At 41.7% G+C, this 144,179-nt stretch overlaps 2 protein-coding genes across 9 annotated transcripts; one reads left to right on the top strand and one right to left on the bottom strand.

Moving 5' to 3' along the window:
* Nucleotides 1-5,636: 5,636 nt before the first annotated feature.
* LOC133058566 (large ribosomal subunit protein eL43) lies at nt 5,637-5,998 on the bottom strand. Its single transcript, XM_061145278.1, has one exon. The coding sequence runs from the start codon at nt 5,965-5,967 to the stop codon at nt 5,689-5,691; it is 279 nt and encodes a 92-aa protein (XP_061001261.1). The 5' UTR covers nt 5,968-5,998; the 3' UTR covers nt 5,637-5,688.
* Nucleotides 5,999-25,038: 19,040 nt separating this feature from the next.
* KIT (KIT proto-oncogene, receptor tyrosine kinase) lies at nt 25,039-115,429 on the top strand. Of its 8 annotated transcripts, none has more exons than XM_061145946.1 (21): nt 25,039-25,187; nt 68,262-68,531; nt 71,523-71,804; nt 72,885-73,021; nt 77,241-77,412; nt 82,789-82,978; nt 85,074-85,189; nt 99,142-99,256; nt 100,953-101,134; nt 102,349-102,455; nt 102,550-102,676; nt 102,950-103,054; nt 103,139-103,249; nt 104,577-104,727; nt 106,673-106,761; nt 107,218-107,345; nt 108,376-108,498; nt 111,346-111,457; nt 111,572-111,671; nt 112,022-112,127; nt 113,200-115,429. In XM_061145946.1, exons 1-21 carry the CDS (start codon nt 25,121-25,123, stop codon nt 113,326-113,328), a joined length of 2,919 nt encoding a protein of 972 aa, XP_061001929.1. In that variant the 5' UTR covers nt 25,039-25,120; the 3' UTR covers nt 113,329-115,429. The 8 variants fall into 8 exon arrangements, with proteins under 8 accessions (XP_061001929.1, XP_061001928.1, XP_061001927.1 ...); XM_061145945.1 differs by having other exon boundaries at nt 106,670-106,761; XM_061145944.1 differs by having other exon boundaries at nt 100,953-101,146.
* Nucleotides 115,430-144,179: the final 28,750 nt, after the last annotated feature.

The following is a 144,179-nucleotide window of genomic DNA, read 5'->3' as shown; positions in this document are numbered from 1 at the left end:
GCCCGAGAGTGCCAACTCCTGAGCCCATGAGCCCTGGAGCCTGTGCCCTGCAGCAAGCGAAGCCACCGCAATGAGCAGCCTGTGGACTGCAACTGGAGAACAGCCCCCGCTCACCACCACTATTGAAAAGCCCTTGAAGCAACAAAGACCTAACTCAGACAAAAACAAATATATAAATAAATAAAAAAATTAAAAAAAAAAAAAGAGCACATATTTGGAGCCAGGCTGCCTTAGTGAGACTCCACGCCACTCACAAACTAGCTGGATGACCTTGGAGGGTCACTGTGGGAATTAAATGACATCACACAAGTACAGCTCCTAGGACACTGCCTGACACATGCAGGAACCATGTGCATACGTGGGTGCTAAGTTGCTCCAGTTGTGTCCAACTCCTTTCAACCCCATGGACTGTAGCCCACCAGGCTCCTCTGTCCATGGAACTCTCCAGGCAAGAACACTGGAGTGGGTTGCCATGCCCTCCTCCAGGGGATCTTCCCAACCCAGGGATCAAACCCATGTCTCCTATGTCCCCTGCATTGGCAGGTGCGTTCTTCACCACTAGTGCCACCTGGGAAGCCCATAGGAACCATGTATGGTTACCATAATCATTCTTAGGCTACAACATATCCACAAAGGCAACTTTAAGGGAAGAAGGCCTTGATTTAGACCTTGCAGTTTTCTCAAGAAGTTTAAAATCTTTAGATATCCTGACTGAGTTCTTGAAGTTGGCTACAAAGTCTCTGTTTCATGTGAGTAGATTAGCGCTCCACTAGCACTGATTCCCTGGATTAAGCATTTAATCTTTTACAACTGTAACCAGGTTGTCAAAGAGGGTGATGCTAACTTTAGTTTGAGCTGGGATTGGATGGAGAAAAAGGAGCTTAAGAAAAATGACTCCAGGGATCAGCTAAAGGGATTGGTGTTCTTTGAGGATCCTGGGCCTCCCTTCAAGGTAAAATAAGGGTTGGTAAGATAGACTAAACCTTTTACTAATTTTATGCCTTTTTCTTAGTTCCTTTTCCACTTGGAATGTTAAAACTTGAGGAACTTCAAATACTCCAACCCTAATACCTCTGCTCCAATATTTTGGCCACCCGATGCAAATAGGCAATTCATTGGAAAAGACCCTGATGCTGGGAAAGATTGAGGGCAGGAGGAGAAGGGTGCGACAGAGAATGAGATTGGTTGGATGGCATCACCAAATCAACAAACATTTTGATCAAGCTCCAGGACATGGTGAAGGACAGGGAAGCCTGGCGTGCTGCAGTCCACGGGGTCACAAAGAGTTGGACACGACTGAGCGACTGAACAACAATAATACCTCTGCTGATTTCTCTTGTATTGATGTTCTCCAGTTTTCTTTCTTCCCAGTCCAAACCCACATCAGAAAGGGTTACAGAAGATGTGACTGATCAGAGTAAAGGTAGGACCACACTATCGAATTAGGAGCCAGAGAGGGGTCTTCAAGAGACTATCTCCTTGCAGAGGTTCTAGGCTCAGAGTTCTTACCCTGTCCTCCACTCTCCTCTCCTTATTCCTCTCTCTGTATCACAAATATTTACCTTGATTTTTCTTTTTCAAATATGCTTGATTTTCAAGCCCAGCTTGTTGGGAACACTGCCCCATTGGGCCCAGGCTGGCTTCACTGTGCTCCTATCACACAGAGCAAGAAAATTAGCCACAGGAATCCCAAGTCACCAAGTCAGTTTGTTGGACTTATTTAATTTTTCTTCAAGACTAATTCCTCATTAGTTTTATTAACTTAAGAGTCACAGTGAAGCTTTCCCTGCAACTATGGTGTCAGCTTTTTTTAAAAGTAAGTAAGCAACAAAACAAATGTGCAAAGTATTTTGATAAGAAGAACGATCATGCTGTCTGTATCTCTCAGATTCTGAAGAACTCCTAGTGACCCAAGTTTTTGGCATTAAGGGAGATACTCAGCAGGCAGAACCATGCCCCTGATTTTTATCTTTGTGGACTTAAACTCTGAAATTCAGCTCACAGAGTTATTATTACTAGGCTGGTTGGACTGTCCATTTCCTGTACTGACTTTTCATATCAGAAGGCAAGGTTGACTTTAAATCTTGTGATTTTTATTTGCCAGAGAAAATAAGAATAGACAAGCAGAGAGAGTCATAGGACTTGAGGGGACCCCCCCCAATCAAAATGTATCTGAAATAATGCCCTTTTTTCTGTCTCTAATGCCTCTCTCATAGGGCAGTCAACCATTACCTGCAACTGAGACTATTGCTTACAATGACCTCCTAGTTTATCTCTCTGTGTCAATGCTTGCTTGACTCTTGTGTGTTTCTTCCACACACAATGGCCAAGGTGATTTTCAAAAAGTATAAATCAAATTATGTCATCCCTGGTGGCTTAGCGGTAAAGAATCTGTCTGCCACTAGGGAGATACAGGTTCAATCCAGGAAGATCCCCTGGAGAAGGAAATGACAGCCCACACCAGTATTCCTACCTGGGGAATCCCATGGACAAAGGAGTCTGGTGGGCTACAGTCCATGGTGTCACAAAGTGTCAGACACAGCTGAGCAACTAAACAACAAACAACATGACTAAAAGTCTTTAGTAATTCCTTTTGCCTTTAGGTAAATCTGAAATCCTTTCTGTGGATCCATGGCACTAACTGTCCCTGGAGGCTCAATCTACTATTTTCTAGCCCACACTAGACTTCAATTCCTTAAGTAAGATCTTTCAGACCTCAGGGCCTTTGAACATGCTATTTCATTTATTTAGAAATCTTCCCTCCATCCTATTCTTCTCTTACAAGTGGCTCTCCCTTTTCATTCCTTAGACTTCACCTTAAATGTCACTTCTTCAGGCAGAACTTTCCAGACTATCCTATTTAAACTAGATTTCTCATTCTGGTCATTAGTCTCTATTTTAGTCTTTTCATAGTATTTATCATGGTGGCACAGTGTTAAAGAGTCTGCCTGGTTCAATCTCTGTGTTGGGAAGACCCCCTGGAATAGGAAATGTCTACCCACTCCAGTATTCTTTCCTGGTGAATCCCATGGACAGGGGAGGCTTGTGGGCTACAGTCCATGGGGTGGCAAAGAGTCGGATGTGACTGAGCATGCACATTATTATTATCATTTATTTTTCTTTTTTCTGATTTATTTTCTGCCTCCTGAACTTGAGTGGAGAGGGCTAAAATCATGCTTTTCTTATTCATCATTGTATTCTTCTTGTGTAGTAAGGTACTTGCCACAAAGTAGGAACTCAACAAATATCTATTAAATCAAGAAACACTTTATTTTGATATTTGGTTTTTCAAAAGGGTACATTTTCCATGAAGTAGTCTGCTTTTGGCCACCTGATGTGAAGAGCCAACTCATTGGAAAAGACCTGATGCTGGGAAAAATTGAAGGCAAAAGGAGAAGAGGATGGGAGAGGACGAGATGATTGGATAGCATCACTGACTCAATGGATATGCATTTGAGCAAGCTCCGGGAGATGGTGAACTACAGGGAAGCCTGATGTGCTGCAGTCCATGGAATTGCAACATGTTGGACATGACTGAGCGACTGAACAACAACAACAAAGTCTGCTTTAAAAAATTTTTAATTTTATTAAGCATTATATGGCATGCTGAAGTCTCTATTAAAATCATCTAGCTCTCAATTTCATTGAGATTGTTTTCGTTCCCCAGCTCCTCATGCTTTCTTGTCTCATCCTTTGTGGATTTTATGAACACGAATGTTTACTCGAATGTCAGCACACGTCGTCTGTTTTGTTCACTGCTGCAGCTTCAACATCTAGAACAGAGACTGACACATATATGCACTCCTGTGACATGAAGGCTATCCAGGCAGAAAGTTCTAAACTGATGCACTAAAACTTTAGACGCACATAGCCATGGTTCTCACAATATAGAGTTTACAAACTGGCATTGTATCAGCCAGAGGTGTCCTACAGAAGTGTTTTTGTTTATGGGTAGTATTTTAAATCGTTCTAAATGAGTTACGTGCTTGCTAAGTCACTTTAGTTGTGTCCAATTCTTTGCAACCCCAAGAACTCTAGCCTGCCAGGCTCCTCTGTCCATGGGATTCTCCAGGTGAAGAATACTGGAGTGGGTTGCCATGCCCTCCTGCAGGGGGTCTTCCCGACCTAGGGATTGAACCCGTGTCTCTGCATTGGCAGGTGGGTTCTTTACCACAAGCACCACTTGGGAAGGCCTTAAATGAGTTTCCTATATTTAAAAGTTGGGGACCTCTGCCACATGGCGCGAGGGGCTGAGGCTGGCAAGCAGCGGCCCTGTTTGGAAGTCCATGTCTCCTCCATTCGCTTCTATTAACAACTCATGGTGACCAAGGGTCCTGGGAATCCTGCCCCACTGCAGGCATCCTGAAAATAAGTGGGATTTTAAAACCAGATAAATACAGAATTTCAGCAGCAAACCCTTCAGAAATGTAGAATCAACTCAGGGAATATTTGTGCAAGATTGAGACGCATTAGGCCTGATTGGTCCTTCAGAGATTCTTCCAAATTTCTCTGCCAGTGGTGCAGTAGGCTATTTATTACTACAGTAATAAATAATAGAAGTTTTTTGCTATTCTTGAGATTTTCTTTGTTGTTAAATTCTGGGCATAGTGTAAGAAGCTGAATGGATTTCTTCCTCTTAGGATCAAGCTAACTCAGCTAATAAAAGTTATTCAAGGATACCCATGTTCCCAAAGAAAGGGGGGAATAAGAACAGGCATTATTTAAACCTTGCCTGGGCCATATGCCTTGACAGGTGACAAACAGCTTGTACATGGACAAATCAAGGTGTCTATTGTATTAACAGATGATGAGTTAGCAGCAGAGGATCACCATCACCATCATCATCATCATTACTGATGAAATCTGAGTTTTAATGCAGGCATTTGAAAACAAGTGAAGTGCCCATACAATGTAACCAATCATTTCAAGTTGATATAAAGAGGTTCAAGTTACATTTGATCAGTAAGTACTTTAGCCTTGTCTGTAATCAGGGTCAATTTGACAAGGGATTTACTAGATCTAGAAATGAAGAGTTATTGGCCTAAGCAAATCTGGGCTGATTTCAAAATGATAATTATGTTTATGATAAGCACTTGGCTTTTAGAATGTTATTTTTTGCTTCCATCCTCTTATTGTTTTGGTCACTGTGGGGAAAAAATAGGACTGATGAGGGTAAAAACATCCAAGTACTGCAGAGTTTGATTTAGCTTAGCAATTAGATACATTTTTATAAGTGCTACTAATTGTCCCCTAAAATAAACTAGAATGCTATGAAAATGGATGTCACAGTCTAAAATTACTCATCTATTTCAAAATCTAATTCATAGCTTCTACTTAAATGTTTACAGATTATAGTAAAAAAAATAAGAACTATTAAAATTATAAAATGTGTAAGTATAATTTATGAGGAATGTATCATTCATGATTTAATTAAGTAGCTCATTGCAGCTGTTTAGGTTCATTTCTGAACAAAAATATCCTGCATCCAGCAGTACTATTAAAGACCAAAAGTTTTATCATGACAAGGTTTGATTTTCCTTCACCTTTTTTTTTTCTAAAAGTGTGAAAAAAAAAAAAAAAACAACACAAGAATCTAGCAAGCTGGAAGAGAGCACTTTTTTTTTTGTTGTTGTTACATAAATTAACCCATTTATTATAGGCTAGCAACATTATCAAATGGTGGTGCTTCTACTGGTCCTTCAATTCCTTCAGTCTTCTGATGGCAGACTTTACTGTGACAGCAGAAGTGGTGTTGTAGGTCCAGGCACCACCAGCTACTGTTTTCATGCAGGAACCACAGTGCCAAATGCCCACAGCTCTTCTCTTCATCTTGGTTTTGCCACAGAAAGAGCAGGTATACTTGGCGTGCTGGCTGATTTCAATTTTCTTCACCATTTTCCTGAGGGAGGCACCATAACGGGTCCCGTATTTGCCCACGATTCCGACCTTCTTGGTGCGTTTCGCCATGTTAACTCAACCTAGATCCGAGCCTAAGAGGAAGAGAGCACTTTTTAAAACGTGGAAAAAATTAACAGAAGAGGAGTGATGCTCCATGTTCAAGCCCAGAGCCTTGGAATGGAATTAATCTGGAGTTCCTGGCATGGCCCATGTTGGCTCCCCAGACTAGAGCAGCCAAACTTAAGAATCACTGAGAATCGTTGATGGGGCTTACTAAAAATGTACATGTGTCTAGAGCCTCAGACTGCTTAGTTCTAGGTTAGAACCTGGAAATCTGTAGTTGGTAAGGTTCTCAGGTGTATCTGATGATCCATATAAAGGAAGTGCTAGTCTAGTGCAGGGGCTTTGAGAGATAGTAGAGGCACCTGAAATGTATCCATCATCCTGTTATCCAGTAACTTCAAGTGAGCGTGGAATCTATGTTCTGAACCAGGTAAGAGACCTCCAGGCTAGTTCAGTCCTTACATTCCAGAGTCTCAGAATCCAAGGTGAATGATGATAAGGGGACTGGAGATCAGAGGACTTGGAATTTAGTCTTCTTTTTGCCTCCAACCAACTGTGTAAAATCAATCTCACCTATTTTATATCCATCTATAAAATAAAGGAGGTGGACTAAGTGGTCCCTAAGACCAGGACTGCAAATTGGTAGCCTCAGGCCACATCCAGCCTGCAAATTGATTTCTCTGTACAATGTTTGAAAATAAAAGTTGGTTAGTTTCCCAATAGGGAGATCCCCTGGCCCCAAATCTAGATTTTCAGCTTCTCTTAGAAAATTGGAAATTCTGAGCAAAAAGGGGCCCTGATTCCTACCCAGAAACTATTGCCTGGTAGGGTAGGATTTGTTCCTTTTAAAAGGGCTACAACCTCTCATATCCCAAAGGTAACCATACTTCCTACCCACCAGTCTGCTCTTACATTTGTTTCTGCTGAGTGCTTGGAGATTATGGAGCTGTTGACTCTTGCCTCAAGGTCGTTCTCAAGACTAACAACCTTTGTCTGGAGATTGCATCCTAGGAGTGGGTCCTTTAACCAGGCTTAAGTCTAGCTGGTGCCTCAGCAGCTACTTGGGCCCCCTTAAATTTTGAGTCAGGAAAGCAGTCTCTGCTGTTCCATTTTTAGGGCCTAGGGAGTCTTAAAGAGAGAAAGAAGAGAGTAGGAGCCTGAAGGAATGTGGTGGCTGCTTCTTCATAAAGGATCTGAAAGCTGAAATTTCTCTGTTTACAAATTCCTAAGTACAATATACCCAAGTGGGCCTTATTTAGGCCAAATGTTTGTATCATGGGTTATGTGCTGTTCCACCAAGAGTAAAGACATGGCTAAATTGCCAGGTTTTTGCAAATTATAATGAAAATTGTATGGCACTGAGTCCAAAATCCTTGTACCAATATAATAATTACCGTATGACTGGAGTTACTGAAAGGAAGTGGCTTTTCTGGGAAAACAAAAGTGGGAAAAGTTCTTTTTTGCTTTTTAAGCATCTTAAGCCTAAAGGTGGGATAGGTGGGGTTGAGGGACTTGAGGAAATGCTGCTGAACTGATATAAACTTGATGGTGAAGGAATCAGATCTCATAGTTACTGGCGGAATTGACCTATTCAAGACATGTTTTTTTCATACCACTTACTCCTGAACACCTTCAAAATACACCAAATGCAAAGAGTGGCCAGTGTAGACAATAATCTCAGCTTCCTCAGGCAAATTAGTGCCCAAAACACACCCCCTGTGGTCAATTCATTCAAGTCAAACATTTTTGGTTCCCAATTGTGGGCATAATTCTATGTTATAAAAATTGGATAAAATTTGAGCTCAGTAACTAGTATATACTACAAATATCTATGTAAGTGACCAAAAATACCTATTGGATGTTTTAAAGGATTCTATTGTTGAGAAAAGAATGGGAGAAGCGTATCATTTAGGTTGGGCCTAGAAGGATGGGTTGAATGGATGATAAAATGACAAGGATCATTTAGGTAAAGGGCCTAACAATAGCACACATGTTTTAGGAGCCTTGAATGGTCTGCTATGACTGGAATGAAAGCTTCTTGAGTGATGAGGGAAATAAAAAGAAGTGAGAATTGGCAAGAAATAAGGCTAGAAAGCTAAATTACAGCCAAATCTAGAAGGGTTTGAATGCCATGTTAAGGCATTGGAGCATTATTTTTAGGTAAGAGTGATATTCATCGCAGGTTTTTGAGACAGGCCTTGAAATTAACATTCTTTTATTTTAGAAAGCTAACGCTCCCTGCAGAGTGCAGCATGGATTAGACAGGTGGGGGAGGGGTAGCGGCAAGAGACAAAGTTGTTTTGAGATTTCTAACTTAAATATTTGTTATTATTTTTTTCCTGAAACTAAGAGATAAAATATGCATTAATTTAGGTTTTGTTCAATGATGTGGTTTAATGTTAACTTAATATTAGATTTGAGTAAGAGATCTCCCAGGAAATTGAATTATTTTGTTAAAATAAAGGATGTGTGCATGCTAAGTCACTTCCGCTGTGTCCTGCTCTTTGATACTCTATAAACTGTAGCCCACCACTCTCGTCTGTCCATGGGATTCTCCAGGCAAGAATACTGGAGTGGGTTGCTATGCCCTTCTCCAAAATAAAGGGTATATGTTATTGTATCCTAATATTCTTTTTTACTGAAGTTCAGTTGATTTACAAAATCATGTTAGTTTCAGGTATACAGCAGATTCAGTATTTTCACAGATTATATTTTATTAAAGATATTACAAGATAATGGTTATAATTCCCTGTGCTATATAATATATATTTCCTTGTTGCTTATCTATTTTATGGATAGTAATTTGTATCTCTTAATCCCACACCTCTAATTTGGCCTTAACCCCTTCTCTCTCCTCTGGTAACCACGAGTTTGTTCTCTGTGTCTGTGAGTCTGTTTCTGTTTTTCATATATACTCACTTGTATTATTTTTTGAATTCCACATATAAGTGACATCTCAAACTACCACACAATTGCACTCATCTCACACACTAGTAAAGTAATGCTCAAAATTCTCCAAGCCAGACTTCAGCAATACGTGAACCGTGAACTTCCAGATGTTCAAGCTGGATTTAGAAAAGGCAGAGGAACCAGAGATCAAATTGCCAACATCCATTGGATCATCAAAAAAGCAAGGGAGTTCCAGAAAAACATCTATTTCTGCTTTATTGACTATGCGAAAGCCTTTGACTGTGTGGATCACAATAAACTGTGGAAAATTCTGAAAGAGATGGGAATACCAGACCACCTGACCTGCCTCTTGAGAAACCTGTATGCAGGTCAGGAAGCAACAGTTAGAACTGGACATGGAACAACAGATTGGTTCCAAATAGGAAAAGGAGTATGTCCAGGCTGTATATTGTTACCCTGCTTATTTAACTTACATGCAGAGTACATCATGAAAAATGCTGGGCTGGAGGAAGCACAAGCTGGAATCAAGATTGCTGGGAGGAATATCAATAACCTCAGATATGCAGATGACACCACCCTTATGGCAGAAAGTGAAGAAGAACTAAAGACACTCTTGATCAAAGTGAAAGAGGAGAGTGAGAAAGTTGGCTTAAAGCTCTACATTCAGAAAAATAAGATCATGGCATCCGGTCCCATCACTTCATGGGAAATAGATGGGGAAACAGTGGAAACAGTGGCTGACTTTATTTTTTTGGGCTCCAAAATCACTGCAGATGGTGATTGCAGCCATGAAATTAAAAGACACTTGCTTCTTGGAAGGAAAGTTATGACTAATCTAAATAGCATATTAAAAGGCAAAGACATTACTTTGCCAACAAAGGTCTGTCTAGTTAAGGCTATGGTTTTTCCAGTAGTCATGTATGGATGTGAGAGTTGGACTATAAAGAAAGCTGAGCGCCGAAGAACTGATGCTTTTGAATTATGGTGTTGGAGAAGACTCTTGAGAGTCCCTTGGACTGCAAGGAGATCCAACCAGTCCATCCTAAAGGAAATCATTCCTGAATATTCACTGGAAGGACTGATGCTGAAAAGCTGAAACTCCAATACTTTGGCTACCTGATGTGAAGAACTGACTCATTAGAAAATACCCTAATGCTGGGAAAGATTGAAGGCAGGAGGAGAAGGGGATGATAGAGGATGAGATGGTTGGATGGCATCACTGACTCAATGGTCATGAGTTTGAGTAAACTCCAGGAGTTGGTGATGGACAGGGAGTCCTGGCGTGCTGCAGTCCATAGGGTTGCAAAGAATCTGACATGACTGAGCAACTGAACTGAACTGAACATACTCTCTTATTAAAAACTAGTATAATTTAAAAAACAACAATGGTTCAATTATTTAAAAACTTCCCCCTCCTCCTTATGAATTTCCTAGGGTCTTTTCCTCTTCCTCTTTTTCACCAATTCTAACTAAGCATTATTGCAGTACATTGGAGCAGTATTACAAAGTCTGGGCATTAATGCGAAGATGGTAATGTTTCAGCTATAGTTTGGGGGTCTGGATGATCCTAGAGTTCCCTGTTCTGCCCTGCTATCAATAGCTGAGAATGTCATTAGATATACGGGATGAAAACTATCAAGTCAAATGTGGTAATAAGTCAGTAAACAAGAAATCTGATTATGGCAAGAGGTAGGAATGTAAAAGAAGCATTACCCACTGAGAGGAAGAAAAAACATAATATGCACACTAATATTTCTAGTATGTTTTACATTGGCCCATTAAATATGGAACCTGTTTTGGCCTCATGGAAGGATGGATGGTTTTCCGTAGAGTCCACCAATGACAGGCCTTTGAGGATTTTGAAGGGGAAAGGTAGCCCTTATGTATAAAATACAATTACAACCATGTGAAATATCTTCCTGCTGGGTCTGGTACTATGGCACTGCACTGAGGTACTTAAAATTTCAATTCTTGTAAAATATGGAAAATGACAGCTGATAAGGACTATAAGGCTGCTTCATGAATTTCACATAACTTGGAATACAGTCTGCCCATTGAGATGCAAGGCTGAAGAAAAGTTCCATAGAATGAGGAAAGGCTGCACTTACTATTTCATTCTTTGGCCAATACTTTTTATTATTTTGGAGAACTATACACAGACTGCTTTATAAGTGTTTTCATTCAATATAACTACTGTTAATTACAAATCAGTATTATCTTCATAAAAAGAACACAGTCTTAGACTGTTTTAACTGGAAATATAGCAAAGAGCAATAAGTACACTTACAGAGTTCACATTCTTGAGCAAAGAGATGTCACTTGCCTTCAAGTTCCTAGGGGATGCCAGTGATGGACCCTAGGGCCCAGTGGCAGCAGTCCTCTGCCATGCAATCATAAAATACACAGCAAACTCAAGAGGATCCGCTCCTTTTCCACCAAAACTCCATGGCCAAGTTTAGGGCCTCCAGAGTCAGATAGGCTTGGGTTGCTTACTAGCTGTGTGGTCTGGAGCAAGCTGCCTAAGCACCCCATGTCTCAGTTACCAAATCTGTAAAATAGAGACAATGATCTCCTAATGGGGGTTTGAGTGTTAAATGAGACAATTCATCCAAAGCAAGTTTTATGTCCCCTAGTGGGCAAAACCACACTCTCCCCTTGACCAATGATTTTAACAGGGTACTGAGCACATAGTGAGTGCTCAAAATCCATTAGTTATCATTTTGTATTGTCATTAAGGGCTTCCGTGGTGGCTTAGATGGTAAAGAATCTGCCTGCAACGTGGGAGACACAGGTTCGATCCCTGGGTCGGGAAGATCCCCTGGAGAAGGGAACGGCAGCCTACTCCAGTATTCTTGCCTGGTGAATCCCATGAACAGAGGAGCCTGGTGGGGCTACATCCATAGGGTCTCAAAGAGTCAGATGTAACTGAAGTGATTTAGCACACACACATTGTCATTAAGGAGCAGTAACTTACAAAACCTCTTTGTTTCTTTCCTTGGCCTTGATGAGAACATGCAGACAAACGGTCAAATGTGTGGAGTAGGGAAGGATGAGCCACAAACTGGATCACCAGCTCCTGAAACTTTTGTTAATTTTTTTTTTTCTGCCACTAAGGAGAAGAAGGTGACCCACCCCTTGGCTTATTCCTGATATTCTCAGATTTTACCAGGCTCGGCAGATGCCCAAGTAAAGAGAATGTTGTCACAGTACCAAGCCTGCTGTGCAGGAAAAGGGAAAACTATAACACGGTTAAATCATTTGCATGTTATTCTACAAGTTGCGCTCTGGTGAACCACGTCATCTGCGAATGTAATTTTCATGTGTTTCTTCACCTCTCACCTTCTACCACTGTTATTACTTAACCCACTGACCCAGATAGCTGCTTATTAACATTTAATACATGTCGAAATGTTAGTGGGCTTTGAACAAAACGTGAACAAGTTTCTGACTTGCTTTTAGCTCTTCGCCCTTGAACCATTACATGAGTAATTCTTTACAGCTCTGCTCTGCTATTGCTATAAACATGGCATAGAGTTTTTTTTTTTTTAAAGATAAACATGAACAATTTATGGAAAGAGTTGCCACCCCCGAGACATGTAAGCTTTCATTCATTTACTGAATGTTGATGAGCCCCTATTATGCTGGACGTTCTGTGCTAAGGGCTTAATGAGTGAATGTGGTGGTGATTTTCCCGTTGCTGTTCTGGTGGGAGCAGGGGATGGGAGAGCTTGGGAGAAACAGACAGGTAAATGGGCGATTATAACACAGAGTGAAAAGTCCTAAGGCCCAAAATGTGTGTCAGCAGTCACACCAGTTGAAACACACAGTGGGGTCCCTAACTTAGCCTTCAGGGGTTAGAAATGTTTGTTGCCTCCATTCAAAAACAAATATAAAGAAAATTATCCCCATTATCCTCATAAATAAAGAAATAAGTAAAGCAAGTAAGTGGATAAGTCAAATTGATGATAAAAATACAAAACTCTAGGGAATTCCTCGATGGTCCAGTGGTTAGGACTTCGCAACTCCATGCTTTCACTGCTAGCCAAGGGTTCAAATCCCTAGTTGGGGAACTAAGATTCCACAAGCCATGTGGTACAGCCAAAAAAATAACTACAAACCTCTGTCTGACTTATTTCACTTAGTATGATAATCTCTAGGTCCATCCAGAAACTAACACAACATTGTAAATCAACTATACTTCAATTAGGAAAAAAATTCAGTCGAGGGGAAACCTGAAAGTTGGTGATATCTGAAGTGTGTATGTTGGGATATGCAAAATGCAAAAGTGTTTGAGGATAGGAATGTTTAATTTGACATAAGTATTTATTAATTCCTAAGTGTCTTTCAGAAAATACTTGACACTGCTAAATTTGGCAAACAGCAACTTTTAAAAAAATTTTTAAATGATAAAAGTAATACATGAACCGACTTGAATAAATATTCAATGAGTACAGAAAGAAAAAGAGGAAGAAAGTGAACCTGCTACTTCCTTCCCCCTTCCCCAAATCTACCCTCCTTGCCTAAGATGAACAGTTAACAGTGTGATGTGTATCCTTTTAGAAAAGTAGTTCTATATTAGGTGGAGCCAACTAAAACTGCTCTTTCTGTTGGTCAAAATGGTCAAATGATCAACACCTTTGTAGGATTCCACCTAATACTTAGTCATCTGACACAGCCTACTCTGTGACTTGCCTTTTCCTTAGCAGCATATCTGTAAACTCAGTGAATAAACAGAGATCAACTGTATTTCTTTGTCATCTAACGTCTCTAAAAGGATCATTACAAAAGTAATCTTGAGATGACAGATTAAGGCCAATGATGGTGGAGCTGCTGGGAAAATTACTCATAATTTGCTACCATTTGAGAAATAAACGGCTCGCCTGAGGTCAGCCTGACCAGAAGACCAGTTCTTTCCAAGGGGCCCAGTGTTCCTGGTTAAGAAGATTTTCAGTTTGCAAACAAAAGAATGGCCCATCCCCTCCCCTGTGTTAGGCTGGGTCTTGCTGCCTCTTGTAATTTACCTTTCAGCCACCCAGCGTTCTCCCGCCGCACTGCGCCGGGCTCCAGGCTGTCTGGGGGAGAGGCTGGCTGGCTCCAAGACCCAGAGCCCATAGTCTGCGACTCAGACTAAGTTTTTGTGTTAACAACAAATGTTAACTTGGTTTCTGATGACTGCCGGAGTCTTAGGCTAGTACCCTACCCTCCTAGATTGTTGCCTAGTATAATTTTTCATAATTGCTATCTTTCATAATAATGCCCTCAGAGGGCAATTTGAGTGGAAGTAGCCTTGGATTTATGATCAGAAAACTTGCCTTTAAATGTCTGCTCCATTGTTTATTAAAGTGGATATACTTCGGCCAAATCACTTCTCCTTAATGAATCACAATTCATTTTAATAGCTATAGAATTAAGATAGTAAAAAAAAAAAAGACCTTTCATTTACTGGGTGTTTACTATATACCAGGTACTGCTTTCAGCACTTTGCATATATTAACTCACAGCCCTGTGGGGTGGTTGGGGTACTATTTTAACCCTATTTTACAGATAAGAAAACTGAGGTGCAGAGGTTAAATATCAATAACTTGCCCAGAATCACATAGCCAGGGAGCAAAAGGAATGAAAGCCAGAGGTGCAGTGCTTAAAGAAGTTTACAGAGCATGAGAGGCTTTAGCATCTCTTCTTGGGGCTTCCCAGGTGGCTCGGTGGTAAAAAACTCACCTGCCAATGCAGGAGGTTCAGGCTCAATGCCTGGTTTGAGAAGATGCCCTGGAGAAGGAAATGGCAATCCTCTCCAGTATTCTTGTCTGGGAAATTCCACGGACAGAGGAGCCTGGCGGGCTACAACCCATGGGGTTACAAAGAGGTAGGAACCACCGAGGGGCTGAGCACACACACGCACACACACACGCGCACACACGCACACACACAGCATCTCCTCTTGGCCACAAGGGCAAAGAGGTGGTGTTTGTTTGTTTCTTTAAACTATTGTCCCCATATGAGAGTCATCAACATTTTGGAGCTGGACAGATTTCTGGAGAATCTCAGAAACATCTCCAGGGCAAACCTCTCATTTTAGGGAGAAAGATGCTGGGTCTAGAGCATTTAGGGGAGCTGGGTCAAGTTTAAGCTTGTTGATGAGCTTGTGGGGGTGTAGATCTTACTGCCCACTACCCTCAGTCATTCCCATGGTTTTTCCCACTTGGTTTAATACCACAAACAACTTAAAAAACCAAACACTGTTTATTGTGGAGAAAGTTAAACATCATCAATAGTATAATGGGCCCCAGGGGTCCCACTACCCAGTTTCAACAATCATTAGCCGCTTGGCCAATCTGGTTTCCTCTGTATTCCCACTCACTCTCCACCTACCAGCCCTCACTGGATAATTTTGAAGGGAATCTCAAGCATTATGCTAAGTCACTTCAGTTGTGTCCAACTCCCTGTGACCCCATGGACTGCGGCCTGTCAGGCTCCTCTGTCCAAGGGATTCTCCAGGCAAGATTACAGGAGTGGGTTGCTATTTCCTCCTCCATCAGGCATCAGACATTTCATCATAAAAAGTTCAGTATATATCCAAACTATAAGGACTCATTAAAAAAAATATTTATTGAAGTATAGGTGATTTATAATATCATGTTAGTTTCAGGTATATAGCATAGTGGTTTGGGTGGGTTTTTTTCAGATTATATTCCACTAGAGTTTATTATAAGATGTTGGGTATAATTCCGTGTGCTATACAGTCAGTCTTTTTTGGTTATCTATTTTATGCAGTAGTTTGTATCTGTTAATCCTATCCCCCTAATTTATCCCTCCTCCCACCTCCTTTTCCCCTTCGGTAACCATAAGTTTGTTTTCTGTGAGTCCTCTTCCATTTTGTATATAGATTTATTTGTATTTTTTTTTATTTCACATATAAGTGATATCATATAGGGCTTCCCTGATAGCTCAGTTGGTAAAGAATCCACCTGCAATGCAGGAGACCCCGGTTCAACTCCTGGGTCGGGAAGATCCACTGGAGAAAGGACAGGCTACCCACTCCAGTATTATTGGATTTCCCTTGTGGCTCAGCTGGTAAAGAATCCACCCGCAATGTGGAGACCTGGGTTTGATCCCTAGGTTGGGAAGATCCCCTGGAGAAGGGAACAGCTACCCACTCCATGGACTGTAGTCCATGGACTACACTGAGCGACTTTCACTTTTACTTTAAAGTATTCATCTTTCTCTGAGTTATTTCACCAAGCATAGTATTCTCTAGGTCCATCCAAGTTGCTGCAATATTTCATGGTTGTTTTTTTTTTTAAGGCTAAGCACTCTTTAATATTAGCACAATGCTATTATCTAAAAAATAACAATAATCTCATCAAACAGCCTATCAGGGTTCCAGTTGCCTGCCCCATTTACCACTCACTTAGGCCCCTGGTGGCTCAGATGGTAAAGAATCTGCCTGCAGTGTGGGAGACCCAGGTTCAATCCCTGGGTTGGGAAGATCCCCTGGAGGAGGAAATGGCAACCCATTCGTGTTTTTGCCTGGGAAATTCCATGGACAGAGGAACCTGGTAGGCTACAGTCCATGGGGTCACAAAGAATCGGTCATGACTGAGCAACTAACACTTTCAACTTCTTTTAAAATAGTTAATTTGCAGCAAGCAAACTTTGAACTTTCAAGTACAAAAGACTGTGGAAAAAACAAAAAGACTGTGGAGGATACAGAGATGGTAAAAAAAAAAAATCCTTACCCTTTGGTTCTGAGCAGTTGAGTATGAAGTTGAAAACCCACTATCTAAGTGAAATAAACCGTGTGCAGAGGGAAGCAGCACAGGATAGATGTTTGCTCATTGGTTGCCTGGGTTCAAGTCCATCTCCACCACTTACTAACCAGGTGACCATAACTAAGTCACTTGATCTATCAGTGCCTTCCTCTCCTTATCTGCAAAATGGGACTAAATATAGACTGACCTCTAAGGGTTGTTTGGAAAAGCAATGTGTTAACACAGGCAAACAGATCAGCACTGAACGCATCATAACTACTCAGCAAACATTATCTATTATTATTATACCTGGAAGTGGTTATGACCCGTTAATTAAAAGGCATTTCATAGTAGAAAGGTGGGGAGTTCCGGTTATTATGCCAGGAATAATTATAATACACAATAATAATTACTATGGACTATGACAATGAGGATGAGGATGATTATTTTAGTCACGATTTATTTTTTTAGTGTGCAAGTCAATTAAAGTTAATTGTCAACCACAATTTGCTAGTGATTTTGCACTTGCATCCTCTCTCTCTCTCATTCTCTCTCTGGGTTCACACACTCCTCCAAGCTGAGGTCAGAAGGACTCAATCCCTGCAGACACATCTCCAAGAGATTTCTGTCTTAAAGGGCCCAAGGGATAGAAGAGGTCTGATTCCAAATTGAAATGAGATAGCCATGGTGGAGAGGTTGCTATAATCTTTATGCTTAGAATAAGCATTCCTCCTGGATTGTTTGGTTTATGCCTTCAAAGTGTCTCGGGCCCCTTCCTCACGCTCACCCTGCCCTTGCCTGCTCTGTATATACCCTCATCTCCACCGTTACTTTAACCACTGGGGGCCAGCAGACAACCAAAATCAGAGCCACTCCTGCCACTGGGAATGGTTTCTGCTACAGCACGGGAGGACCGAGGGCCATGTTAGCATTGTTATCCCATCAATCGTGGAAGTAGTTTCTATCAATCAAGAATGAAGGGAGTTTAACATGTACACATGACTATATATAAAATAGGTAAGCGACAAGGACTGTATAGTGCAGGGAGCTGTATTCAGTATCTTACATTACCGATAATGGAAAAGAATCCTAAAAAGAATATATATATACATATATATATGCACATAATATATACGTATACCTGAATCATTTTGCTGTACATTTAATAACACAACATTGTAAATTAACTATCCTTCAATTAGAGAAAAAGCAAAGAATGAGGGAAACGTCCCTAATCTGAGATCATTTAGTTGCAAATTTCAAGAATGGCAAGAAGAAAAAAAAAAAAAAAAAAGAATGGCAAGAAGATTAAATAATTCTATTCTCTCCCTCCCTCATCAATCAGGATACCTCATTTATATGTATTCTTTTTTTTGTGTGTTTTAAATACTTTTTTCCTCCTGGTATTTACTTGACCGTTTAATACTTTCAATCTTAAAGTAAGTTTTTCTTCCTTCCTTTCTCCTGCAACGTGACTTCTTTATCAGAGCGTAAGAAAAATGTCAAAGGTGAAAAGGTCATGGCATTTAGTGTGTGATTAAGACAAACTTGGATTGCACAAATTTATGACAACAAGAATAATTTCAGAAAAAGAAGCTAGATTTCTTGGGGCCCCAAAAAAATTTGGTAAAATAAAAATTAAAGAAAAAGGCACCCTGTTAGATACACATTTGTCAGTAATTCCATCTTGCCGACATTCAGTCCCTACTGTGTGTATCATGGCTTTGCCTTGTACAAGGCCTTCAGCGAGATCCACAGTTGAATTACAGCGCAGTTTCCTCAAAGAATGTATTATTTAGCGGAAAGGCTATGACAAGGTTAGAAATAATTCTAATCAAAGGCAAGGAAAGATATATGACTTCAGAGATGCCTGAGCCATGTGCTGTAGAGATTTATGGAACACAAATGTGACTCTTAAGTTTAGAAATACTTCTGATTCTGGGAAGTAGCAAGGATTTAGATAAGAGGCCCTATTGAGTTGATTTTTATTTATTTATTTTTTTTACAGAGACCCAGGAAGAGTACTTGCTGTTAAGTATAATAATCTTTTAGTGTCATCTTTTACGTATAAAAAGTATACATATATAAGTATTAAGTAATGTCCAAGACATATATTTAAGTACTAAATATTAAGCATTAAAATACAGAATATGTATATATTTATATATAGATATAAATGACTTCAGGATTTAAAAATTGACCCCAAATCCCTAGAGGAAGAAGCGGTGGCCCACTCCAGCATTCTTGCTTGGGAAATCCCACGGACAGAGGAGACCGGCGGGCTCTCCTCCATGGGCCCACCAAGAGTCGGACTTGACGGAGTGAGTGAACACAGAGGCTCTCTGCCCGCTCTGCCCGCCTGGCTTGTGGGATTTCAGTCCCAGATCAGGGATCGAACCGACTGGCAGTGAAAGCACTGAGCCCGAACCAGCTGGACCACTAGGGAATTCCCTAGATTCTGTTTTCATTTCCCCTTTCCTGCCAGCTGGATCTTACAAATCTCCCTCTTCCGGTATTCTCACCTCACCCTACAAACTGCTCAAGGCTTCCCAATCTCCCTGTGGTCCTTCGCCCCATCCCCTCCTTTTTTTATACCACTCAATTTCTTGAAAATGTGTCTAGCAATAAATCCTAGGCTCCATCTCTTCACCCTGAATGTATCACTCAACCCACTGCAGCCTAAATTCTGGTGTCACAAACTCTGTGTGTGTGAGTGTGTGTGTATAGGTGTGTGTCTGAGTGCAAGAGTATGGATTTAGTCACCAATAACCTTGAGGTTAAGTAGGGTAGTGAATTATCACAGGAATTAAGTACCAGGGTGATGGAATCAGCCTGCCAAGTGTTCAAATCCTGGTGTAAATTTAATGTAAGTTACTTAACTTTCTTGAGCCTCAGTTTCCTCATCTATAAACTGGGGGGTACCAAGAGTACCTACCTGGTAGAGTTACTGTGAGGTTGAAATGGGTTAGTTTCCATCAACATAAAGAATTTGGAACTTGCTAGGTGTTGCCATTTCCTATTATGTTTACAAGGCAACAAGATGCATTTCTATCTTATTTGACCTGCTTAAGAGATAGGCAACACCTGAACACGCCCATGCCCCTGAAGTCTCCTTGAGCCATAGCTTTCTCTGTTTGCCTTTCTGACCCTTGCTTATCAGGATCCTTTGTGAGACCTTTTTCTGCTTATCCCCTAAATGTGGGCGTTTCCCTAGGTATGACATCAGCCCCCTGTTTTCCTCACGGGGGACACTCCATAGGATAAGGGGTGACCTTATCCAAACCCTTGGCCGCTGCCACTTCCCTATGGCCAGGGCCCATGCTGAGCTCCAGGACTGCACGTCTAGCTTACACGGCATCCATGAGCACCTCACGCCCACCAGGCCCGTCTCCACATCCTTCACGTTCCATTACAAGCCTGCCTCTGTGTCTTGCTGAAGGGAAGCACATTGGAACTGACATCAGAAATCCGTCCCTCTCTCCACTCCCCTTCCACAGCACAGTTGGGGATCAAGGTCTAAGTTCTGCTCAGCATCTCTTTTTTACCCTTTCTCACCATTCTCACCTCCATTAACTTAATCCAGTTCACCACTCTTCTTGTGGATCACCACATCAGGCTCCCGGTAATTTTCTCAAGTTTTGGCTCCTTTTCATTTACCCTTCACTGAGTCTTCCCACTCTCTCTCCAAAATGTAAATCTGAATCACATCTGGCCCCAGAGTAGTCCTGTAGTGACTCTTCATAGCTTCATTCTCCATCAGAGGATGAAGTCCATGGTTCTTGGCAGGAACGGTCCTTGTTTATCTCTGTGGTCTCCCATTCCTGTGAGGCCCTGATGCCCTGTAGCTGTGCTGTGATGAACTGCAGCGTGGTCCATCTGCCTCATGCTGGTTCCGGCCTCCAGCCCTTTGCATGCCTGCTTCCTCCCTCTCCCTCTTGGCCCTCCTCTCTTCTGCATGCCTCAGAATCTGCCAACTCTTTGTGGGAGCTTCATGAGGCCACTGTACAATATGATCAAGGGTCTCCTCTGCATTCAAAATCACCCTGTGCAGACTTCTGTTAGAGCACGTATATTGATTTCATCTTTGAGCCCCTGATGTGTCCCTCTTCTTTCTCTGCAAATCCCATGAGGACAGCATCTGTGTCTTGTCCAACTCCACATTCCTAGCGCCAAACAGAGCACACTCGGCACACAGGTGTTCAACAAACACTGCATGAAAGCTTGTCCTAAGAGCACACATCATCTTCTTTTGTCCTAACTGTGAGCATTATTGCGAAAACAGTCTACCAATAACGATCATACACTCGTTTCTCCCATTTGATGGACTTCCAAATCATGACTGGAAAAATAGTGACTATCAAGGAGCAAACTTGAAAATGACTGTCCCCTAGATGTAGTAATTCCATCTGTGGGAATCTATCCTAAATAAGTGATCAGAGGCAGGGACGTTTTATTCACCAAGATCATCACCAAGTAATTTATGACAGGAAAAAAACTGGAAAAAATAGAGGAATGATGAAACGTCCAGAACTATGGTACATATATAGGGTTGACTGAACATTATGTTACCATTATATGGTATGTTTCCAAAGAATTGATAATGATTTGGGACAATGCTTGTGTTATGATTAGTGAAAAAGCTAGATAGAAACCTACCAAATATTGTAAAATCTTAAACCATATAATGAAAAAAAACGTTAGAATAAACAGAGAAGAAAGATTCAAAAGAAACATAACAAAATGAACTCTTCAGTAATCACACCTTGGGTGATTGTTGTTTTGTTTCATTCATTATAATTTTTGGTATTTTCTAAATTTTCTACAATAAGCATCTTTACTTTTACAATCAGAAATAAAAAAAAAATCTGAAATTACAGATTTGGGCTGTGTGAGGCTATAGCGAACCTTTCTGGTTCTCTTTGTGCAGCAACATTCCTTCTCAGTTTTCCTTTGAGAACACAGCCCTCCACATTCTGAAGCCTTGTGATGTGGATGAAGTGGGCCCCCAACCCTGGCTCCAGGGATAGGCATGTGACTCAGGCCTGGGCATGTGACCCAGGCCTGGCTGATCCTTATGTTCCATCTGTCTGGTTTCAGTGACTGGTTCTAGATGAGCATGTGACTTAAGCCAAGTCAGCACTTTTGTAGGAGACGTTCCTGAGGGCAGAAACGCTCTGCTTGCATCTGCAATGAGCTGTAAGTCTAGAGCTGCATATGAAGTCAGGAAAGCAATACAGGGAAGCATTGCTAAAGGATGGAGATGAAGAAGAATGCATGTGTGTGTACATATACAAACACATCTTCAACTTCTGATGACTGAGCTCTTAGACCTAGGAAAGCCTGGAACATCATCATCCCTGGACTTTCCAGTTATCTGAGCTAATAGGTTTTACATATTTTTGTTTGCATAAGTCAGTTTGAGTTGAGTTTCTACAACTTGCAATCAAGAGCTCTCACTAATACAATTATGAAAACAATAAAAATATATAAAGTATAACTCATGAAAGGGTGCAAGGGCTACCACAAAGTAGTACAGAACTGGTCCCACACATCATCCCCTGAGATATAAAATATTTCCATTATTGTAAATATTTCTACTGGACACGATCTAAAACAGTGCATTCCACTGGCATTTCACTCATAGCACCTTCTACATGCCTCCTTTTAGGACAGAGCTAGCAGAGGGTGTTATGAAAAATAGCTAATAGCCCTAAAGGCACTAGGATTGGTGGTTCTCTGCCATGCCTGGCCTTAAACCTTTAATTGCTAGATCTGGGGAGATTTGGGGTGTTCTTAAGGGGAGTTGGGATGAGAGGGTGTTTAGGGAAGTAGTTTTTTGTTTTTCTCAATGAGTACAGAAAGATTTCAATATTCTCCCAACCAATATGGCCATCCTGGGTATATACAGGCTGAACACGGCCCCTGTTAACAGATACTATAGTTTCTTATTAGGGTATCTGTTTTCCCACCTGGAATGAGAATCCTCTAGGAAGAGACTCCATCTTAACGGTTTTTGTAGCATATGCTTACCTAGATGCTCATAGGTGTTTTTGAATGGAGAACATGAATGATAGTCCAGCACTGTATAATTCTTTATTGTGTGTTTTTTTTTTTTTTTTTTCCTGGATAGAAGTTTCCTGCCTAGAATTAAATTGCAATATGGTCTCTTTCCATCCAATCTTCTGAAGACTTGCTATCTTCTCCAATATCAGTTGATTGAAGAAGAAAATCGTAAATTTTCTCTCTCAGGCATAATGTTGATATTTTAACACATAGTGATTTTTCTCCCCACTATGAAATGATTTTAGAAATAAATCAAGATCCCAGAAACTTATCATTGCTCTGAGTGGTACCTTTTATCTCTGTCATTTTCAGAAAAAGATGTGGTCTGATGGCCCTGAGTACAGTACCCTTTGAATTTCAGTCATCCCATAGCTGTGTGACTTGAACCTTTTGCTAGGACATCGGACTGTGGGTTCCCACACTTGACTCTAAGGATTGTGGCAATCTATGAACAATGGTCCTCCCAGTGCCTAGTTCCTCCTTGCTCTCTATAGACACTTCAGTGCTTGCTGAATCAATAAATAATTTAAAGAGAGGTGGTCATATATCCATATTGATGGAGTAGTGATAATTTTTAAGTGATTAGCTAACTTTAAAAGCTACATTTCTTTGGAGAAGGAAATGGCAACCCACTCCAGTATTCTTGCCTGGAGAATCCCATGGACAGAGGAGACTGGTGGGCTACAGTCTACGGGGTCGCAAAGAGTCGGACACGACTGAGCGACTTCACTTTCCTTTTCTTTTTCTCTGCATTAGCTTGCTTGCCTTCTCCCTATGTTTTCCTTCTCACTAATAATTCTAATGATTTACAGATATTTGCTAATTATACTGGAGGTCCAACCGCAGTTACTTGTAAAGAATGTATGTTATCCTCTTGCCTCAGCCCCCGATTTAATGTTTGCTCATTTGTGGTTTTGCAACACCCCCCATATTTTATGGTTCCTGTTAATGTTACTATTCATTGGTATGACAATTATGGTTTAAAAAAAAAAAAGTTACATTTCTTAAACCAGTTTAGGTCCTACCAGCAGGGAACAAGGGAGCTTTCAGTATGAAATAAGGGGAGAAGAACTGGTTAATGATAAATTTTGGCTGCTACTTTAGAGAAGAGTCTAAATGCATCTAAATTATTCCACAGCTCTTTCTTATGGGCACTTTCCATTTATTTTCCATTCTGAAGAGAATGGAGAGGTGTCTTACTGATTTATTAGAATGCAGAGGGAAGACTCATCACACCTGGAGTCAATCTTATAATGGCTGGGTCTCCCCTCTTTTAACTGTGTGATCTTGGGCCACTTTTAGAACTGAAATAATAAACCTGTCTGCTCTACCCACCTCACAAAGCTGTTATTGTGAGCATGAAATAACATTCAGCATAAGGAGGAACTATAAAACCCTACACAGATACTGTTGTTTCCTTGGGTAAAGCACTTCCTAGGCCGTGAAAAACTTGGCTTAAGAGGATCATTTTACTATTGTTCTGCTCTGGCTACAGGCTAGGAGGAACACAAGAACCCCCACCCTTGTAATACCTTCTGATAGAGAGGCACAGAAACAGTACAAGGGGCAAAAAAAAAAAAAAAAAAAAAAAGACGCTCAGAGGGCTTTTAGTACAAGAACTTTGGCGCAAATGGGTTTAAAAACTCAAGCTCGAAGAGTAAACTTCACAAGGCCCCTCCCTACCCCAAAGCCCCAGTCTCCAGAAAGGTCTCGGCAGCGGCCAAGCCGACCAATAGAAACCAACGGTGTTTTTACAGGTCGAGGAGCAGGTGCAGAAACGGCTTTAAAAATTACCTACGCCTGGGCTCAGCCTTCTACCGCAGCTCCCGGCGCCACGCTTGGTCCCCTCGAACAACAGAAATACAGGAGAAGGTCGGGGCCCAATTCCGCTCCCCCCAAATTCCTGTTCCCCGCGCCCCTCCACCACCAGCGCCGTCCGGCCTCCGCCTTCGGGAGCTTGCTCGAGGGGCGGTGGCGGACCTTTATTGTCTGGGGAGCATCTGCCAGGTGGCGGGCCGATCCCCTGATGTGCGCGCGGTGCCCAGCTTCACAAAGCGCGCGGCGGGCAACACCACTCTCGTCCGGGAACATCACCGGGGCGGAGAGGTGGAGAGATGTATGGGCTCTGGGGTCGTGGGCGCGGGGCGAGGGCCGACGTGCCCAGCCACTCCCCGCGGGCTCAGTCCCCCGGGATCAGCACCTCGCAGGAACAGGGGTCAGACGCCGCCGCCCGGGAGCGAGACCCAGGCCGGAGGGAGGGAGGGGAGGCGAGGAGGGGCGCGCAGAAGGGGCGTGGCCGTCGCGCAGGGGGAGGGCGCTGGGAGGAGGGGCCGCGGCTCGGCGCTCGCGGCTCTGGGGGCTCGGCTTTGCCGCGCTCGCGGCACTCGGGCGAGAGCCGGAACGTGGAACAGAGCTCCGGTCCCAGCGCAGCCACCGCGATGAGAGGCGCTCGCGGCGCCTGGGATTTCCTCTTCGTTCTGCTGCTCCTGCTCCGCGTCCAGACAGGTGGGAGGGCGCTGCGGGTACTCGGACCGCGCCCCCCCGGCGCAGCTGTGCTCCGTGAGGGTCCGAATATGTTGGGGGTGGCTGGGGAGAGGGGGCTGCCGGCCCCCCTGCTGCCGGTGCGTTTCAGCCTCGGGAAGATTCGGGGCGGCCCCGGGACTCTCCTGCGCCCTGCCTTGCTCACCTGCGCCGGGAGCCCTCGGCAGCCGGTGGTGGGGGCGCTGAGCTGCGGGTCTTCCAGGAAGGCGGGCGGCGAGGGGCTTAGGCTGAGGGCAGCGGGTTGCGTGTGAGTTCAGGGCTGCTTTTGTGAGGAGGGCGAGCTGAGCGGGGTCGGAGGCGGGCGGAGAGGGAGTTCTCTCGCAGCGCGTTATCTCCGCCGGCCGAGGCGCGGCCGTCGCTTCCTTTTGTTAAAAGTTGTGCGTGAGAACCGGCCCGCGGGTTCTCAGCCGCGCCGAGGGCGAAGTTGGAGGAGAGCCTTTTCTTTGCTGCGGCCGCTTTCCAAACCGCGGCGCTCTTTGTGCCCCAGAGCTGGGGGCGCACCCGCTGCCTCCTCTGCTCCAGGCGCCACGCTGGACCGGAGTCGAAGGCTGCGGCGTCCTCGGGCCCCCCGGGTTTGCTTTCAGCAGAGGGGAGCGTGCGGCTCTGTGGCCGCGAACCTGGAGGTGCGGCTCCGGAGACAACTTGGGCAGGGGTGTGGAAAGCAGCCGCTAGGTTGCAGACTTTGCTTTTGTACATCCGTGCCCGAGGCTCGCCCCTTTCTGCCGCGTGCCGTTTCTTTTCCTGCAACGCGCCTCGGAGCGGCTGGTGGCTGCGTCTGCTGCCTGCTCCCGGGGGAGACAGGGATGGCGCGCCCAGACATTGCGGTCCCCGACCCCGGCCGCCGCCCACGCCCGGCCAGAGTGCCCGGCCAGGCTGACGGGGCTCTGCCAGCCCCTCACTCGGTGTCTGCGACCTCCATTCGCAGGTCCGTTTCCCTTGGGAATATTGAGACTCGCAACACACCCTCTCGCGTGACTGACTTAACGGCTGCCCGAGGTCGGGGGTGGGAGACGGAATGGAACTTTCTGCAAATCTTACTTAGATTTTAAAGCTGTGGTGAAAATCGGTTATATCTGCGCGGGAACTTGGGTCTTCAGGTGGAGGAGGAGGATTTGCAGGCTCCTGGAAGCCCTCAATCACATTCCTGCCCCCTCTTTTTCTGGGTGTCTCTGGTGCGCAAACGAGTGCAAGTCGCCCAGCTAACCCCCTGAAGCTCTGCTATTTCCCACGTCATTTTTTTTTTTTTTTTAACCCGTAAGGCTAACTTGATGATGTTAGGGTAGAAAGTGAGTCTGAGCTGGAATTCAGGGGCTCCAGAGGAAGCATCGCTATCAACTATTGTGGAGCTGTCTCGTCAGTTTTCTGACTGCTGGTTAGTTTTCGCATACAATCCTAAGGCATTGTGAGGGCTTTCCTGTGGGGAAGAGAGGTAGGAAGGATCATGAACGAGTGGCCGGATTCCGGTGGCTCATTTGACTGCCTAAGCTTCAAATGAGATGTTTGGTCCCTTACATCTTGGTGCCTTGATATTTTAATTTCATTTAAGACATGTGCACTGGACCCGATGGGGGCACGAGAACCACCACACCGACTGTTTCCCATTTTTTAGAAAATTAAATGAATAGCTTCCTTCTTCCTCAGAATTAGCCTGCTCCATCCTGGAGAATGTTTTGGCAAAGGGGATTTTAAGGTCTGGCTCCTGGGGGGCAGTGTGGTGTAGTGACAAAGGCTCCTGCTGCCTTTCCGGTTCTTTTCTCAGCTTTTATTGGCTGCCTGCCATTGTGCCAGTCCCTTAAATTAAGGGGAGCACACGTTCCTCCGCAGGGTAGTGAGGGGTCTGCACCATGAAGGATCCTTTGGGTCCCACATTCTCCTCTTTCAGTGTCGTGAGCATAGACTCTATACTTCTGAACTCTTTCCCTGAATCCTTCCCACCTCCTTGAAATTCCACTGCCTCTCCTGTCACAGAGACTCCTTGGTGATACCCTACTCGTCTGACTCTGGTTAAAGCAGCGAGGTGTGTGTTCTCTCCAATCCACATGCTTGCCTACGGTTTCCCTTTGAGGGCTAGGAGGTGCCCACTCTGCAGGATCCTCCATTTCCGCCCCCCGCCCCTTGCAGTGTTTACAACTCCTGTACCCAGCAGGATGAACCTGCAAGGAATAGTGAATCATACCCTGTCCTCGTTCCTGCAGATGTGAGGCTAGAGTCATTCTCAGCAGCTGGACGCAGAACGTTCTGGATTATTATCCTGCTGGAAATAACATGACGGTCTTATACAGGAAACCCAGATAATTCATTTATGCCCTCTCTGGTCTCTCCCACCCATCCACACATTTTTTTCCTTAAGACTTTATAAATCACTCATGCTGTGTTACTGCAACACGTTTTTCTAGTGTACCTTAAATTTCACATTAGTGCCAGATCCCGTTCTGGGGTCCATTGCCTGAAATTTCCAGTCCTCTCGATAAGCCCTGGAGGTAGTCCTGTTACCATCCATACCAAAGCTGGAGAAACTGGCTGAGAATAAGGCAGTTCCCACAATAATCAGTGGTGAAGCCTGAGATTGGCCCCATCTGCCCAGGTGTATATACTTTCACATGATTTCTCAATCGGTTATAAAGTGAGATTTATTTGGAACTATAACATATTGTATGCTAGGCATTGTTGGAGGTTCTGGGAATATAGGCTGGTCAAGATTATTACCTTCCCAATGTTGCTGAAAAAAGACCTTGAATTGCCTGTCACAGGGTGTCTGAACTAGAGTTCTCAATTTGAGGGAAGTTTCATCGAAGGGGGGAGTCATTCAGTGATAGCTCACCAGGGGTATGTATGATATGTATGTACGATAGCTCCCCTTTGGATGCTGGGTATGAGGGCACCTTCTCCAGTATTCCTGCCTGGAGAGTCCCATGAGCAGAGCAGCCTGGCGGGCTCCAGTCCATGGGGTCGAGAAGAGCTGGACACGACGGAAGGACACAGCTTGAGGGCTTTAGGTGGGAACTGCCCTGTTCCAGTTAGAATCCCTCCACAATGAAGACGCGCTGTCTCTAAAATGATGATGCAAGTTAGTTGAAATTTTTTTCCATCCCCACTGTATAAAAAAAAAAAAAAAAAAAGTGGTCTTTGCATTGTATACTTGTGGTGAACTTGTGAGAGAGAAAACCCCCAGTGATGGATAACACCATTGGCCATTTACCCTGGATGAGCACCGTGAGTTATAATGCAGTTGACCACCCAAAACCTTTCTCTCTCCCAAACAAATGGTGTGCCAAGTTATTCTGTGGGCTTCCCTTGGAGCACGTTTATGTACAGATGTTGTGGTGATGGATTTTGCTGCTGTTGTTGACGGCCGCTAAAAGTTGGTCTTAGGATTTTGACTCATTTCCTGAAGTCTCCCCAGCTGATTAAAGGATACCAGGAAATGAGCCGTGGTGTCCTGAGCGGAATTCTTGAAGCTGGACTGCAATGCGGGAACCCCTCAAGGCAATGGTCAAGGCTGCGGCAGTATTTTCCAGAATGAATTTAGTTTAACAGCCGACAGGCTAGGGAAGTGTGCTAAATGTTACTGTGTTCGTGTTTGGTGTCTTTTTAAAAACAGGCACTGAAAGACATTTGAAGAAACCTTAGGCATGCAAAATTTCACACGTGGTCTCTAACTTGGATATTTTCATGGCTGTAAATCCAGAGTGAAGAGGGCCTTCAAGGGAGTTACCAGAGGTAAAAGTTTGGATATAGAGCGAATTCAGTATAAATCATTGTTGAAAGTAGAGAGGACTTATGAATAAGCCTGGCTTAGCTGCTCTGGTTTCTGACATTTTGGACTTGAGATGGCCCATTTTTTGACTTCAGGCACTTAATTGTAAACCGATAGCCCTTACTTGGATGTGTTTTGTTTGGCTCACATGATGCTGTTTTTGGAAAACACTGGGGAAGTATTTAAAATATGGAGAATTTGTATCAAAATCTAGATTTCTCAATTCTCTTGAAGAATTGAAAATTGCCTCTTTACATGGGACCTCATCTCTTCCTGTTGTTCTAGACAGTCCCTCTCTCCTGCCAGTCAGGCTTTTAGGCATTTAGCCTTGGGCTCCAGTGAGCACAGGTGGGATATTGCAGGTACCTGGTGGAAGGAGCACAGGCCTAAGGAATGAAAGACAGCTTTGTCTTAGTCTGCTGACTCCATGACTGACAGCTTTGTAACCTTGGAACGAATTGCTTACTCTTGCTGAGCTTCCCTCTTTCATCCTAGTTTTAGCTGTGTGACGTTGGGAAAATTACTTAACCTCTCTGTCAGTAAGTATGTGGCTACATATAAAGTTTTTAGCATGGTGATGCCTGGCACACTCATGGTACATATTCAATACATGTCAAGTTTAATGCATAATTATTATCTATAAATTAGAAATTATTGCTATCCGTAAAATGGAATTAATGCCTGCTCTAATATGATTACTTTAAAGATTAGAAACAAATTCTTGTAAAAATACTTGGTGTAGGGTCTGGGATGGGATAGCCATCTAACAAATGAAGAAACTTCTTAAGTGTGTAGCATTTGACTATTTCTGTTTATAACCCTTGCATGCAGATACCAACAGATTTTTGACAACTTTTAAAATGAAATAAACTTTAATTTTTGTCTTGAATTTTACATAGCTTTTGACATAACAGTTGGGAATCACTAGTCTTAGAGATTGAACAGATCTTGGACTATTTTTTCCTCAGGAGGAAAAAAACCCAGATTTCTCCAGTGAAAATATTTATCACTCCTAATTTTTTCCATTCATCTTAATGTGTTAGCCTTAGTGCTTACCTTTTAGTTATGAAATGATTTTTCTAGATATCTTTGGCTGCATACCTTTCTGACAGCTATGTTTTTAAGGCTTTTTTGAACTTTAAAGTTTATGCGAAATTGCTTTTCAGGGCATGTGGCATACCGGTTAAGAGCTTGGGCTCTGAAATTGACAAGCTGGGTTTTTATCCAGTTCTCTCTTTCTCTTTTTTTTAATCCAGTTCTACCTCTTGCCAGCTCTGTGACTTGGGATGAGACCCTTCACCTCGCTCAAGCTTCATTTCTCACCCGTAAAATGGGAATGATGGCATAGGCTACTGGAAGGAGAAAATTAGATTATGCACAAAACACATTTTGCATGGCGTCCCTTACAGGGAAAGCATGGGAACTCCACCATCAGGCTGATTTTAATGTTTCTTTTTCAGCTTTGTCTCTTGGGAAAGAAATTTAGAAATGGTTTAAAACCAGGTTACATAGAGGGGTTTGTCTTGGTATTAATCAAGACGAGTTAGTGTTAGTCGGGTCCAACTCTTGGGACCCCATGGTCTGTAGCCCACCAGGCTCCACTGTCCATGGGATTCTCCAGAAATACTGGAATGGGGCAGGAATACTGCAGTGGGTTGCTATTCCTTTCTCCAAGGAATCTTCCCGACCCAGGGATCGAACCCGAGTCTCCTGCATTGCAGGCAAATTCTTTACCATCTGAGCCACCAGGGAAGCCCAGATCAAGATGAAGTTTATCCATTTATTGTAATTTTTTTACTTATATATTTATTTTTTTGACCTCATGGAGAGGTATGCGGGATCTTAGTTCCCTGACCAGAGATGGAACCTGCACCCGCTGCAGTGAAAGCATGGAGTCTTCACCACTGGACCCCCAGGGAAGTCCTGAAGCTGATCCATTTAATGTCTGTTTTGTTTTTTGTTTGTTTGTTTGTTTTAAGATTCCGTTAGCGTTGTGTTCTCTCCCTGGTTCTATGTTTAACCTTATTCATAGCTGCTTTTTACAAAAGGGGGTGCAGCTTTCTGGATAAAAGTTTAGAGGGGAAAGTTCTGTAGATGGCCATTTTCTCACTGTGAATAATAAGTGTAGCTCACAGAGGGTCCCTGAACCCTATGCCTTGTAAGGTGGCATTGAAAGCCTCGAGAGGGAGGGCCTCCTCCATGACTATACGAGGTGCTTCTCCAGCTGTTGAAGGACCAGGCTGGGCTTGTCCATTGCCCCCACTGCTGGAGACAGCAGTGCTCAGCCAGTATAGTTTAGGCTCTCGCCTCTTCTCCAGCACGTGTATAGAGCTCTGCTCAGTCAGCGTTTCAGATTCAGTTTAGCAAAGGATGATCAATCCCTATGCTTTGGTCCTTGCAGGTACTGTACGTGTGGACTCCCGGGCTGTGGAGGAATAAAGTGAGAGCAGAACCATCAATTCAAAGTAGAATTTGGTGTCATAAGTGCAGAGTACCCAGGCAGTATTTCAAAGGAGAGGAGTTTACATCTTGGTGGGCATGTGATGGGGATCAGGGATCAGTAAAAGTGTCCATATGGGAGATAATATTTGACACTAAGATCTACATTTTAAAGGAGGGCAGAGTGTCTGTAGTTGAGGCTTGTATTGAAAAAAACTCCTGAAAGAGGGAGCAAGACATTAAGATCTTATTTGAAGATTCAATTCATGTTAGGACTAGGGGTAAGGAATTGGAGGGAAGAGGCTGGAAAGGAGGACTTTGGTTAGCCTCAAGGATCATTGGTGGGGGAGGGTTGTTTTAGTGTTGGGTTTGGTCCAGATTCTGCAAAATGCTTTTGTAGTCAAGGCTACGGTAGACTTGACCCAGCAGTGGCCCTCCCAGCTTTGCTCGCCAGTCCAGGGCTGTCTGCTTCACCGTTTTGTCCTGGGGCACACTCCCCAGCCAGCTCCGAGAACTTGGGCACCCCCTTGCTGTGGGCAGCTGAAACTAAGGAGTGTGTGTGTGTGTTTAAGTTTTAGTAAAATACACATAAAGTTTACCATCGTGAACATTCTTTGGTGCACAGCTCCGTGGTGTTATCGTCACATTTTATTTAAGATCAAACACTTCCATCTTACAAAAACCTAGCACTCTCAACCCATGAAACAGTCCATCAGTCCCTGGCAACCATCATTCTACTTTCTGTCTGTATGATTGTGATGCTCTATGGACCTCACATAAGAGAAATCATTCAGCTCTTGTCTTTGTGACTGGCTTATTTCATTTAGCATACTGTCTTCAAGTTTCAGGGCTTCCCTTGTAGCTCAGTCAGTAAAGAATCTGCCTAGTTTAGTTCCTGGGTTGGGAAAATCCCCTGCAGAAGGAAATGGCAACCCACTCTAGTATTCTTGCCTGGAGAATTGCATGGACAGAGGGGCCTGGTGGGCTACAATCCATGGGGTTGCAAGAGTCAGACATGACTTGGTGACTAAACCACCATGTGGTGGTGTACGTTGGAATTTCCTTCCTTTTTAAGGAAGGCAGTGCATGTACACGTACGTGTCTGCCACAGTTTGTTTATCCATTCATCCATCAGTGAACACTTGGCTTCTCCCTTTTGGCTGTTGTGAAGAATGCTGTTATGAACATGGGTGTACAAATACCTAAGAAAGAGTTTCTGAGCCTCTGTTAGAATGGGGTTAAGCCTTTGAGCATTATATGTTAGGGGGAGCTGGACAGGGGTCCATCAGTCACACTCTTCAGATGATTAGATGGTCTTTGGATGAAGAACTGAGCGCTTGGGTGTTGGGGTGCATGCTCTGGAGAGAAACACTTTAGATATAAGGGGAAGATAAAGGTGGCGGATTTGGTTAATTCACTTGGCCAACTTACAGGCATCTTGGATTTGCCAGTCACTGATGAGATAGTAAGGAGGGGGAACAGGAGTTACTGTGGGTGTGGTAACAGAACTGGGGGTGCTGTGGAATTAACAGAAATAAAGCTAAGAGGATGAGCCCTTTTGAAAGAGGGCATGTGATACTATGTTTGTTTTTTGGTTACTTACGGGCTGCATTTTCTTGAAACTCAATTGCACAGAAACTACGATAGCTATAAATGAAATTCTTCTTAGGGTCAGGTCCAAGTGAAAAACAAAACTTAAGCTCCAAAGGTCAACAGAACATGGCTCTGTAATGTTACAGTAGGATTTGGGGATTAGAAAGAATTATGTGTTGTGTACCAGTCGTGTAATGAAAAGTAAATTTTCCTGAAAAGAAATCGATGACAGAAAGATAATTCTGCATTTATTCTCTGCATTAGACCATTAAAAAAGTATGTTTATTGGTTTTCTCAGAGAATAAAATGGATGTTTTAGGTATAGAAGAGGATATAGAGTTGATTAAAGCTTTGGGAAATAGGCCCTTTGAAAGCAACTTAAAGAAATTGGATTTATTAAGCCTGAAGAAGATAAGGTAAAGGGAGGTTTAGTGAATGACAGTCTTCAAATATTTGCAGAACATGAGTGAAGAATGTGACTAAATAAGACTAGTTTGAATTGCCCCAGAAGGGAAGTTAGGTTTTTTTGTTTATGTGGAAAATCCTTTGATTGGAAGGGTTGAAAAGACTTTATTGTATTACCAGAACTAGTTATAGGGTCTTGGCTGCAGGTATGACAGAAGCCAAGTAAGTAATTTTCATCTTTATTTTTTTTTTTTTTGGTAAATTTTCATCTTTAAATGGTTAGGTCCTGCGCCCCCCAGTTGGTATGATGACTGTTTAGGGGCCTACCTGAAATCTTTGCTAAATAAAATAACCAGCCCCTTTTCTCTCTTCACTGCTGTGGCTGTGGAGTGGAGTGTTTCTCATCAATTCTGGGTAGACTAACAGGATCTTTGCAATTTTGGGTTATATTGAAGGTAGCCAGTAAGGAACTTGCACCTAAAACTGGGTTATTGATTGATGTGTTGGAGGTGGGGATGGTGAGAATAACCACAGAATGAATTGTACAGTGCCATAGCTTAAGCTGAGGGCCAGAATAAAAACAAGGAAGTTGGAGGTCTAGAGTAATCTATAATCAGCCATAATTAGCCCTGCCCTAAGAATGGCTGTGCTGTGATTGCCCCACCGACTGGTGATTCTGAGACACAGTCAGCCAGGCTGCACACCGGCTGAGGTCTGTAAGGATGAAGGAAGCCCTTTCCCCTTGATTACTCAGGGATGGACTGTTTGCTCTGGGGCTGGCCCAGCATTCTCACTTCCCTTCGCATCTGCCCCTTCCCTTTGGTCATTTGGTGGTCATGGTTCAGTGGCAGTTGTTAAATCAGCTGACCATCCAGCAGGGGAAGGTGGTAGAAATGGAACTGCAATTCGGCAGTCTCTAGTTGATTACATCATTTCACCTGTCATGTCGTCATGCATGAAGATTTCTGAGATGTGATTTCCTGCCTTGAAGGAAATGGGAATCTATGGAAACAGAAGTGCTAGGTAGATGCTAATGTAGTAAAATTTATAAGACTTAAAGTAACAGTTCGGGTCCAGAAGCTAAGTAAGACACATATTGCATTGGGCTCAGGTAGAATGGCTGATTGCAAGGAAGATTTGGAAACCAAGTTAAACCTTGAAGTGGGGCGATTGGTCAGGGTGTGAACAGTGGAAGCAGAAGGTGGCAGCTAGCTGAAAGACTCCCGTAGAAAACGATCTCTGTGGGGACTAACAGAATATGAGAGAGGATAAGTTTTAGGGCATCTGGATTTTTCTTCAGTAATTGCAGTATTTCCTATAATGCCATATGTGATGAGATTTTTATAAGTGTCATCTGGTCAAGGAGGTGCTTACTCAGAGAAGTAATTTTAGGAAGAGTGTAGATCTCACTTTTGCATGGTATTACATATATTGTGGGCTTCCCAGGTGGCGCTAGTAGTAAAGAACCTGCCTGCCAATGCTGAAGAGATTTGGGTTCAGTCCCTGGGTTGGGAAGATCCCCTGGAGGAGGAAATGGCAACCCACTCCAGTTTCTTGCCTGGAGGATCCCATGGACAAAGGAGCCTGGAATTGCAAAGAGTCAGACACAACTGAGCAACTAACACACACATATACACTATGCCCAGTGCACGCACGTGCGCACGTACACACACACACACACACAGTCTGCACAGTGCGAATCCAGAGTAGGTCCATGGATGTGTACTTGGAGTTGCTTTTAAGTCCAAGGCTGATTACCCTCCCCTGCCTTCCTACCTACCCACCCCTGCCCCTAGCCAAAATCACAGGTTTTGTATGCTCAACATCTGGTAGTAGCAAGAGATAATCTTTGAGTCTTAACTTATTAACAAATTTTAAATATTTATTATAATGGTAACTCAGGTATGCAACATAAGTTTATGCATAAATATGCATAAATTCATTTGTTTAGCAAACAAAAAAATCCCCAGCAGCAAGTAAAACCCTCAAGCCTTGAAAAGAATTCTGATCTGCTCTGGGTTCCCTAGTCCTGTATTAAGAACGTAATTAAATTTTTTTGAATTTACCAAGGCTAGATTTATGGCCCAGGATGTGATCTATTCTGGAGAAGGTTCCATGTTGCACTTGAGAAAAAGGTGAAATTGATTGTTTTGGGGTGAAATGTCCTATAGATATCAGTTAGGTCTAGCTGGACCATTGTGTCATTTAAAGTTTGTGTTTCCTTGTTAATTTTCTGTTTAGTTGATCTGTCCATAGGTGTGAGTGGGGTATTAAAGTCTCCCACTATTATTGTGTTATTTTTAATTCCCCCTTCATTCTTGTTAGCATTTGCCTTACATATTGCGGTGCTCCTATGTTGGTGCATATATATTTATAATTGTTATATCTTCTTCTTGGATTGATCCTTTGATCATTATGTAGTGTCCTTCTTTGTCTCAAACAGCCTTTATTTTGAAGTCTATTTTATCTGATATAAGTATTGCGACTCCTGCTTTCTTTTGGTCTCCAAAGGTAATGAGGGGTGCTGGTTACTGCCCTTTCCAAAGCAGTGATCCTCCGGGAGGAGGTAGCTGTTTGTGAGAGGTGGAACTATGATTTGAGATAAAGATGTGAGTGATGGTGTTTTCCAGGGAATGCCTTGTACTTGACCTAATGGATTAAAAAATAATAGGGTAAATGAAAAGAGGAGAAGTCCTTACTTTTTCCTTTGTATCTCTTAAGTTCTTTAGTGAAGCAAAAACGTTTGGTTTTACCCCAGGTGACTCAGATTATTTCAAAGTTTTAAAATTCTTGAAAACAATCAGGGCTGCCAGTAAGTTAAGTATAATGGCCTATGCAGATTTAGCAGAGGAATTGCTTTGCAGGGTTTGAACAAAGGAGGCGTTATCAGGTTTGGTAATTGATGTCTCTGTTTTATTGGAAGGGAAGTATTTATAGAAACGGATCTAATGTAGATTTGACTTCTGGGGAAAATATTAGTGGTTTTGTGTGGCTTTTGGCTGTTTTTCTACTTGGCTAGGACATGTTTTAAAGAAAACAAGACTAAAATGGCTTAAAAAATTGAGAATTACTCTACTTGGAAAGACTGTGGCTCCTTTTAAAGTGTGTTTTATAGTTTGTAAAATGTTAAAATGTGTTTCCATCATGTTCTTCACAATGTAGATTTCTTTTTTAATGGCTGATGGAAGATTTTCATCTCAAGAAACAGCCTGGTAAAACTGCACAGGCTTTAGGCTTTTCGTCATTAGTCAAATTAAACTAGGATCCTTTCTTTAAAAATACATCATTAGAATCACCACTTGAAAACAGTTAATTGGGATGTTTAAATGTTTTTCTCGTTATTTTAGAATAGTTAGTATATTTACTACAGGGAAATTGTAGGCAGGTTTCTAGCTCACTTTCATGAAAAAGGACCCTTCTTTCCAGCCTTTTAAAATAAACTAGCATATGTAGAAGGGTTTATGAATTTTTTAAGGAGATCTGATGTGTAGCCTAATTTCCATTCCAGCATTTTCAAAGGATATTATTTTAAATGATCACTTTAGTTTCAGAATGAGTGCCTTCTCAGGAGAGGCTGGCCAGGATGCCGAAAGTGCTCCGGTAGTGAGCAGCCTGCAGTGAGGCAGGTGAGCGCAATCCAGGCAGGTGGGCACAATCCAGGCAGGTGGGCACAGTCCAGGCAGGTGAGCACAGTCCAGGCAGGGGCAGATGGCTTCTCTCTCCATGTGGGAATCTTGGAGCCGCACATCTGGGCATAAAGCTCTAGTGCTTAAGGTTTACAGCTTCATTCTCTTCATTCCTTCAGTATCGTTTTTTTCAATGGACCCTACATGTACCAGGAGTTTATAGATTTGTTTACAAATAATTATTGATGCGGTGGCAGGGCATAGCCATGAGGAGGCAAAGATCCTTGTCCTTTTGGGGCTTATGTTCTAGTGAATTCTTTTCCTTTCATGAGCCCAGGTTTACAAAGAGCCCAGAAGAAAGAAAAAGTCTAGGGTCTCTTAGCGAGAAAGCAGCTTTATTTAGATATATTTCTATTTTGCATTAGGGTCAATTAAAGAAGGAAGTAAAGAAACGCAAGATTTCTCTGAGGGTTGGGGGTCACAGGGAAGGAGGGGCCAGAGGAGGCAAAATAGAGATGGGAGTGGGGAGGGAACAGGGTCGCGGCAACTCGGTAGAAGCTTTGTGAGATGTTTGTCTCTTGAGTCCTGTCTGCCTCTGTGGTGCCCTCAAAGGGCTGAGCACATCCCAGCCTCCCAGCTTGTCATGTAACTTCAGCCTCTCTAGCAGGTATGAGACTGTACTGATGAAGGATGTACCAAAGTCGGTGACAGAAGTGTCCACAATGCCAGGAAATGTCTTCACTTCTCAGGAGTTCGTGGAGTCTTGAATGTGCCAAAAGTCCGTCATCCTTCTGTAGGTTTGGAACCATTTTTTTCTCAGAATGGACCAGAATGGTTTTTCACAGCTGAGAGAGATGCTTCAGGGAGGCAGGCTGAATGCTCTCCAGTCTGTCTCCAAGGACGGGAGGCTCTGTACCTCCTTTTCACATTCTTTCATCTTTTTCTTGTCGAGATTGACCACCTTCCATTTTTAACGATACCTGTATTTATCACTTTGAGTCTGACAAAGCACGCAGGTCGTGGTGAAGCTAAAACAGTATGGCCACTGTTTCATGCTGGGCATGGTGTTTCCACTCCACTGTTACTGCAGTAGCCTGGATGAGAGGACAGGATGACTTCTTTGCATTTGAGCCTTAGGATGAACTTTCAGAGGTCCATGAAGCGATAAGCCCTCCTGCTTCGAATCGAGGACTCCCCGCAGTGAGCATGGATGCTCTCGGCACATAGGACAGGGAAGTCCTTCCTCTGTCCACTCTTGGGCGTGGAGTGGGGCCGCGCCGCCTTTGGTGGTGCAGTGTCTATCCTCGGGAAAGAATCCACGATGAAGACTGGGGACAGCCGGGGGTACCCTCAGGAGTTTTGTGTGGAAGAGAAGGCATCCCCACTGACTACAGCTGTGGTTACTTAATGACCGCATTAAGGTGGGAACTCAGGTGCTTGGTACAGTGTCAGGTAACAATTCTGATGAAACCAACAGCCTTAGGTATACAAGTGCGGGCGCTTAAGTAATTACGAAATCAGTTGCTTTAAAGCACTTAGTCTAGATTTGACGGAAGACTAGTGTTTCTAAGCTGAGAGTAGAAATAAAATAAAAATCCAGTGTCATCATCATTCATTAGCACCTGTTGTTTGGGGTGAGAACATCAGAGCCTAAGTGTATTAGACTTTGTTTAAGTTTGATCTCGGTTGACTAGGGAAGAGTTGAAGGAAACAGGAGAGGGGCCTGTGACTTCTCAGCTATTTCCTGGGTTATTTGAAAACTTATTAGCAGCCATTTTATTTCAAGATGGAGGAATTGGATCTCACAATAACTTTAAAGACTATATAAATATAGCTTTAAAATACACAGAAATGTAAGTCTATATATTGGGACTTCACAGGTGGTGCTAGTGGTAAAGAACCCACCTGCCGATATAGGAGATGTTAAGAGATGTGGGTTCTATCCCCGGGTCGGGAAGATCCCCTGGAGGGCATGGCAACCCGCTGTAGAACTCTTGCTTGGAGAATTCTTTGGACAGAGGAGCCTGGTTGGCTACAGTCCGTAGGGTCACCAAGAGTCAGACATGACTGAATTGGCATAGCATGTACACAGGCATATATATAATAATTATGGGACCATCTCACACATGGAGACAAATGTAACGAACCCTCATATACCCATCATCCAGCTTCAGCAGTTGATCAGCACCAGTCTTTCTTCCTTACTTCATCTTCCCATTTTGTTTTCCTTTTCTGGCCACGCCATGTGTCTTGTGGGATCCTTAGTTCCCTGACGAGGAATCAAACCCTGGTCCATGGTAGTGAAAGCCTGTGTCCTAACCACTGGACTGCCAGGGAATCCACCCCACCTTGTCCTCCCATTATTTTGAAGCATATCTCAAGCATTGTAGAAATTCATTTGTGAATGTTTACAGTGTGTAGTTCTAAAATAGACAGATTCCCTTCTCTGGACATGACGATGCCAGTGTCACAGCCTTCAAAATCAGTGAAGTTCCACGATGGCATTGAGTATCCAGGATTTACATTTCCCTTATTGAAAATAAATATGAAAACATAGGTGAATATATAAACTTTTGCTAGAATCCGCACAAGAGCCACATTGTCAGTTGGCTGGTGCGGCCTTTAAGTCATTTCTAATTTGTAGGCTGTCTTCCCCAGTGTTTGCTGAAGAAACTGAGGATTTGTCCTGTGCAGTTTTCCACAGTCCAAATGCTGCTGCTGCATTCCTGTGGGCTGTTTAACATGTCCTGTTCCCTGAATTTCTTGTGAACTTGTCACGTAGAGGTATGATTATACTCAGGTTTGGTTTCTTTTTTAACAACATAACATCAGTAGATGGTGTGTTCCTCTATAATTTTATTTTCTTTCCCTGTTTTGGATATACTGTTGAGTACTTGCAAAATTTTTGGGTTTTGTTCTAATGGTTGCCTTTATACCAATACCTTTATATAATATTCTTGGCTCACTCTTTCTGGGCCCAATTTCTTATTGGATGCCTTCTGTGAATAACATTTAAATTAGTTACTAGTCTGTTCTTTCCCTTTTCTCTCCTAGCTTGGGATTTGAAGAGATACTCTTGTACTCCCAATTATTATCTATAAGGCAGTCAGCAAGCATATTCTGCTTTGCAGATACTCCTCCATCCCCTAACTTTTCTGAAACTGCACCAAAATTACTTTATCACAATATATAGCAGTCACATATTCTGCTATCTCCTTTTTTAATCATCATTTAATCTTAGTTCTGCAAGTAAATGTATATTTAATGCTTGCCAGCAGGGCTTAGGTCTTGTCTTTCCTGAAATTTTGGTTTTCTGTAGCTCGTTCTCTAATGTACCTCAGAAAGCACTCATGGGAAGTAGCTCCTGAATTAATGTTCACAGAAGCTTGTCTGTAGCCTTTGCCTTTTATACTTAAAAGTCAGGTTGTTTGATATAAATCCTTGGCTCATCTTTTCTTTGCTCAAGGTTCTTTAATATTTTACTATACTGTCTTTTGCCATAAAGAGTTGTCAAAGTCTGCTGGCAATCTGATTTTCTTTGCCTCGTATTTAGCTTGATATATTTGTCTAGATACCCAAAGGACTGTTTTTTACCTTTATTCTTTGAAGTCTAGTAGTTCTGTAGTGTTAGATGCTGTGGGTTGATTCCCCCCCCCCCCCCCCCCCCCCCCAGGGACATAATGTGCTACTTCCCTGGTAGCTCAGATGGTAAAGAATCCACTGACAATGCAGGGAATCTGGACTCGACTATAAATTTAAATTTGCCTACAGTGCACCTTTTGCTGTTGACTCTATTCTTCATCTTGGCTTTTAGAGCTCCCGTTTTGTGTATGTTAGGTCTTCTTTGCCCGACTTTTATTTTGACCATTTTCTCTCAAATCCTTTTAATATCTTCATAATTTGACAGAATTAAAACATTTTCCTCCTTCTACTTCTTTTGAGGCATTATTCATTTTATTTGCTCTTGTGTTCTTTTTATTTACTCTTTATTTCTGAAGTGATTTTTTTTTCTTTCATTTTTCTTAGTTTTTTCTTTTTTTTTTCCATTTATTCTCACTAGTTGGAGGCCAATCACTCCACAACATTGCAGTGAGTTTTGTCACACACTGACATGAATCAGCCATGGAGTTACATGTATTCCCCATCCCGATCCCCCCTCCCACCTCTCTCTCTACCCGATCCCTCTGGGTCTTCCCAGTGCACCAGGCCCAAGCACTTGTCTCATGCATCCAACCTGGGCTGGTGATCTGTTTCACCATAGATAATATACATGTTTCGATGCTGTTCTCTCGAAACATCCCACCCTCGCCTTCTCCCACAGAGTCCAAAACTCTGTTCTGTACATCTGTGTCTCTTTTTCTGTTTTGCATATAGGGTTATCATTACCATCTTTCTAAATTCCATATATATGTGTTAGTATGCTGTAATGTTCTTTATCTTTCTGGCTTACTTCACTCTGTATAATGGGCTCCAGTTTCATCCATCTCATTAGAACTGATTCAAATGAATTCTTTTTAATGGCTGAGTAATATTCCATGGTGTATATGTACCACAGCTTCCTTATCCATTTGTCTGCTGATGGGCATCTAGGTTGCTTCCATGTCCTGGCTACTATAAACAGTGCTGCAATGAACATTGGGGTGCACGTGTCAGATCTGGTTTCCTCGGTGTGTATTCCCAGAAGTGGGATTGCTGGGTCATATGGCAGTTCTATTTCCAGTTTTTTAAGAAATCTCCACACTGTTCTCCATAGTGGCTGTACTAGTTTGCATTCCCACCAACAGTGTAAGAGGGTTCCCTTTTCTCCACACCCTCTCCAGCATTTATTGCTTGTAGACTTTTGGATAGCAGCCATCCTGACTGGCGTGTAATGGTACCTCATTGTGGTTTTGATTTGCATTTCTCTGATAATGAGTGATGTTGAGCGTCTTTTCATGTGTTTGTTAGCCATCTGTATGTCTTCTTTGGAGAAATGTCTGTTTAGTTCTTTGGCCCATTTTTTGATTGGGTCATTTATTTTTCTGGAATTGAGCTGTAGGAGTTGCTTGTGTATTTTTGAGATTAATCCTTTGTCTGTTGCTTCATTTGCTATTATTTTCTACCAATCTGAGGGCTATCTTTTCACCTTGCTTATAGTTTCCTTTGCTGTGCAATAGCTTTTAAGTTTAATTAGGTCCTATTTGTTTATTTTTGCTTTTATTTCCAATATTCTGGGAGGTGGGTCATAGAGGATCCTGCTGTGATTTATGTCGGAGAGTGTTTTGCCTATGTTCTCCTCTAGGAGTTTTATAGTTTCTGGTCTTACATTTAGATCTTTAATCCATTTTGAGTTTATTTTTGTGTATGGTGTTAGAAAGTGTTCTAGTTTCATTCTTTTACAAGTGGTTGACCAGTTTTTCCCAGCACCACTTGTTAAAGAGGTTGTCTTTTTTCCATTGTATATCCTTGCCTCCTTTGTCAAAGATAAGGTGTCCATAAGTTTGTGGGTTTATCTCTGGGCTTTCTATTCTGTTCCATTGATCTATATTTCTGTCTTTGTGCCAGTACCATACTGTCTTGATGACTGTGGCTTTATAGTAGAGTCTGAAGTCAGGCAGGTTGATTCCTCCAGTTCCATTCTTCTTTCTCAAGATCACTTTGGCTATTCGAGGTTTTTTGAATTTCCATACAAATTGTGAAATTATTTGTTCTAGTTCTGTGAAAAATACCATTGGTTGCTTGATAGGGATTGCATTGAATCTATAGATTGCTTTGGGTAGTATAGCCATTTTGACAATATTGATTCTTCCAATCCATGAACACGGTATGTTTCTCCATCTGTTTGTGTCTTCTTTGATTTCTTTCATCAGTGTTTTATAGTTTTCTATGTATAGGTCTTTTGTTTCTTTAGGTAGATATACTCGTAAGTATTTTATTCTTTTTGTTGCAATGGCGAATGGTATTGTTTCCTTAATTTCTCTTTCTGTTTTCTCATTGTTAGTGTTTAGGAATGCAAGGGATTTCTGTGTGTTAATTTTATATCCTGCAACTTTACTATATTCATTGATTAGCTCTAGTAATTTTCTGGTAGAGTCTTTAGGGTTTTCTATGTAGAGGATCATGTCATCTGCAAACAGCGAGAGTTTCACTTCTTCTTTTCCTATCTGGATTCCTTTTACTTCTTTTTCTGCTCTGATTGCTGTGGCCAAAACTTCCAAACCTATGTTGAATAGTAGTGGTGAGAGTGGGCACCCTTGTCTTGTTCCTGATTTTAGGGGAAATGCTTTCAGTTTTTCACCATTGAGGGTAATGCTTGCTGTGGGTTTGTCATATATAGCTTTTATTATGTTGAGGTATGTTCCTTCTATTCCTGCTTTCAGGAGAGTTTTAATCATAAATGGGTGTTGAATTTTGTCAAAGGCTTTCTCTGCATCTATTGAGATAATCATATGGTTTTTATCTTTGAATTTGTTAACGTGGTGTATTACATTCATTGATTTGCGGATATTAAAGAATCCTTGCATTCCTGGGATAAAGCCCACTTGGTCATGGTGTATGATTTTTTTTAATATGTTGTTGGATTCTGTTTGCTAGAATTTTGTTAAGAATTTTTGCATCTATGTTCATCAGTGATATTGGCCTGTAGTTTTCTTTTTTTGTGGCATCTTTGTCTGGTTTTGGAATTAGGGTGATGGTGGCCTCATATAGTGAGTTTGGAAGTTTACCTTCTTCTGCAATTTTCTGGAAGAGTTTGAGTAAAGATAGGTGTTAGCTCTTCTCTAAATTTTTGGTAGAATTCAGCTGTGAAGCCATCTGGTCCTGGGCTTTTGTTTCCTGGAAGATTTCTGATTACAGTTTCCATTTCTGTGCTTGTGATGGGTCTGTTAAGATCTTCTCTTTCTTCCTGGTTCAGTTTTGGAAAGTTATACTTTTCTAAGAATTTGTCCATTTCTTCCAAGTTGTCCATTTTATTGGCATATAGCTGCTGGTAGTAGTCTCTTATGATCCTTTGTATTTCAGTGTTGTCTGTTGTGATCTCTCCATTTTCATTTCTAATTTTGTTAATTTGGTTCTTCTCCCTTTCTTTCTTAATGAGTCTTGCTAATGGTTTGTCAATTTTGTTTATTTTTTCAAAAAACCAGCTTTTAGCTTTGTTGATTTTTGCTATTGTCTCTTTAGTTTCTTTTGCATTTACTTCTGCCCTAATTTTTAAGATTTCCTTCCTTCTACTAACCCTGGGGTTCTTTATTTCTTCCTTCTCTAGTTGCTTTAGGTATAGAGATAGGTTATTTATTTGACTTTTTTCTTGTTTCTTGAGGTAAGCCTGTAATGCTATGAACCTTCCCCTTAGCACTGCTTTTACAGTGTCCCATAGGTTTTGGGTTGTTGTGTTTTCATTTTCATTCATTTCTATGCATATTTTGATTTCTTTTTTGATTTCTTCTATGATTTGTTGGTTATTCAGAAGCGTGTTATTTAGCCTCCATATGTTTGAATTTTTAACAATTTTTTTCCTGTAATTGAGATCTAATCTTACTGCACTGTGATCAGAAAAGGTGACTGGAATGATTTCAATTTTTTTGAGTTTTCCAAGACTAGATTTATGGCCCAGGATGTGATCTATTCTGGAGATGGTTCCATGTGCACTTGAGAAAAAGGTGAAGTTGATTGTTTTGGGGTGAAATGTCCTATAGATATCAATTAGGTCTAGCTGGTCCATCGTGTCATTTAAGGTTTGTGTTTCCTTGTTAATTTTCTGTTTAGTTGATCTGTCCATAGTTGTGAGTGGGGTATTAAAGTCTCCCACTATTATTGTGTTACTATTAATTTCCTCTTTCATACTCATTACCGTTTGCCGTACATATTGCCGTGCTCCTATGTTGGGTGCATATATATTTATAATTGTTATATCTTCTTCTTGGATTGATCCTTTGATCATTATGTAGTGTCCTTCTTTGTTTCTTTTCACATCCTTTATTTGAAAGTCTATTTTATCTGATATGAGTATTGCGACTCCTGCTTTCTTTTGTTCTCCGTTTGCGTGAAATATTTTTTTCCAGCCCTTCACTTTTAGTCTGTATGTGTCTCTTGCTTTGAGGTGGGTCTCTTGTAGACAGCATATATAGGGGTCTTGTTTTTGTATCCATTCAGCCAGTCTTTGTCTTTTGGTTGGGGCATTCAACCCATTTACATTTAAGGTAATTATTGATAGGTGTGGTCCCGTTGCCATTTACTTTGTTGTTTTGGGTTCACGTTTATACAACCTTTCTGCATTTCCTGTCTAGAGAAGATCCTTTAGCATTTGTTGAAGAGCTGGTTTGGTGGTGCTGAATTCTCTCAGCTTTTGCTTGTCTGTAAAGCTTTTGAATTCCCCTTCATATCTGAATGAGATCCTTGCTGGGTACAGTAATCTAGGTTGTAGGTTATTCTCCTTCATTACTTTCAGTACGTCCTGCCATTCCCTTCTGGCCTGGAGGGTTTCTATTGATAGATCAGCTGTTATCCTTATGGGAATCCCTTTGTGTGTTATTTGTTGTTTCTCCCTTGCTGCTTTTAATATTTGTTCTTTGTGTTTGATCTTTGTTAATTTGATTAATGTGTGTCTTGGGGTGTTTTGCCTTGGGTTTATCCTGTTTGGGACGCTCTGGGCTTCTTGGACTTGGGTGGCTATTTCCTTCCCCATTTTAGGGAAGTTTTCAGCTATTATCTCCTTGAGTATTTTCTCATGGCCTTTCTTTTTGTCTTCTTCTTCTGGGACTCCTATGATTCGAATGTTGGGGCGTTTCACATTGTCCCAGAGGTCCCTGAGATTGTCCTCATTTCTTTTTTCTTTTTTCCTCTCTGCCTCATTTATTTCCACCATTTTATCTTCTGCCTCACTTATCCTATCTTCTGTCTCCCTTATTCTACTCTTGGTTCCCTCCAGAGTGTTTTTGATCTCATGTATTGCATTATTCATTTTTAATTGTCTCTTTTTTATTTCTTCTAGGTCTTTTTTTAAAATTTAATTTCATTTTTAAATTTTTTTTTTATCTTCTATGTCTTTATTAAACATTTCTTGCATCTTCTCAATCTTTGTCTCCAGGCTATTTATCTGTAACTCCATTTTGTTTTCAAGATTTTGGATCATTTTTATAATCATTATTCTAAGTTCTTTTTCAGGTAGATTCCCTATCTCCTCCTCTTTTGTTTGGCTTGGTGGGCATTTTTCATGTTCCTTTACCTGTTGGGTATTTCTCTGCCTTTTCATCTTGTTTAGATTGCTGTGTCTAGAGTGGGCTTTCTGTATTCTGGAGGTCTGTGGTTCCTTTTTATTGTGGAGGTTTTACCCAGTGGGTGGGGTTGGACGATTGGCTTGTCAAGGTTTCCTGGTTAGGGAAGCTTGCGTCGGTGTTCTGGTGTGTGGAACTGGGTTTCTTCTCTCTGGAGTGCAATGGAGTGTCCAGTAGTGAGTTTTGAGATGGGTCTATGTGTTTGGTGTGACTTTGGGCAGCCTGTATGTTGACGCTCAGGGCTATGTTCCTGTGTTGCTGGAGAATTTGCATCGTATGTCTTGCTCTGGAACTTATTGACTCTTGGGTGGTGGTTGGTTTCAGTGTAGGTATGGAGGCTTTTGGATGGTCTCTTATTACTTAATGTTCCATGTAGTCAGGAGTTTTCTGGTGTTCTCAGGTTTTGGGCTTAAGTCTCCTGCCTCTGGATTTCAGTTTTATTCTTCCAGTAGTCTCAAGACTTCTCCAACTATACTGCACTGATAATAAAACTTCTAGGTTAATGGCGAAAAAATTCTCCCCCGTTAGGGACACCCAGAGAGGTTCACAGAGTTACATGAAGAAGAGGAGAGGGAGGAGGGAGATAGAGATGAGCAGGAGGAGAAAAAGGGGGACTCAAGAGGAGAGAGACAGATCTACGCAGTTGTCTGTTCCCAGAGTGTTCTCCATAGCCCAGACACCCACAAAGATTCACAGAATTGGATTGGGAAGAGAAGGGGAAAGGAGGAAATGGAGGTGTTCTGAGGTAGAAAACGGAGAGTCAAAAGTGGGAGAGAATAATCAACACACTCCTGAATAAAAATGGGAACTGAATATTGGATTCTTAAATGTCCAAAATTTATATCACATACTGAAAAACAAAGATTAAAAATCTAGAGTAGAGGTTAGACTTTTAAAAATACAATATTAAAAACATACACAAAAACAAAAAATTTTAGAAATATATATGAAGTTCAATGTAAAAATAGGGCTTCTCTTTTTTTTTGCAAGGTTATAGTGAAATGAAAATGAAAATTAAGGAGTAGTGGAGGAGTAATAGAGGACTTTAAAAGAAAATGAGAGAAAAAGAAAAAAAAAAAAGAAAAAAAATTTTTCCTAATTAAAAAATCATAAAAATCTATGAAAATGAAAGTTAAGGAGTAATGGGGGAGTAATAGGGAATTTTAAAAGAAAATAAAAGAGAAAAAATAGAAAAAAAATTTTTTTTAGTTTAAAAAAAAAAAGTAAAAATATATCTAGGAATTTCTCTGGAGCTGTTGCGGTCAGTGTGGGTTCGGTTCAGTTTCAGATAGCTCCTCGTTCCAGCTTACGCTTCTCGATATCTACAGGCCCCTTCTGGTGTAGTAAGTGTTTTCTACAGGGATTTTAATCTGTTGCACCGGTCCCTTCTGAAGCGGTTCCCTCTGTTTATTTGGCTTCTGTTTGCCGGTCTCTTCAGCGCCTCATTTCCGCCCTGACACAGGCGGGCGGAGGTGGTCTCTTGTTCAGGTTGCTAGTTCCGTCGCGCTGCGGGGAGGGGCTGGCGCTGCTTTCCCCTCTGCGCTGCTCAGGCTCCCGGCTGCTCTACATGGATCGTTCCCTGCGCTGCTCAGGCTCCCGGCTGCTCTACATGGATCGTTCCCTGCGCTGCTCAGGCTCCCGGCTGCTCTACATGGAGCGGGCCCTGCGCTGCGCGCGGTTCCAGCCCTCGGGTGTTCCACAAAAGCGCGGACTCGGCTGCGCCTGCGTTTTGTGCCTTCCCCGCCTGAGCGGCTCAGGCAGCCAGGAGCTTGACGGGCGCACTCTCCCCGGGTGCTGCGCGCTTTCTCCCCTCCGGGTCCCCAGCCCCAGTCCCCGCCCGCGCCGGTCGGGTGCCTGCGCCCTGTGTCTCGCCGCGACCCTCCCGGCGGATGTCGACCATCCAGAATCTCAGGAGGTCTTTGCTTAGAAACTGGAGGCCTGTTTGCAGTGCGGTAGGGGATGCGGTCCTTGGGGCCGAGCCTGCCCCTTTCCCCGCCCCGCTGCCTCCTGCCTCCTGCCTCCGGCGGGGCTGGGCCGGTCTGCAGCCTGCGAGCTCTTCTCTGGGCTTGCTCAGACCCTTTGTTCTGTGAACGGCCCGCAGTGTGTTTGGGCCGGTTAATTTTCTCTCTCTCTCTCTCGCTATCCCACAGTTTAAGTTGGAATGTCACAAAAGCTCCCTCCGATTGTCCTCAGGGCACTCAGGCCCGGTCCTTACCCTAAGCAATGCCGCCCGCTCCTCTCCGTTCCGCCCCCACTTGCTGGTGGCGGATGCGGGCGTCTGGGGTACTTTTCTGCTGGGAGTTGCTTTTAGGCACGGTAATCTGTGGGTTTTATTTATTTTTCCTCCCAGTTAGGTTGTCTTCCGAGATTCAGAACTTCTCCCAGACCTGCCAGTGCCAGGGTTTCTTGGTGTTTGGAAACTTCCTCTATTAAGACTCCCTTCCCGGGACGGGTTGCCGTCCCTAGCTCTTTTTTTTTTGGTCTCTCTTTTTATCTTTTATATTTTGTCCTACCTCCTTTCGAAGACAGTGGGCTGCTTTTCTGGGTGCCTGATGTCCTCTGCTAGCGATCAGAAGTTGTTTTGTGAAGTTTGCTCTGCGTTCAATTGTTCTTTCGATGAATTTGTAGGGGAGAAAGTGGTCTCCCCTTCCTGTTCCTCCGCCATCTTGGCTCCTCCCTTTTCTTAGTTTTTTGTCTCCATTTTTCGAATCTTTTCTCCAGTCAGCTCATTTTTTTTTTTCTTTTTTATTTAATTGAAGTATAGTTGATTTACAATGTTGTGTCAATTTCTGGTATACAACAAAGTGATTCAGTTACATATATATATATATATATTCAATCAACCAGCTCATTTATGACTTTAAAATTCCAATTGAGTCTATTCTTTTATAACTTTTTGATTTCTTTTAGCTCATTTTTGAAGTATTATAGTTTTCATATATGTCTTTCTGGCCTGATTTTATTGTCTATACTAGGGATGTGATTCTGTTCCTTACCCTCTCTTTATAAAATAAAACATTTGGAATTCAACTGTGATTCTTTTCTGTTGTTCACTATGAGTTTTAGTTTTCCTGTACTCTTAGTAGAACCATTATAACTCTTCTAGCTTCTCAATTCTGAAAAACCCACTTACATTGTTTTCACGAAGTGACTTAGAAAAATGGACTTGACTCTTCTACTCCTGAGATCTTCACTTGTTGGTCTCTGACTGAGTCTTTCCTTGGCCCCGCTTCACTCACCCTGGAGTCATCCTTAGCAGTTTCTCTGCAGTCTGGAGCTTTGACTTAGTTTGTTAGCTCATAGGGATTAGACCTCACCCACCCCGGAACATTCCAGCACATTAGACGTCCATGGGACACACTACCTGTGCACTCCTAGGGAAGCTGGAGCCTGCAGAGTATTCCGCCAGCTTCCGTGGGTGCTCCAGAAGGGGGATGGGAGCCTCTCAGTGAGTATCCAGTGGCAGTTCTTCAAGCTCCTGACGGTTTGTCCCCACTTCCTTCATACACGGCATGCGTGGGGATCCCTTATCACCTGGGTTTGTTGTAGGTGCTATCTGTGGGTTTTTGGTTCTGCTCTATTTGTCTGTTTGTGTGGTTAGGATGAATTGGGGAGATTCAATGAATAATTCCGCTCCCACTACCATCTTGCCAGAATATCTATGGACTTTTTAAACATAAAATTGGTAACCTTTGGGTCTGTTAGCAAAATAGCAAAGTCTTAAGACCTTAAATCACTAATAATAGCTGTCTTATTTAAAAGTAATTTTCTTTCAAAATATAAGAATGTGTGATAGAAAAGTTAGTGCTTTTAACTATCTGAAAACTGGCCACTTTATGGGATACCTAAGCCATATTCTAAACTTGTAATGGTTGAAATTATCTGAGGACCAGGAAGTCATCTCTGGGCTGTTGTTTCTGAGGAAGAGGTGTAAAGAGCCACCCACTTTTGCCATTATTTGTTTGGGTTGATATTCCTTGAGTTCTAAAGGAGACAATTCTATTTTATAGTGTAAAAGGATTAAACCACATTTGCACTTTTAATACCATCTAATAAAGATAAAATCATTACTTAATTAGGTGCATTTTTCTTTTTCAGCTTTTTTTCCCCCAATGAAGAATTTGCATATCTCTAATTATAGTCATTTGAAAAAATTGCTGCCAGGATTTGACATAATATTAATTTAGATTTCCAAAAATACGAAATTTCCTTCCTCCAACTTGAGTTTCCTCCAATTGGCCATTGATTTAAATTATATGCTAAAAGGTGACAATTTAGAATTGGCCCCCATTTCCTCCTGTATTTAGGGACAACCATTATTCTAAAGCCATTGAAAGAAGAAGTAAAACTTACTCAATGGGCATAGTGGAAACTTTTTTTTTTTAATTCTGGAAAATAGAACAAGGTCATTTTCAGACCTTTCCTTCTGGTTTTTCTATGAAGAGATTGAGAAGAAGTCATTTCAAAATGGAGCAGGTCTTTAAGAATCCTTTGCAAAGGGTAACAGGCTTAATGTATTGCTCTAAGTGAATGTCACCCAAGAAAAATTAAGGGAAAAGTCAATACTCATTAAGCAAATTGACCAGCCAAGTGTTTTGACAAATGTTGCAACAAATTTGAATAAACTAATTTTGTCCATTAGTGTGCTTTTAGTCCAATGTGATTGTTTGGGTCTAATTATTTTTTATTTTGTGTATTCAAAAGTAGAATGGCTGCAGAATTGATGATTGCTGCAATTATCTGATTAGCAATTTAGAAAATTGGTGAGTGGTATCTGACTACTCACCAAGCAGTGCCTGGCATTTCATAGGACTTTGTGCAGGAGCACACACGGTCTAAGGAGAGGCCTGGGCTGGCTGGCTGTGACCCACTGCAGGCGGGAGCCCTGAGGTCGTCACTGGTTAGCCTGGGCTGTGGATGTGGGCTCTTGCATGTCATGCACCAGATTGAGGCCTGGTGTGCCGCAGAAGTTGTATTTGCCACCCTGTGTCACTCTTCCGGAGTCCTGTAGCTGTTCCTGGTGAATTCTGCAATATTTCCCACTTCTAAAGCTTGGGGATTCGAGAAATCTGTGCCCGAGTGGCTGCCAAAGCTTGTCAGGGGGACCCAGCGCGAGGCCGATTTCTAGGTGTAAAAGCCAGGCAGATTTGCTCACTCAAGAAAATCTGTTTTTGCAGGTTTGCTTTGAATTCCAAGATACAGATCCAGATTAATTCTGGTTAAAAAGAATTTTTTTTTGTTGCACTAATGCCATAGGTTTCTCCTGGTAACTGACTGCCTTGTCAGGGAGGGGATGGTTGGTTCTCCAAGTGTGGTCCTAGACCCACAGTCACAGCAGCATCACCTGGGGCTTCTCAGGGGTGTGCAAACTCTCCCTTCCCACTCCAGGTCCACCAAATTTGGAAACTCTGGGGACGGGGCCCAGCGGTCCCTTTTACCAAGCTCTCCAGCTGTACCTGATACAAGCTAAAGTTTTAAAACCACTAGCCCTGAGTATAAAAATGACTGAACTTTGTTACAGTGTTGGGCTGAGATAGTTAAAAAAATTAAAGCTAATGTAGCCTCTTGAATGTTAGAAAAGTGTGCAATTCCCTGTTCTCTTTCTGTTGCACTGAAAAGATAGGTAGGCGTTTCAGTTGCTCCAGACAGGAAGGCAGACAATTGCAGTTCTGAGGGACCATGCCCCTGGTGGAGGCTGAAAAGTCATTCATGGAGGTGGGGGTGGGGGAATGGTGATGGAAAGGCCCATCTGGATTGTATTTTAAAGCAGTAAATGTGATTGTGTTCCTCTCTGATCACACCTTTCAGAGACGTCTCAGTGTTCTTGGAATAAAGTCTGTCCATGTAGGTTCCATCCGAGGCTTCCAGTGGCTCCACTTGGTCTCCACTTTGCACACAGTACCTGCCTCCTCTTCTGTTCTCAGTGCTGGCTTCACTCCTTGAAGCTGTCCTTGCTCCTTGGAGCTCCCTGCCCCTCTGTCCCTGCCGGGGGCACCATTTTCTCCCTGCTTCCTGGTGCCCTTCAGACCCTAGCTGGCGTGTTTCCTCTCTGACCCCCCAGGGTAGGTCAGGTCAGGGCACCTTGTACGGTGGATGTCTCCCCACTCTGCACACTGTAATTGTGTGATTGGAGAATTACTGGTTGACCTGTGCAGCTAAATATAAATTCCGTGAGGGAGAGAGAAAGACCCTGCTTTTTTCACTGCTGCCCAAGGGTCCAGCCTATAGCAAATATTCAAGAAAAGTTTTGGATGAATGAATGAAAGGTAGGGAGAAGTAGTCCCATTTTTATTCCTAGGACACGTGGGGTGGTTAATGTATGCAATTTTGATGGTGTGTCACCTAGTGAGTTTTATTTATAAGAGCAGTTGCAAAAAAAAAAAAAAAAAAGCAGTTGCCACCATCATCTAATCCTTCTGCTGGAAGGGGGAGTCCCTTGCACAGGGGAGCAGACTCTCATGATTTCTAGTTTGGAATCTGGCTTATGGGATACCCAAGAGAGGTTCTTGAGTATTATGCGTCCAGGGATGTGGGAAAGGGGGGAAATCCTCTGATCATGGAGATATTCATAATAGACAGGCCAGTAGCCCAAGTGGTAAAGGTGGCCTCTGGGGGGTTTTCATGGAAATGACTGTTGTTCTCTGTCCCCTCAGGGCTTCTGGGAAGACCTGCTCACTCTGCATACAGAAGTTGATATTGGGGCACCATCTTTCTCCCCGCCCGCTTTCAGATCTGTTTGATAGAACTGACACGCACTCCTTTGCCTCATTTTGGTCAATTTGTCTTGGCCTAGATAAAGCTAGGGTTTTTCATCCCTATTGTAGAAGGTGACAATATGCAAGTTACCTCCCAGAGGTGACAGCCTCAAAATGGGAGCATTTTGCCTCGAATCAGAAACTCAGTAAGCCTTGCTGACAATCAGGGGAAGGGTTGCCAATAGCATCCATGGGTGTAATTTATTAAAAATACACGTATTAAGAGTGAGGGCTCATTTGTTTTTGGGGGGTGCTGCACAGAGGATCTTAGTTCCCTGACCAGGGATGGAACTGGTGCGCCCTGTAGTGGAAGCAGAGAGTCTTAACCACTGAACAACCAGGGAAGTAACTTAAATCCTCTTTAAAGATAGTGGTTTCAAGATCTAGAGTGGCTTGTTGAGACTCTTACTTTTGATATAAGAAGCTGATAATCTGCTCTCTGTATTTGCCAATTAATGGATTGTTGTGTTTATTTTACATTTGGGTCTCAGCATACTCTCATACCCAGTGTAAACTCCTGATAGATAAAGTGAAATGGAATAAACACAGGAAGTTTTGAAACAAACATTATAAACACTCTTTCTCATTTGCAACCATTTATTGACCATAAGGTAGGTATAGGATTGAGATAATGTCTGAATCCTGATGTAGCTCACTCACTACTGATTTATAGATGTCAGAACTCTGAGGCTTGGAGAGGTCAGGTAACTTCCCCAAGTTTCACATCGGCTCAACTTGGAATCTCCACAACCCATAATGTTTCCATTTTATTCCTGTGGCCTCCCCTGCTCATCCAAGCTCAGAAAAGCAGAGTCATCTCCAGTCTGTGAGCTGGCTTCTAGACTTTAAAATACTGTTGAATAAAGTTACAGAAGTTGCAAGATGAATGCAAAGAACTGCAGGATACCCTTCACTTAGATTCACCGATTAACATTTCGCCACATTTGCTTTGTCCATGTATATACATATTAGTTTTTTTGACTCTTTTGAGAGTTAAGTTGCTAATATGCCTCCCTGAAAACCCATCTGAGCCTCAGCCTTGGATTTATGAGAATATGGAGGCCACCCAGGCTGAGTTCCTTTTCTGGCCCCAATCCATGTGGTTCTACCCCTTCCACCTCCGCGGCTCGCCCCACCCTCCACCCCGCCCCAGGCTGGGGCCTGGCCCCAAGCAGGGAGCCTCAGCTCACTCTTGCCCTCAGCCTTGCTCCCAGTCCTTTAATTTAGATCCTAAAACCCATGCAACTGCCTTTCTGAAAATGGGCTCTCTCCAGCACCTAACCAACAGACCCTCTTCTATGACACCTAGTGCAGGCAGATAAAAAGGGGCTCCTCATATGTTTCTATTTACTTTGTGAAAAGCGGGGGAGACTGGGGCTCTGCCCCACCTTGTTCAGGGCTGCAGGTAAACTATTTGACCCCTTCCCTTTGACTTCTCTTTTCAAGAGAGTTGGGGCTTCCCTTGTGGCTCAGCTGGTAAAGAATCTACCTGCAATGTGGGAGACCTGGGTTCGATCTGTGGGTTGGGAAGATCCCCTGGAGAAGGGAACAGCTGCCCACTCCAGTATTCTGGCCTGGAGAACGCCATGGACTCTATAGTCCTTGGGGTCACAAAGAATTGGACACAACCAATGCTGGTTACCTTTTCTCTGGCAAGTGCTTAAAATTCTTTTTTTTTTTTAATCAACAATTTTGTTTTTACTTTCTTTGTTTTAAACCAGCTATAAAACGACATTTTGAAAGTGGAAACAAAAGGAAAAAGTTCTGTCCTCCTAATGTTTGGGATAGAGGGGAAGGTGCAACTTCCCTTGTCTGACAGTTCTATTAAAAGCAGAATTCAGAGTATAATGACTAGTAAAATGTATTGATTTACCCATTATGGTGAAAATTAGCTTAAACATCTATTTAAGCCACGTATTATTCCAAGCATCTTTCCGAGTTAGAAAAGCAGAGAGAGCTCTTTCAAAAATACAGATCACATTTGAAGACAAGAGTTTAAAAAGCGCCTCAGGAAAACAACCCAAATGTAAATGTCAGGATAAATGGAGAAACTAAAATGTGATGTAATACATACAGTGAAGTATTATTCAGCCTTAAAAAAGAAATTCTGACACACACTAACAACATAGATGAACCCTGGAGACCTTATGCTGAGTTAAGTGAGACACGAAAGGACAAGTATTGTATGGATCCACTTATGTGTGATCCCTAGGGAGGTCAGATTTTTGAGACAGCAAGTAAAATGGTGGTCCCCAGGGGCTGGGGTGTGGGAGTGATGGTATAATGGGGAGCTATTCCTGAATGGGTGCAGACTTTGACTTTGGGATGATGGAGAAGCTCTGGAAATGGGTAGTGGTGGTGGTCACGTGACATTGTAAATGTATTTACTGCCATTCCATTTTTTAATTAAAAATGGTTAAAGTGATAGATTTTATGTTCCATGTATTTTACCAACAAAAAATGTTCTAAGTACCCCCATTGACATGTATTTATGTTATATATAACATATATGACAGTCCTTTGTTTATCGGTAACAATACGATGTCATTGAAATGAGATGCTGTAGAATTAAAACTAGAACTTCTAAGTGTCACATATTTTTATTTTGTATAAGCTTTCATTTGCTTTTAACTCGACCTCATTTCCCCCCTTGAGCCTGGGAATTGGCATTTTGAGAAACTGTCAGTTTCCTGGCTGGTGGGCAAGGCATGGTGATTAGATTAGAACTCGCCGCCCACACTCTCAACTGCACACGTCTTGGACAGTGCTGCCATGAAGTCAGTTGCTGTCTGACAGGTCCTTCTGCAGGTCCCGTCAAGGGCCTGGCTATTCTGCCCTCTGTGAGGCGTGCAGCCGGGGAGTCTTTTCAGAAGTGAGATGCGCGCATGTCAGTTTTCCTGGGCCCTCGGTAGGTCTGGGGTGAAGTCAGCCTTTGACTAGCGTGGCCGGCCTTCCATGCCCTTCTCGCCCTCTTCCTTTTCACTTTGCCATTAAAAGAAACGACATCTGTCAAAGCTTTTCTCAGGTTGGAGGTGGTGAGTAAAGTTATTAATTGTGTCTGCTATTTAATATTTGTTCTTTAAGTCAAGGAAGTTAACACTGAAAGAGATCAAGAGCTCCCCCACCTCCACCCCCAACCCCAGACTTCACAGATGGTAAGGGTCTTGTTCTGGTGTTTATTGATTTGAGTCCTTCTGCTGCTTATCTGGTGCTTCTTTCTGTAAGTGCTTCCCAGAACTCAAAACACGGAAATCTACGAATTTACAACAGGAGCCGCACTAGGCTGTTGGGGAAAACCCACTGGAAATGAGGAAGTTCCTCCTTTCTGATGCACGGGTGGATCCTGATACATCGTGCTTGTCAAGTCCAGACCTTATCTGACTCCCCAAAGAACCACTTCATAATGGCCTTGCAGATCTTTGTCTAAGATCAGAGGAGAAGTTCTGCTTCCTCAAACATCAGCTTGTATTTTCTTAGGATAAGTGAGTAGGAAATATATTAAGTAGCCTTGTGAAAGCCTTTGAGGATGTGTGTGTATCTAGAAGCGATTTTGCAGGATAATAAGATGAGAAGGATCCTTTCATTGTCCAATGAATGACACATGCTTACTGTTCACTTTGTAAAATATAAGAGCTATAAATAGCTATAAGAGCTATATAAACATGGACTGAATTCCATGTTTAGGCCCTTATTCTAATTCTGTATTCAAGCAGTAGTTTAAAAACAAAGCAGGCAATTAATTATATTACTTATATAATAAGAGAATCGCTGCTGTTCAATGATTGCCGCAAATAGTTGAGTACTTTTTATGTCTAGCTACTGGTTTTTTTTATATATATATATATATTTTTTTTTTTTTTAAATCTTTTTTAAGGCCTAAGTATTTGATTAGGTACAGATCCTAGAGCTTTTGATGGCTTTTGATGCCCTCTTTTTAGTTTTTCAGAAGAGGAAACAGAGGCCTGTGGACTTGCTCAAGATTTAGAATCTACAATTTCTCTATGTCCCCACCGTTACATTTTTTTCTTCACATCCTTCACTAACTGCTTCAGAGGAAAAATATGCGATTACACATTTCGTCTAAAACATATAAATATTAAATATCTTAGCAGACACCAGACAGTTAATAGCGTTGCTTGTCGCCTCCAGCCTGGGAAAAGCTTTGACAGGTGTTGTGTCTTTCAGAGGCATTTATGGGAAGCTGAATCCTTGATGCTGAATCCTCCTTAGAGGTATGCAGACGATCTCCTTGATCGTGGGCTGTGCTTTCCCATCAAAAACAGCCCGCGGATGTCTTCTCATGCCACCAGATGGCGCACTTGTGAGTGGGGAGCTGAGGGAAGGAAGGAGTTGCGGGTTCAAACACCGGGAGGCTCCCAGTTGGGGACTGTTGGCGGATCTGAGTGGGGACATGCTTTATAGCAGAGCACCAGGCCTGTGTGATTTGGCCCAGGATCAGAATTTCAGCCAGAAAAGCAGAACATGCCAGTACTGCAGGAAAGGTGTGATCAACACAGGTGATTTATTAGTTCTGGGTTAGTCCATGTGGTTAAGGCAGAAAATGGAGGGGCTGACTCTGGCCCCGGGAGCAGAGGCAGGAGGAACCCAAACCACAGGTGAATCCACCCAGGCTGAAAGCCTGCAGGAGGGGGAGCCAGTGAGGGGGGTGGTGGGGATTGTGTTGCTCAATCCTGCCTCCTGGAGAAGGGCACCCCCATTCGCAGTGGGACATCCCTTCCTAGCATGGATGAATCACTCTTGCCCAGACGTCCATCACAGTGTGGGACTCAGGTGTGGTCCCCTGGCTCCTTTGTGCATCGACATTTTTCTGAAAAGAACAGGTCCAAAGAAAGAGGGGCTTAAAAATAATGGTGTTTTTACTCTGCCTCATGCATCAGCCCTTGAGGTCAGGCAGTGGCTCCCTTGGTGCTTGCATCAGGCCTGCCTCGGGACCTTGTCTGCTGTCTCTCTTTGTCTCTTCTTCCCGTCCCCGCTTCCTTTGCTGTTCACCCTGGCTGCCTGCTCCTGTGGATATTCATCCTCCCACCTTTTCACATGGGCCTCCTCTGCTCACTGACTTCAGGAGTCCTCCCTCCCATCTCCCTGGCTCATCCCTCCCCTCCTGCCCCTCCTTCCTTTGCCATGCAGTCAGGGCTGCTCTTCTCCCACATCCTGTGACTGCAGTACCATCAGAGATTCTGCCGGGACTGGCGGGGGGTTGGGCTGGGAGGTTGGGGTGCTGGTGTGCAGTCAGGGGTGCGAATGAGTGGTGTAAGTTCTATGACTCATCCCCCCTCCCTACTGCCAGTGATCAATTCTGTGCTGAAGACTTTGAGACTGGTTCTCTGACCATTTCTGCTCCCCCACCTACTGCCATGGGAATCTAGCATCCTTCTAGGAGTCCTTCCTCACCATCTAGCTTGGAGTTTCCTGCTGCTTTCTTACCAATCAAGTCTTCGCCATCTCTACCCTACCCAGCCACCTTGGGCCTTGTCTCTTTCTTCTCGGCCCCTCTGTTCTTTGTAGTCTCCACTACCTTTGTGGATGATTTCAGGGACACCCCTCATCCCACCCGCTGACCTCCCACTGGGTGCTGATCAGTATGTCTGCGGCCCTCATCTCCCCCACCACCCCACCTCGGTTTGCAGGACCTTCTAGCGGCCACCTGCTGGTCCGCATATCTCTAAATCAGTTTTATCCCCCTCTAGGCTTTTGGCCCTCTCTCTTCTCATAGGTGTAAGCCCCAAACTGGGGTGTCTTCTCTCCTTCCTCTTAACTTCCACACTGCTCAGATCCACCCCATCCCAAGGCCCTGTGTTAGCCCATCTCTCCTGTCCCTCCCCAAACCTGGCTTCTGTTCTCATTAGCTCCTGTCTGGATCTGGTCTCCTGGCTGTTCTTGTCTCTAGTCCTGTTCTGTCAGTACTGGCCTTCCCTGCTCCCAGAAGAGGGGTCCCCCCAAAACACACCAGTGGCCCATCAGGGCAGGCTCACTTCCTTAACACGACAGAGACGGGTCTCTGGCCTTACACACCCTGATGCTGCAGGGATTCTGAGTGACACATGACATCTGAGCATGCGCCTCACTGGTTCTGTGACATTTGCTCCGTGGCCCCTGACCTGATAGACCGTCTTCTCTGTCTACATGCAGCCTGGCCAGGTCACGCGCATTCTTTAATCCGAGCTCTAGGAATCCTTTCTGACCCCTCTTCTACCATCCCCCCCACGCCCTTTCTGCCTGTGCTTGCTTCATTGTACTGTCATTATCTGTGTGAGTCCAGCTTCCCCACTGGGCTGCTATCCCCTGCTCTGTATTCCTGGTCCCCGGCCCCACCCAGGCCAAATAGTAGAAGCTCAATTAGCATTGCATCTGTGAACACACGTTTCAGAAGCGCTGGCTTTGTTTCTGAGCCCTTTTGCTGCGCCACTCATGACTAACACTCCAGCTTTTCTTTCTCTGTCTTTTGGTTTCTTTCTTTCAATTAATTCATAATCTTTAGACCAACATTGAAAGACACTTGAGTTGCTTAAAAAAAAAAAAAAAAAGCTGTGCTGCAAGAAATCTTTGTTATTTTGTGATTTTTAAACTGACTTTCAAGTGACTGATCATTTTGCTATGACTGATCAAGTATTGCTATTACTTGAAACCATAAACTGCCTTGAACATGGAAACAGATTTTGTGTAATCGCTAAATATCCTGGACCTAAAGTAGTACCAAGACCTAGCATGCAGAGAGAAAATTTCTTTTATTTTCAAAAGCTAAGTACAAATTTGCATTGTACCAAGGAAATGTTTTTTTCATTCCCCAAACATGGGAATATTACAGTGAGAGACTTACAGGATGGAGAGGAAGTTGCGTCAGTTACTTTTTATTCACTCAAGTCTAGAACCAAGTAGATTTAGGCAGTGAGTTCTACTCAGCTGAGTCCTTTAAATCTCTATATTACAAAATTAAAGATAACTCTGAACTTTTCTCCTACCCCCCAGATCCATCAGAAACAGTACAATTGTAAATTGGAATTCACATGATCCATTTAAGACTGTTCTCAGATTTACCTGTGGAGGGGCTCTTCCTGGTTGGAGATAGTCAGGATTTGGGCGATGTGTTTGGGAGTGTGTAGTTGGGATGTAGTTCAGTTTCTTTGAAAGCTCATGTTTTTCCCCCTCTGAAAAGATGCATTTGATTTTTTTTCTGTTTTATGGTATGTATTGTAGTATAAAACAAACGTTGACAGTTACTTGTCACTGAGTGAAACTGACCTTCAAGAAGACTGTTAAGCAATCTTCTAGATGAGAAAAGCACCGCTCTGTAAGGTGACGTCCTAAATTATCTTCCCCGATCCTGCACCTCTGCATTTCCTGTATGTAGTCATGCCTTCACTGTGCGCTTACTGAGCACTTTCTGTATTCCTGGGACCCCGTGAGGCTAGAGATGGGCGCAAACCTTGCTTTGGATTCTGAGAGTTCACAGTTGAGTGGGTGGGCTGGGGTCCTCATTGAATGAACTTTTCCTCAAACACACAGACAGACACATGCAAACACACAAAGTCTTCCTGGCTCAGCTCTCACAGTGCCTCCCCCTGGAGCTTTTGCTGTTCCTTTTGGGCAGAATGACAGCTGCCTCCTTTGAGTCTTGGGACCTGTTTGTCATCTTTCAGTATTTTTGCTTCACTTGCATTGGATTTGTCTCCTTTACAAGACTGCGTTCCCCACCAGCATCTAGTTCACCACCATGGTAATAATCATGCAGTAGATCGTGTTGACACCAGTGACTTCTTATTGGTTCTGGTGGAATGGCTTCACCATTGTGGGATGGGGACCGTGCTGGGGCCCCCATGGCAGGGCTTCCTTCTGTTTGCGTGGGGATCCAGAGTGGATTCACGCTCTCCCTGCCACTGAGCAGGAGCAGTTTTTATGACTTCTGTGGTTTTCACTGAGCTCATACCTCCCTCCCCCAGCTCTATTCTATTTCCAGTATCATCCACTTGTTTTTAAAGCCTCATGGGTGTTGTGGGCAATTACTACAGTCCTTCCATCTTGATTTTTATCCAGTTTACTCCTATGGGAATATAAAAGTATGTCAGGAACAGTAGGATATACAAATCATTAGCTCTTTTATTACGAATTGTGGTTGAATAGTATGTGAACCAAAGAGTAGCTAAACTGCAGTAGAGCTTTGCTCTTTGCCTTTGTCACAGCCCTACTTCCCCAAAACTAGAATAGCCTCTCTACGTGGGTCGTCTTCAATGCCATTATTTTGCCTGGTTCCTTATATTTGTGTCCAAAGAGGAGAAGGTTTTGTGATGACTTCCTTACTTTGAACTTCAGCTGTAAATCTGGTTTTTGCAGCTTCAGATATTTGGGAAGGATGTTTTGGATATTTGTGGAGGAGGACAGGTGAGACGTGTTTGAATAAACCGTTGACATGGTCCATCCACTACTGTAGGTGCTTCGGGAGCCTCCTCTGCTCAAGCAAGTCACCCCCACTTACACAGGTCATTAAGAGCCTCCTGTAGAAGCCCTGTGTGGACTCGCAATGAGTTTAATCCAAAGATTACAGAAAATAACAGGTCTACCTTGAATGGGCTTATTTTGCTTAAGAAAAGAAAGATTGATAGCTTTGTTCTTTTTGATGGAGAAGCAAAACCTTTCCTGAGTTTGGGTTGACTGATGGGCATTCTCAGACCATTCTCAGAGCTGCTGTCCTCCACACCCACAATACAAAGTCTGCAAAGTTTTTAATTTTAGCTTGGAATGCAGAATCCCCCCATGTTTGTGAATTGGAGGCCTTCTCTCACTCTTCTGGTGTTTCACCCACATTTAGCTTGAAGTACTTGTGGGTTTTTTTTTTTTTCCAGTTGAACCACCCTTGTAGAGTGTTGCTTAGTTATCAGAGAATTGACAGATTTCCCCCCAACGCATACTCATATTTCATCAACTTTCATAACATGTGCTTAGATATAAGAGGCGTGGGTTAGATCCCTGGGTTGGGAAGATTCCCTGGCATGGCTATCCACTCCAGTATTGGACAGAGGGACCTGGCGGGTTACAGTCCATAGGGTCACACAGAGTCAGATACTACTGAACGACTTAGCACACACACAATTTATATATAAAATACTGTCAAGTTCAAATTCTATAAACAGGTTTGAAAGTAAAACCAAAGGACTCAGGTAGTGTGAGGAGAGAAGGAAAGATGGATGGAAGAAGAATCTGGTAGCCTTGAGCATTAAAGTCTCTTGGGTAGTAGTCAGTGTGATTAAAAACTGGGTTATTCAGCCCAGAGAGTTAAAGAGCTTCTGCTATGAATGCCTACTTTGTATAAGGTAGTAGAAAGCTAGGAAGAAAAGGTGATGTTCATGCCCTTAAGCCACAAATGTGTGGATTGAATGAAAATAATAACAGTGATTAATTTTTAGTGATGTGGATTTAAGATAAATTTGGGGGGCTCACAGAGGCTGCTACTGAAGGTCTGAGTGGTCAGATAAGAAAGAGCCAAGGAGGCTGAGAAAGTTTGAGGCTTCACCTGGGCCTTGGTTTTAAATTAGATCAATTTTAATTATTATTGAGTTATTGATTTTAAATCTAAGAATTTAAGTTTTTAAAAAATTGTGATTTTAAGTTTTTAAAAAATTGTGGCAAAATATACATAAAAGGAACCATTTGGGAGTGTCTAATTCAGTGCTATTAAAGTGTGTTTACAATGACGTGCCACCATCACCATGTCCTAAAGAAAATCATCCCAAACAGAAACTCTAGCCATCAAAAGAATAACTCTCCAATCCTTCTTCTCTTTAGCCCTTGGTAACCTCTCTACTCTTTTCTGTCTCTGTGAGTTTGCCTATTACTGTACCTCATATACGAGGAATCATACAATATTTAACCTTTTGTGTCTGGCTCATTTCACTTAGCATAATGTTTTCAAAGTTCACGTTGCAGCTTGTCAGAATTTCATTCCTTTTTGTGGCTGAATAATACTCCTGTTTTGTGTATACACCATGTTGTGTTTACCTGTTCATCTGTTGATGGACAATTGGGTCATTTCCACCTTTTGGCTGTTGTGAATAATGCAGCTATGAATGTTGGTATACAGGTATTTGCATTCCTGCTTTCAATTCTTTTGGGTGTGGTTGAATTTTATACTTGTCAAAGAGGTTACAGGGGTTATGTTGGTATTTGTTTTGAACTACTATTAAAATCTTGCATTGTTGACTGTTCATAAGTGCCCTTTTCCTCTCTTATTTATGCTTTTTGAGAGCAGGGACTATCTCCTAGGTCCAGTACTTAGCAGGATACCTGGAATATTTTCTGAATAGATCCTGGAGTTTATAGCCCCCAGCCATCATTCACTGTACTGGTTGGTCCTCAGAATGGTGGGTTTTACCATCTGTCATATTTGGGGGACTCATTAATTAACATATGTTCAGGAAACAGAAAATAACTCAGTATTTTTATTAGTCAAACATCATTAGGGGAGTACATTTCAAATGCAAAGGGTCCTGACATAAAACCTCATTCAGCAAATGTTTGTTGAGAACTTGCTGTATACAGATTCATTTCAAAGTGTATGATTCCAGAGCAGTTTAAAAGCTCAGTTGGACTAATTTATTGATAATTGACTTTTAATATAAAGGTGTGTATATATATGTCTGCGTATTTGTGTGTGTGTGTGTGTATGTATATATATATATATTTAACATGAACCTCTAATCTGTGTGTGTGTGTGTGTGAGAGAGAGAACATTATAACAACACTCAAGATAGTTTGGAGAAAAGAGAATAAATAATATCCACAGCCCTGGTCTAGTATATGCTCAAGTTTGAGGGCTGAACTTATACTTTATTTTGAGAAGAAAACCCTGAATGCCTCTGGTGGTAATTATTTTTAAAATTTATTTTTTTAAACTCTAAAAGCAAAGTGTAAGCTAGTGATCTCAAATTTGGAAGCTTTTCTTTTGGTGGTATCTATAGTAATTTTAATGGATGAATCAAGCCATTACTTTTTCTTAGTAGAGCAGCAAAATAGACATTGTCCTCCTTTGGAGAATAGGTCAGTAGACTGTTGACATCTGTTACTGGGGCTAGGTGTTTCAGAACCTGTCCTTCCACCAATCTTTTATATGGTCAGTGATTGAAGGGAATTTTTGTATAACTGTGCTGGGCTGGGGAGGGAGTACGATTTATGATCCTTGTTCTGAGGGCCCTAATACCCTAGAGTAGGCAGAGGTAAGATCTAGATGTAGACCACTATTGTGCATCAGAAGCCAAATGGGTGATGGAGCTGAAGATTTTGGAGAGTTTAGTGGGAAGAGGTGGTCGTGACCTGGAATAGTTAGAGAACAAACAATATCCATGAAGACTGGGCTTTTTTTCATGATAAGGAGGCAAATTAGTGGAGTAGTTATGTCCTGGGTGCATGGGCAGAGAGTTGGGCGTAGCATGGAATGAAGAGCTGATCCTTAGGCTAAAAGGATTGGAGGGGCAGGTTGGGTCCAAGAGGGAAACAGCTAGAAATTAACACCATGAGAGTGGTTTGTAAACTGTGCATGATGTCAGTGTTAGCTGCTGCTTGCCTCTGTTAGGGTTTTTGAGGCTGGGGTTGGGGCTGTTGAAAAAGTGTTTTGGGCTGATGGATCTCAGGGTTATGAGGCAGGAGGATTTGGGGGTGGGGTGAGTGGAGGCGGGAAGCATGGAGATCTTTCAGGAACGGATGTTCTTTCTGGACGTTGTAAATGACGTCTGGGATCAGGGCAGCAGGAGTGGAGAGGCATACAGGGATGTGTGACAGAGGCTCTGGGGAAAGACTGGTATGATTTATTGCCAAGGAGGGAGACATCAGGCAGAAATCTGGGAAATGATGGGCCCAGTTACTTCCATAGGAAATGAGTAAGTCAGGACTGATTGGAGGGGAAGATGAGACTGTTTTTAGAGTAATCATGTCTCGTATTTTATTATATGTTTTCTGCGTGCCTGAGGACAGTTCTGAGTGCTTTCCATAACAGCTTTATGAATTAAGTGCTGTTACTGTCCCCACTTTCCAGATGAGGAAAACAAGGTAGAGATGCTTGGTAACTTTCTTAAGGATCACACACTTGCATCCTGGCAGATGCAAATCTAGACAGTCTTATCTCTAGAGGTGATTGTACTGAGGGAAGTAAATCAGCTGGAAACTGTTATATACAGAATGGATAAACAGCAAGGTCCTACTGTCTAGCGCAGGGAGCTATATTCAGTATTCTGTGATAAACCATAATAAAAGTGTATGAAAAAGAATATGTGTGTGTGTGTATATATATATATATATAACTGAATCACTTTGTTTATAGTAGAAATTAACACATAATTGTAAATCAACTATACTTCAATTTAAAAAAATTAGAAACCTCAAAAAAAAAAAAGAAAAAAAGTCAAGTTCTTACCTAGGCTGCCTTACTGCTTCACTATAATAACTGACTGAAGAAAGAAGTACTGCAGCGCACTCCAGTATTCTTGCCTGGGAAATCCCATGGACAGAGGAACCTGGTGGTTATTTCGTTCTCCAGGACATCTTCCCAACCCAAGGACTGAACTCGCATCTCTTGCATTGGCAGCTGGGTTCTTTACCACTGAGCCACCACGGAAGCCCAGATTGAAATACATTTGCAGTATAAATTCTTAAGAATTTTTGGATTAAATTGGAAGTACTTTGTTTTTAAAGGAGATACTTGAAAAACCAGCATCTTCACTTACCACTGTGCCCATTTTCATTGTTTAACAGTCTGTATGACTAAAAACCACCCCAACCACTTTATTTCCATAGTCTGGTTCCACCAGTTAGAGCTTCAGTCTGGGGGCACACACTTTTCTTATGTTGGTGCTCGGTAATATTTGATGACTAATTCACCTTATTGTTGAATCTTCTGTGACTCAAGGCTGCCCAGCATCTTCTGATCTGGGGTGTACTTTGTGAGACATCATGGGGCTATAATTGATGGCATGGTTGGAAGGCACCCAGATGAAATATTTGTTTGGATAACGAAACTGAGACTGGTGACTCATACACACCTTCAGGGGTCAACTTCAACCCTTCTACAGAGCACTTTTGGGCTGTCCCTCTCCATGGAGTCTGTTTCTTCTATCTTCAGATGTCAGCATGCCTCCTATTTTTTTTTTTTTTTTTTTTAACTTGTAACCTTTTAACTACTACTAAAGTTTTAACTACAGGTCTATTTCTGTGCTTTCTGCTGCCATTAGCTCTCAAGGAAGAGGTCTACACTTGCAGTCTTTAACCTTGAAGCCAACAGAAATTCCCACTCAACTGAAATTGGATTTCCTGTGTGTCTTCCTAACCAGATCTGGGGACCTGTGTTCGTTCCCTTTGATCTTGCTCAGCATCTGCCCTGGGACCCACCCACCTTCTCTTGGGAGCCTTTTGATGTGTTGCTTCCCTTGTCTTTTTTAGCCTCTCCCCTTCCTTTCTGATAGTCCCATTTAAAAAAAACCTGTCTTGACCCTTCCCTACCCACTCTGAGCTGGGAGAACGCTGCGAGCAGTACTCACTGTGTTCCTCTTTTTTCTACAAAACCGTTTCCTTGGATTATTTGATCCTGTCTTATAACTTCATAGGTACTGCTCTTTCTCCATCTGAATTTCACATCGTCCAGGTGTAGCACTTGGGAGCAGGTGTCCTGCTTCTCCCGTCTCTGCCCCTTTCTCACCGGATCTCCATCTCTGCCCTGAACTTCTGGCTGCCCCTACCTCCCACCCGCCCCTTCCTCCACTGGCTTGGGCGGCTTTTGCTGCTCTCAGAACCCACGTCAGTTCTTGTCTCTGACCTTGTTGTGTGGAGGGGGGCACAAATCCAAGGCACATGAACCATCCCCCGCCATGATCCTGCAGAGGTGACTGAAAGCCCCCCCAGGGAGCTCTGTCATCCTGGTGCCCACGCCCCCCGCCCCCACCCGGATCATACATGAGTCAACCTCTTGTGTTTTTCATGGCATCGCCACCGCTAGAGTGCTCTTTCTATGGCAGCCTCACATCTCCCTCTTTCTCTTAAATCCTTAACTGTGAGTTCTGTGGCTTCTGCCGACCTGCGCGCAGAACTTTTCACTGATCTCCTGGAGTCTAGTTGATCTCAGGTATCTCACCGTGCACGAGTGTCTCTGGTGTCTGTCTATGATATCTGTCTGTCTGCTCTTTGTCCTCTTCTGATACTGTGGAAATCCAGCCCACTTCTTCCTCTGTAGCCTGAAGCTAAGTCTTGTATCTGTGTTTCATTATTCTGGCATTGAACACTGTGTACTTGAAGATCTGGAAGGTAAGGACTGTGTGTCCCCTCTACGTGGATTTTCTCCCAGCATCTAACAGGGTGCTTTTGCAGCTTGTAAATAATGAACAGATACTTACCTACATGCAACGGATGCGTGTATGCACTTGTGTGCACAAGTGAATGAATGGGTTGGCTGCTGTGATTTTTCTAAGGTTCCAGTTTCATATTCAGAGTCTCTAGTTTTGTATCTTTAGTCTGATACTTTCCCAACTGAGCTATTTAGACACTCCTTTTAGTTTTGTATCTTTAGTTTGCTGTGTAGCAAATCTCTGTAGGCATTAGGTTTGATCAGGCTGCAACCCAACATCGGCTATGAAATCTCATGAACTGACCATTAAAATAAGATTTTCATTTTCTGCCTTATCATTTGAAACACAAAGATCTTTTTTCTTAATGACCATCACCGAATAAAGAGAACTGCATAGGAATAACTGAATTCACAAAGCCGTAAGAAAAGCCAAGCTCTCATGATCGTGTATATTTTGCCTAAAGAGTGATGGGCCGGTAGTTTTTTTGTGTGTGCTATTTAATCGTGTGAGGTTTTGTTTTTGTTGTTTCTAGACTGGGTGTCAGCATGTCAGTGTTATTGCAGTGGCCCATGTTCAGAGCGGAAGCTTGACCCTGTTGTGTGTTTAACCCAGAGAATGCCATGACATCCAGCAAGTCTTGGCTTGCATACCAAGGGTGACCCTCAGGATTAATTGAAAGTTGCCGAAAATAACTTAATTTTCTAGATGAACTTTAGAAACTTTAAACAGAACTCTCTCACCATAAATAGCTGGGCAGCTTTGTCCTATTTTTATTGTCGAGTACACAGAAGATGGAAATCAATATTGGAAGAAGTGCTTTATTTCGCCCAAGAAAAAGATCATGTTCAACACGATTTTCGTTTTTCTTGGCAGGCTCGTCTCAACCATCTGTGAGTCCAGGGGAACTGTCTCTACCATCTATCCATCCAGCAAAATCAGAGTTAATTGTCAGTGTTGGCGACGAGATTAGGCTGTTATGCACTGATCCGGGATTTGTCAAGTGGACTTTTGAGATCCTGGGTCAACTGAGTGAGAAAACAAACCCGGAATGGATCACCGAGAAAGCAGAGGCCACAAATACAGGCAATTACACGTGCACCAATAAAGCCGGCTTGAGCAGTTCCATTTATGTGTTTGTTAGAGGTAAATGCTCAGCTTTCTTTGATGCTATGCTTAGAGAACTTAATATCCTGTCCTTAATTAAGGATGACATATAGATGGCTGAGTCGTGGATAAAATATTACTGGCTGGGTCTAGAAAGCATAAAACACAATTTTCTTGGTTAGTTTTCCCCCACCTCCTGATACACAGTGGCTTCGGGTATGACTCCAGCTGAAGGTCTTGTAGGGCTGTGATGCTCTTCCTAATGAGATTGCAATATGGTTTAGCCCATTTGTCCTGGTGGTGTGAGTAAACCTGAGAATAAATTAGGCCCTTTGGGAAGACAGCATTTTAATACCTTGAGATCCCAGATATTCCCACTTAGTAAAAACACTTCAGGGAACTGAAGGCCTCCAAAGGTCCCAAACAGACCAAAGCTTCAAATGAATTGACCCACTTTTAGAGAGTAAATTCCAGAAACAATTCCGTTGGTTAAGCACCCTCTGTCCTTCCTGAGTTCTTAATAGTAGTCGGTTCATTCATTTAGAAAATTGTGACCTCTGAGAAACAAAAGGAAAATGTGATGGTTGGATTTCTGTACCTCATTTCCTGTGATGAATGCAGTGATTCATCTGTGTTTGTGCTTTTAATAACCTTGTCAGAAGGAGGTTTCCTGGCATGGCCAGGGGAAGGCCTAGGGGAGGGGTCTTGTTGTTGGTGTGAAAACTAGAATACTTAAAGCTTAAGAGACATAACAAGGTTATAGGAGGAGAAATATTTTCAGTTCTCGTCCTGGGTTTTTACCTGGCCTGAGGTTGTCACTGCAACATCATCTGTGATATTGTGGAAGAAGATCCAATAAATTTGTCCTAGATTGTGGATCTGAACAACCTCTGAAGTCACAGTTCCTCACAGCAACACTTGGATAAGATCACCTGCTCTGTGTTCCTTATATAATTGTTTTCAGGGAGACAGAATTAATGCACATTCTAGCTCTATGGAAGGTTAGTAAAATGGACTCTCCTGTTCGCTTATGAAGAAGGTTGCCATGAAACTGAAACTGCCTCTCTTTAGTTTATCTTTTACTCTTTCCTGGGTGGATAGCTGAAAAGAAATACACGTTCACAAGCCACAGCTAGCCTCTGGGTATGTTTCATAATTGTTGAGCCGCCCGTGTTCTATTCTTTGACATTCAAGAAGGTACTCTGTAATTTCCAGGTGGTAATGAAGTGTCATTCTGCTTATTAATAGGACGGGTAGACATCTGAATAGATGGGGAAACTGCTGCATTAGCTAAATCAGTCTCACAGAGCGCTCAGGTTTTCTTTATAGGGGAAGTCATCCTCAATAACTTAGAACCTATATTTAATGATTACCAGTTTAAGATGTTTAGATGCCTATATAGTTTGTCTTATGGCAGTGAAGGAATTCAGGGCATTGTGGGAACTATAGCTCAAGTGACTGAGAAAGAGTAAGTGGGAAAATAACCAACTATAGCCTCAAACCATATTTCAGCCATTATGAGATAATTTATTTGCAAAATAAATTAGTTAGGCTGGGAGGTGCATAATTCATTTAAGAAAACTCTTTGAAAATTGGTCAAAATTATATGAAAAGTGGATTTCAATTATGTCATTGATTTTTGTGGAGCACTCAATTTGCATGTGGAAAGGACATTTAAAAAACATTTTAGGGACTTCCCTGGTGATCCAGTGGTTAATATTCCACACTTCCACTCTAGGGGGCACGGGCTTGATCCCAGGTTGGAGAACTAAGATCCCGCATGCCGCACAGTGTGGCCCAAAGATGAGAAGACGTTTTAAGTGTCATCTGTTGGCCCAACCGTGTGTCGGTATGATCATTACACAGCATAGAGGTGGCAGCATACTGTGGGCACAGAATGAGGTTTGCGTAGAGGCTCCAGTCGGCCTGAGGCTTTCCCAGCCCGTGCCAGGTATCCCAGCACAATGACTGACTGCACCTCTTTCACTTCCAAGTGTCCTGGTTCGGACACTCATGTATTTGCCACAGCGTTGCTGAACCTCATAACTCCCCTTGTGCATATCACTTTATTTGATTTCCAGAAGTTCTATGTATGCATATCTTTCAAGGAATATGAATAGAGCACGGACCACATGTTGTTTGTACTGTATGGCCCCCTGATAGTTTTCTAGATTCTTTTCAGAAGCTGGAGGATCCTAGAGACTGTGAATTCCAGAAAGAAGGTCACTCGGGTTAGTGGAGAACACTTTCCCCCACACTACTAGATGTCATCAGGCTGCCTATTCTTGACCTGTGTTCTTTGCAGTGTTATCTGTTTTAGGAAAAAAGAAAATAATATGATAATAAATATTACAAATATTTATATTCATAAATATTATAATAAAACATTTATATGTGTGAATATTTATATTTGTAAATTTATAATTTAAAATAAAGTCTAAAATAAAAATAAAATTTTTATAATATTTATATTTATAAATATTATAGTAAAATATTCCCAGAGTTTTAAGAGCTCAGATTGTGGTATCAGTCAGACCTGGGTTTGAGTTCTTTCTAGCCATTTCTGGGTCACATCACTTAAGGAGAATTTCTAGTTTTGAGACTTTGGTTTATCTATAAAATGGTGATAATGATACCGCCCATCACATTATAGGTGTTTTGAGGATTAAATGAGAAAGGTAAATGTGCCTGACATGGTTTAAGTGTTACCTTTTCCTTATTAGTATAGTTCAGATAAATTCTACTTTTCATTTGCAAAGAATAAAGTCAGCAGTCATTTGGGCTACTGGGGATTTTTGCTGTGAGAGAGAACATTTTATTTATTTTTTAATTTTTTGGCCAAGCCACACGGCATACGGGATCTTAATTCCCTAACCAGGGATCAAACCTGTGCCCCCTGCAGTGGAAGCATTTGACTTCAGGATTACAAGGGAAGTCCCCGAAAGGCAACATCTTAGATCTTTATAAAATGTTTTCATTGTCATTTTAAGAACGTGCCTTTTGAAATACTGATTGTCGGTTATGCTGTAGACCCTGAGAAGCTTTTCCTGATTGACCTTCCCTTGTATGGGAAAGAAGAAAACGACACGCTGGTCCGCTGTCCCCTGACAGACCCTGAGGTGACCAATTACTCCCTCACGGGGTGTGAGGGGAAACCGCTCCCCAAGGATTTGACGTTTGTGGCCGATCCCAAGGCAGGCATCACAATCAGAAATGTGAAGCGTGAGTACCATCGGCTCTGTCTGCACTGCTCAGCGAATCAGAGGGGCAAGTCCATGCTGTCCAAGAAATTCACCCTGAAAGTGCGGGCAGGTACGGCCCTTGTTTGCTTTTGGCTGGGTGTCGGAACATCCATTGATTTAAAAGACTTCTCTTCTCGCTGTCCATCTTAGTATTAGTATGTTGGTCACTCAGGCAGCTGCTCTGATCGGTTCTCCCAGCCTCAAAATAATGCCAGCTGCTTGTAAATTCTTTATTTCACAGTCCTCATACCACGTGACTGGCACAAGACCCACCACCAGCTGGGTGGGTTTACCAGGGAAGAGCAATTAGATGGTCCTGGGGACAATCATTAAACCTACTGACATAAGGACATCCCAAAGTTTAGTAAATGCACAGTGTTCCTTTCAAGGAAAACTTATTGGGAAGCTTTACACTGTTTGAAAAGATTAGCATATAGATTATTCACTCCTTGATTTACTGTTGATCTGTGAATTGACTTCCTCCTTAAATATTTAATTTTAATGCCTTCTTAGACGGTTCACAATCTGAGAAGGAAAGTACCAGCTGACAGTGGACCTTGTTATGAATGCAACATGAGGTAGAATATTTTGGTAGCTGGAGGATACCTAGAATTTTGTATTTCAGAGAACATCTAACTCAACACCAGTGGGCATTTAGCTATTGAGTAGTTATCGTTAAGGCTTTTGAAAAGGGTTCTCTTTGGAATTGAGGAAAGTTTGATTATTTAAAACCTGTGATTTTAAGAAATAATCAAGATATTAATTTTATGGTACATGAGAAAGTTGCCTGTTTGGTTAAAAGGATGTAATTAGTTGTTGGTCACATCCTCATGAAACCATCAAGTGAAGTAAAGGTGAAGGCAGCTTCACTATGCTAGGGTTTCTGCGTAGCTTTGTTCAGGATTATTACCATCTCAAAGTAGACATTCTCTCCTTTTCACTCTATATTAATTAATTTACTTGAGGGATGCACAGTTTAATTCCTGATGTCTTCAGGTACACAAGTAATACAGATTGGTTAGTGCCATACTTTATATTTTACTTAAAAGACCGCAGAGTGAGCTGGGCATGGCTTAGGGAAAATGGTAAGTTGAAATGTTAAGTTACAGTGCAACCAGTTGTTTGAGGGTCGCTTTTCATTTTATTCCAGCCATCAAAGCTGTGCCACTTGTGTCTGTGTCCAAACCCAGCTATCTTCTCCGGGAAGGAGAGGAGTTTGCGGTGACATGCTTGATAAAAGACGTGTCTAGCTCCGTGGACTCTATGTGGATAAAGGAAAACAGCCAGGTGAGTGGATTATCTTCTCCGTTTTCCTCAATGTATCATGCTGTGTGGGAGGTTTGAAGGCTTTTCTTTAAAGAAGTTTTATTTTTTAAGAAATGTATTTTATTGAAGTCTAGTTGATTTACCGCGTTGTGTTAATTTCTACTCCATGGCATGGTACATATATATGCATTCTTTTTCAAATTCTGAGAGAGTCTATTAATCATCCTGAGGATGGCTCAGCTGGTGTGTCTGTCAGAGGTGGAGCTGTCTGGAGTGTGTTGAGATGCGTATTTCCTGGTTTCATAGCACCATATGCAGACGTGTACGTTCATTATGAGTAACAAAGAAATGTCATTTTGTAAATTTATTTTGAGAAAGTCAAAAACTTCAGACTTGTTATTACTCCATACTGTTTCTCTGAATGACTTTAGTGGGGAAAATTTTTTAAAAAATTAACAGTTCAGTGAATAGCTACCTTGATTTTTATAAAGCTATTATGGAAACTCTTCAGGCCAGATTATTTAAAATACTGTGAAAAGTTCACATTTTCCCCTTCCATATTAAGAAATGTGATCTCAGATATTAACCAGGAAGCCCTTCCCTCCCCCATGGAAAGGGCTGTCCATTTGAGAGATGGGTTTCTTTGTGTATGGGTCTGATTTCCTCCTTTGAGACTGCTTACCTGAGATCAGGTTGCTAATGGTTTTCTATTTGTTTTAGTCGCTATTAATAAAGTGGTTATCTTCAGTCTGAAGCATTTGGACATGTTTAGGTTATCATTCATTTGACAAATGCATATTGAATGTCTACTATATGTCAGATACTATGTTAGGCATATCTTAATAAATTTTGGCTAGTTATATTTGAAGGGTTTTTTCCCTCTGAATTCACTCACATTAATAGCAAAGTCTTTGAAATGTCTAGTTTCCCTAGTATTTTGCTTTTAAGATTACCATCGACTGAGTTTTCAATAATTTCTGTTTGCATAGTCTTGGCCATCTAGTTAATTTGCTATCATAGTAGTTTTTCTTCAGTACACAGGTATGTATTACATTGGAAGGAAGAAAATACTGTCTTTTCCTCCTCCTCTTCCTCTTCTTCCTCCTCATGCTCTGAATTGGCAATTTTATGCCTGTTTAGAGAATCCTATGCTAAATAAGTAACCATGGCGATTAGCATAATGCAGAGCCTTATGATGGTGTTCCCGCAGACCTGTGATGGATGATACCTTCCTAAGTGAAATCTGCCATTGACTAGGAGAATGGAACCAACGTCTCAGAGAAAGAAGTCCTAGTTTTGTATCATATAACCTAATAAAAATAATAGCTTACATATGGGTTTTTGACTAACCTTACAGAACACAATCCCATATTAATTGCCTTCCTATGATCCTTGATTTCAGATGAGAGAACAGTTTAGACTGTGTGTATAGCTGAGCCTCTGTATAACTTGAAAATTAGCCTTTCTGAGATGGGAAATAAATTGCCCCAGGCAGTTTTGTTCTGAACCATTTTTTCCCAGGAGCCCTGCTTGCCATTCCCAATTAATCCACTGGCACTGGTAGATAAGACTGCAGTGTTGGGAGCTCTTTGGGGAAATCCCAGTGCGTACCTCCAAGGGTTAAGGAAAACCAAATCACGTGCAAACACTATGTAACGTGTGACTTGCAGATGGGGCTCATGGCTAAATGCCAGAGTTCATCCATGAATCTTTTACTGACATCCTTTGGCTTAATTTGGAATACTTAGTGCTATTATAGCACTACCAAATTATTTTAAAAATCTGTGGAATTTGATTTGAATCATTTAGAATAAGTTTAACTCACAATGAAATTTAGGGTGAATTGAGTGTTGGAAAGTTTTTGCAATTGTTTGTTTTAAAATGTAAGAGAATCTTGGAGTTTATTCAACACTGTAAATCTTGGTTAGCTTTCCTAAGGCTTATACATTCTCATATTTTTACTGCTTTTAATCATGATCTTCGACAGTATCCTAAATCATGGCCTTCAGGTTTGGATGTTGATATTTTGTCAATTATCGACAAACTATTCCTTCCAGCACCAATGCATTCATTGTCCTGTTTAGCTCCCTAACAATGGACTCCTGGGCTCTTTGCAGGAACTAGAGGGAAGAATCGGTAAATGTAGAATATAGTGTGTGACCTGTCCATCGTCTCTCTGCCTTTACAGAGGAGAAGTCTGTAACATGATGGACTAGGAGAGGCCGAAGAAAAATGTCATTTCCCCTTCGTGTCTTCTTAACAATTGCTGTTAGGCAGCAAAAATGTCATATTTCTGCCAATTATTAGAAGAATCTCTTAGAAAGGAGTATCTTCAAATCGACACAGTGCTCCAGACTGGAAAGGCCTTGAAAGACTTTTATTCTCTTACTCATTTTTGGAAATAAAATCTCAGACCATAGTGGCATCCTTGACTTGGCCAAGATCTCACAGTTAGTTAACCAAGCAGGTTTCTCTTCTTTTTATTTCAAAACATTCAGCTTTGGCAGTCAGCTTTTATGTGTGCTTATTTTAGTGTAAAAAAATTTCTAAAAATATAATAACATGAGAAAAAAGAGAAATAACTATAATTCTGCCACTGTACATTAGCACTGTGCAGTAAAAATAGAATGTGAGCCTCCTATGTAATTTAAAATTTTCTAGTAGGCACGTGACACTAAAACAAAGTAAAATCAATTTTAATGTATTTAGTCCAATGTATCCAAAATATTTTATCATGTAATTAACATAAAAATTATTAATGGGCTATTTTACACTACTTTCTTTCATATTAAGTCTTTAAAGTCTGGACATATTTTATATTTAAACACCCTCAGTTTGCATTTCAAGTGCTTGCAGTCTCGTGTGGTTAGTCCTTATAAATGCTATATTGCCCACATTTTTTTCCATGTTTCTTTTCTCTCTGTGCCCATGCATATGTATGAACACATGGTTACTGTCTTAAGGTATACTCATTTTACACTTTTTACATAAAATAAGCATTTTTAATTTTCATGTATTCAAAGTCTTTTTGATACCTGGTACACATTAGGTCATCTGCAGTTTTTCTCTTCAGCAAATATCTTGGAGCTTTTGTTTCCTGTTGAGTTGTTTCTTTGAGATAAATCTGCTGGAGTTGATCAGGGCTCTGAACGTGCTTCCGAGTTGCTTTCCAGCAGGATTGTTCTCACTCACGGTACTGTCAGAATGGTCTAATGCTAATAGTCCACCATAGCCTGTACAGGGGTCTCCCTTGATCTTGTTCCATGTCAATATCCACTGTTATTTTGGGTTTTTTTTAGTTGTTTCCCCACTTCCCACCTACCCCTCCCCATTGTAAAAGGAATGCGTTCATTTAAAAAAAATTGGAAGATGCAGAAAACTATGCTATTCCCTTTCATTTTTTCAGAGAATGGTTGTCGTTTATATTATGGTTTTTTCCCCATGAGGTTTCCATACAAGAACTCTCTCCTTGTCTTACGTGCAGACAAATATTAACAGTAGGATGGTGATACCACAAGAGTAAATGCACAGCATTTTTTCTTCAGCTCATGTGTAAATAATTTGGGGTTTGGTTCTTACATGTCTTGTGTACTTCTGAACGCTCTTTAATAGTTGCCAAAATTCTGCTGGGTAAGAACAATAGGATGAATTTTCAAGTTAATATTAGACATTGTAAATTTATTTTTATTAATGAAAATAATATAAATGTTAATAAAATAGAACATGATTGTTAGTAGTGATGTGTTTTCTTTCAATCACTGGGATTTATTTTTTCAATTTATTTTTTCAATTACTGGGATTTATCTATTTATGTAGAAAAGACATAAATATGTTTATAAAACAGGAAATATTGATAGGATACAGGTATGCTGACTTGTAAAATATCAGTATCCTCTAGTATTTCTTAATATACTAGCTTTTAAAATTTGGCACTGTTTAAAAAAAAATGTTTAGCACTGCAGAGAATTTGGAATTATGTATGCTGTGGTTATTAAGAAATGAATTTTCATGTTTTTTTCCAATCATTAATAATGACTATCTTTCAATATAGTCCTGTAATATGCAGTGTTCCAATGACAGACTTGTCATGATGTTTTATTATTCTTACTTAAGTAGTGTATAATGAATGCTAATATGGAGAAGTTAATTGCTGCTATTTTTAATTTATCTAGGAAAGATCCTGAATATAAATTGCATGGTAATCTTTGATTTCTTTCTTGCCCTCCCCTTCTGAGAGCAGCAGACTAAAGCACAGACGAAGAAGAATAGCTGGCATCAGGGTGACTTCAGTTATCTCCGGCAGGAAAGGTTGACTATCAGCTCGGCAAGAGTTAATGATTCTGGCGTCTTCATGTGTTATGCCAATAATACTTTTGGATCGGCAAATGTCACAACAACCTTAGAAGTAGTAGGTAAATATCTCTGGGAATGGGTAAATTACTTGGCATAGTGAATGAAGAAATTATCTGATAGTTTCCTTTTTACATTAATGGAATGTTGAACAGATTCTTACGGATTTTAGTATCACTGAATGAATGACTGAATACATGAAAAAAAAAGATCTTCCAACCAGAGCACAAAAGCAAATTCTACCCATTTAATAGAGGCAAGTGAAAAGCTGTAACTGTGAAGGTGTTTGAATGTGTCATTCTCTGCTTAACCCCCATACCCCAACAAATGTAGGTTGAGCTTTTCCCAAAATTTTACTCCTTGCTGAATGACCTGAGTTTGGAAATGGATGGAGACTTTTTTCTTTGGAGAAAGACGTATGCTTAGTCCTGAATGTCTTTCTCCGGGTCTTTTGGTGAGGTTCTTCAGCCTTCTGGTTTTTTGTTCTACCATTCATGGGCTCTAGTCACTTGGCAGCAGAAAGGGCTGAACTGACTTTTCCTTCTCAGCATGCCCCTCACCTTACCCTGTCCTCTGACTCTACAGGCTATCGCATAAACCTTCAGGGAGGCAGCCCACTGGCCATGGCTCCTTGTTTCTGCAGAACGTGAACAAACATGTTAACCTGAGCCATAACTGGTACACACAACTGGTTTAGTTTTCCCTGACCTAGCAATCTGCTGCTGCTGCTAAATCACTTCAGTCGTGTCCGACTCTGTGCGGCCCCATAGACGGCAGCCCACCAGTCTCCCCCGTCCCTGGGATTCTCCAGGCAAGAACACTGGAGTGGGCTCTAGCAATCTGACTAAATACTTATTTCCCAAGCATCTACTTAATGAGAGCAGACTGTGGTAAAGTACGTGATGTTTTTGAGTTACTGGAAAGTATAGTAATTAAAAAAAAAATTTTTTTTTTACACTTTTTGGGCTCTCAGTATTGTTTGCATTTAATCTGTTTTTTTTTTGCTTTGTTTTTTGTGTTTTTTTTGGATGCCACCACATTCTCATTGCTTGATTTTGATTAAGTACTTGTAGGGTGGTGAAATTCTTCATCATAATTTCACCAATAATAAAATTACATGATATTTGTTTTCATTTCTCTCTTTCCCCCCATATTTCTTCAATAATTTATGTAGCAGTGTTAGAGGTTTGTGATTTATCCCACAGTTATCTCATATGAGTTTGGTGTTTCTGCCCATGTTGTAATGGAAAGTGTCTCACCAAAATGAACGTGAAAAAGACACTTTGTTTGCAATTACAGAGCTAATCCCAAGAGAGGGTACTATTCTGTCCCTAAACATGACTGTGAACCATTTATTAATTTGAATAAAAGGCTATGCTTTTAAAATATTAAACTCCATAAGTGCTAATTTGCTAAGTTGATTAGGGAGCATGCTGATAGATCAGCTTCAGCTCCAGAAAGCAATTAGTAAGGATGTTTTGAGTATATTGTTGTATGTAATCAGATTTTTAAAATCCATTCATCAATTTCCAAGAATATAACTGTATAACTGGAAACACTTGGGATCATGTAATCTGAATCTGTATTGTTTCGGGAGAGGGTTGGGATGGGACAAGAGCAGGAAGAGACAGAGAAAAGTGATCTTTAGGGGCTGGGAGTAGAATTTGGACAGAGTGGAGTGGTGTGCCGCACAAGACTTTAGGATGACCCCTACCTAGTTTTGAGTTGGGGCTGTACCACTTAACTTTCAAATGCCCCCCACTTTAACTCTGCCCAAATTTTCTCTTACAAGACACACACCCTCTAACTCCCAAGGCTGTAGAAGGGAGAAAGGCAACAGATTTTATAGATGTGCCTGGTGTAGTGTTTGCACTTGATTAACGGTTAATGTCTCATCAGTTTCTTAAATCATACTTTATAACAAGCCAGGTAGGATTTTTTGATTCTAATAATTCTTACACTTCATGAATTTGAAACTGTTCTATTACATAGGACATAAAACCATATTGACCAAACTAGACTATAGAAAACTACAGACGAACTAGTATTTCATGATGATTGTGACAGAAATCAGTGCAAATAATATCACCTGTAATGTTTCTATATTTTGCATTGTGTTTTATCTTTGAATTTATGACCTTGAATACCTGAAAATTTAATGTAGCTTTCAGATAAAACATTTCCTCAAAACTAACTTAAATTAGCTTAAAGAATGACAGAGGGGCACCATTTATGATTCAGGTATTAGAACAAGCTGGTGGTTTCCAACTTGATTTCGTTTGGATGTTTTTTAAAATTTCACCTGAAAAATGTTTTTCCATTGGTACAAAGGACAGTTGGACTCCATTTTTTTTTTTTTTTTTTTTTATTCTGAATCTGTAGGAAACGAAACAGTAAAGATTCTAATGGCAACCTCATGTGGGGTATCAGTTGCATGTTAGATGCTCTCAGGAGGCCAGCTACTCAGTAGGTGGTAGTGGTTTAGTCCGTAAGTCGTGTCCAACTTCTGCGACCTCATGGACTGTAGCCCACCAAGTTCCTCTGTCCATGGGGTTTTCCAGGCAAGAACACTGGAGTGGGTTGCCGTTTCCTTCTCTAAGGGATCTTCCCCACCCAGGGGTTAAACCTGTGTCTCCTGCATTGCAGGTGGATTCTTTACCAACAGAGATACTAGGGAAGCCTGGGGTGTAAATATATTTAACTAAATAGTACCATAGATAGTGAATGACAGTCTTAAATGTTATAACTCCATCTTCAATTTTGAAAAAGAAATAAAACAATAAGATTAAAACTCCTTCATAATTCCACTGACTTGCTATAACCATTTTTAGGGTTTGGTATATGGTTTATATTTGTGTATGCAACAGGATTTTAATTATACATATAACCTTAGGTTCTCTCTCTTTCTCATTTAAAGTATGTGGAGACTCTAGGGTATGCTACAGTAAGGAGCCAGCCTTGGCCTCTCACTGTGTGTATTCACGGTTAGGCTCTGCCTTTGGGTAGCCAGCTATATGGCTTTCCAGGACGTGGTTTCTTTTCTCATCTATAAATTAGGGGTTATAAGATTATATGCAGATGACACCACCCGTATGGCAGAAAGTGAAGAGGAACTAAAAAGCCTCTTGATGAAAGTGGAAGAGGAGACTGAAAAAGTTGGCTCAAAGCTCAACATTCAGAAAACTAAGATCATGGCATCCAGTCCCATCACTTCATGGGAAATAGATGGGGAGACAGTGGAAACAGTGTCAGACTTAATTTTTTTGGGCTCCAAAATCATTACAGATGGTGACTGCAGCCATGAAATTAAAAGATGCTTCCTCTTTGGAAGGAAAGTTATGACCAACCTAGATAGCATATTAAAAAGCAGAGACATTACTTTGCCAACAAAGGTCTGTCTAGTCAAGGCTATGGTTTTTCCAGTGATCATGTATGGATGTGAGAGTTGGACTGTGAAGAAAGCTGAGCACCGAAAAATGGATGCTTTTGAACTATGGTGTTGGAGAAGACTCTTGAAAGTCCCTTGGACTGCAAGGAGATCCAACCTGTCCATTCTAAAGGAGATCAGTCCTGGGTGTTCATTGGAAGGACTGATGCTGAAGCTGAAACTCCAATCCTTTGGCCACCTCATGCGAAGAGTTGACTCATTAGAAAAGACCCTGATATTGGGAGGGGTTGGGGGCAGGAGGAGAAGGGGACGACAGAGGATGAGATGGCTGGATGGCATCACCGACTTGATGGACATGAGTTTGAGTGAACTCCAGGAATTGGTGATGGACAGGGAGGCCTGGCGTGCTGTGATTCATGGGTCGCAAAGAATTGGACACGACTGAGCGACTGAACTGAACTGAAGGTTCTCTTTCAGTATTGCTGTAAGATTAAATATTTGTCATAATTAGTAAATAAAATACACTAAAGAACTTAAGGCAGTTCTTGACACAAAGTAAACATTCCATAAAAGAAGGTTATAAATATAATATTGGCAGTTATTTTATTATGGTCTTTTTCAAGCTCTTCATTGTATTATTACATAACCATTTCTAAGGAATGTTTTATTTACTTAACCAGTTCTCCCTTTTCTCATTTTTAAGATTATTATGACTAGGATAAATAGCACTTCTTTTTTGCATGTAGGTATCTACCTCACTAAGAAGCGTTCTCTGGATTAAATTGAAAAATAGATAATTTTTAAAATGCTTTCTAAAGAAGTTGTGCCAAATTACAGTGTGTAATTCAGCATGCTATTTTAATTACACTTGCAAAATTATTAAGTTTATTTCAAATTAGCTTTGCTAGTTTTCTATAGAAAGGATATAGATTATTTTTAACAGCTCTATTGAAGTTTTGCTATTTTTAATAAATGTGAAAAGGGATCCCCTATTTAAATTACTAGTTTATTTTTCCTTCTGTATTTTCATGTCTTCTTTGTCCTAATACCTTAATTAATTTTTCTATATATAGACATTTGAAAATGTTTATATATTCAGATTTGTCTTTTATAAGTTTTATTTCTTTGATTGCTTCTAAAAAGCCTGGAAAACTGCCCCCACCCCCAGCCTGGTCAAAGTTTAATAGAAGTCAATCTTGTTGTTTAGTTAAAAATATGGCTTAACTGTTAAAATGCTGTTCTGAATCATCTGTGATGTATGATATAAAAAGATATATTTATAAGTTTAGTTTTCTTTAAATACTAAATTACATTCTTGCAATATTTTTATTGAACACTGGGGCTATCTTCCCCTCCTTGATCTATGACATCTTCTTATCACATATACAGTTATATTGGGTCTAGGGAATGGGCTATTTAGTCCAAATAATTTTTAGCATAATATGCATCAGGACTGGTAGTTCTAAAAGACTTATCCAATGGTGATAGATCTTTAACAGAGTTGCTAAAGAGATAAAAATAAGAGAATAAACATTTCCAATGTGTGTCCTTTCTCATTTATGACTGTAATTCTCCAAGGGCAAAACAAAATGTAAAATGACTGGTTAAAATTCTCACTTGGCGTGCTAAGTGTGTGCTAGGTCACTTCAGTCTTATCCAACTCTGTGATCCCATGGACTACTCTGTCCATGGGATTCTCCAGGCAAGAATACTGGAGAGGGTTGCCATTTATTTCTCCAGGGGATCTTCCCAACTCAGGGATCGAACCCAGGTCTCCCGCATTGCTGGCAGATTCTTTAGCATCTGAGCCACCGGGGAAGTCCAAGAATACTGGAGTGGGTAGCCTATGCCTTCCCTAGGGGATCTTTCCAATCCAGGAATTGAACCAGGGTCTCCTGCATTGCAGGCAGATTCTTTACCAGCTTACTTGGCACTACCAGTTAACACTGGAAATCAGTCCAGTGCCTTTATAATCCAAAAATGAAGCTGTGTTATTTGTTAAGATTTTTGCAGATAACAGTTCCTTTCTGTTTCATTCTGCTGTGGTTAGATAAAGGATTCATTAATATCTTCCCTATGATGAACACAACAGTATTTGTAAATGATGGAGAGAACGTGGATCTGGTTGTTGAATATGAGGCATATCCCAGACCTGAACACCGACAGTGGATATATATGAACAGAACCTCCACTGATAAGTGGGACGATTATCCCAAGTCTGAGAATGAAAGTAACATCAGGTAAGAAAAGGGCCTTCTCCTGGCAATCACGCAGTTACCCCTCTCCCCTTCTCTTCTTGTTGTTTGGCCACTAACTCATGTCTGACTTTGTTTTGACCCCATGGGCCTGTAGCCCCGCCAGGTTCCTCTGGCCATGGGATTTCCCAGGCAAGAATAATGGAGTGGGTTGCCATACCCTTCTCCAGGGGATCTTCCTGACCCAGGGATTGAAGCCCCATCTCCTGCAGTGTAGGTGGCTTCTTAACTACTACCTCATCCTGTTTCTGTAACCATCAGTGTATGAGAAAACACCTCGTACGGAAGGACGTTTGGGGCTGCTCCCTGAGTCTTCATCACTTCCTTTTGCCATGTGTTTCGAGCACCCAGAAGAGTCCATGCCTCAGTTGTCTCATCTGTGAATTAGAGGACAGTCCTGTCCTGGAGTTCTGGGAATAGTTCAGAGCAGTCAATAGCATATACTAGGGCCACATTAAATAATTCTTTTCAGAGAAAGAGGCATGTTAGTGCCTTTAGTTACATTTTTAAAGCTAGAAGGAAACTAAGAATCGTTAAGCATCTTTGGGTCAGGCAATGAACCCAAGTTTCTTTTACATCAGACTTCTCATTCGATTCTCAGATAAGTTTTATGTGCTTATTTCTGGCCATACGCTGTTCTCATTCCCTTATGTACATTAACTCAATAATTTTAGTCCTCACAAATGCTATGAGGAGGCACGCTTACTTCCCTCCTTCCTATGGAAGAGAAATTTGAGACTTTGACGAGTTAAGTAATCTCATCAAGAGCCGGTGGTTTGTAAGAGGTCGCTGCCTAGTTAGAATTGGTGTTTTTTCCCCTGGTTGGGAGCTCTTGGCTGTTGTAAGAATATGGGTGAGAGAGGATACTGTCCTGGACCAAGGTCTATGGGTTGGAGGGTGGATCGGGAGGAAGATGGACTGGTAGGTGTCCAGGCTTCCTCCTTAAAGGACTCGGTGACTGAAGGGGCAGGAAAGAGGGAAGAGTCTGGCTGGGGCAGCCGAATTGGATGATAAGAGGCGATACCATTCCAAGGGGAGGGAGAGGGGCAAATCCAGTGAACTGAGATAGGGGTTTGTTGAATTCAAACTTGCCTGTGGGATCTTGAGTGGAGATACTCAGGTAGAATGTTTCGTAGGTCAGGTTCCCTGGATGCAGCTCCTGAGAGTGGGATGCACGGGCTTCATTAAGAAGAGAGAGACCCGGCAGAGAGTTGGGGAAGTAGGGTGGGGAGGGGAAAGGAGGTAAAAAGGATGCGGGTGAGCTGCAGTCCCGTCCTAGGGGCGCTTTGCACTGGGGGCCATGAACATAGGTCTGGAGAGGAAAGAGGTGTAGGACCAGGAGGTCTGGACTAGAGGTCAGGATTTGAAAGTTGTAAGCGACAGTAAGTAGCTCAGAGGAGCGTGAATGCCCTGGGAGTGTATGCAGCGTGACAGGAACAAGCCACCCACGTGCAGAGTTGCTTGTGGCCCGTGGGGGCCTACGGCCACCCAGAGAGCTCCGTCCACCCTGGAGCCTATGTCACTAATTCCCTGATGGTTGTGCTGAACACAGCCACTTGTGATAACCTTGATATAAAACAGAAGCCCCGGTAGCACATGCTCCAGGGGCCACTTGGAAGAAACAGCAGGGGTAGGAGGAGAACCAGGAGATGCTGGTGTTGTCAGAATGAAGGCGAGGGCCATGGTATTGACCTTGCTGCATGGCCCTGAAGTGTCTGCTTTGAGACACCTTGGTGGAGAGGCCTGCCAGTCTGGGGTCTGGCCAGGCAGGTGAGTTCAGGACCCTGGTGAGAGGGGGGCTGAACGGAGGACCAGGGCGGGGAAGGGTGCTGGGCATAAGGACAGCACGGGACGAGGGTGAGGTTGCCTTGTGGCGAGAAAGCCTTTCCCCACCCTGTTCTCACATACCAGGCATTTGTCTCAATGAAATATTGGTGTGTGTTTGCATTTGTTAATACTGAATCACATGGGACGTATTTTTCCAAAACGGGCATGGATTTCCAGATGGAAACTGTGAAAAAGCCACACACTTCGAGGTAGGTGATCCACAGGTGACTGATGGGTTGTTCTTTTTTTGTAGATACGTAAGTGAACTTCATCTAACCAGATTAAAAGGGACTGAAGGAGGCACTTACACATTTCATGTGTCCAATTCTGATGTCAATTCTTCCGTGACATTTAATGTTTACGTGAACAGTGAGTAGAACAAATGGTTCCTTATCTTGTTATTTTTTATTCTTTTAAGTTGTGGCTGGTGTTTGCAACAGCTGCTGCCCCGAGTTCATTGTGTACTGGGTCAATAATGTTTCATGATAATTTTGACCTTAACAAAGACCTCGTGGTTTGGTGGTTGGAAGGATGTGTACAAAAACCGATTCCTTGTCCTACAATTCGCTGACCACATGACCTTGTAGCTGGCGCTCAGATGCTGGGTGCTGCCCTTGAAGTCAACAGAGGAGACATAGAAGTTAAAAATAACAACAGTTTGAGGGAGAATGTATTATTATTGATTGCTGAGATGGGGAGCCGGAGGTTGAATAGGAGCTGGATTATGGTTTTAGGTGGGAAAGAGGTGCTGTCAAGCCCCGACAAACGATTTCTTTGTTACAGCACCTTTTCTTGCAGGGTTAGGGTATTATTTTGTGTGAAGTGAATGCAGTATTGATCAGCTCAGGATGTTCCTGCTGTGTTCTGTGCGGGGATTGGGGGAGGAGGGAGATGGTGGTTTAAGGTGGGAGGACAACGTCTCTGTACAAAGGTTGAGCCGTAGAGGCTGTCCTCACCTGCTGGGACTTTTCTCAGGTGTACGACCTGCTCCTGGCTCTACTGTGAGGTCACCTGCATTTCCCAGGAAGAGGAGCAGGTGCCCGCCACACCACACCAGCAGGGGACCAAAGGCTGGAGGCCTCCAAAGACATGAGGTCCCAAGGGACTGTCCAGAAAATGACCATCAGAGTTAGCTATCTGGAGTGTATTGGTGGCGGGGTTGGGGTGGGGGTGGGGGGGTGAGATGACAACCTGGAACGTTCCCTGGAAAGCAACTTAGTAATGACTGAGCCCTTCATATGTGTTGGGCTGCAGGAGAGGAGCCATTTCCCCATCTTCCAGGAGCTTCCTACTTGCTATGTGGAATGATTCTCCATCATTATCTCCGTGATGGTGCCGCTCACTAGCATGGTGGGGTGGGGAGCATGATCCCCTTACAAATGAAGACCGGAAACAGCTAGCGAGTGATACTCGTCTAAGACAAGTTTTTAGTTGCTAATCTGGAGTCTTTTGTCTATTCCAGCATTTCCAAAATTGTATTTCCTGAACAAGGTGTTAACGTGTATTTAGATAAAGAGCATCATACAGATTTTTCTGAGCTACAGACTTCCTCAGCATCCTTGATACGTTAATGTATATTTTGCCTGCTCAGAAGGAGGTGTGAGATTGAGCATATATCTCGAATTTGTATGACCACAAAACTGCTTTTCCCAGGGAAACATGTTAATTAACATCTCAGTTCTTCAGAACAGTTTTGATGACATGGTATTCTCATTGGCCTGCAATTCAGGTATCTCTAGATTAATTCACATGTTAATCAGAGATTAGTGTATTACACATGGGCAAAATTGCCTTCTTCTGAGAAATCTTAATGTTCAAGTAATTGAAGAGATGATTGCAGGTGAATCAATATCCTTGCAAACATCATATGCATTACTGTCTATGCAGAACTTTATTTTAGGCGTTCTAGTGCAGTGCTTCTCAAACTATGGTCAAGGACCTTGTGTATTTGTAGTTTCCAATTTGTTCTGAATCAATGTTTCTTAATGAAATACAGAAAGAACCAGTCACTAGAATGGAGAGATGGAAAAGAACAGAGATATATAAAATCCCAGAATGGATCTTTTTTTTAATCCTAGACTCAACAGATATAATTAGTGAAATTGCTCCTTCTCATTGCTTAGTCTTGGCTTCTGTGCTTACATAGTGTACACCAGAACTAGCAGATTGTGGCCATGGTCTACTCGACAGGCCTCACTTTGAGAAGCTGAGTTGTTGGGAATTTTCTAAAATTGTGTCATTTGTATCCATCTCTCTTTCCCTGGCTTCAAGGCTCATTAAGATCTCTCTCCCCTTTTTCCTGCTTCTATTTGCCAGTATGTGGCCTGCCAGTCAGTCATGAGTCATTGACCTTAGAAAGACATCTCTGAAGTCACCCTTACTTTTCTCTGGGTGACAAAATTGCCACGTTTTTACTTACCAGCCTAATTTGCCGTCCAACAGGATCGGTATTGATCACCTCTGCTGGTGAATTCGTGCCTGTTGAGACTAGAGAGGAAATGGCCTGAACCTTCCCAAATGATCCTCTTCTTGGGTTCCCTGTAACTCTGGGGCCTGGGTCACAGATACTTCCAGCACGGGCTGAGCCCCTGCTTCAAGGCCCTGGGCACACGGGTGACGGTGTGCAGTGGGTCCTCGCGTTGGCTCAGCTCTTCAGGGGTCTGTCTGTTCATCGAAGTCGCTTTATTACAGACACTAAGCTGACTAAAGGCATTTCCTTCACTTACCTAGCACGTTGGAGTTCTTGATCTCCAGATGCTTTGACAGAGGTAGCATTTTTGTGTGAATACTTTATCTGTTTCTTAGAAACTGTGTCCCAGTTGCCCTTCACAGATATAATTAGCTAATTTCTTTGCTGACTTTTTATTTTTTGGATTTAAAAAAAAAAAAAACAAACTAGTTGATGCTATCAGGGGGCAAGATTTTTTTTATGTTAAATTTAAAATCAAAAGCTAAAAATAATTTTAAAATTTAAACTTGGACCTGTTGTGTCCATTTTGACATATTATTTTAGCAAGCCAAATGCATATGTAGATCTGCTGTGTGGTCTATTCTGTAAATAAACTGAGCCCCAAGGGTGAAAGGAACTGTGCTCTGCAGAAACTAGAATGAATAAAAATCAGAATAATAAATGCATGCTGTTAGCGTAGAAATTCAGGCTACTTTTAGTGACAGGGATGCATAATTGCTTAATAGATTCAGCCATGAGAAATGCTCAAGGAAATCCTTGATTTCAGTAGTTAAACATTTGGTAGTTGAAGAGTTCATTTGTTTTGAAAATTTGAGAATATTGTACATGTGTGTGTGTTTTAATCACTTATGTGGGAGAGAAAGCTTTAAGAGAAAGCTATGTACATTTAAACTTTAAAATGTTTTAGTACTGTTTTTAGCTTCTCTAACAAGACATGATTTGCATGGGTCTGTTGACTCCGTGACCTTAAAGGTGGTTTGTAATGGCCAAAAAACGAAACAAACAAATCAGTGATTCTTTGCCTTGAACTTGCATTGCTATAATTATTCTTGAATTGCTTATTGAAGATGTATATAGAAGTCAGATTCTTAATTCTAAAAGAAAGTTTCATATCTTGGATGAAAACGGCTGTTTCTGTTTCATATCAAAATTTGGTGAAAAAGAAGGTTTTAGGAACTATAAGACTACCCAAAAGTGTTTTCTTAATATACCTTACTCTTTCCAAGATTCCTGCAGGTGTTAGAAAAAGTGATAACACCAAGATTCTGTAGGTTAGGTAGCCTGTGATGGTACATTAGAAATGTGTGGTCTCTTTGATGACAGAAAGACTTGGAGAATGAATTTAATGGTTGCTAGAGAGAAGGGATAGTTAGGGAGATGGTTAGGGAGTTTGGGATGGACATGTGTACTCTGCTATAGTTAAAATATATAAGCAACAAGGACCTACTGTATACCACATGCAGCTCTGCTGAGTGTTATGTGGCAGCCTGGATGGAGGAGAGTTTGGAGGAGAATGGATACATATATTGGAGAAGGGAATGGCAGTCCATTCCAGTATTCTTGTCTGGAGAATCCCGTGGACAGAGGGACCTGGTGGGTTACAGTACACAGGGTCGCACAGAGTCAGACACGACTGACGTGACTTAGCAGGGCATGGATACATGTAAATATATGGCTGAGTCCCTTCAGTGTTCACCTGGAACTATCACAATATTGTTTCAAGTATACCCCAATAGAAAATAAAAAGGTTAAATTTTTTAAAAATGCAAAAAAATATAATTATAGAAATCTTACAAATTAGCAAAGAAAAAAAAAGGCGGGGGGGGGCAGAGAGAAACTTATGATCTCTTTGGTAATAATAAATGTCATACAATAAAGGTTTTACCAGATCTAGGACAAATAAAAGGCCAAACATGTATTTTAACCCTAATTAATCCTGATTCTCGACTTTTCTCTCTCTCTCTCTCTCTCTCACACACATACACGCATGCACACACACACACACCACATTTTTTTTTTATTCATTCATCCACTGAAGGAGATTTGCATTGTTTTTATACTTTGATTGTTGTAAAAAATTACTGCAGTGAATGTGGGAGTACAGATATCCTAGATAAGAAAAGGTTCTGTGTTGTTTTCCATAATGGATATACCAATTTATGTTCCCGCCGTCCCGTTATATTAAGGAACCTGGAGTTTTGTTTTCTCCACATTCTTGCCTATGCTTGTTATCATTTGATTTTTTGATGATATCCAGGTTGACAGGTTTGAGGTCACAGCTCATTGCAGTCTGATTTGCCAGTAGCCTTGAATGGCACTAATAGTGTTATATCAGTAAAAGGTTATCTGGTAGCTTTTCGAGATCCACATTATGAATTTAAAATTTGTAGCAAATGGTATTTGGAGATTTCTCTTCAGTCTCAAAGATCTTCTGTCCTTTAATGACAGACCTACTTCAGCTTCCCTGGTGGCTCAGGCCATAAAGAATCTGCCTGCAATGTAAGAGACCCATGTTTGATCCCAGGGTCAGGAAGATCCCCAGAGAAGGGCATGGCAACCCACTCCAGTATTCTTGCCTGGGGAATCCCGTGGACAGAGGAGCCTGGCGGGTCACAGTCTGTGGGGCTGCAAAAAGTCGGACACGACTGAGTGACTGACACTTGCACTTTCACAAGTTGAGTGAGAGAATGGTGGTACTCAGGTGGTGGTGCAGAATGGCCAGCAGGACAAGAAAAGTCTGGAGAATGAAAAGACTTGCCTTTCATCTTTGGGCTTACATGGAACACAGATGATGTTAAGCTCGATTGGATGACTGCTGAACTCTACACCAAATTGTCAGAATCACCAGTTTCCCTTCATTTATGGCAGAGTGTTAACAGAGGGGTTGAAACAATTTAAGGAAATGCTAACTAATGCATTATTTCTAAACCACTGCATCACATAATTAACATCCTGTCTGGTGTAAGCGACTATTTATAGATCATACAGTATACCCAAATCAGTCAAAGTAATAAATCATTCAGAATGAGGCCTTTCGATGGGAATGTTCCCCTTTGACCACATCTGCAGAATCTGGGCTGCTTTTTATATATTTGTGGTCATTGTTATTATTTAGTCGTTAAGTCATGTCTGACTCTTATGCAACCCCATGGACTATACCCCAACAGGCTCCTCTGTCCATGGGATTTCTCAGGCAAGAATACTGGAGTGGATTGCCATTCCATTCTGCAGGGGATCTCCCCAACCCAGGGACTGAACCCACATCTCCTGGGTTTCCTGCATCGGCAGGCAGATTATTTTACCACTGAGTCACCTGGGAAGCCACCTTCTCCAAGGGATCTTCCCAACCCAGGGATCGAACCCTCATGTCTTACAGATTCTTAACCACTGAGCCACCAGGGAAGCCCATTTGTGGTCATAGTTAGATCTGGTTATGGATGGCTCCATCCTTCCAGGGAGAAGCTCCCCAAGGTAGAACACCTTGCAGCACCTTGGGCAGCCCACCATTTGCCACAGGTGCATGTTGGGCTGTCAGGACAGCCTTGGAGCTAGACGGGTTTGGATAGCCTGCTTGCCAACCATTTGAGTCCCCCTCCTGGCTGCAAGTCTGATTATATTTCGGGTAAAAGTAATACTATCGGGTTTGGGGCACCTTTCCAGATCTTCGTGAGTCAAGAGAGCAGAGTCACTAGGACTTTGCCTTTTTGGAAGATGGACATGTTTTCCAACCTCTTAACCATTTTTAAAAGTGATAAGACCTTCCAAACATTTGAGTGTCCAAACCTTACTTGTGTTAGAGGCTAAAATTTTGAGACTTAATTCTGACACACTTGTCAAGTTTTGCTTGAGAGGCTTTGCTTTTTTTAGTATTTTCTTTTTTCTGGCTAGGTGGATTCTATTTGACCTACTTCTGTGTTAAATTATTGTAGTTCTTCAACATTAAATAAAGCTAGTGCTACAAAGATAAGTGCTAAATAAATCAGAACTCCTTTCTGATTTATTTACTTGCTTTTCAGAGTTTGCTGTAAGGCTACCACAGTATACCCAGAATGAGGCCTGGTTTGTGCAGACACTTACATACATTTGTTTTTAGATTAAAACAATGTTTTCCTATTACAAAATTGTTATAAGACGGGTATGATAACTTGAAATTAAAAGTAGGCAAAAATAAGAGTGAAATAAGTTTTAATTCTGCCTTTTAAAGTTGATTTACATTTTATGGATTGCCAGTGCTAATGTATCTCTTAATACATATCTTTACAGACCACTTCAAAAAACTCGTTTTTGTGGGGTGATGAAAATGAAGTTCTTTTGCCCCAGCTTGTGTTTTGGTGCTGAACAGTGATGCGTCGTGAGCCGTTTCTAGGCTGTACCATTTCTCCTCAGCGCTCTGCTTAGGTGCTCAGTCGTATCCAACTCTTTGACCCCAGGGCTGTAGCCCACCAGGCTCCTCTGTCTATGAGGATTTTCCAGGCAAGAAGACTGGAGTGGGTTGCCATGCCCTCTTCCAGGGGATCTTCCCAACCCAGGGATGGAACTCAGGTCTCCTGCATTGCAGGCAGATTCTTTACCATCTGAGCCACCTTGGAAGCCCAAATATTACTTTGGTATCTCCTTGCATGGATATTTCATGATTTCCTTAGCCAGTATCTGATACCATTTTGAGACATTGTGCTGTATGAGGTGGAACTCTGAAATGATGTGATTGAATTTTAAAGGAAATCTATTAAATGATTATTTAAAGTTTATAATTATCTTATTTAATCTCAAATAAGCAACCTTACTTTACTGGCAGGAAGTCAATGAGGTTATCATCTGTCATTGTCTTTCATGCTCCTATATCTTGAACATATGTCTAGGAAGATACGCTGTGCTGGCGTGCAGGACAATTCCAAATTAAGGAATAATGTTAGTATGGGTAGCTAATCTATGTAAAAATAGTTTCTTGTCTTTCTGCATTAATTTTTTTTTATAGTTAATTTGAGATACTTGACAGTATCTGAAGTCTGTTTTTATTTTCTTTTCCTGAACTTGAAATGAGTTTTTGTTCTTAAATTGCTTGGGAGTTATGAGTGTTGTTTTTGATGTGACACTTTAATATCTCCTCCTTATGCAGAGGATCTCTGTGGATGCAAGAATTGCTATAGACATTCAAACTGGAAGAATAAAGGAATATCATGGCAACCTAATTTTAAAGCAGAGTTTGAGTCTTTTATATTTTGAAAAAATTTAGGCGTATTGGCATCATTTTTCTTTCATGCCTCCTAAGAAAGTTGGTGGTCTGGCTGGGTGTGTAGCTAGTTTGGGGAATCTATTCAATCACTGAACTGATTAGAGAGCAGGGTGACTTATCTAGATCGTTAGGCCCTTTGGTGGTGTGATCTGGTCATTATTTCATGTTTATGGTGTGAAAGCAGGAGAAGAGGTTTGTAACTGCCTACTTCAGTGTTCCTGGGCCTTCCATGGTGGCCCACACAGTAAAGAATCTACCTGCAATGCAGGAGACCTGGGTTCATTCCCTAGGCCTGGAAGATCTCCTGGAGAAGGGAATGGCCACTCACTCCAGTATTCTTGCCTAGAGAATTCCATGAATCTGGTGGGCTACAGTCCATGGGGTCAGAGTCTGACCCAACTGAGACACTTTCACTTTTTCACTTTCAGACTTCAGTTAGAATTGACCCTGGCCCTGGGACATACTTTTCTAAAAATAGCCTGAGTAGTCCCTTTCATATGAGTGGAACTGCTGCTCTGTGGAAATTTCCTTTCCAATTGAGCCCCATGTGTTTTTACGTCAAATTAGTCGCCTTCAGTTACAGATGTATACACAGTCACCTATAATGTATAGTGGAAATTTAAATTAACCCAAGAATAGGTATGTAATTTTTCCACGGGCATTGTGTTAACCCTTCTCTTCCACTTCTTAATTAATGTGGCAAAATGAATCCACTACTTTACACAGAGTAGAAAAATAGCACTTTATCACATGTCTGCACTGCCAGGCAGCAAGTTGGAGTGCGCTGTAACGTGTATACACATCCCCCCATCCCCCACCCCCGGGTCACTGGTGATGTGCTCCTTAAATTGAGCACAGTGATTCTGGCTGAGGAAGGCTTTCTCCAAGTAGTTTCGTCATTTTTTGTAAAGCTAACTTCCAGGATAGGGAGATCTTTTTGATGGCTGTTTAGAATAAGGATTGACAAATTTCTGGCCAGATTTGACAAGTATCCTATTTCTGAATAGCTCATGATCTAAGAATTTCTTTATTTCTTTGGGATGGATGGGAGGTAGGAATGATTTTAAAAACAAGATTTGTGAGATGTGAAAAAGTCGAATTACTGTGTGCATGAATAAAATTGTAGCGGAACACAGCCTTGCACATTTGCATACACATCTGTGGCTACATTTGTGGCAGAACTGAGTGTGTGTGAGAGAGACTCATAACCCCTATAATGTGAAATATTTAGTTTCACCTTCTGCATTAAAAGTTTGCATACTTTTTCATTTAGGACATCACTTTATTAGGAGAATTTTTTTTTTTTTTTTTTTAATGATAGACATTCTGCAAAACATAACTGGAGGCAGAAGACTGTAGTTGAAGTTTTGTTTAGTTGGTTCAATAAATTTCTGTTAAAGTGCTCACACACCAGTTTCTGGATGTCTTTAAGAATGTATAAAACAAAGTGTAATTTCTTTAATTTTTTATTGAAATGTGGTTGATATACAGTGTTGTGTTAGTTCTGGTGTACGGCAGAGTGTTTCAGTTCTGTGTGTGTGTGTATATATTCTTTCTCATATTCTTTTCCATTGTGATTTGTCGCAGGATATTGAATATAATTCCCTATGCTATACAGTAGGATCTTGTAGTTTATTTTGTATATATTAGTATCCAAAATGTACTTTCAAAATATCTGTTCTGGAGATTTTTTTTTTTTAAGTATAATACTCCTTTTATAGGTAAAAGTTAACCCGAATTTTTTTAATACTTTTTTAATTGATTTAAATTCCTATATTATAATGATATTATGGCAGGGATGTATATTTGACCCAGATCCAAATCAGGATAGTGACAATTGCTACAAAGCATCACTGTGTTGCTGTTAAACGTCATCAGACCTACAATTGTAGAAACAAATCCATCCTTATGGTTCCTCTTCATTTAGTCTTTTGTTATATGGACACTTGGGCTTCCCAGGTGGTTCAGTGGTGAAGAATCCACCTGCCAATGCAGGAGATGCAGGTTCCATCCCTGGGTCAGAAAGATCCCCTGGAGAGGGGAATGGCAACCCTCTCCAGTATTCTTGCCTGGAAAATCCCATGGACAGAGGAGCCTGGCGGGCTACAGTCCCTGGTGTCACAGAGTTGGACACACACATGTACACACACACACACACACACATATGGACACTGAAGTCTGTGTTCTTTGCTGATTAGAGAGTGTGGGCAGATGTGTGTTTGTAGCAAGAGTTGGTGGAGTCGGTTAGGGTGAGCCAAAAACTATTATGCTCATCTCTTTCCCATCAGTTACTTGTATACCTCCTCCCATCCCCAGCCCCCCAGCTCCTATCATCTATCATCTATCATGTGCTGTGTTCTTTAGAATTCAACTTGTTCTTGCCTTCCATATGGACCTGATGGTGGTGAAAAGGAATATTTTTTTAAGATCATATATCTGTGGGATAAATCAGCAAGTGGTTGGGATTTTTAATTGCATGAGCAATAAATTCTCAGAAGAGTTAAAGCACTCTGAAATCTGCCTACGAGCTGATCAGTGTTGTCGTAGATGCAAGATGACTCAGGTCCACAGTGCTTTGAAAGGAGACGAGACTATATTTTTTTATCTCTACAGGAAATACATAACTTACACACCTCTTAGGCTTATCTAAACCTCCAACTTGGGAGGATTTAGGGAATGTGTCATTTGGTATACTGCTGATTGCAGAATATCTAAGAAAACACAGCTCAGATTTAACCTGGCGAATTGCAGGGAGTTATGTATCTTTAAAAGCAAAATGTATATTTAATGACTTAGACGGTGCGTTGAGGCACTTACAAAATGCAGATGAGCCCAGATTTTCATTTTTAGGAATCAGAATTATACCTAGCTCATTCTTTATGCATTAAACATGTTCCTTGTGCAACTTGCCACGTATAGCCCAAGCTGTACTCATGTAATTTAGCCCTTTCAGAATGAAGTCTCTTGTCACCAGCATTAGGGACGGGGCTGGAATTAGGATGAGGCAAGAGAGATGCCTAGGGTGCAGAATTTAAGGAGGTGCTCACTCTTGGTGTCTACCTGAGTCTACAGGATCTGGAGGATGAGAGCCTTCTTAAATTCCTCACCTTAGGTGTTTTTCTTGCCACATCCTTGTCCTGGCCCTGATGGGGTCCCTTGAAGATTCTCTAAAATAACCCCACTTCTGGGTCAGATTCTCAAATTACTTAACCTTGGGGGAGGTGAGGTGGGCCAGAAATGTGCTTTTTAACCTCATCTCTCTGTGCTTCAAATGCACCTTGAAGTTTCACGGGCCCTCTGAGCTTGGTTGGCCAGCCTACGGGCCAACAGGACAAAAGCTGCTTGGCTTGCCTCAGGTTATAGTTGGGATGGTAGCTTAAAAATGTGCCTGACTAACCAGCACACAGGAGCAAGTAGGCCAGCCGGACCACACTGTTGGCCAGCCCTGGCCATTGCATAACTGCTACCAGGTGTCATGCTGGAAGGCTTGGATCTTAGGGTACTTGTAACCAAAGCTAAATGTAATTGACTGTGTAATTTTCAGCTGTTCCAATTTTTTAAATTAAAAATGTTTTACAAGTTTATTACTAGCTGTGTTCATTGTAAAAAAAAATTAGAAAATAAGTCAAAAGAATGAAACAGATATTTATGTATAACTCTACTACCCAGAGATAACAACCATGGACATCATAAAGCATCCTTTCAGCCCCCCTTTTTTTCCTACTGAGTAATATTTAATTCCATTAAAAATCTAGCATGTGGCATTAGGAACAATGAATGACAAGAGGGAGGTTGTTATGAGGAAATCTGTCTTATGAACTTGATTCCCATTTGAATTCTGTCCAGTTGGAGTCTGTCCAGTTATCTTTGCTGTCTGTGTGTGGACCTTCTCCTTTCATCGTTAATCTCAGTATGGAAGAAAAAATCCACATGGCCAGGTATATGTGCGGATTTCTTATCTCGTGGCCCACTATTGCAAAATTGGTGTAACATAGGAAAGTCACCATCAGGCTGTTATTCCAGGTCCCTTCTTGTGACACTAATTGAATTCCTTTGGAATTTGAAGGACTTGTTTCTTTGGGAGGACTTAATAATTAACAGCTCTTACTGTGTGTCTGCAATAGGTCAGACTCCGCTAGGAGTCAGAGGTACAATCCATAAGACACGGTCCTTGCCCTTGAGAACAGTCGGATGGAGGCAGACCAGGATATTTTAGAAGTGCGTCAGGTGCTCTAAAGTGCTTCAGGAGTAGGGATGCGAGACCAACCAACTTGGCTTTGGAGAGTTGAGGATGGCTAGGAAAAGGAGATGACACTTGAATGTGAGTCCAGAGAGACCTGCCGTATGGCGCCTGCCGTCTTCAGCAAATAGCATTCTCCTAAAGTTCCACTGTTTTCTGTGTTATGTCCTACTTTTCAGCCTGGTCACACAGTTGCCCATGATAATTAAATGAAACTTGCCAGATGGATGCTTTCGCAAGACGATGGCTTGTCTTCTTGCTCTATTTGTGAAAGCTGGCATTGGCTCCAAGCTCTCAAGGATGCCCCTACCTTGAGATTGCTTTTGGAGTGTTGCTGTTTTGTGTGTGTTAGCCAAACGGCCTGCCCGTCAGCAGGGCCAGGTTGAATGACAGGTGGGTGTGCCATGCATGCAGACACTTTGATCCCTGCCAAGCCGTTTTGCCTGCAAGGAGGTGAGGTGCTGAGAGGTTGTTCTACAAAGATGTCATTTATCAGCATTGCCTTCCTTCGAAAAAATTAGTTTCTGACCTGTTGGCCTTTTCCTCTGACCATTGTAATCGATGTCATGTAATCAATGTCAAATTCCCAGTTCTTCGGGTTAAAACACGTACATGTTATCATGCTGTCTAAAGATATTAGATATTGAAGAGAAAATTTAGAATGACCAATACAGTTAACCTAATTGCTACCAAGCTTGATGAACCTAGGAGGGTGGGTACTCTAAGGAGAAAAAATAATAAATGAGTAATAAATTAGTAATTAATGCTTTTGAAAAAATATTTTTAAAATTTATTTACTGGCTGTTCTGGGTCTTAGTCAAGGCATGTGGGATCATGTTCCCTGACCAGGGATCAAACCCAGGCCCCCTGCACTGGGACATGGAGTCTTAGTCACTGAAGCACCAGGGAAGTCCCATTAATTAATGCTTTTTCTGTTTGATTTCTGTGAATCATTCTTGATTCTTTGTCAAGAATCATTTCGTTTCATCGTCACAACATCACTATGAAGAGTTCCTGTTATTACTGTTGTTATTCGCATTGGATACCCGGAGACTCGGTGGAGAGCCACCGAGGGCCCGCGCTTGGGTTCAGGTCTGCCTGCCACGCACGTGGCCGCCCGTAGCTCTGTGCAAAGGCTCGGGGTCGGCACCCGCGAAGCTGTACTGGGGACACTGGATGTGCTCGTCACCATCCCTGCCAGTGTAGCTTACTCATTCTCAGGGGGTGTGAGTCCTTCAAGTGTATTACCAGTAGAACAGCTGAATGTAAGTTCTTTTTCCGTTCACTAATCTCAGGAATTTGCAGGGTACCTTTGATTGAATATCAGTTGATTATTATAGCTACACAGAAATGTCAAATTAGAGCATTCCTGCTGATACAGTTTACTTTTTCAGTGATTGTACTCAGGTTTAGACATATGTATGAGTAAAACTCTTGGGCTGGTTTCCTCTTCTAATTTTCTATTCCTATTTTGCATTTGAAATAAAAGTTTGGAGTTAAAAGCCCATATTGTGTTTTACTCTGATGTTTTGGCTTCTCTTTAAAAAGGGTGATTCAGCTCGTTGTCTTCACCACCCCTTCCACACCCCCGTCAAAAAAAGGAGGGGGGAAATTTCCGAGGCAGGCATCTTCTCTTTTCCCATAACTCCTCCTAATTTATTCTAGTTCTTGCAATAACTTGAAATTCCAGTGAGTCTTTGAATCATTTGAGAGTCTGATGGCAGGAATCCTTTAATAAACAGTGTTGTTGTTAAGTCACGTCTGACTCTTTGCAATCTCATGGACTGCAGCACACCAGGCTTCCCTGTCCCTCACTATCTCCCAGGCTTTGCCCAAGTTCATGTTCGTTGAGTTGGTGATGCCATCCAACAATCACATCCTCTGCCACATTCTTCTCCTCCTGCCCTCAATCTTTCTCAGCATCAGGGTATATTTGAATGAGTCAGCTTTTCGCATCAGGCGGCCAAGAGTATTGGAGCTTCAGCATTTTCACCTGTTAGACAGTTGGGAACCCTGGAATCCTGATTAGAACCCATCTTTCAGGTTCTCTCTCCCTGGGAACAGAAACCTGGCCAGGTGGTCCTGCAACCTCAGTCATCCCTGAGGCAGGGAGAGCTCAGAGACCCCCACATCCACAGGATGAACAGTGCACACAGGGGATGGGTAGCTCTAACCGGGGAAGCCTTTTTCTTGGTCAAACCCTCACATCCACCTCCCGCACCTTCCATTCACTGGTTCACATTCTCCCCTTTGAGCAACATGTTCTCTCAGGGTCCTCTTAAGCCTTGAGAAAGTTTTTAAAGATTCAGAAATTGTGGAGGGAGCCTTGATGAGGTTTTCCAGCAGTCTGACATATGGCCGCTTCTCTCTTCCTCCAGCAAAACCAGAAATCCTGACGCATGAGAGGCTGGTGAACGGCATGCTGCAGTGCGTGGCCACAGGGTTCCCGGAGCCAACCATCGATTGGTACTTTTGTCCAGGAACAGAGCAGAGGTGAGATGATTATTTTGGGTACCACTTAACACTCATCAGGAAAAGACTGCAATTCAGTTGAATTTCAAATATGTTTTCAAAGTATTATTTTTTTTAAAAAAAAAACTTTGTTTTGATTAATTTTTTTTCTATCCATGTGGCTTTTTAGAGAGCATAATTGCTATATTTTTCTTGGTAGACATTAATTTTGTTTGCTGAAACATGATTACTGAACGACGTCTTTATTTTGGTGGTTATCTTTTGGATTTATCATGCAATTTCCAGCCTGCAGGTAGATAAAGCAATTTCCCAGGACAGAGTAATTAGATTTCCAATATATACACAGGTAATATGTGTGGGAAGTGTGACTGTAGTTATCATGAAAAAAATTACCTCAGAAGTTAATTGCCAAGTTACCAAAAAAGTAATGATCGCACAATTACCATACATATGGTGCTGGGGAGCTACATGTTTTAAAAAGGTTTTCTCCTTGATGAAGTGCCCAGCCCCTGAGCAGAGTACATCTGGAATTGTACTTCCTCTCTTTCACAATCCACACTTAAGCCTTAAATTGTCCTGTCGCATTACCTGAAGACGAAAATGGGGTCAGCATCACTGTTTTTATCCATCAAATGCTATTTTACGCTCAGGCTTTAAAGCCCAGTGTAACATCACAATTGAGTAGTCACGATAATAATAGAAATTTCATTTTTCACAGAATAGCCCTTTTTAAAAAAATAAACAGCAAGTTAGAGAGGTTACATAAGACTGTTGTTCTCAGCTGGGTTTTAGTTGAGTGTTTTCTTTGGGGGAGAAGCAGGGAGGTTCAGGACTCCTGGAAAGTTTGCCCACAGGGGACACAGCCCCAGTAGCTGTAGACATTCGCTGAGAAAATGTTTATGGAATGCCAACTGTATGCTGGAAATGGGTCTAGTGAACAAAACACAGCTGAGTCCCATTAGTGAGTTTATATTGTAATGAGTAGAGATGGATAGAAGACTGATATCTACCATATGCAGGTGTTGCAAGCTAAGGGAGAAAGTAAAGCCAGGTATGGGAACAAAATTGCTAGGCCTGTGGGGGGATAATTTAAAATAGAGTCATCTGAGTCCGGTTCCTGATGATCTTTGCCACCTGGAGTTCATTCAGCCCAGCAGGCACTATCTCCATCTCCCTCTGTGGCACTTCGAGCCAGAGCATCCTCACTTCTGGGGTGTGGGGGTGGCCCTATCTTCATCCTTAAAGACTTTATTGCTTTCCTCCTCCACCATCTTCCTTTTCAACCCTGCATACATCTGTTCACAATTACTTTATTTATAAATGGCTGCTGTGTGCAGGGACGGAAGCCAGCCGTCTTACTGAATTCATCTCTAATCCTTTCAGTAACCCTCCAAGATGGGTATTACTGCCCCAGTTTTACAGCTGTAGGAACTGAGTCTTGGAGACTTTTAAGTCCTACTCACAAGTCAACAGAGTAGGTGTTTGAGTCCGGATTTTAAACCCACATCTCACCTCAAAACCTCTTCTCTTTTTCCTCTTCCAAGTGCTTTTCTTGCTCTCGGTGCCACAGGCATGCTCATTTGTCATCACACTTCCACTTGTAAAAGCGAATATCTGATTATGAATCTCTGACTTGGTTTTAAAAGTATGCGGTATCCAATGCATTCAGTTGATTTTCTCTTGAGAGTAAGTCTGGGCTGCTGTTTCTCCCACCTAGGTGTTCTGTTCCCATTGGGCCAGTGGATGTACAGATCCAAAACTCATCTGTCTTACCATTTGGAAAACTAGTGGTTCATAGCACCATTGATGACAGCACGTTCAAACACAATGGGACGGTGGAGTGCAGGGCTTACAACGATGTGGGCAAGAGTTCTGCCTATTTTAACTTTGCATTTAAAGGTAACAGCAAAGGTATATTTCTTTTTAATCCAATTTAAGGGGATGTTTAGACTCTGCCTGCCATGTCAATCATGACTTTTAAGTCCATTCCATCACTGGCATGTCATTTCCGGTAATATCTACATTGCGCATGTGATTGTCATCAAACGTACTAAGTTTCATTCTGTGCTAGTTTGTTAATAAAGTGTGGGCAGTAACCATGCTCTTTATGTGTTTTATGTATTTTATGCGTGTGTGCACATATGTATGTATGTGTGTATGCATGTGCATGTGTGTGTATATATATAAAATTAATCATGTATTTCCAACTGTTTCCATTAGAAAAGGGTAGAGAAATAAAATAGGGGAAATAGATTTACCTTATACCCAAACAGAAACGGAATTAGGACAATTAAAAAATTTAAATTCAATTAAAAATTATTTAAATTGTTACTTAAAATCAGTTATTTTAACACATTGCCAGACACCATGTCAGAAAGTTAACATTACCTTTTGTGAAATCATGTTAATGAGCTATTTTCTTTTAACATCTTTAAAATCTGACTCATGAATGACTAGCTCTCCCAACATAAGTTAAATGATCCTTAGACAAATTGATGAATTGGTATGAAGTTGGAAGACAAAAGAACTGGGTGCATACATTCATAGGGTTTGGTTTTTGTTTCCTTGAGTTGGCAAAGATGAGTGCCAAAAAGTGGTATTTGTTCAGTATTTGAGTGATGAGGGGAAGAGTCTTATATTGTTCTTCATGGATTTTTTTTTTCCAGGCAGGGCAATGAAAAGAACACTTTAAAAAATGTTTTTCTTGGTTGTGAAAGACACTCAATATTTCATGTAGAAAATTTGGAAAAGACAGGAAAGCATAAAGAATAGAGTAATAAAACATCCATGAAGGAAACATCTTAAAGTTCAAGGCAGGAATTTGAAGTGCAGAGTTCACTCAGATGTCACTTTTTACTGAAAAACTGCCTAACGTTATTCTTGTGCTCTGGAAATCTCAACTTCTTTCTCACAGTTTTCTGGTTGAAAGTGCTTGTGTTAAAAGATTCCTAGAGTAAGATAATAGCCAAGGCCGGGAGCTCAGATGCACCTGGTTTGACTCCAGCTGTGATCGGCGGTAGTGTGGGAGGTGGGTGAGTTGGAGGTGAGAGGTGTTGTGTAAAGATCCGACCGGGCTAAATAGGTTGTAACTCCACATCCCTCTTTGATTTTAGAACAAATCCATGCCCACACCCTGTTCACGCCGTTGCTGATTGGTTTTGTGATCGCAGCTGGTTTGATGTGTATCTTCGTGATGATTCTTACATACAAATATTTGCAGGTAACCATTTATTTGTTCTCTCCCTCAAATGCTGTAATGGTAGAACCATTAACTATTAAAAGATGACTCCTCTTTCCCTTTCTCCCTCCACCAGAAACCCATGTATGAAGTACAGTGGAAGGTTGTTGAGGAGATAAATGGAAACAATTATGTTTACATAGACCCAACACAACTTCCTTATGATCACAAATGGGAATTTCCCAGGAACAGGCTGAGTTTTGGTCAGTATGCTACAGGGGTTTTCCATGACACCTTTTTGTTTTCACATAGCAGTGCCTTTATGGAATCCCAGTAGCTTTCTTTGTTTTATTTCACCTGAAACAATAAGGGTTTTTTCTGCGATTTCACTGCCTTTGGGAGATTTGGCATCAAGTACACTTTAGGGAAGTGTATCTTGACACATTTGTCCCTAATTCTTCTATTGGTTTTGAAATGACACACATGTTTCTTCAGTTCCACCACCGCCACTTACTCCCCTGTCTTCCTTCCTACAGGGAAAACCTTGGGTGCTGGCGCCTTTGGGAAGGTCGTTGAGGCCACTGCTTATGGCTTAATTAAATCGGATGCAGCCATGACTGTTGCTGTCAAGATGCTCAAACGTAAGTTCCTGCAGGCTGTTATGGGTGCTCACCGTCAGTGTCCCAGATTCGCTTTTTGCTAAAATAAGATGTTTTTAATTTTAGCAAGTGCCCATTTAACAGAACGAGAAGCCCTAATGTCTGAACTCAAAGTCTTGAGTTACCTCGGTAATCATATGAATATTGTGAATCTTCTGGGAGCATGCACCATTGGAGGTAAGGCCATGGTCAACCTGACTCTTGTAGTTGGTCAAATTATCAAAAGGTGGGAGATTTTGATGTGATTTTTGACAATGCTTGATTATAATCTCCTTGAAGGATTTTGACCCAAGTGGTTAATCTCTTGCTGGATTTCCCCTGACCCCACTGAATGTTAAGAATGTATATTTTAATGTATATAAGAATATATGGGGTTTCTCTGGTGGCTCAGATGATAAAGAATCTGCCTGTAATGCAGGAGATCCAGGTTCATGTGTCTTCTTCCTAAGAATTATATTTTGTGTTTGTCATGATGCGGTAGAACGCCCAGGACATACTGGGCGTGTATGTCACACCAACATTGACCTCTTGAATATCTTGAGAATGTCTCATCTCCTCCAGAAAGCTCTTCTTTTATCTTGCGAGCTTTTATATAGGCTGGATGACATTTAGCCACTAAAGAGTTAATGTTAATGTGCATGCTATCATTAAAAATAGGCCTGCAAGCCTACCAGCCCTCAAATCTACACCAAATGAGCAAAGACTTCACTTTGATAAAAAAAGAAATTTTCAGTTTTAAAGCATTCATTAGTCCTCCCATCAAGGCTTTCTATGATGTTTCCAGAAAACATTTTGGTCTAAAGGAACAAAGATGTGTTAAAATGAGCCATTCCTCAAGATCTGGAGAGATCCACGGTCAAGTTGACAGCTTTCTGTAATTTCTTAAAACAGCCCCCATAAATGTTGCTTCACCGACATCATGAATTGTTCATGAGAGATTTTTGCCCGAGTTAACTAGTTGTCTTAAATGACTTCAGAGCTATAGTTTTTTAGACTTTTACAACAGGGAAAGGAAACAAAAGTTCAACTGATAGGGCCCCGAACACACGTGATGGCCCTCCTCTTCAGGGTTTCTCCCCACCTTCCAGTCTCAGCTGGAGGTTCCAGTGGTTGGTTTTCCTATCATGTTGCTCTTTGTGCTTAGCTCATCATCATTTCCATAATAACATTACAAAAGGCGTGAAGCCCTCTCTGTAAACAAGTGAATCAGAGGACTTAGGTAGGAAGCTTGATAACTAATGATGTAAGCTGTAACTCCTGTCTAAAACCAGCAGTCATGCCTGACCCCTAACCAGGCAGAAATTCAGGTTACAAAGGTGGTTTTTTACTCCACAGAATCCCGTGTTCTGCTAAGCAGTGTTCATAGATAGGATTGTACGCGTACTTGGTAGGCTTAGCATTGACCCTGAATGTGAATGGCTGTGATCGCCCTTGAGTATTTTTATGGAAGACTGGATGGTCTGTATATCTCACCTCCCTCTGACCGTCTCTTAAATGCTCATAGGGCCCACCCTGGTCATTACGGAATATTGTTGCTATGGTGATCTTTTGAATTTTTTGAGAAGAAAGCGTGATTCATTTATTTGCTCAAAGCAGGAAGATCACACCGAAGTGGCGCTTTATAAGAACCTTCTTCATTCAAAGGAGTCTTCCTGGTAAGACTGATTTACATAAATAGCTGTTGACAGGCAGTTCATGGGGTCATAAGGGTTTGCAATCAAGGCTGATTCTTTAAAAAAGTGAACTGAGGTACTTTGAGGTGCAAAATCAGAATTATTAAATCATTTAAATGTGATTAACGGTTTAGAAAGTTCAAACTGTAGAGATTCAAATAGTCTTGAACTTAAGTTTGTGTTGATTTTTAAAAATGTATCTTTAGTGTTTTTCTGAGCATTAGTTCTCTCTAGCTGAATGAGATCTGTACCTGTTTCTCTTGGAATGGTTCTTCCCTGCGCGTCAGTCTCTCTATGCTGTTGAGCCCGGGTCCTGTATAATTTCTGTACCTGTTTCTCTTGCTGCGGTTCTTATTGTGCGTCAGTCTGTTATACTGTCCAGCAGGATCCTCTGTGCATCTTAGAGGGAGGTGCTGTTTCTAGGGAACATGGGAAAGGCTGCCAGGTTATCACAGTGAATTCCCTTAAACCTTTAACAGAGTGGCAGGGAGCTCCACACAGCTCTCCGTACCAGGGTTTCTCACCATCTACCTCGGAATTATTTCTGTATTCCTGTCCTCTTTTTCCTTAACTTAGGCTATCAAGAGGCACAACTACTGTAGCACATTTTTTAAAATTCTGCACCTTATTTTCATCTCTTTTATCCTTGATACCATTCTGAATTTGAATATGTCAAGAATTTCAAGTTCCTTTAAGAAGAATTGGTGTAGTTTACGATCAGAATAGAATTCTCTGCCATGTTGTGCCTTTTCTTTCGAAGTGTTTGTTAAGATCCACATTTAAGATTTTCTCGATGTATGCAGCCCAGCAGAATCATAGTCATCATGCCCAATCCCTTAAACATGTTATCCTGCAGCTGTGTGATGGGTTTCCTCTTTCCTTCTTATTTACCATATCCCCTACATTTTGAGAAGGCAAGACTTTATCTCCTGAACTTAACCCCAGGCCCTCAAAGCGACCTCGATAAATATGGTTGATGGGCGATTACCTCTTAAAGTGTTTTTCTGTACCTCTGGCTGAAGTTTTAAACCCTAGATGAAGCTTTTTTTTATATTTTTCAATCCTGTAAACTTTGAGTGGTGTCAAGTGGCAGTAAAATATAATATAAACCAAACCACCTTTGGTTGTTTCTCTGACACATATGCTCTTTATGTGAATAAATGAACCACTTTGCCTTATTTCTAAAATCTTGGCCCCATATATATTTTTTGATTTTCTGTAATAATGGCCTAAATAGTTCAATTCTGTGTAGTGTTTTTTGTGCTTTGGGATCCCATATGGGATTGGAACCACCAGCACGCTGTGAAGGAGATTGTTGTCATGGTGTTTCTATGCTAATCAGAAGCAGGAAGTACTAGAAATCTTGAAGACTCTCCAGCCAAATGTTACAGATTCAAGAGGTCCAGATGGTTCAGAAAATCATCCAAATTATTGGTGTTTATCTGAACCAAACTTGGTTTTTTTAAACCATCTTCCATCAGTCGCTATATGTTAACGATCCCTGTCTTCCCCCACTAATAATACATCTCAGAAACTCTGGTTCTTTGTCTCTTTCTTGTCTCTTTCATCTTATCTCTCTTGAGGCTAATTTAGAGAGTTTGAAGTGATGTGGGATAATGGTTTTGGTTCTGTGTTTCTCATTAAATCCCTGGTGTCAAGAGATAGGAAATTTCTAACCAGAGTCCCCTCTACAGTTGAATACAAAAAAGGCCATCTAATTCCTAGGGATTGGACCTGAATGTTGAATATTAAAAACTCATATCTTACTGAACAAGATTTTCTTCATTCAAACTTGGCAGTACTTTCTTTAAATAAATCAGCCTCTTATGTGAAAAAGGGAGTGGAGAGAGAGCCTGCCTCTCCTGTGCTCGCCCATCTTCTGTTTTATTTACTTGTGATCTGATGGATGTTTCATTTCTCCCAGCAGTGATAGTACTAATGAGTACATGGACATGAAACCTGGAGTTTCTTATGTTGTACCAACCAAGGCAGACAAGAGGAGATCTGCAAGAATAGGTGGGTACCTATCAAACAATAAGAACAACCTCATTGACTCAGAGTTTCTCATACCACCATGGAATCTAACACCATTCCTGGTAGTAACTGGTTCTTCTTTACAATAGGATCAGGGTAAGCGGGTATTTGGAGTCAGAGCCTGTGTTATTGTATCTGAGCATCTTGTTGCATGTTTGATAACATGTGAATATCAAAATACATCAGATACATATAAAAAATATGAGACTTTTGTGTTCATCCACCATTCTTCTTCCTTAAAGATTTTGTAACTTAGCCCAGGATTGGGAATATTAATTTGCGATTCAGCACCTTCCTGTCCTTAACACTGGGGAGAGGATTTGCCTGCAAGTTCACATCAGTTCCCCGATTACCAGCCCTTGGCAGTGTTGTCACTGTCTTTTACTCTCTTTGTCTTTAAGATTTTAATTGCTAAGAAAATCCTTCTTCTCCTCACAGGTTCATACATAGAAAGAGACGTGACTCCTGCTATCATGGAAGATGACGAGCTGGCCCTGGACTTGGAGGACTTGCTAAGCTTTTCTTACCAGGTGGCAAAGGGGATGGCGTTCCTTGCTTCAAAGAATGTAAGTGGGGGTCACTCTCAGAAGGGTCCTCAGAAGGGTCCTGTCCCTGCTCCCACCACCCCCAGGGAGTATTTAGAGCCATAGTCAGAATGCAGAGTGTCGCTTGAAGTGTGGTAACCAAAAGCAGAGGAAATATAGCTTCTTCATGTTCCAACTGCTGTCTCTTTGAAATTCCTGTTCTCATAAGTTTTAAAGTGCAAGCCTGTCTAAATGAGCTTTCTATGAATATATTTTTTTATGCAATGAATTCATTTAGAATTTGGCTTTTAGGATATAGGAGCTGCTCTTAGAAAATAAAGAGATAGTTATTTTATCAGCCAAAGGAAAGGGTATCTCTTGTAGTTGCAGTGCTTGATGAAGCACATACATGAGTCTTTTTGAAGTTAGACCTCAAATATTGCCATGTATGGTTTACCAAGTGCTGGGGAAGTAAGGAATTGAGAGAGAGTAATAAACATTTGATCAGAAGGTTGAGGATAGGAAGAGAATGAAGGAACCAAAACAAGCATGGTCTCTAGAAGGGTGAGAGGAATTTCTTAGGAAACCAGGCTGACAGAATAGGATGAGGTTACAGATCCTACCCGTAAGTGTCATTGGTGACATTTCCAAACAATTAGCAAACTAAAAGAGGATATAGGATGACTGAAATAAAGAGCCTCTTCCCTTTGTCCTTTGGAGGGGTCAAATTCAAGTTGTAGACATTTTAGAAACTCTTTTTGAAAGGACATATTCAAAGAGAAGCATGTAAAATGAAAGCAGTCCTAAGCCGGGGGGAGGGGAAGCATTTATTCAAGTTGGTTTTGAAAGCAATTATAGTAATTAAAGTCCTAACAATGTAAAACACAAATTTGAGCATCATTCAAAGCGTAATCTAGATATTTATTTTTGGTGCACCGAATAGTTTACATGTAAAGCAAAACTATTGGTGCTATATAACATAAGCAGAGTCTAGCATTAAATATAGCTTTCACTCTTTAAAAAGTTTAAAGTAAATGTAAATGGTTTTCTTTGTCTCCTACTCTCCTAATAGTGTATTCATAGAGACTTGGCAGCCAGAAATATCCTCCTTACTCATGGTCGAATCACAAAGATTTGTGATTTTGGTCTAGCCAGAGACATCAAGAATGATTCTAATTATGTGGTCAAAGGAAACGTGAGTACCCACTCTCTCTTGACAGTCCAGTGAAAGATTTTTGTTTCAAGTTTTCTTAAATATTGTCTTATGATTTTCATAATGCAAATCCACCTTTGCCATATCATGCGTTTTAGCAGTCAAATTAAGTATACTTAAGCAAAATTCCAATAATAGAATTCCTAATTCTAATTGTGTAATTATGGGGCATGTGAAGGAAACAGAAATAGCCTTAATTTTCATTATAGCTTGAGAATAGCAATGAACTCGATTTTGTTCAAGTGAAACAAATGTGGACCTGAAGGTCACAGCAGGAAATTTTATTTTGAGATTGACAGGCTATGTGAAAAAGATTAAAATCTAAGATAATGTTCAGAATTAGGCATATAGAATGTTGGATCTTATAATGAAGAGAGCTTATTAAAGACGTTCATAAGGAATAATTGGCTTATGGAACATAGTGATTTTATTTCAAAGTGCTTTATTTCATTGCCAATTTTCATTGTATCATCAGGGCAACCCCCTTGGCATTAGAATGCAGCGTCATCACATTTTAAAAGTTGGGGAAACTAAAGGCACAGTGTATTTTAGTGATATTTGTCTGAGATGACACGGATCAGTAGAGGCTGAAACCAGAGCCTGTGATTCCCAGAGCAATATCCCATTAGTATGGGAAGCCAGTAGTCCCGAACATATATTTTTCTCCATCTATTTTCCCAGGCCCATATCTTCAGTCCAGAGCTATTCCTAGAGGTAGCTATTTGTGTGCCTACACATAATGTAATATTTCCTTCTCCATCACTGAGGCGTCTCTGTGGGTGGGCTGTACTAGACTTGGTTTTTGTAGAAATGTTGCTGGGTTTACTTTCTGATGACAGCATGTGTTTCTATAATAATAACTTGCTAAGGCTAGGAGTGTTAATAACACCAAGTCCCCACCCTCCTGGTGCACTACTGGAAGGAAGGATGAAAGGTCTCTATCCAGACCTTTGAATAGTGACAAAAGGCTAGTGGGTTCCGGGCCCCGTCTTACTGAGTTTGAACCTGGTTCTATCATTTAGTGGGTGTGTAGTATTTGGTAAAAATGACCCCAGCACCTCTGATTTCAAGACACCTTTTATTAATAGATCTTAGGTTAAGAGCCTCTATAAGAACTTTAGCAGAAAATCTGGGAGGGGATACTGGAAAGCATTTTTATTTCTTTCCTACTGACTAAAATAATTTTAAGACCAGAAAAAAATTGTCTTCCCAGTTTTGGGTCCTAAGTGGATTAGGGGAAGGGTTGATTTAGCTTTCTGTGGTAAATTAAGATCCAAGAATCCAGAAATGTCTCTAAGAGGAATGGTCACAGAAAGTTTGGCTGGATGTTAGCGGGAGGAGTTCAGGATGTGAAATTCAACTGTTGAATTTAAACTCTGAATCTGCCACTTACCACGTTGGAATAGTCATAGTCAGCATAAGCCACTACTGTCTTATCGAGTGGTTGCTTGTACAGGGCAATTTTTCAGATCCTAATGAATCAGCCATACTGAACTAAGCACTGGTACCCACATTATCTCATTTAACCCACAAGACAACTCATGGAATTTGAGGTATGATTTTCGCTTGACATAAGAATATCCTGAGGCTTCTATTAACAGATGTATGTGATGTTCCCAGTGTGTTAGTAAGGGATAATTGTGCCTGTGTTTGACGGAACACCCAGAAGGAAAGTAAAACAAATATAGGAGTTGCAGGCCAGGCCTGGTAGGGAGGTTCTATACCAGGGAGCACATTCCTCAACCTTTCCATTTTATACCATCCCTGGTGTGGCCCTTAGCTTCATGGTCCACGATGGCCTCAAGAAAGCCAGCCAAGATATCCAGAAGGCAAGACAGTGGAGGAAGAGACAAGAAGGAAAAGGCCACAGGACACATGCCAACCTCACATTAAGGAAGTTTTCCAGAAGCTGTCGCACAGTACTTAGTGGCCAAAGCCGAGCCATGTGGCCGCACACAGCTCTGAAGGGGCTGCGCGATGTGGCCCTTACCCTGGGAGGCCACGGTTCTGTTAAGGGATGAGGGTAACTGACCTTCTTTGGTGACTAACCTCTGTTATACAAGGCCAGCGGTGGAGCCCAGGTTAGAACCCAAGTGTCTGTCTCCAACATCTGTGCTCCTAACCGCCAGGCTGTACAGACTCAGTGACCCCCATCTTGAAAATGAAGATAGTACTGGGGCTTCCCTGGTGTCTCAGACAGTAAAGAATCTGCCTGCAGTACAGGAGACCAAGGTTCGATCCCTGGGTTGGGAACATCCCCCAGAGAAGGAAATGGCAACCCACTCCAGAAGATAGTGTACAGTTGACCATTGCACAAGGCAGGAGTGAATCTCAGTATAAATGAAAGCCAGCCCTCGATATCCATGGTTCCTCCACGTCCTTGGATTCGACCAACCATGGATCATGTAGCGTTTATTATTGAAAAATATTCTTGTATAAGTGGACCCATGCAGTTCAGACCCTCATTGTTCAGGGGCTAGCTGTACTGGTGATCCACTTATTTCAGAGGTAGTCGGAAAAAAAGTCAAAAATCATAATTCACAGGAGTTCCCCGCCGGTCCCATGGTTAGGATTCTGGACTTTCACTGACAAGGCCTGGGTTCAGTCCCCACTCCACCCCGCAAAAGAAAAACCACCCCAAACTAAACCATACATAAAATAATTCTCAGAGGCAATCAGGGTCCTCTGAGGTCACATGGGTAGAAGGTCTTTGTGAGATGCCCATCAGGTTCTCACCCCACCTCTCCATAGGAATACTTTCTTTTCAGTTTTTGATTTTTTTTTAGCTTTGTGATTCACATTGCTGGATCTGTTGTGCTTCCATTGCAGGCTCGACTCCCTGTGAAGTGGATGGCACCGGAGAGTATTTTCAACTGTGTGTACACGTTTGAAAGTGATGTCTGGTCCTATGGGATTTTTCTGTGGGAGCTGTTCTCTTTAGGTAAAGTGAGCCTTGCCAAAGGCACCTTGGTCACACTTAGAGCGGCTTCTTTAAGGTGGTACGGTGCTCCCCTTGCTTATTGTCGTGCTGATTTGCAAACTGTTTGTGCCTCAGGAAGCAGCCCCTACCCTGGAATGCCAGTCGATTCTAAGTTCTACAAGATGATCAAGGAAGGGTTCCGAATGCTCAGCCCCGAGCATGCACCTGCGGAAATGTAAGGGCCCAGATGTCCTTCCTTCAGATAACGTTTCCTCTTTTATTTTCCTTTTTTAAAGACAGAAACCCGTATGTTGAGGGTTTTCACTAAGCATAGTTTGAAATGTCACTTGGTTCCTTGTTGTGACATCCTGGGCAAATGCTATTTCTGTCACTGAGTTTCGTAAAACTTGCTACCAAATAAACAAAGTTTTGGCAGAGTCTCAGTACACAAAGTTTTATTTTATACCCATGTCATTCAGTATGTCCAGTTGTGTAGCCCTGGAATTAGGTTTGAAATTGTTGAATGGCATATACCTGTAGATCAGTTAGGGCATTGAGGAGTGATAATTGGCCCTGGTCTTGCAGGTATGACATCATGAAGACCTGCTGGGATGCTGATCCCTTGAAGAGGCCAACATTTAAGCAGATTGTGCAGCTGATTGAGAAGCAGATCTCAGAGAGCACCAATCATGTGAGTACACTCTGTCCAGGCATGGATCTCCGTTCTCTTGGTTCTAAACCATGTCCTCCTCCTCAGGTTCTGAGAGTGAGGACTAAGCTACCCACCCTTTCTCTCCTTCACTTAGGCTATAAATTGCGTAGGAAAGGGAAGCAATGGAAACAAGTTCTTCTTGCCTAGCCCCCTACTCTGAGCCAAGGGATATGAGATGAAGAGAGGAAAGAGTAGAGGGCTTGGTGCTCAGAAGTGTGGACATAAAAGTTCCCATAAGGATTTGGCACTTTTCCTTCTCCACCGCTAGTGTTGGTCATGGGAGTTTGCATCATCTCTCTGTCACATGTCAGGCCATTCAGCCTTTGGAGGGTTGGGGTAAGGTGCATAGAAAAGACAGCTTGTTCCCTGCAGTAAACCTTCTGCTCAAGTCAGTATAACCAGAACATGGAAGATAGCTTTCATGGCCACAAACCATAGAGAATGAAGAGTTGCTTGAAGTTGAGGGATCCCTCCCAGTGATTTGAGAAGCGGGGAGTTCAAAACTCAAATTGATGATTTCTTTTGCTTTTAAGGAAGAATGAGTGATCCTTACGTCGACTCAGATTTTTTTTTAAGCTGCTTGTTTCTTCTGGATTGTGCTTGGAGCTATCTTTTCTTAAGATTATACCATTGATACTTTCAGGTTGAAACTTGCTCTTCTGGGTGTCAAAGCACATTTCAAATTAGACAGCATTTCACACCCAAGTGCCTGGTTCTCAATGGAAGAACCACCAATTTCTTAGTGAATGACATGAGCCATTAGATGGGAATTGGCTTCAGAAATTTATGTGCCTTTTAAAAAGTTAGATCGTTCTCGTTCCTAGATGCGTCCCAGCAGAAAAGCACATTTTGGACTATCACTTCTTACATAATCAGACCATGGGAAAACGAGGGATAAAACTGGTCCGTATGATTCGGTTCTTGGCTGTAAGGCCTTGTCAACCTCCTGGCTGTGAGAATCTTCTAAGTTATTTGCAGTTCCTAAGCTGCACATGTGCCCCTTTGTTCCTTGGGGGGACTGGCGTATTGACTGTGGATTTATTTTCCTCAGATTTATTCCAACTTAGCAAACTGCAGCCCCCACCGGGAGAGCCCCGCGGTGGACCATTCTGTGCGCATCAACTCCGTGGGTAGCAGCGCCTCCTCCACGCAGCCTCTGCTTGTCCACGAAGAGGTCTGAAGCAGCGTCTGCATCCGGGGGGTCTCCTGACAACCCCGACCCCCCCCACTCTTTTGGTTTTCACAATGGTTCCTTTGTTTTCCTTCGACTCGAATCCTACTCCAGGGTAGTGGACACCCTGATGTAATCCTGTCTTTACGAGCACCCTTTAGTGGCCGGTGATTTTTGTCATCAGCTACCATTGAGCTGCCTATGTTCCTAATAGCACACTAGCCCCTGCTAAGGAGGAAACTTCAGACTTGGAGAAAGGGAGGGTGGGATGGGCTAGACACACTGAGTCCTCCCCAAGGTTTCTCCCAATTTCTATCGAAAAGTGTAGTTGATAGTTGGAGTACATGGCAGTAGTCACCTTCATTCCTCATAATCACCCATGATGCTATGATGATGCAGCAAGACTAGAAGCTGAAACCTTATCCCTTGATGCGGAAAATAGAATGTTATTCAAAGGCCAGAAGCCTATGAATATCTGGGCTCAAGAAATCTAGTATTTCATGCTGGGAGTTAGACATAGGCCATGGAAAAATGTTCTCCGGGCCTGAATAAAGACTGCTGGGCATGAGCCTTCATGCTTCTGAACTGGTTTCTAAATCAAATTGACTAGTAGCAGCTGAATTGGAGAGACGGCTTCCCAGAACGTATTTTGTATATACTCATCTATAAATTGTACACATTCACGTATTTGAGGGGGGGGAACCCACAAGGTGTAGTTTCTGAATATAATTCTGGCTTGAGTCTGCTGTGTATAGGAATAACTAATGAGCCAGAACAAGTTTGAAGGAAACAGTGCTTTAAAAAAAAAAAAATTATTGCCAAGCACAATCTTAACAAAAATCTCCTTTTGTAGCCGATGAACTTGCTCTAGAGATTGTCCAGAACAAGCCGACCAGCTTCAGAATGTCATCGTGTTCAGTGGATTTGATGCCATTTGAAAAAGTGATTTATTGCATGACTGTGGCAGGAGTGACAACCAATGCTATCTTAGTTTGGATTCTTCTGTAGCCAAAAATAAACTTTAGATTCAGCCTCCATCACAGGCATGTCCTGGACACCTGGCCAGTATCTATATAAGTGTGTATGTGTGCGTGTGTATGTATGCTTGTAGACAAAATATTTTGGGAGTAGTCTTGCCTTGAGCCCAGGAGGGTCCTTCAGCACCCAAGAAGTAGCCTGCTTTCAGCAGCAGCCCAGCTTTTGTTTCACTTCACCTTGCTGTGTAGAGAGGCTTACCAAAATCTTCCACAGAGGAGTGCTTAAGTCCATATTTATTTGCAGTCCACCTGCACTTAAGGCACTCTGTTACTTACACTCAACATGCTGTACCTGTTCCTTAGCCCTTGTTAATGCTACTCTCCTACTGAAACATGTTTCAGTTCTACCCTTTAGGCTGTAGCCTGGATATTATTCTTAGTGTTACCTGGTTGGTTTGTTTTTTTGCCTCTACCCAATTATAGGAGGTCCATGGGTACATGGCAAGGTTTATGTGTTGTCTTGCAAGATTCAGGTATGCTGCCCTCACGGTTTTCCCCTCCTAGGTCTCTGCATTCATTTAGAGAACTGTGGCCATTTATCTGAAAGTAACCATTTGCACTGGAGTTCTATGCTCTCGCACCTTTCCAAAGGTAACAGGTTGGGGCGTTTTGTTGCTAATGTAAGACATTTTTGCTGTTTGCCACACTTTGTCTGAAAATTTCCTTTGCGTTTCTATTGACTTTGGTTATAGTAAGAAAAGTGGTTGTTAATTGTAGATGTCTAGGTACTTCAGGGGCACTTCACTGAGAGTTTTGTCTTGGATATTCTTGAAAGTTTATATTTTTATAATTTTTTTTTTTACATCTGATGTTTCTTTGCAGTAGCTTAATGTTTGAAATTATTTTGTGGCTTTTTTTTTGTAAATATTGAAATGTAGCAATAATGTCTTTTGAATATTCCCAAGCCCATGGGTCCTTGAAAATATTTTTTATATATACAGTAACTTTATGTGTAAATATGTAAGCGGTGCAAGTTTAAAGGATGTTGATGTTCTATGTGTTTTTTCCTGATATGTTGTCCAGTTGTTCACAGTTCTGAAGAATTCTAATAAAAGTGTAAATATAAAGTCAAACGGAATTTTTATTTTATTATTTCAGAGTCAGTGAAATTAAACTTCAAAGTGTTAAAGTGCATTCACCCTGACATTAGAATGGTTTGTACCTAGTATGTGTAAGTTGAGGTTTCCCATGTGGCTCATAGGTAAAGAACCTGCCTGCCAAGGCAAGAGATGCAGGCGACTTGGGTTTGATCCCTGGGTCAGGAAGATCCCCTGGAGAAGGAAATGGCAACCCACTCCAATATTCTTGCCTGAAAAATCCCATGGACAGAGGAGCCTGGTGGTCTGTAGTCCACAGGTCACAAAAAGTCAGACACGACCTTGCAACTGAGCACACGCACACATGCGTGCGTGTAAGATGCTTGCAGGGCTATCAGATCACTAGAATTTGTATACTTAAAGATTCGATAAACATTTATTAAGAATTAGTGTGTGCTGTGTTTTCTCATTTTATTTTTACAACCCAAGATCTCCATTTAAATTGAAAAGTGAATATAGAAAACATTGCTAAGATGATTATTAAGTTGATTCATGTGAAATGACCCATCTTGGTTAGCAATTTTATGTGGTTCAAACTGATGTAACTAGCCTGTTTCCTCCTAAAAGAGACTGTCTAAAAATTAATATGAACAGTGAAGTAATTCACAACGTTGACATGAGGAATCCTGAGAAAATGGTTTGTATTCCTTTTGGCTTAGATTTGGAACATCCGTCCTGAGATGTTCACGCTCCACCTTTCAGTCTTTATTCTCACTTGTTTCTGGGACAAAATTCTATCATTTGCTTGGAGGGAGGTGACTTGTATTGTTTAATTCAGTATGTTTTGTGACTGGAGCATCCTTTGTATTCAGGAGGGACTGTCCAGACCAGTGAACCCTGCATAGAGCCTAAGAGTTATTCCAGCTTAAAATAAAGACTCACCCTGAACCACAAAATCCTATTAAAAATGAGGTAAGCACACCAGATACCATCAGTTTTTATTTATTTATTTATTTTTTACTGTCATGGCATCTACTCCTGCAGAAGTAATTCCTGAAAGGAGAGGGAAGAGGGGTTAAAGGTGACCTGTAATGAAGAGGAATCCTTTTAAAGTCTTGAGGGCGAATGGTGTGACCAGAAACATACCAATAATCAGTGAAAAATAGACCCACGTTTCAGTTAAGCATTTTCCATTATTTTATTACAGACAAGAATGAATGCTAATTGACCACAAAACAAGAAAATCCTTTGTACATATTTTCAGTGTCATTTAGACTTTTTCATGTATGTGCAGTCTCAAGTTAGAAGCAGTCCAGGGCCCCTGTTCTATTAGTCTAGGTATTTCTTTCACTGACCCAACTTTAATCAAGTAGATGCTTGGTGTCAGCGTTCTGGGTTCATAGGTGCCAGCCTTGTCCCAACCTCTTACTGCTCTGTGACAGTGAACAGATGAGCTCTTGAAAGCTCATCTCCCGTGACAGTGGTGACTGCCTCGTTATACTCAATTGAAGTCTGTTCATGTGCCTATTACATAAAAAGCACTCAAAAATGGTAACTTTTGTCATGACTGATCAGGCTCCTTAAGAAGGAAGAAGATGCTCCTGTACCAACTACCCACGTAACCCAGCAGTTACCCCACGTAGAACTCTGTGGTCAGAAATGTGCTTCTAGCTACTGTCTTCCTCTGAAATGCAAACAAAAACTGTACTAGTTTGCTGTGAAGCTTGACTTTGCTAGAGAGATGTCTCTGTTTTATGAAAATTTTATTAAAATCACCAGGAATTCAAGGCTCTTATTTTTGCTCCAGCCTTCCCTCCATTCTTCTCTCATGTTACCATAGACTCATAAACATGCGCCACGCTTCTGTTTCCATTCATTCCGACTTCATGTTGTCTCTTCTCTCCCAGCAAGCCCCCAACTTTCAAGACCGGGCAAATCATCTCATTGAAAGTTCCTCTGCATCCCCATGACACTTGGTACTCATCCTTTTTATTGCTCTTACAATCTATTCTGCCTGGTACTGTAATTATTTTGACTCTTGAGTTAGCTTCTCCCCACCTGTACTATATTCAGTGTTAGAATTAGCATACCTATATGGGCTAGGGTCTCTGGTTTCACAGGTTATCATTCACTTGTTAAAATATTTAATTAGACACTCCAGAGGTTAAGTTGCTTGAGAAGTTGCTGGGAGTGAAGACTAGCCCAAGTTCACTCAGTGGTCTGTGGAGCTCTGCACCTCCATGGTGAGAAGTACCTGGTCTTACCGTGACGGCATCTCCCCATCTGTGTCCATGTAGTCATCCCTCTTCTATCATAGCACTCAGTCCCATGGAGATGCCTTAGTCTCAGCTTCTTTAGAAGCCTGTACTTGTCAGTGGGAGTTAGCCTAAGGAGAGATTTACCGGTCACCCTTAAATGATCACCATGTTTCAAGATTTCTTGAGAAACAGGTGTTCTCAGATGCTCCTGAGGCTTCTAGTAACAATGTTTCATGAGTGATTAATTAATCTTTTTTGAATGAATAATTAAACATTCCATCAGCACAGAGTAAAGGAGAGCTGTCTGGGAGGAAATGGGTCTCGGAAAGACAGGAAATGTACAGCGTTTACCCAGAGCAGCCCCTTGGAAATGCAGCTTCATTTCATCCTAGGGCTGAGGCTTTGGGGAGAAGAGGGAAGGGGAACTAAGAACGTTCTTTCTGGCAGCCTCACCGAGGAACACCCAGCTGCCTCGTGGGAAAGAGAAGAAGAGAAGTAGAGAAAAGGAGGGCTTGGGTAGCTGGGGCAGGGTTGGGGAGGAAGGGAAAGAGACAGAAGTTCTCTTTCTTGTGCAGTGTGGAGGCTACAAACACAGACAGGAGACCTACACCCTAGACTTGAACTTGGGAGGGCCCATCAGGGCCAGCATCTCCATGAAGAAACACCCTGCACACCCACCCCCAGGAGGGGCCTTGGGACCAGCCTGGCTAGTACCAGCTGGGCAGCCTTCCAGTGGATACCTGTAAAGGAAAGTGTATTAGTCTGTTACACCTGCCGTAATGATGAATCACAAAATGGGAGGCTGAAACAACAGACTTCCATTGTCTTCTGGAGGCTAGAGGTCCTGGATCAGGGTGCTGGCAGGGTTGGGTTGATTCCTTCTGAAGGTTGTCAGTCTGTTTATTGCCTGTCACCAGGCTCCCTGTGGTTCGCTAGGGAACCATCTTTGGTGTTTCTTGGCTTGTAGATCTCTATTTTCTTCATATGGTGTTCTCCCTCTGTGTGTGTATATGTGTATCCAATTTCCTCTTTGAGAATGGCAGTCATGTTGGGTTAGCCAACTCCTCTGGTATGACCTCATCTTAGCTAATTATGTATGTCTGCAATGGTCTTATTTCCAATAAGGTCAGTTTTGACATCCTGGAAATTACTGTTATGACTTCAATATGAATTGGTGGGATACCAATTCAGTCCATAGCAGAACATTCTCAAAAACCTTCCGTACTGTAGCAGGTGACCTGATCCTCACTAGTGTACTGAAATTGGCTCTCTGAAAAACTAAGAAAATAAATGATCTCCAAAATGCCAATTTCAGAGCACACTTTTCAGTTATTTTATTATTTAGAACAGTGCCTAGTCTGCAGAAGACACGCAATACTTCTTGAATGAGGGAAACTTCATGCTCCTCCTTGAAACTTGCCCCCCTTACCCCCTTTCGTCTTCCTCCCCTGTTTTCCTCCATCACCCCTTCAAGGATCAGAATTGCACAGGGTCTGGTCCTTAATGTCTTCTCTCATCTGATATGCTCCCATCAACCCCTGATCTATTTCATATCATCTCTGGGATGTGGCTGTCATGGTAAGATGATTCCAACTCGGTCTCTGATATTTCTGTCCCTGTCTAGACTAGGGTTGTGAGATAAAATAGAAGACACCCAGTTAACTGTCCCATGCAATATTGGGGACATAGATACTAAAGAAATATTTATAGTTTATCTGAAATCCAAATGTAACTGGGTATCCCTATATTTTGTTTGCTAAATCTGATAACCCTTGTCTAGATTTGTGGAATCAAGCTCCAGCATGTGGAAGAAATGAAGAGTTTTGATGATTGTAAAAAACCAGAGGAGGAACTTTATTTTAGTGAAGATCTGTAGATGTCAGGTCTCCTTGTGTTTGCTGTCTAAAGGTGATGTCTTCACCTTCATTCTTGAAAACATTTCTCACTGGATATAAAACTCAAGAATGGCAGTTAAATTTTTCAGCATCCTTATTTCCATGCCCTCTTCTGATTTCTGTTGTCGTCGTTGAAAAGTCAGATCAATGTATTGTTCTTTTGAAGATAGTTATCCTTTTTCTTTATTGCTTCTAACACTGTTTTTGATTTCACTATGAAATGTCTAAGCTCTGATTGATAAAAATGAACTTACAAAACAGAAACAGACGAGATCAAATTTCTTTCTATTTCTTACTGAGATTTTTTTGGACTCTGAATCTAGGGATTGATGTTTTCATGGATACAGGGTATTTCTTAGCTCTTCAAAAACTGCCTCTGCCCATCCTGTTTCTCTTCTCCATCTAGAATTTCAATTCATTGCATCTTAGAGCATCTCACTCTACCCTCCATGTCACTTAATCTTTCATATTTCCCTTCTTTTTGTCTTTTTATGCCATTTACAAGGTAATTTTTATTCTTCCTGTTATCTGAATCCCTCTTCAACTCCTGCCCAGGGAGAACTTTTTTTTTTTAAGCACCATTATTGAAGTATAATTTGCATACTATAAAAAATCTACTCATTGTAAGTGTACAGTTCAGTGGTTTTATTAAATTCATAGAGTTGTGCAGCCATCCCCATGATATAGTTTAGAACATTTTCTCCAAAATTTATCTCATGCTTGTTTGCACTTAATGAGTATTCAAATAATTTTAATGAATTAATTTTTGATTACTCTTTCCTTGTAAGATGGCACCACATATTTGACTCTCATAGAATTCACTCAGTTATTTAGATCAGTGGGATCTCTCTAAATGTTTTGATCAAATAACAGTGATAAATGATAGGTTGCCTTGTTTGGATATTATCAGTGATGATGCAGACAATGGTGATGATGGTAATGATAGCTACCATTTGTTGAATGCCTACCATGTACCTGGGTTTATGTTGGATGCTGTATGGCTGGTTAACATAACTGACACCATCTTGGACCCACACAGTTCCTCCTGTCCTTCCACTGTTCCTACCCAGGACTGTGCTCTGTGGTAAATCCCTTTGTTGCGAACAGCTTTGTAGTTAATAAGATATTGCTTATAACCATTACAACCAGGTGACCTCTAAGCTCTGATAGTCTCCAAACAGTGACAAAGGCCTTTGTTGACGTATTCCCAGTACCCACGAGACTAGTTACCCTTTCATAAATCTTGACTTAGGAATGCACTCCCTGATTCCAAGCGTATGCCCCCATACCCTAGGTTATGTATAAAATTGTCCCAGTGGCCCCTCAGCAGTGTGGGGTGCAGTGCAAATGCTTCCAGATCTTTGTCTGTTCAATCCATCGTGTAAGTTACTCTATAATAAACTGGTTCATTGATTAAATGGAGCTGCCTGACTCATTTTTTGGTCTCAGGATAACTTCTTAGTTTCATAGGTATTTTTTATTCTCCCTGTCCTTCAACAGATGTTTTACACAGATTACCTTATTTAAGCCTCAAAATAACACTAGGTGGTAGGTATGAATTATCTCCAGTCAAAGATCAGAAAACTGCCTCTGAGAGGCTTGCTGTCTTGCCTTAAACCCCGCAGCTAGGAGCGGTCGAGTTGAGAGGCAAGCGCTAGTTCGTTTGATCTCTGAATTTTAAACAGCAACGTCACTATAAACTAGCTGGTTATGTAGACAGGCAAGCTCCATGTATCCTCTGCGCTTTGGAGGAGGTTTTAGCCATTTCACCTTCAATTTTGCAAAGAGAGAGAAAGCGAATCAACCATTTTGCTTCCTATTGTTAATACCAACTCCTCTGAATGTTGGTGAGAATGGTGGTTGAAGTCAAACTTAATGTGAGGCTCCAGAATCAACCACTGATTTCCCAGGTTCGCGGTCTGCTCTCTCACCTATGTAGCATGTGACCCTCGTATCCTTCAAGGACATTTTCCCCTTTGTATTTAAAAGAACAGTCTTGTTCATTCCAGCCTTGTGAGAAAAACATAATAGTGTTTGCAGCAGGGGCTGGAGTCCGAAATGCAGAGAAGCATTGGAGAAAGAGGGCAAATCAGGAATTGCAGATCAGTGAGAGTGGGGGTGAAAATACCACCTTTCCTTTGCTCCAGCAGTTGTTATTGTTGCTTATAAATTAACAAGCTGTTGCCCATATGTCTCCTCCACTGTTGATTCCACTTTTTGGTGGTTAAGTGCAGCTTTCATGATGTGGATTTGACGGGGTTGTTGGGGGAGGCGGTGTTAACCTCCCAAGGGCTGGGTCCTCAGGGTAAAGGCTCCTAATTGAAATGCATGTTCTCAAGTGGCTCTTCTAGGTGTCTCTGTCCACCGTTGGCTTTGAAGTGTGTGCGTGCTTTTTCAAGCACATCAGCAAGACCCTGGTGTATTGTATGAGGCTGACCTTTTTCTCTGTGGTCTGTGGCTTAGCAGCTGCTTTTGTTCTATAGCTAATGAAGAATGAGGACAGGCAAGCACTTTTGCGGTGGTTATTTGTCTCAGGATGTGAATAGACATTCTAGGGCAGCTGAAAACATTGATGTTGACATGACAAGTCACCAGACCTGAGTGCCAAACCTCCCTTATATGGCATCATTTGCTCTAATCAGGGTGTGTGTTACTCTTGAGGGGGTGGGTGGTCTAAAAAACGGGTGTGGGTAAACTGACTTTCTCTACTGCTTACATCCAGTTTATATGATATTAGTCTGTGAAAACGGATTTCATTTGGTGACCTAATCTGTTGATAACTTCTTCAAGTGGCTTTCTCGAGAAGGATACTAGAACCTCAAACAGGTTCAGTGAGAAAGAATGCTGCCGTCGATGAGTGATGTCTGTCTGGACAGGGGTGTGGGGGATGCTGTGTATTTGTTAACCCGTGTAACACATTTATATAGCTCTTATTAATGTTCTCAGTGCTTTGCATACATTAACTCTTATGATCCTCTCAATGACCATGCTTAATATTTTATAGATGAGGAAACCAAGGCATAGCGGGGTCAAGTAACTTGACGTAGTAAGTTGCCAAGGCAGAATTTGAATCCAGGGAGTCTGGCTTTGGAGTTTGGTTCTAAAGCACTCTGTCAGACTGCCTCTGTTGTCCTGTTTCAGTCAAGACAGACTACATGGGCTAGGCTCACTCACTCAGTAAAAGCCTCACATGTTTTCCCTTGGCCTCAGATACAAGAAGGTATCTATTCGTGAGTCACAGCGGAGGTGGAAGTCCCCAGGATGAGAAGGAGGAATTCCCCAGGTGCTCAACCTGTGTGGGTAAAAACCACAAGTCCAGGGTAACCCAGGTCTCTGAAATGCATAGTGTTTAAAGCTGACAGGGAAAGTTGAAGCTAATGATGCTATGAAAGGTATTCCAAGCCCACCACTTGCTCTACCTGTGCTTCTGTTTACAGCTCAAGTGAGCTTTTTTTCTTTTAGACAACCATTTATTAAGTGCTAAGCACTTGCATTATTTCATTTTTTTTTTCCCTTTTGGCTGTGCTGTGTCTTAATTGTGGCACTTGAGATCTAGTTCCCTGATCAGGGATCAAACCTGGGCCCCCTGCATTGGCAGCACAGAGTCTTAGCCACTGGACCACCAGGGAAGTCCTGCATTGTTTCATCATATCCTCACAACAGTCATAGGAGGTAGGACTTTGTCTCCATTACACAAAGGAGGAAACTAAGATGCAGGGAATTCAAGCAAATTTTGTTTGGCTCCAAAGTCTCTCTCAATGGAATCAGAAATTTTCAACTTCTCTTGCTGGGTTGCTGTGGAATCCCCAGTTAAAAGGAAATTTTAGGAAGCAAAACATTCCGTGGCAATGGGGTCCCAGAGGTGTGCCTGGCAGACTCTTATTCCCCTTCTCCACAGTCACCCCTGACTAGTCCATCACAGACCACATTTGGGAAACCACAGAAGTTCCCGACAGTTAAGTAGCTTAAAATTCTGTCCCATTTCCATGTGGTTGACTAGCTGATGGCTCCTCTTGCTAGAAGGTTTCCTGTCCAGGGGCATTTGGGTAACATTTCTCAGTCATTAAACAGAGACTCTTTTGACTCAATAGGAAGATACTGGAGGAATCACACCCTCTTTGTCTGCAAGTTTTCCAGTTCTCTCTAGCACCAAGGCTGTCGCTTTCAAATTAACTGTTAATCCCTCTTAGATCAACAGTGTGAACTCTGATATGATTCCTTCCATAGCTTTCTATTTTATACAAATATATATCTTTACCTCTATCATCTATCTAGCTCTCTTTGCATATGTATTTATATATGTATTTCTTGTTCTTTAAAGAAATGGGATTATATATTCTGCAACTTATGTTTTTAACTTCTACTGTATGATGATTATCACTCTAGATCACCACATGTAAATGAAACTTGCAATTTTGCTTTGCATGGACATACCAAAAACCTGACATTTTCAGATAAGAAAGATCACTTTAGCTACCGAAAGTTTATAGATCTTATATTTTTGGGCCTACCTCTAACAAATGTAGAAGTTGGCATGCATTTGTTTGTTTGGGTTAAAAACAGAGTTGGAGAATTATGTGATAATAGATTTTAGTCCATTTATTAGACAAAGATGATCCATATTAGAAGGCCTAGAGCAATGCCAGGTAAGGTGTGTGTGTTCATTAAAGGTTAATTAAATCTGAAAGTATAATATCCTTTAGTAAGTAAAAAGAGGCCGAGAAAGTAGAAGGTGCATTGAGTGTGCCTGGATTGATTTTTATTCAGTGAATTTTAAAAGGAAGATTATTAGCTTTTTTTTAGATGTCTAAAGGAAATTGAAAGAAAAGGAGGTATTTTCCAATCATACACACACATCTACAGTTCAGTTGCCTATGATTAAAATAAAGCCAGACCCCACCAGGGTTACATTAGATATTCACTGCTCTGATAGCAATGAGTTATCACTTCCTTCCTTGAACTGCTCTCCAATGATTGCAGTTCCCCTACTCATAAGAATGTCAATCTTTACCCCTGTTTGGACTGATTAGTTAAGCATTAGGCTGCTTATAACCAAGAAAATATAATAGCTGCACACCCATAGCTGTCAAGCCGTACAACCTCCAACTCCCTGACTTTCCGAATCCATCAGAAGACTAGTTGTTGGAAACAGCGCTTATGCACAATCATCTAAAGGATAATAAGTTCATCTCTTCTCTCCTATGAAATGTAAGTTCTCTCCACGAACATAAGAAAGTTGTTTGCATGGACAAGGCTATATTGAACCATAACCCCAGAAATGTTTTTGCCGAATTATACTTTGGAGTATTCTATCAGCTTCTACCTTAGATTAAGAAAATTGTAAAAAGAACATTATAGTGATGAATGTTTGGTGTTTGGAGTCAAGAAGACCTGAATTTTAATCTCAGCTCTGCCATTTGTTAGCTTTAAGACTTCAGGTGAGTCATGTAATTTCTCTGAGCCTCGGCTGCCTCATTTATTAAATAGAAATAAAAACAGCTTCTAGCTCTTTGGCTGTTTGTAGAATTAAATGAGATAATCCAGGCTAAGTGTTGGCAGGCTGGTACTCAATTCCTGGTCTTCTTGGCTGAGGATACCTGGGGGCCAGGCTTTCCATTTCCTACACCCTTTGAGTCTCCAACGGTCTCCCCAGTTACATCCCCAGCCTCCCTGGCAGGTCCCCATTTGCCTCCTCATTCATTCTGGGAAAAGCTGGCATAATGACTTCTATGAACCTAGGCTTTAAAAAATGAAGGCTCCAAAAGGAAGGGAATGTTGTCTTCTGGCAGCTCCTGCCTGTCACACAAATTAATCTTCCAACAAATTATACTGCCACATCTGAAAAAGAGTTTGTCGATCTGCCAACAAGTCGACAAGTGCGCTGAATATAACTCAGGGATTCACTCTTTGTCTGAAGTCTGTTGATGTCCCAGTGAGCAGCAGGGTTCAGCTGTGGGCCCCAGAAGAGTGCCCTGCAGACCACATGCTGGCCAGCACAGGATAGCGTCCTCACCGTTGTTTTTAGTGCACTTGTATTTATTACAAAAGAAGCAGAAGGACATAATGCAGGAAACTTCTTCAGATCCGTTGAACCCCACCCAAAGTCTGTTCAGCACCGAGGTGACTTCAGATGGTGTCATTTAAGTTCTGTGGGGTTGGACTTAACCGTTTTTGAAATGAGATGGTCATGATATATCAGTGGTTTTCAAAATACTCAGTAAACTCGGGGATGGGAGTGGGTGGGACTTTGAGTCCCCACCCTTGATTTACCCAGAGCTACCTGATGTTTATCTGATCTATATATCTGGTTAGAAGAAAGAGGTCTGCTACCCAAAGCAAGAAAAAGGTTGTAAAAAACCACTGGATTGGTTGATCTCTAGGGTCTGCAATTCAGATTCTCAGAATCAGCCGAGAACAGATGATGACCTTTCTCTTGTGTGTCTTTCCACCCAGGCCCTTTCCTAGATGTAAGCAAATAATAGGTGCAGCCCCAGCCGTGACTTGAGAACCCAGACACACAACGTCAGAACTGAACCCTTCTGGGATGTGCACAGCTCCTTAGGAATTGTGGCAAAATGCCTCCTACCCTGGTTTTCAAGATCACTCTTCCTTGCTTCCCCCTCTCCGACCCCAACCTTGCCTTGGGCTGCACCCCTTTGCGGTGGATGCATCAGGACTCAGACAGGCACATAGACACTTTCTCTTCTGGCTGCCTTAACTGCTGCTCTGCCATTTTCCCTACCTGAAGCCTGCAATTCTAGAATTCGGGGGCACTGTTTCCAAAGTCACACCAAATAATATTGATCAATCAATCACTGAATCCCAATTACCCAACAACTATTTTCTCAGGACCTGCTCTGTAGAAAGCAGAGAACTGGGTGGTGACTTCAAGAAATGCATGGGTTCCTGAGGGTGGCAGATCGCACATGTTCAACTTAGCACTGTGGGATCAGGGTGCACACAACGCCTTGGGAGCAAAGAGACGGGAACAGTTAGCTGTGCCTGGAGAATTGGAAGAGACTTTATAGTGCTTGGAATATAGTATCTCCTCAATAAATATGTAGTGAATGAGTGGATAATTGAGAAGGCAGACTCCGGAGGTAGACTGCTTAGAATTGAACCCCAGCTCCTTCACTTCGTTAGTTGTGAGACCTTTGGCAAGTTAGGTAGCCCCTCTGTGCTTCAGTTTTCCCATCTGAAAAAATGGGGCTGACAGTACTGACCTTACCTCATAGGGTTGCTTTGAGGATTAAGAGTGAACAAAGTTTTTTAGCCAGTGCCAACTATTACATGTAGGATAGACAAACAGCAAGGTCTTGCTGTAGAGCAGAGGGAAGTATATTCAGTATCCTGTGATAAATCCTAATGGAAAGTAACATGAAAAAATGTGTGTATGTGTGTAACTGAGTCACTTTGCTGCGCAGCGGAAAATGACACGACATTGTCAATCAGTTATGCTACAATAAGGTCTTTTCCAAAATGAGTCAACGCGTGTAGATCAGTGTTTGGCGCAAGGTCCGTGGGTCAGTGCAATACACGGGCCTGTTGGTTACCATGGGTACTGAACAGGCGTGATGCCTCAGATGGTAAAGAATCTGCCTGCCATGCGGGAGACCCAGGTTTGATCTCTGGGCGGGGAAGATCCCCTGGAGACGTGAATGCCAACCCACTCCAGTATTCTTGCCTGGAGAATTCAATGAACATAGGAGCCTGGTGTTGCAATTCCATGAACAGAGGAGCATGGGGTTGCAAAGAGTCAGACATGACTGAGCAACTTTCACTTCACTGGAAGGAGTAGAGAAAGGAGGGGAAGATGGGATCCAGACTAAAAACACAGGAGTTCCTTTCAGTAACTCCCAGATGAAACTTGCTCTTATTAGCATTCAAGAAAACAAAAACAAAATAAAAACCTGGCCTGGGATGCACAGTCTCCTGAATTTGCCCTCCCTTCCCCAGCCTCATGTTCTTTCCCACCCCTCCTTTTCATTTCCTTTCCCCCTTTCCTCTCCTTTTCCCTTCTCCATCCTCTTCTACTTCCCTCTGTTTCCTTGTCCTTTCTGCTCCCTCCTCTCATTCCCTCCAGCTCCCTTCAGCCCTCTGAGGTCTGTTATTTTCATCCACCCTCTCTCTCCCCTCCTCCTTTCCCTGTAGCCTTGGTCTTCCTCCCTGCCCATGTCAGCCAAGCTGGCCCTATAGACATTGCTCCAAAGCCTGGAAAACCAGACCCTCCTCTGCTCTTTGTCCCCCTTCCTCTTTGCGCCCCTTCCTATGCAAAAGGCAGGAAGAGATGAAGACAGACCAGAGCAAAAAAATAAATCTTTTGTTCTTGTTATTGTTGCTTCTCAGTGAAAAGTACCCCCAGATGCCCTTTTTTGACAACACAGCCAGGGCTCTCTTGATAACATTTGTAGCTCGGGGTGATTGTGGCTTTCGGCCTGCTCACTTTTTACTGTCAAACACTCTAGCGGTTTTCAGGGTTTAAATGGCAGCAATCCACATGGACAGAACCACCCCTGCTGACACCCTGAGGGGGCAAAGCTTGGATCCTCAGAAAGACAAAATTCATTTACTGCACTTAGAAATCAATGCTCAAGAATGAAGAGCAATCCCTTCCCTCTGAGAAGTCTGGCCGCCATGGCTCTCCCTCAAGGGGCCTCCCTTTTCTCTCTTCTGCAAATGATTCCTGCAGGTTGCTTATGTGCCTGACACCAGTGTTCTGCAGAGGCAGCATTGACAGGACAGAAGGGGTCCCTGCTCCATTGGGATAACTTCTAATGGACGAGGTAGACCATAAACAAGTAAAAGCAATGAGTAATAAACTTTCAGGTAGTTACTAGTGCAATAAAGAAAACAGACTAGAGTAATCAGTAAATGCACTTTGATGATTAAAGATTTGCGTTAACTCACACAGTCAGGAAAATTCTCCCTGAAAGGGATCCATTGAGCTGAATCTTTAATAACAAGGAACCTCTACATATACCCAGGGAAGACCCAAGCATCAAGATGGGAAGAGTTTGGAGAAAAGGACTCCAAGGGATGGAGCATAGGGACTGAGTGGGGAGGTGGTATGTGATGAAACTGGAGGAGGAGGCAGAGACCAGCTTTCATTAGCCACATTTATAAGCCCTTCTGTAAGTAACAGTAAGTAATACAGAATAATTGGATAATTATATCAGAAAAGGAATTTGCTGTAAGGAGCTTAGAGAGCCCACAGGATTGTCAGGGACAGATGTAGAAAAGTGACAAGAACAAGGACCAGCAGCTGGACACTGACAGTGCTCGTGCTGCCGTCCCTGTCACTGGACACTCCGCTGGATGGCAGCCAATGCCCCTGCTGCTGCCACCCGCAGAGTCCCTGCACTCACCCAAGCTTGTGTCACATGCTGGGTATGTGGGCCTGTTAGGGTTCTCCAGAGAGACAGAACCCATAAGATGTGAGATGTCTGTCTGTCTTGTCTATCTACCCATCATCTGTTCTATCATAAAGAATTGAGTCACATGATTATAGACGTGAGAAGTGCCAAGATCTGTAGTTGGCAAAAGCTGGAGAACCAAGATGGCAGATGGTATAAATTTCAGTCTAAGCCTGAAGGCAGAAGATGACCAGTCTTCTGCAAGACAGTGTCTAAGCTTGAAGACAGGCAGAGAAAGGGAATTCTTCCTTTCTCAGCCAATTGGTCAAGTAAAGCTTTTGGTGATGGAATGAGGTCTGGGGGGCTTCCCAGGTGGTGCAGTGCTAAAGAATCTACCTACAAATGCAGGAGACGCAAGAGACCTGGGTTCGATTGCTGGATCGGGAAGATCTGGAGAGGAAATGGCAACTCACTCCAGTATTCTTGCCTGGAAAATTCCATGGACGGAGGACTCTGGCTGGCTACAGTCCATGAGGTCACAAAGAGTTGGCCATGACTAAGTGACTGAGCGTGCACATTGGGAAGGGCAATCTGCTTTACTCCTAAAGATTCAGATGCTAATCTCATCCAGAAACACCCTCACAGACACGCCCAGAATAATGGTTCACCGAATACCTGGGCATCCTATGGCCCGGTCAAGTTGACACACAAATATAACCATCATGGCAGACAAGGAGAGCTGATTGGTTAAGTGGTCACTTACTCACTTCACCAAAGAGTCTGAAAGCATCTGATGCATTCTTGAGTGGGATGTAGAGTCTATCACCCATCAAAACCAAAAAGTCAGGGAATTTCTCTAATATGCAAAGTAGGATAGGATTCTGGATAACCAAAGAAATGACTGATGCCTACCTCTGTCATGCAAGAGTTAGCTTTTTAAGTGCAACGGAAAGTCATTGGGGACTTTCAGTAGGAAGTGACTTGATCTGATTTACATTATTAAAAGGTCATCCTGGCTGCTAGGGGGATGGTTAGGGGGCAAGAGGGGAAAGCAGCAGGCTGCTGCAGGAGCTGTTGTGCTTACAGTGAAGGTGGTACATGAGGGTATGTAGTTTTCAGGATGTAGTTTGGAGACAAAGTGAACAGGACTGGCTGATGAATTAGCATTATGGGATTAGGGAATGAAAGTAATCAATAGCAACTGTAGTTTTTCATTGAGAAAATCTGGTGGATGGTGATAAAGTTACTAAGAGAGGACTCGGGGTAAAGAGGGAAGGGGGAACATTAAGAATTCATTTTGAACATGCTCATTTTGACGTGGAAGAGATGCCTATCGTCAGGCAAGTGACAATATAAAGCAGACATCTATATATTCCAGCTATGACTCAGGAGAGTGGTCAAGGCTGGAGATACAAATTGGCAGGATGAGCTTTGGAACCAGACAGCTTTGCTTGGACTTTCGAGTCTGCTAATTACTAGTTGTATGACTCTGAGCAAATTGCATAAGATATTTGAGCTCCAGTGTCCTCAGTTCAGTTCAATCACTCAGTTGTGTCCAACTCTTTGTGACCTCATGGAGTGCAGCACACTAGGATACCCTATCCATCACCAACTCCTGGAGCTTGCTCAAACTCATGTCCATCAAGTCGGTGATGACATCCAACCATCTCATCCCCTGTCATCCCCTTCTCCTCCTGCCTTCAATCTTTCCCAGGATCAGGGTCTTTTCAAATGAGTCAGTTCTTTACATCAGGTGGCCAAAGTGTTGGAGCTTCAGCATCAGTCCTTCCAATGAATATTCAGGACTGATCTCCTTTAGGATGGACTGGTTGGATCTCCTTGCAGTCCAAGGGACTCTCAAGAGTCTTCTCCAACACAACAGTTCAAAAGCATCAATTCTTCAGCACTCAGCTTTCTTTTTGGTCCAACTCTCATATCCATACATGACTGCTGGAAAAACCGTAGCTTTGACTATATGGTAAAGTAATGTCTCTTTCTTTTTAATATGCTGTCTAGGTTGGTCATAGCTTTTCTTCCAAAGAGCAAGCATCTTAATTTCCTGGCTGCAGTCATCATCTGCAGTTTTGGAGCCCAAGAAAATAAAGTATGTCACTATTTCCATTGTTTCCCCATCTATTTGCCATGAGGTGATGGGACCAGATGCCATGATCTTCATTTTTGAACGTTGAATTTTAAGCCAGCTTTTTCACTCTCCTCTTTCACTTTCATCAAGAAGCTCTTTAGTTTCTCTTCACTTTCTGCCATAAGGATGGTGTCATCTGCATATCTGAGGTTATTGATATTTCTCCTGGCAATCTTTTTTTAAAAAGTTTATGTATTTTTAAAATGAAGGATAATTGCTTTACAGACTTTTGTTGTTTTCCGTAAAACCTCAACATGAATCAGCCATAGGTATACATATATCCCCTCCCTTTTGAACCTCCCTCCCGTCTCCCTCCCAATTCCACCCTTCTAGGTTGATACAGGGCCCGTGTTCGATTTTCATGAGCCATACAGCAAATTCCATTGGCTATCTATTTTACATACGGTAATGTAAGTTTCCATGTTACTCCTTCCATACATCTCACCCTCTCCTCCCTTCTCCCCATGTCCATAAGTCTATTCTCTATGTCTCTTTCTCCATTGCTACCCTGTAAGTAAATTCTTCAGTACCATTTTTCTAGATTCTGTATATGTGCATTAGAATATGATGTTTATCTTTTTCCTTCTTACTTCACTGTATATAATAGGTTCTAGGTTCATCCAACTATTTAGAACTGACTCAAATGCATTCCTTTCTATGGCTGATTAATATTCCATTGTGTATTTGTATCACACCTTCTTTATCCATTCCTCTGTCAATGGACATCTAGGTTGCTTCCATGTTCTAACTATTGTAAACAGGGCTGCAATGAACAATGGGATCCATGTGTCTTTTTCAATTTTGGTTTCCTCGGTGTATATGCATAGGAGTGGGATTGCTGGGTCATATGATGGTTTTATTCCTAGTTTTTAAAGAAATCTCCATACCATCTTCCATAGTAGCTGTATCAATTTCCATTCCCATCAACAGTGCTAGAGCATTCCCTTTTCTCCACAGCCTCTCCAGCGTTTATTGTTTGTAGACTTTTTGATGATGGCCAATCTGACTGGTGTGAGGTGATATCTCATTGTGGTTTTGATTTGCATTTCTCTAATAATGAGCGATGCTGAGCATCTTTTCATGTGTTTGTTAGCCATCTGTATGTCTTCTTTGGAAAAATGTCTATTTAGGTCTTTTCCCCTCTTTGGGATTAGGTTGTTTGTTTTTCTAGCATTGAATTGTATGAGCTGCTTGTATATTTTGGAAATTGATCCTTTGTCAGTAGCTTCATTTTCTATTATTTTCTCCCATTCTGAGGGTTGGCTTTTTACCTTGCTTAAAGTTTCCTTTGCTGTGCAAAAGCTTTTAAGTTTAATCAAGTCCCACTTGTTTACTTTTGTTTTTATTTCCATTACTCTAGGAGGTGGGTCATAGAGGATCTTGCTTTGATTTATGTCATCAAGTATTCTGCCTATGTTTTCCTCTAAGAGTTGTATAGTTTCTGGTCTTACATTTAGGTCTTTAATCCATTTTGAGTTTATCTTTGTATATGGTGTTAGGTAGTGTTCTAATTTCATTCTTTTACATGTACCTGTCCAGTTTTCCCAGCACCATTTATTGAAGAGGCTGTCTTTTCCTCATTGTATATTCTTGCCTCCTTTGTCAAAAATAAGGTATCCATAAGTGCATGGGTTTACTTCTGGGCTTTCTATCTTGCTCTGTTGGTCTGTATTTCTGTTTTTGTCCCAGTACCATACCGTCTTGATGACTGTAGCTTTGTAGTATGATCTGAAGTCAGGAAGGCTGATTCCTCCAGCTCCATTCTTTCTCTAGACTGCTTTGGCTATTAGGGGTCTTTTGTATTTCCATATGAATTGTGAATTTTTTTGTTTTGGTTCTGTGAAAAATGCCATTGGCAATTTGATAGGGATCACATTGAATCTATAGATTGTGTTTGGTAGTATGGTCATTTTCACAATATTGATTCTTCCTACCCAGGGACATGGACTATTTCTCCATCTGTTTATGTTGTTTATGTTATTTCTTTCATTAGTGTCTTATAATTTTCTGTGTACAGTTCTTTTGTCTCCTTAGGTAAGTTTAACCCTAGATAGTTCATTCTTTTTATTGCAATGGTGAATGAGATTGATTCCTTAATTTCTCTTTCTGATTTTTCATTGTTAATATATAGAAGTGCAAGTGATTTCTGTGTATTGATTTTGTATCCTGCAACTTTGCTAAATTCACTGATTAGCTCTAGTAATTTTTTGATACTATCTTTAGGATTTTCTATATTCAGTGTCATGTCATCTGCAAACAGTTTTACTTCTTTCTGATCTGGATTCCTTTTATTTCTTTTTCTTCTCTGATTGCTATAGCTAGGACTTCCAGAACTATGTTTAATAATAGCAGTAAAAGTGGACACCGTTGGCTTGATCCTGAACTTAGGGGGAATGGTTTCAATTTTTCACCATTGAGAATAATGTTTGCTGTAGGCATATCATATATGCCCTTTACTATGTTGAGGTAGGTTCCTTCTATGACTATTTCTTGAATAGTTTTAATCATCAGTTCAGTTCAGTCGCTCAGTCGTGTCCGACTCTTTGCAACCCCATGAATCGCAGCACGCCAGGCCTTCCTGTCCATCACCAACTCCTGGAGTTTAATCAAACTCATGTCCATTGAGTCAGTGATGCCATCCAGCCATCTCATCCTCTGTCATCCCCTTCTCCTCCTGCCCCCAATCCCTCCCAGCATCAGGGTCTTTTCCAATGAGTCAGCTCTTTGCATGAGGTGGCCAAAGTATTGGAGTTTCAGCTTTAGCATCAGTCCTTCCAATGAACACCCAGGACTGATCTCCTTTAGGATGGACTGGTTGGATCTCCTTGCAGTCCAAGGGACTCTCAAGAGTCTTCTCCAGGACCACAGTTCAGAAGCATCAATTCTTCAGCACTCAGCTTTCTTCACCATCCAACTCTCACATCTGTACATGACCACTGGAAAAACCATAGCCTTGACCAGACGGACCTTTGTTGGCAATGTAATGTCTCTGCTCTTTAATATGTTATCTAGGTTGGTCATGACTTTTCTTCCAAGGAGTAATCATCTTTTAATTTCATGGCTGCAATCACCATCTGCAGCGATTTTGGAGCCCCCCAAAAATAAAGTCTGACACTCTTTCCCCATCTATTTCCCATGAGGTGATGGGACCAGATGCCATGATCTTAGTTTTCTGAATGTTGAGCTTTAAGCCAACTTTTTCACTCTCCTCTTTCACTTTCATCAAGAGGCTTTTTAGTTCCTCTTCACTTTCTGCCATAAGGGTGGTGTCATCTGCATATCTGAGGTTATTGATATTTCTCCCAGTAATCTTGATTCCAGCTTGTGCTTCTTCCAGCCCAGCGTTTCTCATGATGTACTCTGCCTATAAGTTAAATAAGCAGGGTGACAATATACAGCCTTGACATACTCCTTTTCCTATTTGGAACCAGTCAGTTGTTCCATGTCCAGTTCTAACTGTTGCTTCCTGACCTGCATATAGGTTTCTCAAGAGGCAGGTCAGGTGGTCTGGTATTCCCCTCTCTTTCAGAATTTTCCACAGTTTATTGTGATCCACACAGTCAAAGGCTTTCACATAGTCAATAAATCAGAAATAGATGTTTTTCTGGAACTCTCTTGCTTTTTGGATGATCCAGCAGATGTTGGCAATTTGATCTCTGGTTCCTCTGCCTTTTCTAAATCCAGCTTGAACATCTGGAAGTTCACAGTTCATGTATTGTTGAAGCCTGGCTTGGAGAATTTTGAGCGTTACTTTACTAGTGTGTGAGATGAGTGCAATTGTGCAGTAGTTTGAGCATTCTTTGGCATTGCCTTTCTTTGGGATTGGAATGAAAACTGACCTTTTCCAGCCCTGTGGCCACTGCTGAGTTTTCCAAATTTGCTGACATATTGAGTGCAGCATCATCTTTCAGGATTTGAAATAGCTCAACTGGAATTCCATTACTTCCACTAGCTTTGTTCATAGTGATGTTTTCTAAGGCCCACGTGACTTCACATTCCAGGATGTCTGACTCTAGGTGAGTGATCACACCATCGTGATTATCTGGGTCATGAAGATCTTTTTTGTACAGTTCTTCTGTGTATTCTTGCCACCTCTTCTTAATATCTTCTGCTTCTGCTAGGTCCATACCATTTCTGTCTTTTATCGAACCCATCTTTGCATGCAATGGTCCCTTGATATCTCTAATTTTCTTGAAGAGATCTCTAGTCTTTCCCATTCTATTGTTTTCCTCTATTTCTTTGCATTGATTGCTGAGGAAGGCTTTCTTATCTCTCCTTGCTATTCTTTGGAACTCTGCATTCAAATGGGAATATTTTTCCTTTTCTCCTTTGCTTTTTGCTTCTTTTCACAGTAAGGCCTCCTCAGACAACCATTTTGCCCTTTTGCATTTAATGGGTGCTTTTGTGGGTGAATAAATGGGTGCATAAATGGATGATTTTTGTCAAAAGCTTTTCCTGCATCTATTGAGATTATCATATGGTTTTATCTTTCAATTTGTTAATATCAGTTCAGTTCAGTCACTCAGTCATGTGTGACCCCATGAACCACAGCACGCCAGGCCTCCCTGTCCATCACCAACTCCTGGAGTCCACCCAAACCCATGTCCATCGAGTCGGTGATGCCATCCAACCATCTCATTCTCTGTCGTCCCCTTCTCCTCCTGCCCTCAATCTTTCCCAGCATCAGGGTCTTTTCCAATGAGTCAACTCTTCGCATTAGGTGGCCAAAGTATTGGAGTTTCAGCTTCAGCATCAGTCCTTCCATTGAACACCCAGGACTGATCTCCTTTAGGATGGACTGGTTGAATCTCTTTGCAGTCCAAGGGACTCTCAAGAGTCTTCTCCAACACCACAGTTCAAAAGCATCAATTCTTCAGCGCTCAGCTTTCTTTATAGTCCAACTCTCACATCCATACATGACTGCTGGAAAACAATAGCTTTGACTAGATAGATGGGCCTTTGTTGGCAAAGTAATATCTCTGCTTTTTAATATGCTATCTAGGTTGGTCATAACTTTCCTTCCAAGGAATAAGCGTCTTTTAATTTCATGGCTGCAGTCACCATCTGCAGTGATTTTGGAGCCCAGAAAAATAAAGTCAACCATTGTTTCCAGTTTCCCATCTATTTGCCATGAAATGATGGGGCCAGATGCCATGATCTTAGTTTTCTGAATGTTGAGCTTTAAGCCAACTTTTTCAGTCTCCTCTTTCACTTTCTTCAAGAGGATCTTTAGTTCTTCTTCACTTTCTGCCATGGTGTATCACATTGATTGATTTGAATATATTGAAGAATCCTTGCATCACTAGAATAAACCCAACTTGATCATGGTGTATGAACTTTTTGATGTGTTCCTGAATTTGAATGTGTTTGCTAAAATTTTGTTGAGGATTTTTGCATCTATGTTCATCAGTGGTATTGGCCTATATTCTTTTTTTGGGTTGTTTTTGTCTGGTTTTGGTATCAGGGTGATGGGGGCCTCATAGAATGAGTTTGGAAGTATTCCTTCCTCTGCAGTTATTTGAAAGAGTTTTAGAAGGATAGGCTTTAGCTCTTCTCTAAATGTTTGATAGAATTCTCCTGTGAAGCCATCTGGTCCTGGGCTTTTGTTTTTTGGGAGATTTTTGTCAGAGCTTCCATTTCAGTGCTTGTAATTGGGTTGTTTATAATTTCTATTTCTTCCTGGTTCAGTCTTGGAAAATTGAACTTTTCTAAGAATTTATCCATTTCTTCCAGGTTATGCATTTTATTGCTGTATAGTTGTTCATAATAGCCTCTTATAATCCTTTGTAGTTTTACATTGTCTGTTGTAACCTTTCCTTTTTCATTTCAAATTTTGTTGACTTGATTATTCTCTCTTTTCTTCTTGATGAATCTGTCTAAAGGTTTGACAATTTTATCTTCTCAAAGAACCGGCTTTTAGTTTTATTAATCTTTACTATTGTTTCAGTTCCTTTTCATTTATTTCTGCTTGGATCTTTTTTATTTCTTTGCTTCTACTAATTTTGGGGATTTCTTTGTTCTTCTTTTCCCAGCTGTTTTAGGTGTAAAGTTAGGTTGTTTATTCAATTTTTTTTAAATTTCTTGAGGTAGGATTGTATTGCTATAAACTTCCTTCTTAGAACTGCTTTTGATGCATCCCATAGGTTTTGAGTTGTCATGTTTTCATTGTCATTTGTTTATAGAAATTTTCTGATTTCCCTTTTGATTTCTTCAGTAACCTGTTGGTTATTTAGAAATGCATTGTTTAATCTCCATGTATTTGTATTTTTTCACAATTTTCTTCTTGTAATTGAGATCTAGTCTCATAGCATTGGGGTCAGAGAAGATGCTTGATATGATTTAAATTTTCTTAAATTTACTGAGGTTTGATTTGTGACCCAGGATGTGGTCTATCCTGGAGAATGTTCCATGTGCATTGAGAGGAAGGTGTATTCTTCTGCATTTCGATGGAATGTCCTGAAGATATCAATGAGATGCATCTCATCTAATGTTAAGACATGTATTTCCTTATTAATTTTCTGTTTTGATGATCTGTCCATTGGTGTGAGTGGGGTGTTAAAGTCTCCTAATATTATTGTGTTCTTGTCAATTTCTCCTTTTATGTCTGTTAGTGTTTGTCTTATGTATTGAGGTGCTCCTATGTTGGGTACATAGATATTTACAATTTTTACGTCTTCCTCCTGGATTGATCCCTTGGTCATTATGTGGTGTCCTTCCTTATCTCTGGTAATCTTCTTTATTTTTTCTTCATTAATTTTTATTAGTTGGAGGCTAATTACTTTATTTTAAGGTCTGTTTTGTCTGATATCAGGATTGCTACTCCAGCTTTCTTTTGCTTCCCGTTTGTATGGAATATATTTTTCCATCTTCTCATTTTCAGTCTATATGTGTCTTGAGGTCTGAAGTGGGTTTCTTGTAGACAGCATATATGTGGGTCTTGTTTTTGAATCCATTCACCCAGTCTGTGTCTTTTGGTTGGAACATTTAATTCATTTACATTTAAAGTAATTATTGATATAAATGTTCCTATTGCCATTTTCTTAATTGTTTGGGGTTGATTTTGTAGATTTTTTTCTTCTCTTGCATTTCTTAACTATATAAATCCCTTCAACGTTTGTTGTAAAACTGGTTTGGTGGTACTGAATTCTCTTAATTTTTGCTTGTCAGAAAAGCCTTTTATTTCTCCGTCAATTTTGAATGAGATCCTTTGAATTTGAATGAGTAATCTTGGTTGTAAATTTTTCCCTTTCAGTACTTTAAATATATCCTGCCATTCCCTTCTGGCCTGCAGAGTTTCTGCTGAAAGATCAGCTGTTAAGCATATGGGGTTTCCCTTGTATGTAACTTTTAGCTTCTCCCTTGCAGCTTTTAATATTCTTTCTTTGTGTTTAGTCTTTGTTAGTTTGATTAGCATGAGTCTTGGCATGTTTCTCCTTGGGTTTATCCTGTATGGGACTCTTTGTGCCTCTTGGACTTGATTGACTATTTCCTTTCTCATGTTGGGGAAATTTTCAACTATAATCTCTTTAAAAATTTTCTCATACCCTTTCTTTTTCTCTTCTTCTTCTGGGACCCCTATAATTCAAATGTTGGTGTGTTTGATATTGTCCCAGAGATCTCTGAAACTATCCTCAGTTCTTTTCATTCTTTTTACTTTATTCTGCTCTTCAGAAGTTATTTCCACCATTTTATCTTCCAGCTCACTGATTCGTTCTTCTGCTTCAGATATTTGGCTGATTCCTTCCAGAGTATTTTTAATTTCAGTAATTGTATTGTTTGTCTCCGTATGTTTATTCTTTAATTCTTCTAGGTCTTTGTTAATTGATTCTTGCATTTTCTCCATTTTGTTTTCAAGGTGTTTTATCATCTTTACTATCATTATTCTGAATTCTTTTTCAGGTAGTTTGCCTGTTTCCTCTTCGCTTATTTGGGCTTCTGTGTTTCTAATTTGTTCATTCGTTTGTGTAGTATTTTTCTGCCTTTTCATTATTTTTTAGCTTATTGTGTTTGAGGTCTCCTTTTTCCAGGCTTCAGGGTTGAATTCTTTCTTCCTTTTGGTTTCTGCCCTTCTAAGGTTGGTCCAGTGGTTTGTGTAAGCTTCATATAGGGTGAGATTTATGCTGAATTTGTTTGCTCGTTTGTTTTTCCTCTGATGAACAAGGCTGAGTGAGGTGGTAATCCTGTCTGATGATGATTGGGTTTGTATTTTTGTTTTGTTTGTTGTTTAGATGAGGCGTCCTGCACAGGGTGCTACTGGTGGTTGGGTGATGCTGGGTCTTATATTCAAGTGGTTTCCTTTGTGTGAATTCTCACTATTTGATACTCCCTGGGGTGGGTTCTCTGGTAGTCAAGGGTCTTGGAGTCAGTGCTCCCACTGCAGAGGCTCAAGTCTTGATCTCTGGTCAGGAACGAAGATTCCATAAGTGGTTTGTTATGACATTAAGTGAAATTAAAACAAATGCCCAAAAATGAAAAACCAAAGATGAACCCCAGACGAATGGCAATAGCAAAATCAGGCAAATAATTGAAATAATGGAATGCACACATATACATATACACCCATACACAGAGTCAAAACAGTCCAACTAAAATAAAGTACAGTAGACTGACCTGGTGAACAAAGGAAATCAAAAATTATATTTACATGTTAAGAACAAAATTAACTAAAGCACAAACTAGAAAACAAAACTAAAGCAAGGTGCCAAGTGGGGAATAAAGCAATGAAAACAAAACTAACAAATATGTTGAGAGGAAAGGAAAGAAAAAAAAAATAGATATGCAAAGTTAAATAGAGGTGGATAAAGAAGATTTATATACATTAAAGATTAACTGCAAGGGGAGAAGAACAGTAGGAAAAGCAAGCAAAGGAATAAAGGTAGAAAAAATAATAACAGGTTTAAAAAATTAAAATTAAAAAAAGAGAAAAAGAAAAAGGAAAACTCCACCAAACTGCAAAAGCCCAACATAGAGGCAGAGGTTTATAACAATAATAAAAAGTGTGACTGAATATACACATATACATATACACCCATAAGCAAAATCAAAACAGTCCAACAAAAATAAAGTACAATAGATTGACCTGGCAAACAAAGGAAGCCAAAATTTTTATCTACCAGTTAAGAACAAAACTAACTAAAGCACAAACTGAAAAACAAAACTAATACAACGTGCCAATTGGGGAATAAAGCAATGAAAATAAAACTAACAAATATGTTGAGAGGAAAGGAAAGAAAGAAGAGATATGCAAAGTTAAATAGAGGTAGATAAGGAAGATTTACATACATTAAAGATTAACTGAAAGGGGAAAAGAACAGTAGGAAAGGCGAATAAAGGAGTAAATGTAGAAAAAATAATAATAGGTTTAAAAAATTAAAATTAAAAAAAGGAAAAAATAGGAGAACTCCACAGAACTGCAAAAGTCCAATGCAGAAGCAGAGGTTTCTAACAACAATAAAAAATGTGACTGGAGAAAAAAAAATTACAAAAGAATCTATGGAACAAGTCAAAACATAAGAATAATGAATGTTTTTCTGCTGTTACTGCTGTCAGAGTCCTTTCCCTCGCTGGGAGTCACAGTCCACCTCACCTCCCTAGGATGCCCTCCAACACTGCGCTGATCTCTGGACCTGCTGTGGGGGCAGCTAGATTCTAATCTGGTCCTCCTCCTGTGTGTTCTTGCCTCCAATGTCTGCAGCTATCAGAGCTAGTGCATTTTCTTTTGTGGGAGCTCTCCGTGTCCTTCTATATATTCCATAGACACAGAGTCTGCCTAATTGATCGTGTGGATTTAATCTGCAGTTTGTACAACTGGTGGGGAGGTTTTGAATGTTTTTCCTTTGTCACACTGCCCCTGGGTTTCAATTGTGGTTTTATTCCCACCTCTGCATGTGGGTCGTCCACTGGGCTTTGCTCCTGAGGCTGCCCTGGAGGACTTGGGTTTGCTCCTGTGAGGGCCAGGCGTGGAGGTGGTGCAGCTGCTTGGGTCGCAGGGGTTCTGGCAGCACCAGGTATTGAGCAGTACACTCCAGTATTCTTTCCTGGAGAGCCCCCCTCCCTGACAGGGAAGCCTGGCAAGCCACAGTCTTCAGGGTCACAAAGAGCTGGACATGACCGAAGTGACCCTGCGCGAATAGACACAAGACATTTTTTTTGCCTGTGGCAGCTCTGCCCCAGTGAGAGTTGGGCGTGAAGGTGGCACAGATGCTTGGCTTGTGGGGACCCTGGCAGCTCCAAGTGTGCCAAGGACACGGATTGCCTCCACCACAGGAGTTAAGGCTCTTTCAGAGTCTTTTTTCAAGCCTCTTATGGCTGGTGATCAGAAGGCCTCTTTGGCCAGTTTTTCTCCATAGCTCCGCGTGTTCAGACACTTAGAGGGCTCCTTTGCCTGAGGTCCTTCTCTGTTGTTTGGCATGCCAGGCACATGGAAGCCCGCCCCGCCCCGCCCCCGGGCTGGGTTCCTACTCTATAGATCGGCACATCAGAAACTTAAAGGAGCACCCTGGGTGGGGTCCTACTGTGTTGTTCAGCGTGGCAGGCGTTTGATGGGCCAGCCTCTCTATTGTTCAGCTGCTGATGCTGGCGTGTGGGGGGAGAGAGGCTGTGGGCGATGGCTCCACCCACTACATGCGACTCAGCAGCATCACCTTGCTTCCATGGCTGCCTGGCTTTCCTCCACCGGCATTTCCCACCACAGTCTCCTCCCTCACATCCCCTTGATCCATCTCTCCTCAGTCAACAGCAGCCCTCACTCTGGGATCGCTCCACAATCCCTAAACTCCGGCTCCCAGCTTCTGTACCTTCCAGGGGACCTGTGCGTGTCCAGGGTATGTGTGGCTGCGGCAAGGACTGACATTTTCATTCCATTTAGGCTGCCACAGATCAGCTGTTTTACTCTCAGCCTTAAATGTTTCTCCTCTGACTCAGATAATTGCCTTGATGTGAGGATCAGACCCCTGCTTCAGTTCCCCAACCCGCCGAGGGCAGGTCCAGTCCTACTAACACTCCTGTTTTTCTCCCTAGTTCCTTCATCCTACCAAGTTTTACGTGTTTTACATATTCCTTCCCGCTGGTCAGGTACTCCTGTCCACTGTCAGCTGGCGTTCTGCATGCACTCCTGTGTCTGAAGGTGTATTCCTGATGTATCTGTGGAGAGAAATGCACTCCATGTCCACCTACTCCTCCACCATCTTTTTCTCCCTGTTACATTCTCAAGTTCCCTCTTTTGAGTTCAGGAAGCATATATGTTCTCTATTTTTCAGCACTAGCCTTGGGGCCTAATACCAGGATCAGCACATGCATGGGACTTTCTGAGTGATCAAATTGATAAATGGTGTTGAAAATTTCTCAAGTGTCCCAGACATTACATTTTTTCCAGACTTAAGGGATAGTAAAAGGGACTTGCAAGTTGTTGCTAATTCTCCTGGCAGGAGTCTAACAAGGTCACTGTGGATATATATATATATATGTTTTGTTTTTTTTTTTAAGAAATCTGGTTGTACCATTAGAATTGGTACATGTCTCAGTAACGCAGAATGGAATAGAATGGGCGGTGCAGGTTGCTCAATTGTTGATTTATTTATGACACTTGTGATTTCAGTATCCATGTCAACTAGCGTCAGTGCAATGAAGTTGTCCAATAAGTCAATGTATTTTGAAAATTTTTATTTCAAAACAAATTTAGAGAAAATATGCAATAATAAGAATAGTATGTAAAACACAATTAACAATCCTTGACCTGGATTCACCTGTTGTTAATATCGGCCCCATTTGCCTTCTGTGGCTTCTTTCTCTCTCTCCTTGTACATACATACACACACTATACATATATAAAATTTTTCCTGAGCTAGTTAAGTAATTTGTGTTCATTATGACTCTTTAAACTCTTTCATACAGCTATCATGAGAATACTACCGTCTGTTTTTCAGTTATTAGTTCCTTTGATCTCATGCCTTTCACAAGTGTACTCCTCTTGTGCAGAATTAGGAATTGCATTTAGACAGGGAAGCCTGGAAGGCTGCAGTCTATGGGGTTGCAGAGTTGGACATGACTGAGCAACTGAACTGAGCTGAACTGATTGTGACTCCTTGGTCTCCTTTGATCTGGAACGTTTCCACAAAGCCCTTCTTTGTCTTGCCTGACACTGATGTTTATAAATACTATTCTCTCCCTTCCTGTTTCTTAGTAGGTTATTCCTCATTTGGGGTTTGAGTGGTGTTTCCCAAAGGTTGGATTTATGATTGCATTCCAGACTGGACTGCTACTGAGTGATGTTGTGCTCATCTCAGGACCCACATCTGAAGGTACAGGAAGGCCATCTGTCCCACACTGGCAAAGTGAAAGTCGCTCAGTCGTGTCCAACTCTTTGCAACCTCACGAACTACAGCCTACCAGGCTCTTCTGTCCACAGAATTCTCCAGACAGGAATACTGGAGTGGGTAGCCTTTCTCTTCTCCAAGGGATCTTTCCGAACCCAGAGATAGAACCCAGGTCTCGTGCATTGCAGGCGAATTCTTAACCATCTTAGCTCAATTGTAAGTTTCATCTGCATTATTGATGTAGTAATTCATTCTTACTGCTGTAAAATATTCCATTTAAAAATGCAACCACAATATATCCATTTTATATTGACATTTGAGTTGGTACTTTGGGATTATTAACAATAAGCACAGCCATGAACAGGTTTGAACAAAAGTATGCACCTCTGTTGGGCATACTCCCAGGAGTGAAATTTCTATATCAGAGTCTTTGAGTATGTTCAACTTAAGTAGATTTTGCCAAATATTTTTGCAAAGTGGTTATATTAATTTCACTCATACCAGGAGTATGTGAGTGCTCCCATTGCTTCACATATCACCTAAAACTTCTAATTTACTGACTATAATTTAAAGATTTGACCAATCTGGTGCATTAATAATACAATCTCATTGTGAATTCAATATGTATCTTTCCTATTGAGGACATTTCCTTAGTCCTATTGGCTGTTTGGTCTTCCACTTTTGTAACATTTCTGTTTAAGTATTTTGGTATTGTTCTATTGTTTTTCCTGAGATTTTCTTATTGACAGGTAGGAGAACTATGCTTATTTTGGACTAAGTTATTTGTCAGTTTTCTATATTGTAAATATCTTCTATTCTGTTG

This window comes from Dama dama, chromosome 6 (assembly GCF_033118175.1).
Source record: "Dama dama isolate Ldn47 chromosome 6, ASM3311817v1, whole genome shotgun sequence".
Taxonomy (NCBI): domain Eukaryota; kingdom Metazoa; phylum Chordata; class Mammalia; order Artiodactyla; family Cervidae; genus Dama; species Dama dama.
Note: the sequence above shows the minus strand (reverse complement) of the source record. Positions and strands in the feature narration are given on the sequence as shown.

What these genes read in the sequence shown, in the direction of transcription:
- LOC133058566 (XM_061145278.1), bottom strand. Translation starts at nt 5,967, where the DNA reads ATGGCGAAACGCACCAAGAAGGTCGGAATCGTGGGCAAATACGGGACC.
- KIT (XM_061145939.1), top strand. Translation starts at nt 68,180, where the DNA reads ATGGAAATCAATATTGGAAGAAGTGCTTTATTTCGCCCAAGAAAAAGA. An exon ending in CACCCTGAAAGTGCGGGCAG is followed by an intron (nt 71,805 to 72,884) that starts GTACGGCCCTTG and finishes ATTTTATTCCAG; the next exon opens with CCATCAAAGCTGTGCCACTT. An exon ending in CATTCAAAGGAGTCTTCCTG is followed by an intron (nt 104,728 to 106,669) that starts GTAAGACTGATT and finishes CATTTCTCCCAG; the next exon opens with CAGTGATAGTACTAATGAGT.